Here is a 144,179-nt window from a genome sequence, read left to right on the forward strand (position 1 = left end):
TCCCTATCTCAACCTCTTTGTTCCTCAGTGCTTCATTACACACACTGTATATCATAGCACCTATAAATTCCATGCTCTTTGTGCCTTCCACTGGTCTCCTGGGGTATGTAATTTATGTGTCTTTGTATCTCCATCCCACTTGGCATATAGTCTGGCAGGTGACAGACCCTCAATAAATTTTTATTGAATTCTTAAACATTTATTTATTTTTAAACACATATTTAACCACCATGTAACATTTTCAATGTTTATGAAACCAAGAGGTTGAACTACATTGTCTCTAAATCTTAATCCCTTTGAGATCTAAAATCCTGATTTTTTTCTTCTTGCATCACACAAAAAATATTTACATGATCCTAGAAATAATGCATTAGTCGTGTGTAGCCAAAACTTTAATATGTATGCTACTTACCTGGGGATCTTCTTAAAATGCAAATTAAAATTTGGTAGGTCTGAGGTGAGGTTAAGATTTTTCATAAGCTCCCAGGTCATGTTGGCAGATCTGGTGAGTAGCACAATTTTAGGACATGGACACTGATTGTAGCCCTCGGTGGTGAGTCCACATCATACGTTAGAAGGCAGATTAGGTTCTTCTCAGTACCAGACTGTCTGGGTTCAGATCCTGGCCCAGACACTTCCATGAGAGGAGTTATCTTAACCCATTTAGACTTCAACTTCCTCATCTGTAACAGAGAGATAATGAGAGAGTTTTTGTGAAATTAATGAGATAATTCATGCCATCCATATCATGGTGTTTCCCACATAGTAAACACAACATATGTGAACTCTACAGTTTCACTCCTTGTCAGTTTGCTTGTTTCAGCAGTGATCAGTTTACAGGCTCAGGAGCCTTGATTTTATCTTGAAAATGGTAGAGGGAAAATATTCTCCTTTCCTTCCATTGAGAAAGTAAATACATCAACACACCAAGACAGGACTAGAAGAGAGAAGAAAATTTAACTTGTCATTTTCCAGTATCATTCCCTGCCCTTTTACTCCATTACTGCCCCACTGCAACATTTTACCATTTCAGAAAAGATAAAATGCAGGGATTAAGATCCATGATATAAAGAAATTCTGGCCAGAATATATGAACTGACACTGTACAGCATAAATATCAGCACACATGCTTACACACACACACATATTTTTTCTGTTAATAATAAGATGCAAAGCTCATTTCCTAATGCTAAAATATAATTTAATAAAAAGCATAGGGCTCAGTCTTAGAGAAGGAGGAAAAGAAGAATCAGAGGGACAAAAATAAAGAGCTACAGAAAAGCAGAAAATCTGACATTACTAGTAGGCTTGTGTCATCTTAAAAGGGAAATGAGAAAAGGAAGAAAGAGGTTCAGAACAATCAATTACTGAGTCCTTCCTATGTGCCAAGGGCTTCAGGTATATCTGAGTTTTAAACATCCAGTAACATTCTCCGTGGAAGGTGTTATGAGCCTCATTTTAGCGATGAGGGACTTGGGTTAAGAGGGTTAATCCTGCCAGACCTACATTTGGCAGAGCTGGAATGGGAATCTACTGCTAGTGGACGCTCTACAACTCTAGCCAGTCTTCTCTCCTGAAACAAACTTTGAAATAATCTTCAGATCTGAGCTTCTTAAATTTAAATCCAGTTTAAGGTCTTACAGTAAATCACAGGGCTGCCCTGATGGCTCAGTGGTAAAGAATCCACCTGGCTAAGCAGGATACACAGGTTCGATCCCTGGTCCAGGAGAATCCCATGGAGAAGGAAGTGGCAACCCACTCCATATTCTTGCCTGGGAGATCCCACGGACAGAGAGGCCTGGTAGGCTACAGTCCGTGGAGTCGCATGCAAAAGAGTTAGACACGATCTAGCAACTAAACAACAACAACAACAATAAATTACAAGCCAGGACAACGTGAAGTAGGAATTAATACGTAAAATAGCTGAAATTGTGGCAAAGATACAAAGAATCCTCTAGGAAGGCAAAGATCCTTTAGTAGTTTTACTGAAAGAGTAAATCCTGGGTCCCAAACAAGTTATTCAGGCTTGTTACCAGTCCTATCAGCTCAATTTACATTTTCCCTGGATTACAGACAGGTGCAAGAGGGTAAGCACCGTCCTTTCTTTTGCTTCAAGGTGTAACTGGAGAAGACTGTCTGCCCTGCTGAGTGGTGCAAAGTACGAGACTCACCAGTAACTTGGGTTCTGCTCCTGGCTTCTCCTTGTATTGAAACTGAGCTGTCTGGTTGCCAGCATTGTTTGATCAGTGTAAATTCCACTAGGCCTCTGAGTGCTTGTTAAGTGAAGGAGGCCAACCCAGTCGGGAAGGTGAATGCAGGGTCTTGATACTGAAGGACGGTTGGTTTAAAACTCTCAAGAATTTAGACATGTAACTCCATGGCTGATTCATGTCAATGTATGACAAAACCCACTACAATATTGTAAAGTAATTAACCTCCAACTAATAAAAATAAATGAAAAAAAAAATCTCAAGAATTTAGTGTTAACCTAAAGTTCTGCCTATTTACTGATTTTTAAGTTCAACAGAATAGAGAACCTGGCCAAGTAGTTTAATTTCTATCTTACTATGGGACAAGGTCCTTTAAATATCCTGATTTATATCCATTTGCTGATTATATTACCCACTTTTAATGCTGAAACTAACATGTTCCTTTTGGTTTTAACTACACTGAAAAAAAACGTAGCCTTAGTTAAGGTTTTCAGAGTTTATTTCTCATACTTAGAAAAGTCCAATGATCTCTTATGCAATTATAAGCTCCTGGGTTAGAAGAAAGGTACTAATAATGATACTGTTAAGGGGATCTAATAACTTGACAACACCTCATCACTTGGAGTTCTCCTAAATAGAAAACTATTTAAATCTTTTCACTTTAACTTTGTTTTCCACAGAATATATGGATAAAAGGAAAATAAGTTAGTCATATTTTATAATAATTAGTATGTCAAGAAATGCAACATGCTGTAAAGAAGTACTTGATATGGAAAATGACAGCTAATTCAAGGGTTTCTTTTAATAATATATACTAGGGGTAAAGTATTCTGATAAATAGAGGTTTGCCTATTATTATATAGAGAATAAATATATTCAAAGAATTACAATTTTCTGGAAACTGGAGTGACTTGGAAATATAGTTTAATCTTTCTTTGATAAGTCAGAGGGTATTTAAAAATCTTACACATTTTCAGGGTCACAATAATAAACACAAATTAGCGCAACTTAACCTGCTATTGCCAAAACACAAATGTCTTTATTAAGAGAAATGCCAGGTTGATAGAATGGCAAATAAACCATAATTTACTGCAACACATAATATTTTGGAAGATGTATCCACTCTTTTGAGTTTTCGTTTGAAATATATTATTAAGAAATAATTATTTTAGTGCTCACAAACCTGCACACTCCAGAGTGATACAAAAGCAATTTGCATATGATTTCTTGCCCCATGCATGTTGTCATTAGAAAAGGGGGATTTGGCATGACAAATATATTCCTTCATAAAATCCCATGTCACATCAAGAGCCAAATAAGTGAAGAGCCAAGTTTCAAGTACACAGATGCAAATATAAGAGATTTAATACTTTCCCATAAATCAATTCTCAGCCTTAGTAAAGGAAACTTCCCATTCAACTTACAATTTGTAAGAAATCAACCAATTTTTCTGTATAAACTGGAAACAAAAAAAAGGTATATTTTAAAAATTATTTGAAGTTATGATTCTTGAGTGAAATGTGTTCTTGCAATATTACAAAAGAAATCTCAACTTTCTCATTTGGAGGATTTGGAGGACTTGTCTGGTAACTAATATTGATATATTGACTATAAAATGCAGCTATTTTGTAAATGGACTGCATTAATGCAATCAGTAGCATTCATTGAATGCATTAAAAATTCACCAAACTTTAAAGTGAAATATTGACTGGAACCTGCACATCCATTATGTTCATTAAAAAAAAACAGGCATAGTTCATTAAAAAAACAGGCATTTCAGTCATGGAGAGATTTCTAAAATGTTAAATTCTTTTATAATGAAAAATACATTTTTTTGTGGCAAAATATTTTATTGCTGCCATCCCCATGGTGGACCACTGGGGGTTATGAGGGTTGGAGTTGGGTTTTCACAGCAAAAATATGGAACACTTCACGAATTTGCGTGTCATCCTTGTGCAGGGGCCATGCTAATCTTCTCTGTATCGTTCGAATTTTAGTATATGTGCTGCCGAAGCGAGCACAATAATGAAAAATACTTGGGTCGGAAGTTGTTTTGAGGGTAAAGAATAATAAAAACATTCTGCACATCGGATGTATCAGGGAAAAACTCTTGAAAAACCACAATGTCTTAATTATGGAACAATGATGACAAAAATCAGAATTGCTGCATAATCATGGAAGGACTTCAAGAAAGCAGTTACCTGGAAAGTGGTTCTATAACTGTTCTCTCAGCAAAATCTTCACAATTACAAATGTGTAGTAATCTCCATCATCATATATGCTACTTATTTCTATCATTGCTTCCTAAAGCCAACCTTCACAATATATATTTTAAAAAGTATGTTTATAATCTCAAAAATCATTTTCTAAGAATATATAATGTTTACATAACAACTTAAAAAGATGTATTAGTAAATCAAAAGTTAAAAATAAAACATATTAATATTACCATTTTTCTTTTCTTCCCTAGTCTTAGTTTTATTTTTGAACAAGCAATTAATTTACATAGTACAAGATTTAGAAGTTAATAATATTTTACAAACTTCTAAGTATTGTTGAGACGTGACTATGCCCCAAGCAAGTCCTAAAAATAGTAACCTTTCACTAATACCATGTCTTACTTTTCTTCCACATCCTGTTATAAAATTTTAGCCCACTAGTTTTAATTCTGCATCTGTATCTTTAGCATTTTTGAGGCATTGCTTTAGCCAGTATGCAGAATTTCATTATGACATGCTTTATAAACTATGCAGCATTTAAATTTCTACTTACAAACTTTATGCTATGTCATTATTCTAATGTGGTACCCTTTCCAGGAACTAAAATGATTATCAAAATAAATTGCTCCTCCATCCATCTCATTTGTGGCTAGAAGCCACCAGAATGGACAATACAGGTCTATTGTGTCTGCTGATTTGTTTGGTATTTGGCTTATGACGGCTTGAAAATTTAATTACTTCCCATGAGTAGCTGACTAGACCCCAGATTGTCCGCTCCTGGGGTATGGGAATAGCCAACGCCAGTAAATGTCTGCCTGGGAGAGCAAGCATTCTGGACTGGGGCACAAACAATCCAATAGGGAAAAAAACCAAACATCAGGTACAGAGGTTATTATAATACACTGTTATAAGGGTTAAAATAGTAATAGAAATGGGAAACCAATGCTGCGTCAGATCCATAGTTCTCTATTTCTCTCCTATATCTCTCAGACCTGCTTCTATTACATTGCACTCAGGGAATAAAACAGTTCAGTTCAGTAGCTCAGTCATGTCCAACTCTTTGCGACCCCATGGACTGCAGCACGCCAGCCCTCTCTGCCCATCACCAACTCCCAGAGTTTACTCAAACTCATGTCCATTGAGTCGGTGATGCCATCCAACCATCTCATCCTCTGTCGCCCCCTCCTCCTCCGGCCTTCCATCTTTCCCAGCATCAGGGTCTTTTCAAATGAGTCAGTTCTTCGCATCAGATGGCCAAAGGATTGGGGTTCAGCTTCAACATCAGTCTTTCCAAAGAATATTCAGGACTGATTTCCTTTTGGATGGACTGGTTGGATCTCCTTGCAGTCCAAGGGACTCTCAAGTCTTCTCCAACACTGCAGTTCAAAAGCATCAATTCTTCGGCGCTCAGCTTTCTTTATAGTCCAACTCTCACATCCATACATGGCTACTGAAAAAACCATAACCTTGACTAGATGGACTTTTGTTGGCAAAGTAATGTGTCTGCTTTTTAATATGCTGTCTAGGTTGGTCATAACTTTTCTTCCAAGGAATAAGTGTCTTCTAATTTCATGGCTGCAGTCACCATTTGCAGTGATTTTGGAGCCCAAAAAAATAAAGTCTGACACTGTTTCCACTGTTTCCCCATCTATTTGCCATGAAGTGATGGGACTGGATGCCATGATCTTAGTTTTATGAGTGTGAGCTTTAAGCCAAATTTTTCACTCTTCTCTTTCACTTTCATCAAGAGGCTCTTTAGTTCTTCTTCACTTTTAGTTCTTCACTTCACAAGAAATAAAACAAGGTGGTAGCCAGGTAAATTTTTAATAATTATTATTAATAACATAGCACAATTAATAATATGTGATAACATAATTATTAATAATTTACATGTGATATGTAAGGTAGAAATGTACTGAGGAGCTCATAACTGAGGAAAACTCACTTAGTATGCCAATGAAATTTAGAAGAAGACCTGAAAGGAATGTAGGACAAAAGGAACTCTGGGAAAAGAGAATAATATTCTAGGCAAATACATTACCATATGTAAAATAGATAGCTAGTGGGAAGCTGCTTTATAGCCCAGGGAGCTAAATTCAGTGCTCCGTGATGACTTAGGGTGGGATGGCAGAGGCAGCGTGAGGGAGGGAGATTGAAGAGGGAGAGGACACGCGTATACTTGTAGTTGATTCACCCTGTTGTAAGCAGAAAGCAACATTGTAAAGCGATTATACTTTCCAATTAAAAAAAAAAAGAACAAGATGGAATAAAAAGAACAGCCTGTGCAAAGGCCCTCAGACAAAAAGAAATGAAGAAAGGACCCGGAGAAGCTATCTGGGAGCCCGAGGCCCAGCATGTCCTCCGCCCGATATATAAGGCTTCATTTAGAACCTGAAGGAAGTGAAATGCAGTGAAAATGTACCACGTGCCTATCAGGAAATTTGGCCACAGAGTTTGGGGCTGAGGTTTGACTAAGTCTCCAAATCTGGTCTTAATGATTTGGGGGAGGGGCGGGTAATATTTTTGCAATCCCATAATCTTTGGGAGATGTGGTCTAAAAGCTTCTGCATTCTCTCCCTAAAAATAGGATTTTATGAGCTGTCATCTGAGGGAGAGTTAGATCAGTCCCACTTGACTCATGTTTTAGAAGTCAGAGGTACTAGAGCAACTTGTTTAATCATGAGTGGTTCCTCGATTAATTGTGTTGATGTTAAAATTGTAAAAACCTGAAGGAGAGCTACCTTCTAAATAGGAACAGGAAGCCCAAGAATAGAAAGACAAATAATGCAGCTATAGCAAAGTCCTAAGTTGTCCCAAACTTCCAATTAATTAAATGTGACAGAAAAAGTCACGGCAATGCTGCTACAGTTATTTATTTTTAATTTGTGTCTCCTGCACTCCCCAGATCAATTGGAGAATCTCTAACAGCTGCACTGGTGTGATCACAGCAGAAAGCAGTTTCTATTTCTGAGTTCCTGCTTCCTATTATTCAGACACGCTTCGGAATTTTTCTCCACAATTTCAGTCTTGGTTGCTGCCCTGTTACTTAGCTAACATTGCATGATTTTAATTGAGTATGGCTGTATCTAAGAGGGAAAGGACACCAATTTTGTAAGGCAAACTTCATACCACCATGGCTCAAGATTGGGAGGGAGGCTCACGAGGGCGGGAATACATATATCCTTACAGCTGATTCATGCTGAGGTACTGCAGAAACCAACACGACACAGTAAAGCAATTATCTACCAATTAAAAACTTTAAAAATTTAAAAAAGATTGGTAGTTGTTTGGCTGGCTGATCTAAAATTTCTACAGATGTTGGAAACTAAATCATTATGGAATCCAAGTCCCCATTAAAATGCTCTATTTATCATGCTGGATCAATAAGATGAAGTAAGTTAACACTGGTTTCCCAAGGCAATGAATCAATGAAATATTTTGAGGTTATATATTTAATTTCTTGTTCACTTGTATTGTGAATTTATCCAGTGATTGCATAAGCACTCAATTAGCCTACTATTCTGGGTCCAGAATTCCTGGGACACTCTCCAACACATTTTTCTCCCCCATCAAGACAGTTTATTACTAGGAGGTTACATAACCTAGCAGTTTCAGTGATTACTGAAACACATTTCTTCTTCATGGAATTTAAAATACAAAAATATTTAAATTTTTTAAAAACATTTTTTTCTATAAATAGGTCAGCACCAATCACAACTCCAGTACTGTTAACAACAACAGTGACAAACAAACCTATATGGCATGGGATTCGAGAGCCTGCTGCTGAAAAGCCTTTTTCTCATTCTTCTTTGCCAATGGGATCCCATTTTGGGGAGCCAGGTGGGTCTTGATAATGAACCTATCAGTACACCTACTTAGACTCCCTTGAATCTAGGCGGAGACTGTGTGGCAGGCTTCTGGACAATAAAATATAGGCTGAAATTCTTGGTGTGGTTTCTGGGAAAGCTACTGTTTTCTTAAATGTTAAAGGGGAAAAAAAGGGAAAGAAAGGGGTGTGGGAGGGAAGGAGGGAGAAGGAACAAGAATGATACAAAAGGAAGGAAGGAAGGAAGGAAAGAGAGAGAGAGAGAGATAAAGAGTGAGAGAGAATGGACTTTCTCTTCCTGCCTGAAGCCCAGAAGTGGAGGCTGGCTATGAAGCAGCCATTCTGTAACCTTGAGAAAAGACCTCCTGTTACTGAAGATTGAAACAAGGCAGATCTGTGTCCTTGATGATTTCTTTTGAGCAGAGCTGTGCATCAATTCTCAACTGCCTCCTCCCAAATTTCCTATTATCTGAGAAGAAAAGTAACCTTTTTAATTGTCAGGGAAGAATGGCCAGGACTTGTGACATGGCTGAAAGAAATCCTAACTGATGAACACCACTTTACACGTCTGGTGTGGTTGGGTCATATCAGTCTGAGAAGCATCATTTATTTGTATCCTGTACAACCACATGGCCCTATAGCTGTCAGATGCTAAGCATGTTCTGAGGATTCAAAGATTAGTGAAATATGGATTCTGCCTTTCAGAAGCTTATAACCTACTGAGAAAAATTTGTAAACAGATAGTTACAACATAATGTTATATATGAAATCAAGGTCTCAGAAAGGGTATTCCCTAGGACAGCACTCAAGTTAAAAAATGGTCTGTCATTATATGAGTTTAAGAAGCATATACTACGTCTTTATGATACACTCTGGCATATTAAAGTTTCCGAGGAGTCCTGCAAATAGCCTGTAAGGTGATTTAACTTTATTTGACCTACAGTTTCTTAAAACTATTCAATAATAAAAGCCCCCTTTTCCCCTAAGCAGTACTTCCTAATGTTCTGCAGACTAGTGTTAGAAAACACACCCGAGGAAATGTTGTGCCAAGGGATATAATAAAGTTATAACCTTAGTCTTATGGTAAGTTTACTTGTGGAAATAATTCAACCCTATTTAAATTATTCACATATTACTCCCTTTTAAAAAAAAATTATCATTTGTGGTTTGAATTGTGTTCTCGCGTAAGACAGGCTGAAGTCCTAAGCCCTCGTACCTAGGTGCATGCAAGTTTAGTTGCTCAGTCGTGTCCTACTCTTTGCAACTCTATGGACTGTAGGGTGCCAGGGTCCTCTGTCCATGGGATTCTCCAGGCAAGAATACTGGAATGGGTTGCCACTCCATTCTCCAAGGGATCTTCCTGATCCAGGGATCTAACCCTGGTCTCCTGCATTGCAGATGGATTCCTTACCATCTGAGACACCAGTGAAGTCTGGTACCTGGATATGTGAGCTAAATTGGAAATGGGGTCTCTGCAGATGAGACTATCTCTTAACTTAAGATATAAGTTAAGATGAGTTCATACTGGATTACAGTAGGCTCAAAACCCATCCTTATAAGAAGAACATAGGATACTAGATGCAGATAAAGCCACATAAAGACAGAGGCAGCGACAGGAGGGATAGAGCTGCAAACCAAGGGACCACTAGAAGTGAGGAGAGAGCCTGAGAAAAGATCCTCCCTGGGCCCCCAAAAAAACCCAAACCTGCTGACACATTGATTTTGACTTATGGGCTCGAGCTCTGTGAAAAAATAAATTTATATTGTTTCAAGCCACCCAGTTTGCGGTCCTTTGTTTCCTCAGCCCTAGGAAACTAATACACAATCATACTTCCTATTTGGCTTCTATTGATTCTATTTGTATGAAAAATTTGTCTTGGCGTTTTCTCCACAGTCTAGCAGCTGGGTTGGGAAAGGGAAGGGCTTGAAGTCCAGAAGAGTTTGAGCCCTGTCTCAGCCCATTGTGAACTCTGAATTTAGGCAAGTTACTCAGCTGTTAGGATTCTCGGTTTTCTCAACAATAAAATAAGGACGGAAACTTTTATTCATTCAAGTCATCCCTTCCTTTGGCAAGTATTGATGGAACAGAGACTGCTAAGCACTGTGCAAGGCACACAGATAGATATTAAATAGCAAATTACTGAATCCTGCAAAGATAAGGCAGGTGCCAAGGGAGGGCATAGTCTGACCACATAAACTAATCTTGGAGGTGGTTATGAGGATTCGGTGAGAAGTATGTGATTGTGCTTTATAATCTATACTTTAAATATAAACAAAGGTATTATTACAAATAGAATCAAATGGATTAAGGAGAATGGAATGGGTATCTCTGGTCAAGCTGGTTCCTCTAGTCAAGCTGGTAAATATTAGGAAAAGGAAAAAAAAATGTGTTGGTGGGCTTTCAGAGGACTGGTGGGAGAAACTGCTGGAGATCATAAGGGGGAGTCGAAGAGTATGAGAAATGTGTGAATTCACTCATCAGTCATTCAACAAAACAGACCTAGTCATGCTCCTCATGGAATTCAGCTAAAGCCCACCTATCGCGTATTGTAATTAAGTGAAATGTTGATAATTGTTCCCTTTTCTTCCAAAAAATGAGATAAAATGGGTGTTTGAGGTTCCTCATTAGGTGGTATACATATGGGAAATAACATTAGTATATCAATGACAGGAAGGTAAAGTAGTTATTGGTGTTATGTTGGGAAAAGGTAGAACAGAAGAAGATAAACTGTCTTACATCAACCATTTCTGAAGACATGCCGGTGAATATTTGAAAGTTCAAGTCACTGGTACCTGCATGATGAAGGTGCAAAGTGTCTCCTCAGTAAACCTGTCAGGGATCATAGTCTGATTTCTGTCGGAACCAGCCAGCTACTGGAAAGAGCCCTCCCTTGGCATCCAGAACACTTGACTCTCGCACTGTCATAAAGAGAGCAGCCAAGAGTTTTCCATCCAAACACAAGTACTGTCTTATTAAAACTTTATGAAGTGACATAGAGTCATATTTCAGAAACCAGTCATGGAGCTACTCTATATTAAAATTCCCAACACAAAGGTTCATCCTCTCTATAAAGATGATATTGGCATGCAGAAAGAGTCACAGAGCTGGGGGTCTGGATATATACACTGACCAGCTCAATCTGGCCCAACTCTTGGGCTTTCCAGTTCAAAGATCAATAATTCACCCATCACTTTTCCCTCTACAAAGTTAAAAAAAAATGATACAAGAACAAATGCTGAAATACCAATAATATGTTTCAGTAAATACACAAAACTTATATTCCTACCTATTTCAAGATGGGTTTGGAGCTGCTTTTTAAAAATATTTTTGATGATAAAAGAGTTAATTCTGCTATTACAAGGCTTTGATTAAGTCAGATTAAGTTCTATAATACATTATAGGTTTCATTAAGAGTATTAAGTATTTAATATCAGATAGAAAGGTTTTTAATATTACAACAAACAGTTTTTCATGTTAACTCATGGTATAAATTTCCTTTAAAAAGTGCATATTGGATTTCTTTCATCCATTCAAGATTCAAAGAAAAGTGACCATAGCTCCAAGCCTTGCCAGCAGTAAGTCCAAACAAACTACCTAATCAGCAAGAGGAAAGTTGTTTCAAGGACTCTAAGGGAATTCTAGCTAACAAGGCTCGTATGTCTAATGAGTATCAAAAAATTATGAGGAAAATACAGTAGTATGAATAACATTTCAGTTATATTTATCTGAAACTATCTCAGTATTTATTAATTGCCCAGGGGCTTCCCTGGGGGCTCAGATGGTAAAGAATCTGCCTGCAATGCAGAAGACCTGGGTTCAATCCATGGGCAGGGAAGATCCCCTGGAGAAGGGAGTGGCTACCCATGCCAGTATTCTTGCCTGGAGAATTCCAGGGACTCAGAAACCTGGCAGGCTATAGTGCACAGGTCCACAAGAGTCACACACGGCTGAGCGACTAACACTTTTTTTCAGTTCATATATATGCATGCATGCTTAGCTGGACTGTAGCCCACTAAACTCCTCTGTCCATGGGATTTTTCAGGCAAGAATACTGGAGTGGGTTGCCATTTCCTTCTGCAGGGGATCTTCCCAACCCAGGGATTGAACTCAAGTCTCCTGTGTCTCTTGCATTGCAGGTGGATTCTTAACCTGCTGAACCATCAGGGAAGCCCCCTATAGGTATACGTATATTAGTCATTTTTATGGCCCTGTGCTACTGTACAAAGTGAAGACTGCCTACATGTGTTTAAACAACCCTCCCCTTCCTTCTGTGTGTGTGCTCAGTTGTGTTTGACTCTTCGACCTCGTGGACTGGAGCCCGCCGGGCTCCTCTGTCCATGGAATTCTCCAGGCAAGAATACTGGCATGGGTAGCCATTCCCTTCCCCAGGGGGGTCTTCTCAACCCAGAGATCGAACCCAAGTCTCCTCCATTGCAGGCGTATTCTTTTACAGTCTGAGCCACCAGGGAAGCCCATTTGTGTATATATATACTCATATATATATATATACGTATGTGTGTCTGTATTCAGCTAGAAGCAAAATATGACCTCGCATTATTGTTTCAAACTCCTAACTTCAGTTATATAATGTTGGCATTGAAAATGTATATCTACCTCATTTTTCTTATGTTACAGTTATCTTAGTCATTTCAGGCAGCTGTAACAAACTACCATAAGCTAGTGGCTTAAACAACAAACATTTCTCTTGGTCCTGGAAACTGGGAAGTCCAAGACCAAGGTGCTGGCAGTTCAGTTCTGGTGAAAGCCCACATCTGGTTAAAAGAGGCTGCCTTGTCACTCTGTCCTTGCAGGGCAGAGAGAGAAGACTCTGGTGTGCCTTCCCCTCTTGTAAGGGCACCAACATTATTGGATCAGGACCTCAGCCTGATGACCTCAGCGAGCGTCCTCACGGCCCCTGTCTCCAGATACAGTCATGAGGTGGGTCAGGGCCATGACATGTGAATTTAAGGGGATGCAAATTTTCAGTTCATAACAGCAGGTATGTATCCAAGAGCAGGAAAGGTGAAATTGGTTATTCAAGGTCACAGAAAGTGCAGATGGTTGGAGGTGGGCAAGCCAAAACCTGAAGAGCCCATGGTTAGGCTCCTCTAAGTTTCACTCCACGGTGTACTTACTAACAGCCCAAAGGGTTTCTGTTTGTTTTTGATGGGATCTTAGTTCCCTGACCAGGGATTAAATCCATGCCCTCTGCAGTGGAATCACAGACTCTTAACCACTCCACCACCAGGGAAGTCCTCATGCTTGTTTTTTAACTGAAAATTAGCACATCAACTAACAGTAAATCTCAGCAATTCTTTACTCATATGTGTATGTCCGATAATTATAAAGATATGCTCTTTATTCACTTGATTACATGATAAGGATCTAGAGGATTTTCATCTGTTTTTTTTTCCTCATCTGCACTAAAATTCTGCACTCTTCAAGGGTAAATACAACAGAAAATGTATATGAACAAACTAAAGTTTGATTTACCTGCTACCATTGACTTTTTTTTTCTATCCACTACCCATATCTGTTTTTGAAAAAGTAAGTAATTTTTGAACTCAGTATCATCAATATAATAAATAAAGGCCCAGAGCCGACCTGTTTTGAGGCCCCTCAGCCTGAAACGTGTCTTGTCTTTTTACTTTTTCTCCTGAGGCTCAGGCTTTGAAGAGAACAAAGTAGTTCTGGAGTTTCTCTTCCTTCCCCAGAGTCATTATCTGAAGAGCAAAGAAAATAAAGCAGAATGTTGCTTCACCAAGGCACTCCTCAATCTTTCATGCCTGTTTAATCTTGTGGTAGTGGTGGCATTGTTCCAGGCTATGGGGAAAATAGGCTCTTACATGAAGTGCTTAAGCAAAGAGTAATTTATTAATACTAACACAGATGATTTCATGGGAGCTAAAAGAAATAAACAAAAAGAAGAAGCCCTTTAGGCAAGCTTGCAACAATAAAGCACCATTCCCTTAAGGGCCACCCCAAGAAATAGCATTCTCTCTCAGGTCCTTGTCTCTAAAATGTCACACTTTCTACTGCTTCGTCTCAGTACCCCAATTTATTCCTAGATAAACTGGCCAATGGACGTTCCAGGTGGCTGGGTGAGAAAGAACCCATCTGCCAATGCAGGAGATGTGGGTTCCATCCCTAAGTAGAGAATATACCCTGGAGAAGGAAATGGCAACCCACTCTAGTATCCTTGCCCGGAGAATCCCATGGGCAGTTGAGCCTGAGGGCTAGAGTCTATGGTGTTGCAAGGAGTCAGACTTGATTTAGCAACTAAACAACAACAAATAAGCCAGTCTCTGGTCAGTCACAACAGAATATCAGAATCAGAAGTATGTAAAATTGATTATTTATTGCCTCACCTTAAAATGACATAATTGCTCCCTGACAGATTATCTTGAAATTGGTTTAGCTTTTCAGTTTACAAGACAAATTCAGTATAGAAATGCCTATCTGGTGATTTGTATCTGGTCAGTCACCAAGAGGAGAAAATAAGTCCAGCTGTTTTTTCTCAGATAACAGACAACCATCATTTCTATACAAAATTTTCCTATTTCAGCATATTTTAAGTGGAAATCTTTCTAAAATGCATAAGAAGCCTTCATGATTCTACCAGTAGAGTAAATACGACATATTTTAATTTGTTGCTATAATCTCAGGGTTATCCAAGTGGGTCCTGGTCTTCCTTCCAGATTAAGACACTGCTTTGTCAAAGAGTAGGGCTTCCCTGGTGGCTCAGATGGTAAAGAGTCTGTCTGCAATGTAGGAGGCCGGGTTCGATCCCTGGGTCGGGAAGATCCCCCGGAGAAGGTAATGGCAACCCACTCCAGTACTCTTGCCTGGAAAATTCTGTGGACAGAGGAGCCTGGTGGGCTACAGCCCATGGGGTCGCAAAGAGTCGGACATGACTAAGTGACTGATACACTTGTCAAAGAGCAACATGGCCTCTCCTAAGTGAACTGGGCAAGGTAGGAAGGACTTCTGTGAGTCCAGGCCAGTGGTTATCATATCCTTGGCACCAAAGCCTTCAACTGACATGACTATTCTCAGAAGTTCTGGGAAAGAGTCCTATTTAACTCCTCCAGAGCAAAGACTTGGCATGAGACCACAGCTACAACCAGAGTTACAGATGGGGCTGTCTCGTGATTCTGTGGGAAATTTGCTTCCTTACTTGGCTTGTACTGCACAGTATGTCATTTTCTGCCCACAATTTGGTGAAAAGAGAACTTCTCTAAGCTCCTCTTTGAGCATTTGCATGCAATGCAAAAACTAGTCTTCTGAGTGCCAAGTATAAGTGAATAAAGGACAAAGGAATAAGATCATCCATTCTAAAAACACCTTGTGTAATACAACCCAAAGAATGCACTCTACCCTCAAGTCTATGGCTAGTTCAGATAAACATAATCATCACCATCCTTGAATTAAATGGATAACTAAAGGTTATAAACATGCTATCAAATACCAAAAAATAATTCAAATTCAGTCATAGTGATGATTTTTCTACGATTTGGGCAAAGGGAAAATGTCTGAAGAATACAGATAGTCTAAATGATTTAAATATCTATAAGAAAGATACCAATTCAAACCCCTTCACCTACTTGGATATAGTTTGCTAGAAATAAGTTTTGTTGACAGATGTTGATAAACATTTTAAAGAAAACATTATTTTAAAAAAGAGATTTATAAATGTTATGGATCAAATATAATTCATACACTTCCTTTCCCAAGTTTCTGCATTATATACTAGCTTATATTTTCTTTGATTTAATAGTAGCTGTATTTTGCAATACTTTGATCCTCTTCAAAATCTTGGCATAGTTCCCTTTTTCCTAATGGAGCCCATATTTTAGCATTATTAAGTTTATCCACTCTTTGGCCTCAATTTGTCTTTCCAATTCAGTTTCTAATCCTCACTGTTCAAAGTCTATCCACCCATATTATTAGACATTTTATAATTCTTTGAGAAAGCCTTGTACCATTTTTGGACTATTCCTAAAGCTACCCGCTCCATGAATCTTCTGCGATTCTTTCTAACAAAAGGTTTTAGTCCTTTATCTGATTCTGTAGTCTTTTGTGTTTCCCATGTGTCATCCATCATGTATTGTGCTGTATTATTAGCTGTATACATCTTACTTTTCTTACTAGATTGTAAAGTTACTTAAGGGCAGAATATGAGTTCTCTGCCCAAATGATTATCACTCACAATACCTAACAGAGTGCCATTCATATACAAAATCCAAGATGATAGAATGATATTACAAATATATGAGTCATGTCTCTCACTTACAAAACACCAGAAACCCACCCAATTTAAAAAGGCTTAGTTCCTAAAAGAGGAATTTATTGATTCACATAAATGGCCAACCCAGGGATTCAGTTGACTTCAACTATAAAGGGATTTATTGTCTCAAAGAATATCGTTATAGTTCCCTCTATGAATCTCTTCACTCTTTTATATTTCTTTGTCTTCATTATTTAAGGATATATTTTCCCCATGGAGGTAAAGAAAGGCACCAGCAGCCTTGTGTCACAAACTCCAGAAAAGAAAACCATTGACTCTTCTTGGGTTTCATAAAGTCACAGCAGATAGAGAAATAAAAGCCTAATTTCCTAATGGAACTCAAGGACAAAAGAAATGTATTGGACAATAAAAAATACCTACAAAATCACACTACATATTATAGATTAACGTTTTAAGAATTTTACAGACTAACATAAGGGTTAGCTTTATAATTTTTAAATTTTAGTGAAAATATCAAATCAAGAAATATTACATGATTGTATTCTATGCTCAAGGCATATAAATGCTACAAAAGCCAAAATTAAGACCACTAAAGAATCATAGTCTAGTTGGTGACTGACAAAATTTGATGCATGACAAATGAAAATAAGCTGTGATATTAACCAAGTGTTAAATACTGCAGCACGTGTTATAATCTTAGCACTAACTCAGAAAAGAAAGGATTGCGGAGTAGAATAATCATTGAAGGTTTACAGAGATGGTGCAAGTTGTTTTGTTTAATGAAAGGTAGATTGTGTTTGAATTGTTGGAAGATGGTGGGAAGAATGAGGGTGGAAGGAAAGAGAATGAAATCGCTCAGAGGTGGGCATTTTATTTGTAGAGACCTGATCATAGACAGCAGCCCATTTATAATGGAGAGTTCATTTTGAGGATAAAGTAAGATGGTTACAGAGAAGTTAACTGATAGAAAATTCTGAATTTGATCAGTTGTAATTTCTCTCCATGTAGGTTTGAACAAGAAGAAAGAGGGAAATCCAGTGGCAGGTCATGATATAATTGAAGTTCAGAAGTTGGGTTAATATTTCTCCTGTGAAATAGAGGCCATCAATTCCATTTATGCACATTGTAAGCTATACGTGCTTGTAACGCTAGTGGGCACCAATCACGTTGCAGTGTGAACGGTGCTTCCAAAAGCTGGGAAATACATGATCCTTATAAAGATATATGGTCCATCTAGATGACTTCAAGAAACAAAGCACATCAACTTGAAAGGGGTAGAAGGTACGTAGGTACTAGGAAGAAATTAGAAGGTTGAAGAGAAAAGTGGAGAGCAGACTATGGAGTGCTTAAAGCTAAGGGATACAGACTTTATTCTGTGATTAATTCAGGGAAGCAGGTTCAGAAGCCACTGAATGATTTTGACTAGAATAGCGAAGTTGCAACCAGTGTTTGAGGAAAATTAAACTTAGGCTACAGGTCAAGGATCGATTCAAGGGGGCAGAAACTAGCAAAAGAGAGAACTATGAAAAGATCATTAGAACAGTTCAGAAAAAAACTGGACCATAGGATAGAAAGTAATGGAGGTATTTGGGAGGTATTTTGAAAGGAAAAAACAAAACAAAACAAAACTGGTAACAAGAAAGAAAGGCAAGAAAGTGGGATTTTTGTGAATCTTTTACAAAGGAAACATATGCCCTGGGACATATTGTTATTATTTAGGTGGAGAATAAAGGACAGAAATTATATTTCTTTTAAATTGCTCCCAATGACTTCACTGCTGGAAGTTACACAGTTCTTTAGAGTTTACAGAGTAATGTCAAATATATTACTCCCTTTGAGTATAGATGCTTTCTGAAATCATGAAATTAAGCAGTCTTAAGCTTATATAGAAAGGTAACATCTAAAATACAGAAATGTTTATTCATAACCTATGATAGAATGCAATGTAATATTATAATGACAAACTTCCAGGTGTTTATTTGGACCAGAAATACCAGAATCTCTAATATCAAACTTTTTTTAATATCTAACATTTCATATATTTTGGATCTTATTTCTTTCTGGATCTCATTTTTCTTCAGAGACCATGTTTCCTGTCTTTCCTCTTCCCATCCCTGACCTTCTCTTCAGAATTTTAGAAAAACATTCTTTAACCTACTTCCATCCTGGGTCATCTCTTCACTTTCCATCAATCTAAGCTGCTGGCAGCATTAAGTGTGTTTTACGTCTCTTGTCTCCTTTGCATTCGCACTTCTCAATCCATCCCACCTCTTCAAGTTTTTCTCCCTGGAGCTAACACAAATCTATTATTTCTGCTGGTCATTTTTTCAGTATTTTCCACATTTGACTTCTTGGCAGCAGATGATAGTTTCCCTCTTCATTATTCTTGAAACTCCTGCCTTGGGTTCCTGATCTCATTCTGTTATCTCACCTCTGTGTCTTTGACTTCTCCTGTCCCTGTATGTCTATAGTCCTTCAGGATTCCATCCTTCATCCTCAACACACTTTCTCTGGGGAATTTCATTCTCTCCTTCTAAAACTTATATACAGACAGCTGTCAATTCAATATCTCCAATCTAAACCCAAAGTGGTATATTTACAATCGAATGCCCCACAGATTGGGACTTCCCTGATGGCTCAGCAGGTAAAGAATCCACCTGCCATGTAGAAGATGTGGGTTTGCTCCCTGGGTCGGGAAGATCCCCTGGAGGAGGAAATGGCAACCCACTCCAGTATTCTTCCCTGGAGAATTCCAAGGACAGAGAAGCCTGGCAGGCTACAGTCCACAAGTTCACAAGAGTCAAACACGACTGATCACACACACACATGCCCCACAAATGCTCCAAAAACATGTCCAATACTGAACTTCCCTTGGGTACCTCGAGTCTGTTCTTTCCTTACTCGCTTCAGAAATCATGGACCCATTGTCCACACAAAGATCTAAGGTAGAACACAGATAATTGTCTTTGATTCTTTTCTTCTTCATACTCCATGTGATGATTAATTTTATGTGTCAACACAATTGGACCACAGGATTCACAGATATTCAATTAAATACTATTTCTGGGTGTGTCAGTGAGGATGTTTCTGGATGAGATTAACATTTGGTAGTCTGAATAAAGCAGATCAAGCCAAAGTAACTTCCTATGGGGCTACAGGTTAGACATCATTCCTGCAATTATACTGATTTTTCACAGGAATTCTTCTAAACAATGTTTTCACACAAATCCTTTTTTCAAGGTTCCTTTCTGAGGATTCCAAGTTAGACAACCAGTTTTAGTGGCTGGTTAATATTTTTATATAGCATTTATACCATAATTTGAAATGCTGGGCTGGAAGAAGCACAAGCTGGAATCAAGATTTCTGGGAGAAATACCAATAACCTCAGATATGCAGATGACACCACCCTATGGCAGAAAGTGAAGAAGAACTAAAAAGCCTCTTGATGAAAGTGAAAGAGGAGAGTGAAAAGGCTGGCTTAAAGCTCAACATTCAGAAAACTAAGATCATGGCATCTGGTCCCATCACTTCATGGCAAATAGATGGGGAAACAGTGGAAATAGTGTCAGACTTTATTTTTTGGGGCTCCAAAATCACTGCAGATGGTGATTGCAGCCATGAAATTAAAAGACGCTTACTCCTTGGAAAGAAAGTTATGACCAACCTAGACAGCATATTAAAAAGCAGAGACATTACTTTGCCAACAAAGGTCCGTCTAGTCAAGGCTGTGGTTTTTCCAGTGGTCATGTATGAATATGAGAGTTGGACTACAAAGAAAGCTGAGCACCAAAGAATTGATGCTTTTGAACTGTGGTGTTGGAGAAGACTCTTGAGAGTCCCTTGGACTGCAAGGAGATCCAACCAGTCCATCCTAAAGGGGGATCAGTCCTGGGTGTTCATTGGAAGGACTGATGCTGAAGCTGAAACTCCAATACTTTGGCCACCTCATGTGAAGAGTTGACTCATTGGAAAAGACCCTGATGCTGGGAGGGATTGAGGGCAGGAGGAGAAGGGGACGACAGAGGATGAGATGGTTGGATGGCATCACCGACTCGATGGGCATGAGTTTGAGTAAACTCCAGGAGTTGGTGATGGACAAGGAGGCCTGGTGTGCTGCAATTCATGGGGTCGCAGAGTTGGACACGACTGAGCGACTGAACTGATACCATAATTTAACCATTTCCCAATAGTGCAGTGTTTATGTTGTTTCTATTTGTCTCTACCATAATTAGCTTTGCAATGATTATCTTTGCATTCAAAAATGTTCTCATGAGTTCTAAACTGCTTTCTACAGATAGATTCCGAGAAAGGAAATTACTAAATCAAAAGACATGAAGACACATTTTACAGTGCTTGATCTGCATTGCTGTTAAAAATACTTTTACCACATTAAGCCGATCTTACTGTAAATATTTTTTAAAACTTGCTTATCTTATTTGTTATGAGATTACAATTATTTTCTTTGATGAGATTAAAAATTTTCTTACATATTTACTGGCTGTTTATCTTCTGCTTATAAATTTTGAAATTTTAAATTATCCTAAAATTTTTCAAACAACACACATACAATTATACAACTTAAAACTATTAAATCTGTGTTACTAATGCAATCTAGTTAATCTAATAATTTAATCTATTAAATAATTAATCTAATGCAAATATTCTGTGCTTGACTTTAAGTTTTTTAATATTGTTTAAAATGCAATTTGATTTTCAAGTAATGCAATCTATTTGTTTTCCTTTGTGATTTCTTCTAATGTTTCCCTACTTAGAAAGTTGTCCTACATTTAAAATCAGATAAATTTCTCTTACTTTTTTCTCCAATTTTTTCTCTTTCCAATGTCTCTCTTTAACATTTATCTTGTGACTCCCTCTGTTATTTACTTTGACATATGGCAGAGATTGAAAATAGATTCCACCTCATATGCCAAGTTGATTCACTCACTCGATAAAAATGTATGCAGTGTTTACTATGTCCCAGGCAGAGTGCTAGACATGATTGCAGAGGCAAATGTTGAGATGGATACTCAAGTCCCATTGGAAGTCCCTCAGTGAGAAAGTGCATTTCACTGACTGTCAGTGTCGGGAGGAGGGGAAATGAGTGGACTGGCAGCCTAATGCTGGGGGTTTGTCCTCTTTTTGCATGTTGTGATATCAACTTACTCCTTATAGAAAAGCAGACCTGATGGTCAGGGGATGTGCTTCATAACATTAAAGACTACAAATGAGTAGAAAGCATCATTATCCTGAAGAGAATAAACAGGTTCTCAGGAGTAAGTAAAAATATATGCCTTCCCTCCCATCACCCCTAACTTCATTTAATCACTTAAAAGTAGCAAGATATAATAAATTATCTTTTCTATAAGTATTTTAACATGGTTTCAATCATACTGTTTATGTGATTTTAGCTTTTACCTTTTCCATTTAACATTATGAGATATCTGCATATGTCATAAGCTTCTTAGTAAACACTGTATCTAATCGTGATACATAAGTGGTTTTAAGTGGACCAATTACTCTTTTCAAAGTAGAGTTAGTTTCTTTTCTTAAATAGATATTTCTAACACTTTCTCTACTTGAGATATTATCAGATAGTCATGCCCGTTTTTTAGGGTATACACATTGAATCCAAGTGAATTGACACAAGCACACATTATCTTAGGTCCTCAAGCAAATTTCTTTTTCTATTAGCCAGACAATGTTTTAAATTTTCTTCTTTCATAACTCTTAAGACCATTCTTTCAATAATTTATTGAGTCTCTAAATGGAATATAATCAATAATAGGGCACTTCCTTATGAAATAATGTTCCATATATTCCAATATACTTAAATGCAGTACTTTACATCCTTAACTTACCCCTCTCTACTAGCTCCTTTCCAAAACTGTTTAAGTGTATGCTAATCTAAAACAAAATCCCAAACTCTAAAACCAAACTTTTTCTCAACCTAGTTTCTCAGACCTCAAACTCCACCCAATCTTCTTTCTCAGCCTAACATAAACAAAAGCAGGGTTCACTCTTACCAAACCTCTTCCCTTAATTATCTATTACCAATCTATTCATTGGAAGGACTGATGCTGAAGCTGAAGCTCCAATAATTTGGCCATGTGATGTGTAGAGCCAATTCACTGGAAAAGAACCTGATGCTGGGAAGAATTGAAGGCAGGAGGAGAAGGGGAGGACAGAGAATGAGACAGTTGGATGGCATCCCTAATTCACTGGACATGAGTTTGAGCAAATTCCGGGAGATTGTGAAGGACAGGGAAGCCTGCATTCCGCAGTCCATGAGGGTATCAAAGAGTCGGACCATGCCCTAACAACGGAATAACAGCAACCAGCTTATTTCCTAAATCCTGCAATCTTCCACCCTACCCCTAATCAGTTAACTTTATGGTCTTACTTAGGCTTTATCTTAACTTGTCCTCTCTGTAACACTTCCATCTCTCTTCAAAGCACTCTCTTCCCCAACACCTTTGTTTCCATTGTTTTTTCTCTCACAAACCTTGTTCTTAATCACCAATTCCTCCATTTATCGCAGGAGCATTTGATTGTACAGTAGAAACCCTCAACTCCAGATAAGGAATTCACAGGATCAGGGAAGGCTCTTCCCCTCTCTGTAAATGGGTTCCGTCCCCACCACACATCAGGGCTGAAAGCTTTTGGCACAAGAAAAATAATTTCCAAGTCATCTGTGTATACCTAACAACCTCTACCCTCAGTAGAGGCAAATTGTTTGTTCTAAAAACTGTTTATGCAATTGCATTTGTTATTTTTATTATGTAATTTAATCAAATGTTATGTAAACTAACAAGATATGAGAGTAAAAAAAGAGTTTTTTCTATGAAAATTAATATGAGTGGTTTGGAAAAGCTTCATAATGGTTGGCAGCTTAAAGAAAAATTATGGTCAAGTGGAAAACAAGGCCAAGAAAAATATCTTTTTAAATCTAGATATGTTTTACATCTAGTGACCTTATCATGTAGGTGTCTTTAAGTTCTTACACCACTCAATAAAGATAAAACTGGAATCTGAATGATGCTCTATGGCTTAAATGACAAAGCTGAGCTCCAACCAACAGATCCACACACAAAGCAAAGACCTTGGTCCCACATTCAGAGATGATTAAAGGAAAGTATATTTATGTTTTAAGATGTTTATGTATCACTTATTTTTCCCAGTTAGAACTGACTGATTAACCTGTTCCAACCGCATTGTCTAAGAAGCATTCATCAGAAGGATCTTGACTACATTACGAGACCTCTTCTTTCCTTGCTCTGCTGTCTCCCTGAGAAAATTAAATTTCTAACCAGAGCTTCAGTTTAGACTTTAAACAAATAAGCGCCACACTGGTAAGTTCTTCACAGAGGGTCCAAGGTTCATTCATCATCAAATCTCCACTTTCTGCTGCCCTCACTGCATTGTACCTTATATGCAGTAACTACTTCAAAATATGTTGTGATTTAAAGCATAATGAAAATATTAGTCCACAAATTACAACCCAAGAATTAGAAATCTGGTTGATAGTGGTGTATTACAAGAAAATTCCTCTGCTTTGAGGTCATAATTTGCCCCTTCCCAGCAATCAAAAGCAGCTCAATTGATAATTATAACTGTAAAATTATCAGTTTTAGTTGGGTGGTGGTTCAGTTGCTAAATCATGCCCGCATCTTTTGCAACTTCGTGGACTGTAGTCCACCAGGCTCCTCTGTCCACGGGATTTTCTGGGCAAGAATAACGGAGTTGGTTGCCATTTCCTACTCCAGGGGATCTTCCTGACTCAGGGATCGAACCCACATCTCCTGCATTGCAGGCAGTCTCCTGCCTGAATGCTGATTCTTTACTGACTAAGCCATCATGGAAGAGCTTAAAGCTAATTTTTAAAAATCAACTGTAGTTTTCCAGAAATGTACACAAATTTGGGTGAATAATGACAAGGACCACTGTAGCTTTCAATTTTATCTAAATTAAGTCTGAAGTTTTGCTAGTCTCTTGAATCCTGGGGGTTTCATCTCTCAGAAGCAATTTCTTCTGAGATAGGCAGGACAGATATGATAACTTCTTCCATTTGACAAATGAGAGAATGAATGGCTACAGACTCACCCTTGACCTTATAGATAATTTGTGACTTACAGATATATTGTACCAAGCACTAGGTATTCTGAGTCACTTTTAAAAGTTCCAACACTCCTTTCCAATTGGGCAGGAAAATCAGAAACCGAAGAGTGAAAAGTCAGACTCTTCAATCCACAAAGACCACTCCTCTTTTCATTAGGCTGGTGAGAACTATGCCTTCAGAGTTCAGCATTTTAACACATTTCCCCACAAAATCTTTGGGAGGAATAATGAGTTAATATTTTGGGGGGGCTCCAAAATCATTGTGGATGGTGACTGTGGCCATGAAATTAAAAGACACTTACTCCTTGGAAGAAAAGCTATGACCAACCTAGACAGCATATTAAAAAGCAGAGATATTACTTTGCCAACAAAGGTCCATCTAGTCAAAGCTATGGTTTTTAAAGTAGTCATGTATGGATGTGAGAGTTGTACCATAAAGAAAGCTGAGTGCAGAAGAATTGACGCTTTTGAACTGTGGTGTTGGAGAAGACTCTTGAGAGTCCCTTGGACTGCAAGGAGATCAAACCAGTCCATCTTAAAGGACATCAATCCTGAATATTCATTGGAAGAACTGATGCTGAAACCGAAACTCCAATACTTTGGCCAGCTGATGTGAAGAACTGACAGATTGGAAAAGACCCTGAGGCTGGGAAAGACTGAAGGCAAGAGAAGAGGATGACAGAGGATGAGATGGTTGGATGGCATCACCAACTCCATGGACATGAGTTTGAGTAAGCTCCAGGAGTTGGTAATGGACGGGGAAGCCTGGCGTGCTGCAGTACATGGGGTCGCGAAGAGTCGGACATGACTGAGTAACTGAACTGAACTGAACTGGATGAGTTAATATTCATTCTTTAACATCTTTCTATTAATAAATATATCCAATTTGCTTTCCTTTAAGTAATTACCCGAGGAAAAGGAAAGGAAAGTAACAGGCATGTTGAGAAAGAATTTGTTACCTTTTTTTGCATTTTAAAAAATTGAGTTTCCTTGTCTGTGGGAAAAAACCTTTCCTTTTGAAACCATAATACTCTTGCTGAAGAAGGAGTCATCTTTGGCTTCCAGGCATCATTCTCCATCTAAGATTGACACTGTGTTTACCAAAATGAAAACTGATATTAATTGAAACTGGCTTTATTGTTTTGTTTTGGTCTTTTTGCTATTCACATTTTAGCTATACTTGTTTGTGACTATCATTCTGTCCTTAGTCCATGAATGTTTCTCTTATGCCTTCAACAGGGAAGTCTCATCATCATAATAAAATTTCCAGGCAAATACTGATTTTTTATGGCATTCCTTTAATCCAACTCTTCCTTATCTTGTAAGTCTAAATTTACTTACCATTTGCACTACAATAACAAATAAATCACACAAACAGAAACTTAACCAGCATATTTTCTCAAGTTATGCGATGTTGAATGAAAGCTTCTGCTAGTGCAAATCCAAACTGGTAGAACTACTCAGACCCACGAAGCTGCGTGCACAGTTTCAGAAATGGCATTCCTGGGAATGTATCCTTAAAAAATATAATTTGGTAGATATGAAAACAAACAAAAACCAAATAAAAATATTCACTATTAATTATTTAAAAACCATACAAATGGCCAAATATAGGAGACCGGCTAAGTAGGTATTGTGTGCGTGTGTGCTAAGTCGCTTCAGTTGTGTCTGACTCTTTGAGACCTTGTGGACTGTAGCTCACAAGGCTCCTCTGTCCATGGAATTCTCCAGGCAAAAATACTGGAGTAGGTGCCATGCCTTCCTCCAGGGGATCTTCCTCACCCAGAGATTGAATCTGTGTTTCTTATGTCTCCTGCACTGGCAGGCAAGTGTTTACCACTAGAGTCACCTCAGTGAAAAGGAAGACATTTGAAAATATGATTTAAGACAATATAAAAAAATAAGATATTATAAAGGTAGTGGTAATTAAAAAGCATTATACAAAATAATATGCTATTTTATAGTTTTAATTAAATATAACTGTAGATGAGAAAGAAATAGATGGTAATACACAAAAATGGAAATAGTTGTGCTAAATGAAAGAGTTGTTAATGAAACTTTTTTTCAGCAGTTATTATTAGTGCTACTTCATTTTTGTTTGACTTTTAATTTTATTGATTTTTTAATTAATAAAGATGTTAATTTTCATGTAAAAATTGAGGTTTAACTGACATATAATATATTAGGTTAAAGAGTACAACATTACGATTTTATATTTATGTGGACTGTGAAATGCTCACTGCAATAAGTTTAGTTATCACCCATCACCATACAAAATTAGTTTCTTTTCTTGTGATGAGAATGTTTAAGATTAGATCCTTAAGTGAAAGTAAAGTTGCTCAGTCGTGTCCGACTCTTTGCGACCCCATGGACTGTAGCCTACCAGGCTCCTCCGTCCATGGGATTTTTCTAGGCAAGAGTACTGGAATGGGTTGCCATTTCCTTCTCCAGGGGATCTTCCTGACCCAGGGATCGAACCTGGGTCTCCCGCATTGTAGGCAGACGCTTTACCGTCTGAGCCACTAGGGAAGCCCAATTAGGTTATATCCTTAGCAACTTTCAAATAAATATTACAATATTGAATACAGTCATTATGCTCGACACTACATCTTCATGACTTACTTTATAACTGGTCATTTGTACCTCTTTACCCTCTTCACTCATTTCTCCCACCCACCACCGACTTCCTCTCTAGCAACTACCAATCTATTCTCTATGAGGTTGGTTTTCTTTTATTTTGTTTGTTCATTTGTTATATTTTTTAGAGTCCACATGTAAGTGAAATGATCGATACTTTGGTTTATGTAGCATAATATCCTTAAGGTCCATCAATGTTGTCACAAATGGCAAGGTTTCTTTCTTTTTTTTTAGCTGAGTAGTATTCCATTATATATGACCCATTATATATACTATCTCCTTGACCCAGGGATCAAACCTAGTTCTCCTGCATTGCAACAGATTCTTTACCGTCTGAACCACAAGGGAAGCCTCATTATATATGATACCACATCTTTATCCATTCATCTATCAGCAGAAACTTAGATTATTATAAATAATACTGTAATGACAGGGAGGTTGCAGATATCTTTTTGAGTTAATGTTTTTATTTCCTTAGGACAAATACCCATGAATAGAATTGCTAGATTACATCGTAGTTCTATTTTTAATTTTTTGAGAAACCTCCATACTGTTTTGCATACTGGCTACACCAATTTACATTCCCACCAAAAGTGCACAAGGGTCCCTTTCCTCCACATCCTCACCAGTGTTTGTTATTTTTTGTCTTTTTGATAAAGCCATTCTAACAAGTATGAGGTAGTATCTTATTGTGGTTTTGATGTGCATCTCCCTGATGATTAGTGATGTTGAGCATCTTTTCATGTGCCTGTTGGCCATCCGTATGTCTTTGGAAAAGTGTCTATTCTGGTCTTTTGTCCACTTTTAATTGGATTTTATTTTGCTATTGGTCTGTATGAGTTCCTTATATATTTTCAGTGTTAACCTTTAATCATATATATGACTGGCAAACATCTTCTCCCATTCCATAGGCGGCCTTTTCATTTTGTTGATGGTCTCTTTTACTGGGAGGAAACTTAGTTGGATGTAGTTCCACTTATTTGTTTTGCTTATGCTCTCCTTGCTTCTCATTGCTGTTGTTCAGTCATTCACTCATGTCCAACTCTCTGCGACCCCTTGGACTACAGCACGCCAGACTCTCCTATTCTTCACTGTCTCAGGAGTTTGCTCAAACTCATGTCCATTGACTCAATGGTGCCATCTAACCATCTCATCCTCTGTCACCCTCTTCTCCTCCTGCCCTCAGTATCTCCCAGCATCGGGGTCTTTTCCAATGAGCTGGTTCTTTGCATCAAGTGGCCAAAGTATTGCAGCTTCAGTATCAGTCCTTTCAGTGAATATTCAGGGTTGATCTCCTTTAGGATTGACGGGGTTAGAGCTCCTTGCTGTCCAAGGGACTCTCAAGAGTCTTCTCCAACACCACAGTTTGAAAGTATTAATTCTTTGGCGCTCAGCCTTCTTTACAGTCCAACTATCACATCCGTACATGACTACTGGAAAAACCATAGCTGTGACTAGACGGACCTTTGTCAGCAAAGTGATGTCTCTGCTTTTTAATACGGTGTCTAGGTTTGTCACAGCTTTTCTTCCAAGAGCAAGCGTCTTTTCATTTCATGGCTGCAGTTACCATCTGCAGTGATTTTGGAGCCCACAAAAATAAAGTCTGTCACTGTTTCCATTTTTTCCCATCTGTTTGCCATGAAGTGATGGGACCGGATGCCATGATCTTAGTTTTTTGAATGTTGAGTTTTAAGCCAGCTTTTTCACTCTCCTTTTTCACCTTCATCAAGAGGCTTTTTAGTTCTTCTTCGCTTTCTGCCATAAGGGTGGTGTAATCTGCATGTCTGAGGTTATTTATATTTCTCCTGGCAATCTTGATTCCAGCTTGCGCTTCATCCAGTCTGGCATTTTGCATTATCTAATCTGCATCATGTTAAATAAGCAGGGTGACAATATACAGCTGTGACATACTCCTTTCTCAGTTTTGAACAAGTTCATTGTTCCATGTCCATCTGTAACTGTTGCTTCTTGACCTGCATACAGGTTTCTCAGGAGGTAAGGTGGTCTGGTATTCCCATGTCTTTAAGAATTTTCCACAGTGTGTTGTGATCCATGCAGCCAAGGCTTTGGCTGAGTCAATTAAGCAGAAGTAGATGTTTTCCTTGAATTTCCTTGCTTTTTCTATGATCCAGTGGATGTTGGCAATTTGACCCCTGGTTCCTCCGCCTTTTCTAAATCCCGGTCTTATGGTTTCAGGTCTTACATTCAAATATTTAACCCATTTTGACCTAATTTTTGTATGTGGTGTAAGACAGTGATCTAGCTTCATACTTTTGCATGTGGTTGTCCAGTTTTCCCAGCACCATTTATTTAAGAGCATGTTCTTTTCCCATTGTATATTCTTTGCTCCTTTGTCACAAATTAACTGATCATATATGCACGGGTTTATGTCTGAGGTGTCTATTCTGTTCATTGATCTATGTATCTGTTTCTATGCCAATACCATACTGTTTTGATTCCTATGGCTTTGTAATAAAGTTTGAAAGCAGGGAGTATGATGTTTCCAGCTTTGTTCTTTCTCAAAATTGCTTTGGATATCTTGGAGCTTTTATAGTCTACACAGATTTTAGAATTGTTCTATATCTGTGAAAATGCCATGGAGTTTTGATAGGGATTGCAATGAATCTGTAGATTTCTTTGAGTAATATGGATATTTTAACATGTTAATCTTTTCCAAATCCATGAGTACAGGATATCTTTCAATTTAAGTGTCGCATTCAATTTCTTTCATCCAAGTCTTATAGATTTCACTTACAGGCCTTTTATCTTTTTGGTTAAATTTATTTGTAGGTATTCAATGCAATTGCAAATGATATTGTTTTCTTAACTTCCCTCTCTGATCACTCATTCTAGTATATACATATAACCAATATTTGTATTCTGATTTTGTATCCCATAACTTAGCTGGATTTGTTTATTATTTCTAAAAGCTATCTTTTTTTTTTTTTTTGGTGTAATCTTCAGAGTTTTCTACATAGAAAACAGTATCATCTGCAAATAGTGTCAGTTTTACATCTTCCTTTCCAATATAAATGCCTTTTATTTCCTTTTTCTACCTGATGACTATGACTAGGACTTCCAATATTGTGCTGAGTAAAAGTGGCAAGAGTAGGCACCCTTTTCTTATTTCTGGTTTTAGAGCTGAAAGCTTTTCACTTGTCAGTATGATGTTAACTATGGACATGTCGTATGTGAACTTTATTCAGTTCAGTTCAGTTCAGTCCAGTCATTCAGTTGTGTCCAACTCTTTGTGACCCCATGAACCGCAGCATGCCAGGCCTCCCTGTCCATCACCAACTCCCGGAGTCCACCCAAACCCAAGTCCATTAAGTCGGTGATGCCATCCAGCCATCTTATCCTCTGTCATCCCCTTCTCCTCCTGCCCTCAATCTTTCCCAGCATCAGGGTCTTTTCCAATGAGTCAGCTCTTCACATCAGGTGGCCAAAGTATTGGAGTTTCAGGTTCAACATCAGTCCTTCCAATGAACACCCAGGACTGATCCCCTTTAGGATGGACTGGTTGGATCTCCTTGCAGTCCAAGGGACTCTCAAGAGTCTTCTCCAACACCATAGTTCAAAAGCATCAATTCTTTGGCGCTCAGCTTTCTTTATAGTCCAACTCTCACATTCATACATGACCACTGGAAAAACCATAGCCTTGACTAGATGGACCTTTGTTGGCAAAGTAATGTCTCTGCTTTTTAATATGCTGTCTAGGTTGGTCATAACTTTCCTTCCAAGGAGTAAGTGTCTTTTAATTTCATGGCTGCAATCACCATCTGCAGTGATTTTGGAGCCTGGAAAAATAAAGTCAGCCACAGTTTCCACTGTTTCCCCATCTATTTGCCATGAAGTGATGGGACCAAATGCCATGATCTTAGTTTTCTGAATGTTGAGCTTTAAGCCAACCTTTTCACTCTCCTCTTTCACTTTCATCAAGAGGCTCTTTAGCTCTTCTTCACTTTCTGCCATATGGGTGGTGTCATCTGCACATCTGAGGTTATTGGTATTTCTCCCAGCAATCTTGATTCCAGGTTCCTCCAGCCCAGTGTTTCTCATGATGTACTCTGCATAAAACTTAAATAAGCAGGGTGACAATATACAACCTTGACGTACTCCTTTTCCTATTTGGAACCAGTCTGTTGTTCCATGTCCAGTTCTAACTGTTGCTTCTTGACCTGCATACAGATTTCTCAAGAGGCAGATCAGGTGGTCTGGTAGTCCCATCTCTTTCAGAATTTCCCACAGTTTATTGAGATCCACACAGTCAAAGGCTTTGGCATAATCAATAAAGCAGAAATACATGTTTTACTGGAACTCTCTTGCTTTTTTGATGATCCAGTGGATGTTAGCAATTTGATCTCTCATTCCTCTGCCTTTTCTAAAACCAGCTTGAACATCTGGAAGTTCACAGTTCATGTATTGCTGAAGCCTGGCTTGGAGAATTTTAAGCATCACTTTACTAGCGTGTGAGATGAGTGCAATTGTGCAGTAGTTTGAGCATTCTTTGGCATTGCCTTTCTTTGGGAATTTGTGTCTATAGCCACTTTATTGAGATTGAGGTGAGGATTTCTCAATTTGTAAAGAGGTTTAAATAAAAAATTTACTCTAGGATCCTGACCATTATTAATTTAAAGTCAGCAACTTTTAAAACTTGGGCTTCCCTAGCGGCTCAGTGGTATAGAATTTGCCTGCCAATGCAGGAGATGCAGGTTCAATCCCTGGATGGGGAAGATCTCCTGGAGGAGGACATAGCAACCAACTCCAGTATTCTTGTCTGGGAAATCCCATGTACAGAGGAACCTGGCAGGCTACAGTCCATGGGGTTGCAAAACAGTCTTGTTTTGTCTAGCAACTAAACAACAACAATTTTTATAAATTAGCTATATGCTTCAACTATAATTTTCTTACCTTTCCCTATTTTGAAAAGTAACAAACTTTATAAAAATGATAAATTTACTGGAGAGAATACTAAGGTTCCCAAATGTTGCTTCCATCTGTCTGTCCCAAGTCACATCCAACTCTTTGTGACCCTATGGACTGTAGTCTGCCAGGCTCCCATGTCAGTGGGGATTCTCCAGGCAAGAAAACTGGAGTGGGCTGCCATGCCCTCCTCCAGGGGGTCTTCCCAACCCAGGGATCGAACCCAGGTCTCCCACATTGCAGGTGGATTCTTTACCAGCTGAGCTACCAGGGAAGCCCGAATGTTGCCTTAGACCTTCTCAAATATAAGATCTTGAATCTCTTGAATTTTTTCCACTTTTAGGAATAAGACATTAACTTGGTGAAATTCCCCTAGATTTACAATTTTGAAATTATTCAAAATGTTAAATATAACGGCATATAGAAATATAATTATATAATACCATTTTTAAATGCTAAAGAAACAGAAACAAAATAGAACTTACAACACATCTAGCAAGACCAATATGAATAGCTCTACCTAAAGGCAGAGTTATGTAAATTCAATTTATAGGCCTTGAATAGCTTCCCCAATATTGGCCTTTGAAAAGCTCTACGCTGATATTTTCTAGAAACTAGCAGCACACTTCACCTTGGAAAAGTAATACTATAAAGACACTGCCATTAGTGATTTTATGTACTTCTACATAACCTTCTTGAATTTGAAATAATGGATAAGTTCAGGTAATAATTTTTGTTCTCTTTCAAATTTTATGACTAAAATATTGAGTTGTGTTTTATGACTTACATTTATTATATTCTGTAGAGTCAGCCAGCAGCTTTAGGCAAAGAATACCTTTGCAGTCAGAAATAAGACTCTGGGAAGAAATCAGAGGTTTAAAATGAGTAATCATATATTCTGGAAGCAGAGGAATTTTCCAAAGATTTTGAAAACCAACCAAATATTGCATACTGTGTAATATATGAGCAATAATTTTTCAACTGTCTATACAGTTTCTTTTTCTTTTGTGGCTAGGATAATTATCTATTCATGTATGGGTCAGGATTGTTGCTATAAAACTTAATTTCTTCCAGAGCAGTTTAGGTAGTTTTTTGGAGGAAGAGTTTGTTTAACAAATTGCACACTGACAATGGTAAGATATTTTTAGTTATGAGGAATTCTGACAAGGTCGCAGCAATTATCCAGTCTCAGTTTTCAATCTCAAGAGTCACACTGAAAGAATGAAATTTAAACACTGTAGATTTAAACATGGTAGATTCAAAAACAAGTAAGCCTACTTAATATTTGCATGACAGGACAAAACACTGAAACTTTAGATCTTTTTCTCTTTAAATTAGGTTCTCACTCTAATGGACCAGATATAATCTGCTAATATAACTTGTTTAAAAAGAATGAGAACATGGCTTCTATAGGAGAAAGAGATGGAAAGGACAGGGTTCTGACCTGGATTATGATCCTGTTGTGCTCCTAGCTTTCTAGAAGGTTCTAGAGCTGTCATAGTACTTTGATAAGCTTTGCTTTATTTACCAATATGTGAAGCAAATATTTAACCTGGCTGTCATAGGTAAGATAGTATATTTATAACTAAAAGCATTTAAAGAAATAATATAAGTTATCATTTATTAGGGAAAAGCACAAGTCAGGCACAATGAGTTTTACCATAGTATTAACATCACAGGCTGCTGCTGCTTAGCCGCTTCAGTGGTGTCTGACTCTGTGCGACCCTATGGACTGCAGCCCACCAGGCTCCTCTGTCTATGGGATTCTCCAGGTAAGAGTCCTGGAGTGGGTTGCCATGCCCTCCTGCAGGGGATCTTTCTGACCCAGGGATCAAAGCCGGTTCTCCTGCATTGCAGGCAGATTATTTACCATCTGAGCCACCAGGGAAGCCCTCAGACTAGCTAGATTGTAAATTCGGTTTATTTTATGGCTTTTAACATCAGAGCCCACCTAAAAAATTTCTGCACGGAGGCTGTCCTTAAGCAGTAGTTGTGGCTAAACAGATGTACTCTCATTTTGAGGACTCACTGGCTATTATTGACCGTGGTGACTAAAATCTGGTTAAAGTATCTCAAAAATTATGCAGTATGTGATAAATTACACTACTAAGGCATTTGAGAAATAATTTACTTTTTTAGAATTTAGGTCAAGAGCAAAAGCAAAATTATCAGTTATGCATAAACTCAATTTTCTTTCCCTTCAAGAACTTAGAACAAATGTGCTATGGATTTTCTCTGAAGAGGTTTGTAGTTATTATGTTTGTTTTACTTGTTTTGTTACATAGGGAATCTTACTGGTCTTTAAAATGCAACTTAGCAGTGTAACTGATGTATTTTTTGCCACTAATAAAACCAATACATATGACAACATGAATGCATACTCATTTCAGCCTCTAAGATTTGTTTTTAAATTATTCTGTTCGCAGCCAGAAGAAAAACATGAGATCATTTCTTTCCCTTCTGCCAAAGACAAGCTGTGGAGCGGTAAGTCTACCACCGTAGCGTGCTCATAAGTCTCCAGACCAGTGATCTGTGGGGACCAGTGACCAGTGGGGACCAGTGACCAGACCAGTGACCTGTGGGGACGCGCTAGGACACGGGATGGGGCAAGACTCAGTAGGCAAGGCATCTCTGGTTCACAAGAAAACTGTGGTCATTTAGCGGCGTGTGTCTGCCGTATCTGCCCACTGGACAGGGAAAGAAGGAAAGGTGCTCTGGGCAGAGTACACGGTTGTTCCCATTCACTCTCGCCCACTTCATACACCGTATTCCTCCCCCACGTGCTTTCCAAGCATAGGATCACAGATACGCTTCCACGCGCGCGCGCACACACACTCACACACACACCCCGTCTCTCTCCCAGGCGCCAGCCGGGACTCGCCTCTCGCGCACCCCAACCTCCCTGCGGCTGGATCCACGGCCTCTTCCCATCACCCCCACTCCACGTGGGCGTAACCCGGCTCCAGGCGGCCAGGCTGCCCAAGGAGCCCTTCGGCTCAACCAGGAGCTCGAGGGAGGGCGCGGCTCAGGGGTCGGACGGACAAAGCGGGCGTCCAATCGAGCCCGGGACTGCCTCCCCGAAGGGAGGGAGCGGCGGCTCCGACCGGCCCAATGAGCGGGGAGCCCGAGTGGGACTTCCTCCCGGAATCCCGTTGGCCAAAATAGCGGGGCCGTGGGTGACACGTAAGTTGGGTGGGAGGCGGCGGCCGCCGAGGTTCGGCAGCCCCGTCAGTGACACCGGCCCACGGTCCCCCCAAACTCGGCCGGGGCAGCCGGTCGCCCACCCAGCTACTCACCCCCGCGGGCCGCGCGCCGAGAGGCTGCCTGGAGTCCGGCTCCCTTTGTTGGGCGCGCACCCCCTCCTTTTGGTGGCCACAAAGTCGCGCAGTGGGAGCCACCGCGAGGGGGCGGGGAGCGGCCGGGGCGGGACTCCGAGCGCCGCCGGGGGCAGCCGGGCCACAAAGTGGGGAGGAAGGAGAGAGGCAGGCGGCGTCTGGGGACCGGCGCGAGGACAGCCCGCCGGAAAGTATGCTGAGGGCCCCCTCCCGGGCCCGGGCACTCGCGGAGAGTCAGCCTAGCAAAAGTTTGGCGGCGGCGGCGGCTGCCTCGGCGGCGTCGATGGCTGCGCGCCCCGCGGCGCGCGGGGGCTGAGCGGGCGCCACTTCCCCTCCGGCCCGGCTTTTGTGTCTCGCGTCTCCTCCTCATGCTGCGTCCGGCCACCTCTTTCGGCGGCCGCTGTTGAGGCGCTTGCTCGGGCCGAGAGGAGGAAGGCACGGCGGCGGCGCGGACGGCCGCGGCCCGGGGCCCCGGCGGGACTATGGGAAACGGGATGTGCTCCCGAAAGCAGAAGCGGATCTTCCAGACGCTGCTGCTGCTAACCGTGGTGTTCGGCTTTCTCTATGGCGCGATGCTCTACTACGAGCTGCAGACGCAGCTGCGGAAAGCCGAGGCGGTGGCGCTCAAGTACCAGCAGCACCAGGAGTCCCTTTCCGCCCAGTTACAAGGTACGGTTAACGGGATGCGCGCGGCCAGTGGCCAAGTTTGCCCCGCGCCTCCAGCCCTGGCTGGAAAAGTGGCTTTGGCGAGCCGTTGGCCCTGCGGGCGCCGCCACCTCTGACCTTCAGGGACAGCAGAAGCGAGTCCCTGCGGACCCCGGAGTGTCAGAGGAGATGACACCTCCCCATCCTCCGGCCTCCTCCGGCGGTTACATTTGAAATTGGCAGCACAACCCGGGTCCCACTGGGCGATGGGATGGGCGGGTGCACTCTGAGTCTATGACCCGAGCACTTGTCATTTGTCAGAAGGCCCAGCTGCCACCTAGGCAGACAAACCAGGATCCCTGCCTCCGCTCTGCCAGCGCATCCGGAGGAGCTTGGTTTTCTGGTTTCTAGGTATTTGCTTTTCAGATGACTTTGTCAGTAGCCTAAAAAATGGGCAGATTGGCCGAGGCTTCTCAAACTCCGCTGTTTTTCCCCCAAGGAAATTAAGCCTGAGTCAGTGGTCCGAACTAATGCCCTATTTGAAAGATACTTGCTTAGTATCTTATTTCTGCTAACTCGGTAGTGTGACTTTAGAGATGTTCAATGTGTTGGGGGAAGTCCACACTACTGTTCGCCATCCTGCAGGTATGTTTTTGGAAAAAAATTTTAAAAAGGTTGAATTGTTTTCCTAATTAACTTTTAGTTTGTCCCAGAGTGGGGTGGGTGGGTGCAGGTGTGTGTGTCTCAATGTTACAGTTAGCCTTGAGAAGCGCAAGAGGAGAAACCTGGTTTTTCACTTTGCCAAATACACAGCACGCCCAATGTGAGCAAGACCTGCATAATGACTTAAGCTCCTATTCTTCTATTTTAGAATCCCATTTAATGTAAATTTCAGGCACATAAATGATGCGTGACTGCAAATTCAGAACCAGGTGGCCTTGTTAAGAGCAGCGTCATCCTGTAAATATTTTTCGAAGGCTTTTTCTTGTACTCCCGGTTAGTTTTCAACACTCATGCAGCCCTCTCCCTAACCAGAACAAGTAATAATGGTAAAGGCTGTGAGTAGTGAAATGTTGACAGTCTTTGCTGATAATGCAAATAGAGCTTGTTTCACATTACGAGGAAGATACAGGCTGTATGGCTGGTTTCTGTCAGTGTGTATTTATACAAATGTAAAACAGATGCCTTTTCAAGACTTAGCTATTTTGAATGTTCTCTCTAGTGAAAAAAAAATAATAATAAAAAAAGATCCACAGCTTCTTCTTGGTCTTATTTGTTTTTCCCAGTTTAGAAGTAAAGGAAGTATTTTTAGCTTACTAAAGCTATGTCACCACAGGCAATGAAAATATGTGAGCTGGGTTTGTTTCAAAAGGAAAATCTGTTTTGATTCAGCCTTAGGTTAAAAAGTTTTTTTTCTGTAAAATGTGTTGAAATTTACCCATGAATTACTGTTGGTTTGCAAAGCATGGGTATTTATTTATTTCCTTAGAAGACACTAGTGTTTCCTGGTGAAGTTCAGTGCAGTTAGATCCAGGGCAATATTTGCCATTTAGGAGTACAATGGCAGGACTGCGTTTTCACATTCATGATAGGAAGGGTGTATATGGTGGGTGGTACAAGGTTGGTGCCTTGTTCTTCTAGTTCAGGAGACTCAAGCGAGCAGGTGCTATCATGTTCACCAAAACACCCTCAGCAGTGCATGATACCTGACCCTCAGGGAGGGTCAGTGTATTCATTTATTCACTCAACAAACAAAAATTAACTGTGGTAAGAAAACTAGTTCCAAGCACTTTTGTTTGCTTTCTCAGATTTCATTTCCCTGTCCGCTTTTTTGAAACAGCCCACGTAACAACAGTGAAATATTTAACCCAAGCGCCACATATGCCTCAATTCCCAGCACTGGAACTCATTGACTGAGGAGGTCCTGATTTCTGAGTCGTGGCCTTTATTTGCAGTATTCTATTTAGAAGAACAGGCTCAGTGTCTTTTCTCCTTTTATTTGCCTTCTTTTGGTGGTGGTAGTGGGGGAGAGGGGTAGTACTTGGTATCCAAGACCATTATAGTGCATAGCATTTGCTTTGCTGCAGGAGAAGAAAAAAAAAATGTTGTAGCCAGTTTGAATGAGTGACCTTACAGTCCATTTCTTAATTTACTCTTTTGCTATTTCCTTTTGAATTGTGGTGCTGCAGCCATTGCAATATGATTGTGTGTGAAGAATTATTTCCCACTCAGATTAGTTTCTTTAAAGTTTTTTTTTTTTTTCCACACTTGACTTCTGTGGCATTTTATTTTGAATTTCACATCTGCAGGCCATTTAATGAAGATTTCCTGATGTCAGGCAGCTTTTCTTCCCTTTTCCAATGACAAATGACATTTTACTCGGCAGTGCTATGTACGACCAGCAGAGATTTGTTTTTAGGACATTAGACTTGTTTAGCTATGTAAGATCTTCAGACTTGTTTAGCTATGTGAGATCTCTTGACCTGGCTTGGATTAAAATCAGTTAATTATGAGTGGCCAAAAAAAAAAAAAAAAATGCTGGTTGAAAAACTTTTAGATTGGTCATGTAATCTGAAGGTGTCATTTGCTAAATGAACATATTTGGGTCATCTTCAGTTTAATAATGGGTTGTACACTAGACATTATTCTAAAAGTAGATTAAACCTAACTCCAAGTGCATTTTGGAGTCAAAACAGTCTCATAAATAGGAAATGGTGGGGATGATATGGTGAAAGTTCAAGACTTGCAATGCCCCCTCCACTAAAAACAAATGTCTGTGTCTGCCAGCCTAGCCTCACTGTCTTCCACCCATAATATTCCTTAATTATATTGAGGAGTAGGGCAGAGGTTACCTCTGGTGGCAGAGGCAGTAGTAACAACCTTTGATTAGCTCAGTGTTAGGCTAGCTTAAAAATTAAGGAAAAAACACTTTCGGGCCACCCACCATTTTCTGTGTCTGTAAAGAGTGTCTTAACTTTGACTGCCCATTAAAATCACCCGGGCAGCTCCCAGGCCTATTAAGTCACAATCTGTGGGGATGGAACCCTTCTGGCAATCTCCCCAGGTGATTGCAGTGTGCAGCCAAGGTTGAAAACCACACCTCTGTAGTCTGAAGACTGAGCTGATCCACACATTGACTTCACTGGCTTGGCTGAAAAGACATTTGACTTTTTTTTTTCTTTTAACCCAAGCATGTGATTCAAATTCTAGCCCTGCAACTTTTTGTGTGATCTTGGGCCTCATTTTTCTTATTTATATCATGGAGATTAGAATGGCCTATTTCATAAAATACTATGAGGATAAAATAATTAATACCTATGAAGCTTCTGGGCTTTCCTGGTGGCTCAGCGGTAAAGAATCCACCTGCCAATGCAGTTTAGATCCCTGGGTCGGGAAGATCCCTTGGAGGAACAAATGGCAACCCACTCCAGTATCCTTGCCTGGGAAATTCCATGGACCGAGGAGCCTGGTGGGCTACAGTCCATAGAGTTACAAAAGAGTCAGACACGACTTAGCGACTAAACAACAGTATGAAGCTCCTAGCACATACCTAGCACATAGTAGGTACCGCTCATTCACGATTAGCTTTTGTTATCATTACGGTTTCTGTTTGAGAGATTTGACCTCTTTTTCTTTCCACGGTTGCCATGGGTAAAATTTTGAAATTCACAGAATTTGTTTTTATAATTAGCTCCTTTTTTGTTGTACCTAAATGCACATCAAAGAAAATAGTAAATCCAAGTACTTTACTCTGGAGAAGGGACCCTCCCTGACAATTTAAAGTTAGACTTCAAGTAGTAACTTCTGGTTACTAATTAACTGTATATTATGGGGCGGGGAGGAGCTAAGATGGCGGAGGAATAGGGCGGGGAGACCACTTTCTCCAATACAAATTCATCGAAAGAACATTTGAACGCTCAGCAAACTTCACAAAACAACTTCTGACCGCTAGCAGAAGACATCAGGTGCCCAGAAAAGCAGCCCAGCGTCTTCGAAAGGAGCGAGACTGAACAAGAGAACCTAAACAAGAGACCACCTCCACCCGTCTGTGTCAGGGCGGAAATTAGACACTGAAGAGACCGGCAAACAGAAGCCAAATAACTGTATATTATGTCAGATTAGGAGAGGGCGTGCTAGCCAGAGATAGGAGTAACCTTGTGCAGTAAGATCTGGGAGAGGGATGTAACTAAAAAAAAAAATTTTTAAGTAACAGTCCCTAGTTCTTAAAACACTGTTACATTATTGCAGTGCTCTTGGTCTTCCCAGTGATGACCAGAAACCATCAAGAAAAGGTTCATATGTTGTCTTCTATGCTCCTATTCCAGATCAGTGTATGACAGTTATTTAAAATAAACAGGCTTGGTGCTTAAGGCTGACATGGTTATTTAAGTTAGTTCTCCTTTGCATGGTGTTCCCCTGAGACGTGGGATGACCCATTTACCTGAGCATGAAAGCATACTGTTTCTGGGTACTTTTTTCCGACCTCCCCTGAATCTGCTTTAAAGAATAAAAAGTGTCCTTCAGCTGAGGGCCAGATTTTTTTGTTATGGTGGTGGTTCTTTAATCTCCAATGCCAGGTGCTTGGCATGATAGGTACTCAGTAAATAGTAGGTCTATGCCTATGTGATAATGGCTCTCTGCTGATGAATATGGTTATGTAAGGTGGGCAGTGGAGTGTAGTGGATGTGGGCTGAGGAGTCAGAGTGCTTGGATTTGATGTCTTGCTATATTTTTCTTTTTTAAAGCAGCTGGTGATCTTGGATTCCCCTTCCCAGGTGGCGGTGCAGTGGTAAAGAATCTGCCTGCTGATGCAGGAGATGCAGGAGACGTGGGTTCCATCCCTCAGTCAGGAAGATCCCCTGGAGTAGGAAATGGCAACCCACTCCAGTATTCTTGCCTGGGAAATCCCATGGACAGAGGAGCCTGGTGGGCTACAGTCTATGGGGTCGCAAGAGAGTCAGACACAACTTGGCGACTAAACAACAAACAGATATTGTCTATGAAATGGACTTTTTCACTGAAGTACATACATCTTGCAGTTAAAAGGTGAAATTTATCAGCCTGTTTTTGTTTAATTCTGTTCTATTTAAAAAATGGAACAGAAATGACAACTTTTTAAGTTCAGTTTTATTTGTATATAAAATCCTGCTTTAAAATTCATTCCCTGAATAAAAGATAAAACTTTGGAAAATATGACTCAGTTAAGACCTCTGTTAAATATATGTGACATGCACAAATATGTTTGGTTATGCATATTATACCTGCCTTAGTCATCCCGGTAATGGAACTCGCCAATATTGGTTGACCAGGGAAGAGAATCGCCCATTATCTGTGAGCCTTTTGTTTTGCCATAACTTTTTATTTTATATTGGGGTAAAGCTAATGCCTAGCGTGCTGCAGTCCGTGGGGTGGCAGAGTCAGACAGGACTGAGCGACTGAACAACACCAGCAAAGCATCCGATTAACAGTGTTACAGCTTCGGGTGAACAACAAAGGGCCTCAGCCACACACACACATGTATCGTTCTCCCCTTAATTCCCCTCCTGTCCAGGCGTCCAGGTAACATTGAGCAGAGTTCCATGTGCTCTACCATAGGTCCTTGCTGATTATCCATTTTAAATACAGCACTGCGTACATGACCTTTGGAAACTCCCTAACTATCTCTTCCCCCCATTCCTTCCCCCCGCAACCCCATGCACCACCGGCAGCAGTTAAGTTTGCTCTCTGTGAGTCTCTTTCTGTTTTATAAGTAAGTTCATTTGTATCGTTTCTTTTTAGATTCCATGTATAAGGGGTGAGTGAGTCTTTTAAGTCTCAAGTACCTTGTACAGTTGACTACATCCACGTAGATTGGAAACCTTACCTTGAGCTTTTAAAATTCCCTCTTGCCTCACCAAGAGCGAGGACATATGACTAGGTTTTAGAGACTTTAAGGAATGAGTGAATTGGAGTTTGAGAATGAAGACTGAAGCTGAGAGTACCAAAGTGCAGAGGATTTGAGAGGAACCAGAAGATGGAAGAGAGAAAGAGAGGGAGGGGGACTCACATCAGTTTATGACATTTCAGAACATTGGAGAAGATTCCTGCCCAAACCTCCGTGTCCTAAAAAGAAAAAAATAGGGACTCGTGAAGGGGGTGTGGGTTTGGCATCAGATATTGTTTGAATACAACTCCGGTGTTTACCAGTGGAGTGACCTTGAGCACACAGGTAACCTCTGTGAACTTTGGTTTCTTCATAGTGCCCTGAGGATAGCAATGTCTGCTTTGCACACTTGCATGGACTAGAAATAATACATTGAATGTGACTGGCACGAATCCCAGAGTGTGTCACTGTGACATTTACTAGGAAACCAGGACTTGCTGTGGTAGTGTTAGCATTGGCTGCTTTTCATTTCATTTGCCCACCGTATTGCATCTAGAAGGTAGCAGTTATTAGCTGTGGTCTAAATGTGGCTCTTTTTGGAGCCATATGCTCGACTTGGCTGAAACTTTTATTTGATTTAAGAGGCTCTCACTCTGTCTTTTCTACCGTATTGACCCTTTTTTGGTAAGAAAGGACCTGAGCATGCTGTACATGGTAGCAACTAAGTGTTGCTGTTTTTCATTTTGACAACTAAGTGTTCTTATTTTATCACTGAGGACAAAATGTTTTTGCTACTCTTGCCCGTCAGTGGTTTGTGGGTTTTGTAGCTTTGTTTGGAAGTGAAAGTTACGCATAATATAACTGTACTTTAAAATAAAAATGGCCAACTGTATTTGGTTTTCAAGCCACTAAAGTGAATTTATTTTGACAGAAATTTGGAAATTTCCTCGAAAGAATTAAATTATGTGAAGTACATACCATTTCTTGTCTCCTACATTCAGGGGCTGCGCTAAGCACGATACTTGCATTTTCTCACTTGAACACTGAACCCAGCACTGTGGTGTGAAGGAGCAATCTGAGGCTCAGAGGGGTTAATTAACTTTCCAGTGCCAAGGTCGAATCTAATGAATCTGAATTTGGAACCCTAATGTGACTTTGTAGCCTGGGTTCTTTCCACAGTACTACATTGCCCTCAAAATTATTTTAGTGTCTCATGATAATATTAATGGTTTGGAGAAAGTGGGTTAGGTGGGTCATGTGAGGATTTAAGATAAAATTTAGAATCAGAAGTAACAAGTCTAATTATGTGATGCAGCATTTCCAGAGTATAGGGCATTTGGTGCAGTTACAGAACATGATTTTAGTTGATTCTTGAGTTGATTTTAGGTGGTCTGCACATGCTGCTTGAAATAACATAGAATCACATGAGAAACGGCTGTTTTTTTTTTTAATTCCCTTTCAGTGTTTTCTTGACAAGTCAAGGAGGAACTCTCAGTTTGATTCTAGAATCTCTCTTGTGAATATAACTGCTCATTTGTTTTTCTTAAAGAGAGCAGACTTCAGGCAACCAACAGCCTGATAGCTAGACTTTAATAATTGTTTTGTTGTTTTATTGCATTTAAATTTTACAATTACCGCCCATTGATGCCATGTAAGTCAGATTTTTCATTTACAAGGTAGTAATGTAAAGTTTCCCTTTTAGAAGTTTATTATAGGGGGAAAAGTGAACATTTGGCATCTCATAGTAGGTGTACAGGTTTTGCATGCATGAAAAAAGAACTCAGGAGTACCTGCATCTCCAAAGTTTAGGAACAGATCAAATCACTCCGTGATACCGACACTGAATTTTACAGTTAAGAAAACAGTTTGGAAGAGGATGAGTCACTAAGTATGTGTCTCAAGCTGAGCCCAGAGTCCACATCCACTGACTTCCAGAACCACATAGCATTCCTCACTGCACCCAGCAGCCCCTGGAGACCAGCAGCACCCTCACTGCAGTTTGAGCTGAAATGGGTGTTGCTATTTTTAAACAATGCTCTGTAGTTCTGAATGGCACACTTGTGTTCTTTGTTTTTATTGGCTTATGGGTGCTTTTCCAGAGGACATGCCAGCCATTGCCCTACGCTAATAAGCCTCACTAAATAGGCTCAGAGCCTGGAGGGATGCAGGCATGAAATAAACTGCTCGTTATAACAGTGTGACATTTTAAAAAATACTGCTTTAGCTATTTCTCATATATAAAATGTCATAATATGATAGGTAATGAATAGAGAGATGTGCTGTCACTCTGAAGGATGAGGCATTTTAGAACATTTGAATGACACCATTTCCTTTCCTTTGAGAATAAGTGAATTTAAGAAAAATATATTATCATTTTAGGAGAGTCAAACATTTCATTTCCTATTTCACATCACATTTAAAGCCTCTTTTTAAATGGAATTTTTCAAAAAACAAAAAGAATCTACAATTCAAGCTATGTAAGAGAACTTTGACATTGCTTATATGCTCTAGACAATAGCTATGATACTATAAAATATTCTAAATATAGATTAAAAATGGGAAGTTGATAAATTGGTTATTTAGTTTGATTAGTGTAGAACAGTTTATTAAGCTTTACATTAGTGAGATTTAGTATTATAAATCTATACTTCCTACTGCTTTGACCTCTCAACCTAATAACAAATATTTAGAGGGAATTTAAAAAGGATTTTATACCCTTTATAAAGATTTGTTTCTGAAAAACAAATTGTACTGATGTCAAACATCACTTTTATTAGAAAATGAAAAAAAAAAATCCTCCTTATAGGTGTCAGCTCAAAATCCAGAAGTCATCTAAGTTTTATCTGGGTGTGGGTACGACTCCTTGGAAGTAGTTCCTCAAGTATAACTTCTCAAGTTCAATTCCTCTTCATTGATGGATCTGTGAAACTAAACCTCAACTCAAGCAACATACAACAGTGGATCAGGCCTAAGATACCAACATATTCTTATTCAAAAAACACAAAGTACAAGGTATGTAGGAGTTGCTGGTCCATGAAAATTCTGAAGTCCAAGTTAGGCAAATGTTCCTCAGCTAGGTTCAGGCCTGGGAATAATCCTTCATGGTTCTTGATTCTACCCTATGGACTATTTTCATGAAGGGCGGTATATGTTTACAGCTGAGTTTCCTCAGCCTATTTCTTGCCTGTAGAAAGTTGGGGATTTATGGTGTTTCTCCATTCCTTCCAGCCAAAACTGGCAATGTTTCTCCTGATAAAATCCTCTCAAAACTTTTGTTGGTCTCCTGTGAAGCTTATTGAGGTTTACTCTTGTTAGTCAAAAAGCACACCCATCTTAGAGATGACCCTTCTCTTCCTTGGGTTTCTGCAGAAATAAGGGAGAGACAATGCCTTTTAACTTAGCAAAACGCTGTTGGGAGAACTTGTGTTAGGTGAACTTGATTAAGGAAATTCACATTTAAGAGGACCTGTGAGTCACACCCTTAAAAGTTGTAGGAGAACTTATAGCCTGATTGAATAATACTCTGACATGCCACATTTCCCAGGGCTTACCAGAAGGATTTCAGAAGCTACAACCTTGACCTCACTTCACACTTTTTTTTCAGACAGCTCCCTAGAAATGATCTTTGGTTGGAAACTATTTCTTGATTTTAGCGTTACTGAGAATCTTTAAAACCTTCAAGTCTTGTCTTTTTTGTTTAGTGATCCCTCCCCCAATTTATCTTCTCACAGGTTTCCCTAAACAGCAAGAAGAAACCAGGTAGCCTCTTCAGTACTTTGCTGGGAAATCTCCTCAGCTAAATCACACAGTTCATTTGGCACTTTTTAAACATCTCATCTAACTGTACAACTCTGCAGGTCACGTAACTACATGTTCAGTGTCAGTATTGTTAAACCTTCTGCCACAACGTAATTTCTAGTTTCCGATAAGATTTTCTTCACTTTCATTCATGCCCTTGTTAGAAATGTCTTCAAAGTCCAAAGTTCTGTGAACAATGTGTTCAAGATAATTTTTACACCTTACTCATGCTCTCCGTAGGCCCACTACACAGTTCCATAGCCACTACCACCGTTTAGATTTTTCTCATGGCAGCACTCTGCTTCCAAAGTCTGGATTAGTTATCCTGCTGAATAGCAAATTACCCCCGGACTGAATTGATTTTGAACAACAAATACTCTCACAGTTTTTGCTGGAAAGGAATTGACTTAGCTGAGTGATTCAAGCTCCCTCAGGATGTTGGAGTCAAACCTCTGATCAGGGTTGCGTGTACTGTGCTGTGCTTAGACACTCAGTCACGTCCGCCTCTTTACCATCGCTTGGACCGTAGCTCACCAGGCTTCTCTGTCCATGGAATTTTCCAGACAAGCATACTGCAGTGGTTTGCCATGCCCTCATCCAGGGGATCTTCCCCACCCCGGGATCAAACCCACGTCTTGCACATTGCAGATGGATTCTTTACCGTCTGAGCCACCAGAGAATCAGGGTTGTAGTTATCTCAAAATTTGACCAGGACTGGAGAATCTGCCTCAGAATTCACTAATGTCATTACTGGCAGGCCTCAGAACATCCAATTTTAGTCTCACTCTTCCAGGGCTTTCCATAGGAATTTCCATAGTTCCAACCTGGAACTTTGAGCAGAATAGCTGGCTTCCCTCAGGGCGAGAGATTGAAGAGCAACAGCCAGGGAGAGAGTTTGTATGAACCCAAGATGAACATGAAAGTATTTTAATAACCTAATCTTGAAGGTATAACTCACGACTTACTGCCCTATTCTATTTATTACTGTTGAATCACCAAGTTTAGCCTGTGCTCAAGGGTAAGAATAACAGAATGCAAGAATCGTCTGGGGCCGTCTTAGTAGCTGCCTCCCACAATGTAAGAATGTCATTGTCATTGTTAGAAATATCCTTACCTAAGTCATTTTTGAGTACTTGCTATGTACCAGGTACTGTTCTAAATTATATTCTTGGATTATCCAGTGTAATTGTAATTTTGTAAAAAAATGTTTTACTGTATATTAAAATGTGATTTACCATTTAATTTGACATAGTAAAAAATGACATTTGAAATCATGGCATCTCAGAGGGAAATTATCTGGTCTTTAAACTATCTGACCAGGAAGAATTCAAATTAAAAGAGATTTCCAGGTAACTCTCTGAAGTGTAAACCTAACTAGGAGGCTGTTAGGGGAAATCCCAAAGTTGAAGCCATCCTGTCCTTCAGTTCAGTTCAGTTCAGTCACTCAGTCGTGTTCAACTCTGTGACCCCATGAATTGCAGCACGCCAGGCCTCCCTGTCCATCACCAACTCCCAGAGATTACTCAAACTCATGTCCCTCGAGTCAGTGATGCCATCCAGCCATCTCATCCTTTGTCATTCCCTCCTCCTCCTGCCCCCAATCCCTCCCAGCATCAGGGTCTTTTCCAGTGAGTCAACTCTTCGCATGAGGTGGCCAAAGTATTGGAGTTTCAGCTTCAGCATCAGTCCTTCCAATGAACACCGGACTGATCTCCTTTAGGATGGACTGGTTGGATCTTCTTGTAGTACAAGGGGGAGTTTCAAAATCCACTGACAATTTGTGAAAATTTCACATTCCTGCGAATGATTGTATTTCATTGGTTAGTAGCTAGGAATGCAGTAGAATGTGTTTGTCCACATAGTATTTTCACTTGCTTCTGAATGTTCCTTCTGACTTTATATAGCCTGCAGCCCTTGTGAAGACCTTATTATTTGATAGTCGGAAGATACATATTTTTAATGGAGTTCAGCTGGTTTTAGAAAGATAGGTATCTTTGATTTAAAGAAAGAGCTTTAGTTGCATGAATAGTAATTTCAGCTTGTTCATTCATTCCTATTTTGGAAGTCAAGTTTTAAATATTGTAATACATGAGATATTCTTTTGTGCTATTGATAAAATTAAAAAATAGAGCATATAGGCATATTATGAAAACATCATTAAATGTTCTGAACAATTGCAATTTCAAATTCATACTCTGGCCTCACTCTTCCAAACATACTTTAGTAATTAGAGGTACTTGAGTTGCATATTTCTGTTTTCCATTTTACTTCCATTGTACTTTCCTAAACAGATTTCTTTAAGAGGTGGGATCATCAGGAAGTGGATAGAGAATACTTTGTCCACATGTTTGAAGCCAAACTTCACTTAAAAATCAAGGGGAGTTTCCATTCTTGTAAGTGAGAAGTTGCTGTTGAATATCTAGTGATCAGTGATCATCTTTCTGCCCCCACTGCTGTCTATCTGGGTGCCAGATTGCTGCCATGATCCTCACTGTTAGGCTAGGTTGCTGTGGGCCTCATGTCTTAGCGATACCCTCATAGATTGAAGTCCCTTGAGGCATATGGTCTCCATTCTCTGTCTGAACACGTAGAAAATTCCCTATGTGTTCTATAGGGTACAGTGTAGTTCTTAGGGAGACTTATGGTCTGCATGTTGTGTTTTTCTTATTTACCTTTTGCTAGTCAGGTTGGGTAGGGTCCATATGAACTAAGCCAGAGGATGCTCTTTTCTGTTGATACCACCCAAGGAAGCAGTAGCTACTAACTCAGTTAGCTAGAATGATGGTATTTATGAATACATGTGAGACCCTGTTTTAGCTTCTAAGAAGTCTTCATATGAGGGTCCCACAGTAGCAATACTTTGAGCAGAGGCTGAGCTTTTAAAGACTGCTTTGTTTTTATGGTAGGCCTCCAGCTGATCTCAAAACTGCCTCCTACCAGGCGACAACTCAGTTCTAAGACCATGCTGTGTGTCTTGTCTGTGACCCTCTCTTCCTCAAGGATGGCATTTTCAATTTGGGATCAGTGAGAGGTCCATGAACTTTCTGAAAATTTATGTCAATTTTGTATATGTGCCTTTTTCCAAGACAGAAGTCATAACTTTTATCAGATCCTCAGAGCATCAGTGACCTGAAAAAGGTTAAGAACCACTGCTTTAGGGCAAATTCCTCCTTCTGAGGTTTTTTTAAGTCCATCTTGGAATTTGACCTCCTCTGGTTCTACCTCATGAAAAGTGGCCTCTGGAAAGTGGCCCTGTTTGTAATGGGGTTGTCAGTGCTCAATGCTGTTCCTCTAAAGCCCAAATCTCCACCATCCCCCTTAAGTGTAAGAATCCTGATTAGAGATTTAAATGACATTTCATAAATTGCATTCCTAGAATCTGCTAGTAATTGCTTGTTGCTGTTAGGTCTTTATGTTGTGTCCAACTCTTTTCATGACCCCAGGAACTGTAGCCTATCAGGCTCCTCTGTCCATGGGATTTCCCAAGCAAAAATATTGGAGTGGGTTGCCATTTCCTTCTCCAGGGGATCTTCCTGACTCAGGGATCGAACCTGCATCTTCTGAATTGGCAGGAAGATTCTTTACCACTGAGCCACCTGCAAAACCTGTTAGTAATTGCTTAGTAAATAACAAAAGAATGTCTTGTTATCACGTGAGAAATTTAGGCTTTTCAGATGGCTTTATATTCATGATATTTAAAGCAATATGCAACAATTATTTTCATTTCAAATTTGGGGAAACAGAAACCACACAGCAAGACAGTGACACACTTGGGAGTAATGCTAAAATTACTCGAATCCTAATTCAGGGCTTTTCCTAATCCTCAATTTCCGAAGCTACATCACCCCAGAACTCTTGATAGAAGGAGGTTTGACAGTATCTATTCACAGAAGAGAGTTTCTGACTTTCCTCCTAAGAATTAAGAATATCCCCAGATGGTGACTCAGCTCGGCTTGAGAACTTGTCTCCTTGGGGCCCACCTGCCATCCGCCATCACTTCCCATCTCTGGGTCCACGGAAGGTACTGCTGGCTGCTCATGCCCCCGCGTCCTGCTCCACTCTGCAGCTTTCCACTCACCGTCAGGGGCATGTTTCCCTTGCTTCTTTTTGCATCACAAGTGCCCTGGAGGATGGAGGCAGGCTCCACAGGATTGGATCCCAGGGTAATAAGAGTGATAGTCCCCGCGGTGAACTGGGCTGCACCACACTTCTCGTCTCTCTCTGGCACATTGTCCTTGGTCCAAAATTAGGGGCTTGAGCAGTCCCTTACCTTTGGATGGTTCTTTCTCAGACTCCTCCGCAACCTGGGGTATAGACGGGTAAGCCCACATCCAGATCCTGCTATTGGAACTTTCATCACAGGCTCTGTACCTTCACCTTGACTTCACAGGGGGGCTTTGAAGTTCTCCGCTCAACTGGTTCTCCAGCTGTGTTTTTTAGCTTCCAGATGTAGAAGCCAAATCACTCCTAAATAAGTCACAGATTGGAAAAGCAGGAAAAAATGTTTGTAGAAACTAGGTTGCAAAGAGAAACATATGGATATGTTTTGGTTTGGCCCACACAGTGCCCGGAAAAATTTCAAGGTAGTTGTCTGCGTGGAAAAAGAGAGATCCTTTATGTAAACATCTAAATTTCAGGCTGTTTGAAAATTCCTAGGATCTCTTGACCCTGGGCTGCATTCTTGTGTGGCTTGCGCTTTGAGTGGGGCACGCGGGCTTTGGTTGGCAAAAATTTCGACTGAAATTCTTCCTCTCGCATAACTTATTTAGTTTATCAATGGAAAAGGCAAGCCTCAGAGAGATCAAATGACTTGACAACTGTGCCATCCTGTGTGGTAGCCACTGGTGCTGTGTGGAAAAAGCACTGAAAGTGCAGCTAGTGTGTGACTGAGTGGAATTTCATATTTTAATTTATTTAAACTTAAAATTTAAAGCTGAAGCACTGTGAAATATTTTTCAGTTAAGCACAGCTTTGTCATTTTGGTGGTACCATATTTCAGTTAACTCTTGGGTCATGTTAGATATTATTGGGTTATTAGATATTAATAATTATTAGATATTATTGCAATGCACATATACTTTGTACTTTTTAAAATGTGGCTGCAGAAATCTAAAAATTGCAAATGTGGTTCATGGTGTATTTCTGTTGGATGGTGTTGACCTGACAGAGGTCACACAGCTTGTTGGTGGAAAATCTGGAATATGTCTGCTGATATCCCCAGTTATAACCATATATTTTCTTTATTATCAATACTTTATAAAGTGTTGCCCAAATTTTCTTCTAAGTCTCAAAACCTTTTCATTGTACCAGACAATCTCACAAGCTCCTCTAGGAGTTTATTTTTCCTCATTCTTGCATGGCACATGATACAGAGGTGACTTTATGCAAATAAAAATTTAGCTTTGTGTGTTATAGTGGTCATATAATAAAGGTAATTTTAAAGATTATACAGTTAATGTTCATAATATATAAAGGCTAAAATTATTTTCTAATTTTAAGTGATACTGACCATTAGTTGTCTCTGAATTATTTAAGAAAATAATTTTAACACTTCAAAATAACACTGTATTTGATTTTGTCACAAATGTATATTAGTCTAAAATTAGTTGCATGTTGTATCTCATTGTATAACCAGCAACTTGATCAAAAAACATCAGATCCCAGAAGTTTCCTTGAGCCCCTTGCAGTCATGAACTGTTCCTCACTCCCTAAGGATAATTGCTATGAATTGATTTTGCCTGTTTTTATACTGTACATCAATGAAATCAAACAAATGAATCAAACAGTTCTTTTTCTTAACATTGTGAGATTCCTCTAAGCTAATACATGTAGTTATAGATTGTCCACTTCTTTTAGTATGCCATCTTATAAGTATCATCTTTTATCCATTCTATGATTGATAAGCATTTGAGTAATAGGTCTGCTGCTCTGTATGCTTTAGTTCCTTTTGACTTTTTTTTTTAAGAGCTAGCAACTGCTTGATGTCCTCAGTGACTATAGCTTAAGGTCTATTTTGAGTGCATTTGCCAAGTTGTTATTTTATTATTTCCCCTCTACTAGTGCTAATTTAATATCCTTATGCATCCTGTCTGTATGCACTGGACTATTACCACTACAAATTAAAAAATATGACCAAAAATAAAAGCAACTAAAACAACATTCAAAATGCAAGTGTTGGTGTCATTGTTCCACCAGGGACAAAGTTAAGCTGCCTAGGGATCTGTCCAGATGTGAGCTGGCTTATTTTTTCTCTGTTCACCATCATTTGTGCTCTTCTGATAATTTGTACTATGTAAAAGGGTCATTTTAAAGTAATTAATTTATTTAAAAACTTAAAATTACATCAGGCCCGATTCCTCCTTTTTGCTAATGTCCTGAAACACGTTCAAAATCGCCTGATTTGGGAACATTGCCTCTCACTGAAGTGTCCAGAGGATAGCTAAGCATTTGAGAGGAGTGTTACAGAGTTAACTCAGATATCTGGTGGGTGGTTGAACTAGCCTTAAGAATATTTCTAAACTAGAATAATGTCATTTTTAAATGCTGAGATGCTAGCTTAAGTGAACAAAAATGAAAATAAGAATTACTTGTAGTGACATGCTCAGCAATTTATTAGCACACAGTTTTCACACTAGAGTTTGCTTTATTATATATAAATGGCTAAAAAGGCAGTGATATTCTTGGAATTGATTCATGAACTTTCATTAATGTTACTTTTATAATTTGTCTTTAATAGAACATGTGCTGTGCTCTAGTTTGTCTTTGTGCAAATTATGATAGAAAAAAATTAATAAGATATTTATGCTAACCAAAATCTACCCTAGTTTTTTAAAAGAATAGATTTCTAAATCACTGTGGAGTATATCCTCCTAGCCACAGAATTAACAGATATTTCCTATCTTGTGATTCAGGCAGGCCCTAGAAGTATTAGTATTCAAAAGTAATAAGCTTGTATGTACTAAACTCTTCTTTAATTCCAGATTTTTAGTGATTTATACTGTCTCCCGTCCCCAACACTACTTAGTTCACACCTGTGAAGTTTCAAACGGAAGCTATTCAGTAACTGCTCAAAAAACCATATGGTTAGTTCTGGAATCTTATCAGGTGCTTAGGGAGATACTTTCAGTTCACTTAGAGAATTGCTTAGTAGAGACATCTGAGGTTAAAAAATTATAACTTGGGTTTCTTAAAATATAGCCCATTCAATATATTATAGTTTATTTCTAAAAATTAGACTACATAGAACAAATGTCTTTCCATGACATATTCTTTCATTTTTTTTTTAATTAAAAGGATTTCTGATTCTGTTTTCTGAAACAGAAGATAGTCAAGGAAAATTACTGTTATTAATTTAGGATAGGTAATCCAAAGAGGTGTGATTTGATGCAACTAATGTTACATGAGTAGCCATATAAATATACTGAACATTAGTATTTTTTGTTTTGTAACAGTTTAAAAGCCTGTTACTTAAAAGAACAGACATATTCATGCTTACTGCTTGTCTGTGATTTCAACATTGTGGCCTGGACTTGACCTGGCCTGATTTATCTGGACCTAAGGGGTAGACAAACTTGGAATTGGCTCACTGTCTTTTTGTCACCTCATTGGTCAAGCAAGACGCATGGTCAGTCCCAACACGGATGGATTGTGGGGCGGGAGGACACTCTGCCCACAACAGTAAGTACTACTATGTGGTTGGCAGGGTGTGGGTATATAATTACAGTAATGAAGGTTAAAAAATTTGGAGTGATGACCCCATCTATCAAAGTCAATTTCAAAATTGGTACAGTGTGAGATAAAAGAAGAAAGCTTCTTTCATTTGAAGAAACATTTTATGGTGATTTGACATAGACTTTTTCAAAAATTAACATTGATTAACATAAAAAGTCAGACATAGCAGCCAAACAACAACAAAAAACATAGTTTTAATCATATTTGGTTTTCTAGGCAAAAGGTATGAGTTCATAATGAAAAGACATGTAGCAGAAATTATAAACAAAAGGCAATAGGTAAATATGTTCCTTTTTTCTTCAGTTAACAAACTTTTCTGAAGCACCTGCTGTCCACAGGCTTTCTCAGAGGATATACTTTTATAGGTGCTGCCATTAAGAGATAGGATGTAAATGAAGTATCCTTTAAATCTGAAGGTTTACCTGTTAGGTTTTTATGACTGCTTTTTCAGTGGCATAGAATTAGTAGAACTTCTCTGCTGAATATTTCAACTTTTAATATGGTGATTTTAGCAGCAGAAGCAGATGTGATAAGATATAGGATTCAATCTTACATACTAGTTAAAAAGGATTTTTAAAAAAGCCAGAACAATTTAGAACATGGACCCATGGATAAGTTTGGACATTTAAAATTTTTTGTAGACTTCTTGTAGATATTCAAATGCTTGGCTTTAAAAAAAATTCATTGCATATTCGCGGGGATTCTTTTCTTTAAAAAAATTAAATGAAAAATTATGCCACTAGTATTTATTTGAAGGTTCTAGCACCTACTGTGGCAACTATATCTTTTTATACCCAAGGCCTTATATTTTTATACCCAAGGCTTTGGGGGAAAACTATGGAAAATGGAGAGAAATAGATGGCCTTTTTGTCAGTCTTTCTGTTTTTCTTTCTATATTTTAATAGATGTATGTAATTTTAAGCATTTCTTCAAAATACCCTCCTTTTTCAAGTTGCCTATTTCTTTTTAATTTTTAAATGATCTTCTATTGAGTTAGTTATTTTTGGCTGGGCCGGGTCTTCCTTGCTATGCAGGCTTCTCTCCAGGGAGTCGGGACTCCTCCAGTCCCAGCATGTGGACTTCTCACTGCCCCGGCTCCTCTTGTTGCGGCAGTCGCGGCACATGGGCGCAGTAGTTGTGGCTTTGGGGCTCTGGAGCGCGGGCCATGCAGTTGTAGCGCATGGGCTTAGTTGCTCCACAGCATGTGGGATCTGCAGACCAGGGATTGAACTAATGTCCTCTGCTCTGCCAGGCGGACTCTTAACCACTGGACCACCAGGGAAGCCCTCCATATTTACTAATTCCTTCCATTTAATGTGAGATTGTGTATGATTGTATGTATGTGTGTGTGTATATCTAATCACTTAAGAATGATACTGGTCTTTAGTTACATAATCCTAGTAGCAATTTATTTATATTTTTACTCTTTAAAGCTTGATTCCTCATGTTTCAGCTTGAGAATATCAGAATGTTTTGCTAAAAAAGGGAAGTTGAAGGCTGGTCCCTCAGTACACAGTAATGGCCTTACTTTGGAAATAGTTAATTTCCTGTGAGTCGTCCTGACATGCTTTTTGTGCTTACACTAGAAGAAGCAGTAAGAAGAGGCAGGGTTTTTTTTCCAACAAGTTTATTTCTGTACTTTTGGTGAACAATGCCTGCTCAGAAAGTTTTCAGAGTAGGAACATGTAGATTCTTGTTAAGCACCAGTTAGTGAAACTAATACTCTATGAAACCAGTGAATAATTGGCCAGTTACCTTGTATTTATTCTTTAACTTACTTAAAGAAATACTTCTTGTTATTAACTTTGTTCCTTTGGAAATATGTTGATGTGGAAAGAAAATCTGGCTTTAGTTTTCCTTCATCTCTTTTTGTATTTATTTTTTTTTTAGCTCTGCTAATTGATTGCTTAAGTACTTAAAAAAAAATCTGATTGGCATCAATTGGAACAGACACCAAAAAAAACATTTCTGAGTAATCATTTTGTAAAGAGAAGAGTCTTACCAGGCCCCATCACATTTTAACTGCAAGAAATTACAGTTTTTAACTATCATACCCAGAATTATGTCTTGAACTTTGAATTGTGTCTCATTCGATTATATCTAATTTTCCCTCTTTCTAGGTCTGTTCTGGCATTATCCAGGTCACTCAAAAAACCTACTGGTATGGTGTAGACTACATGGATTATTTTTTTTCCGTTGTGTTGACCCTACTTTCAAAATACATATCCTGTCTCTTACTAATCGGTACTAGTTTCTATTTCTAACAATCCTAGTCTGATTCATTGTCCTCTCTTGATTGGGCTGATTGCAGTAGGCTTCTACCTGGTTTTCTTGCTTCCACCCTTACCTCCCACAGTAGAGGAACTTTTCTATTACCACTTAGTTGCGCCAACAAGTTTCTGACCACATGGGCCTTTTAGCTGTTGCAGTGACCCTCCAAGCTCACAGCCTTCTCAGAGTCTTTAAACCTGCTATTCCCTCTATCTGGTTGCTTCTTCCCTGAGAATCTCTTCATCATTGACTGGCTTTTTTAATTCAGGCCTCAGCTTTGATGCCAACTCCTACAAAGGCAGCTGTGTTAACTGTGTATTGCTCCATAACAAATTATCCCCAAACTTACCACTTTCAAGTAAGAAACACATGTAACCATTAACTGTTCCACACTTTTCCTGAGGGTCACGAATTGCTGGACCCAGAGAGTTGGCTGGGCTGCAGTTGACTCAAGAGGAAGCATATTGTTAAAGATCACCTTGCTGAACTGACTAAAAATACAGGAATTTTATTTCATAATATATGGTTGTCATCACATATAGACAGTTGCCCGTACTTCAGCCTTTAATCAGTGTACCTTGGGAATTAGTTCTCTGAGTAAAAATTATGTTCATAGTATTCTTCAGTGTTACCAGTTTATTAGGGTAGTCCTTCTGGCTCCGTCTCCTTAAAGTTGCTTCATCTAATTTTGCTGTGGCTTGAATGCCCAATTACCGCACTAGATAGAATTGTGTATGTGAAAGTGAAAGTTGCTCAGTCATGTCTGACTCTGAGACCCCATGGACTATACAGTTCATGGAATTCTCCAGGCCAGAATACTGAAGTGGGTAGCCGTTCCCTTCTCCAGGGGATCTTCCCGACCCAGTTATTGAACCAGGGTCTCCTGCTTTCCAGATAGATTATGTACCAGCTGAGCTGCCAAGGAAGCCCAAGAGTACTGGAGTGGGTAGCCTGTCTTTTCTCCACTGGATCTTCCCAGTCCAGGAATCGAACTGGGATCTCCTGCATTGCAGGTGGATTCTTTACCAGCTGAGCTACCAGGGAAGCCCCAGAATTATGTATAATAAGAATAAATGAGACTCCAAAAAGAGTTTTCGAGTAATTACATTTTTTTTTGAGTAATTACGTTTTAAGGGAGGATTTATTTTTAATTTAGCTCTCTCTGGCTCATGATTTTCATCTTCCTCATACTCACCTGTGTTTTAACAACTTCTCCTATTTACTAGATGTTGTTTTACTTAGGTCTGCTGTTGAACTTTGTGTTTGTGATCAATGTATCATAGTTGGCTTTGAAGTCAGACTGACTCATGAGTCTGCCAAATTTTAGTTTTATACCCTTAAACAAGTTGTTGAATCTTTCTGAGCCGTATTTAAAAATACATCTGACAGTACTGATGTAAAGAGTAAATATGGTGAAGACCTAGAATGTTACCTGGCATGAATTTCCTTCTGCCCTTTCTTCCTTCCCCAGTTATCCTCACCAGGTGGACTGGGCTTCACACTGTATCACCTGTGCCTGGAGACAGATGCTTCAGTGAGCAGCATCCATATGTGTGACACTTGGACAAGGATATCCTAGTTTATCCCCAGTGGTGTCAGGCTGGACTTGGAAGACCAATCCTGCAGATTCCTTTCCTTCCTAAGATTGTCAGCACAGTTGGGGAGCAATCCAAGATTGAGTTTCATGGCAGACTGATACCAGTAACTTGGCCCGCTGGAAAATGCACAGTCCAAGATTGACTGTAATATTAAACTTACTTTCTAGGTATCCTTTAGAGATTTGATCCTCTGAAGCAGGTATTAACTGCTACATGGTATTTCACTCCTTGCCTGGGATTTATAACAGTGGAATTCAGGGGCAGCTTAGCCCTTGAGAAGAAGAAGGCCGTGGGGGTTTCTTGGGGGAGATGTATCAATCCCTGTGCATACTCAGAGTTAACAAAACATTCAGAGCGAGGAATTTTTTAATTTACGTTTTACAACATCCATGTAATTACTTACATATTTTCCACTCCCTCACATATTTTCTTGGGTTACCCACCCTTGTGACTCATTCAGTAGCAAAATCAATGAAATCAGCATTCCCTTCTAGTCATCAAGCAAAACGGGTCATCTCCATGCCTGCTGGATTGTCTGATGTCCCCCTGGAGAATCTCATTTCAGTTTAGGTCTCTTCCTGCTGCTGTATTTCCTTGTTTTCCTCATGGGTGATTCCCACTGACCCCTTGGGAACTTCTCACCATGCCAGCTTCTTCACTCCTGTTGTTCTCTTCCGACTGTTGCATTTTTTGTGTTTATTCATCATTCATGCCTTGAGAGTCATGCCAAGATTCTGCCCTTGTTTTAAATTCAACTAAAATTCATTGAGTATCGATTTTGTGCCCTACATGGAAATAGGCTGTATTACTTACTTTATGGAATAAAAGGATAAGGTTCAGAAAGGTTTTGTGTTCAGAATGACAAAAATAGGATATGAGAGAAGGAATCTGAATGAAGATCTGCCCACTTTAAATTCAGTTTTCTTTCCACTTTAGCACAACTCCCATCTCCTCTAGGTGTGCCAGGGTGTTGGGAACCTCTGATGACATGAACTAGAAGGCTTCATTAGGTCATGCTTAAGTCTGTGCCACTGGGCATCATCCTTCTGCTGATGCAGGAGGCTGCTGGAAGCGGTGTGTGGCAGATGTGCCCCGGGTACCAATCTCTGGGTCCACCTGGAGTCCGTACTGCCAGCTCCTGGCCTATAGCATGGAGAAAATGCTGTTATTTCACTGTTGACTTTTTTATTTTAAAGGACTGGTCTTAAAAGTAGATTTAATAATTTAGGGAAAGAAACCTCCACTCATTAAGAGGAGCGAACTTATTAAAAGCAAAGAAGTCAGGGGAACTCCCTAACTTCTGTTTTTTTCAGAATATTTTACTCTTTCATCAGAAAGATGTTACATTGAGTAAATAGGCTTTCCCTTTTAAGTTATAAAGCTGTATGACTCTGTCTAGGCAGGCCATAGAAATTGTTTTTCTTTTAAAATTACTTCTTTAATAACCCTAATGAAAATGAAGGTGGTTTCCATGAGTTGAAAATTAGGCCATTGTTTGATTAATTATATCACTGGATGATGAGAGTATTAAAAATAATTCATTTGGGAGGATTTCCTGGCAGTCCAATGATCAGGATGCCTTGCTTCCACTGTAGGAGGCACAAGTTCAATCCCTGGTCAGGTAACTAAGATCCTGCATCTTACAAGCCTTGCAGAGTGCCCCCCAAAAAATTCTTTTTGGCTTTTATAACAGTCTTTAGAGATTCTGTGAATCTGTATTTAATGAGATAGATGATTAGGTCAGAGATACAGTGTGAACAGCAAACTTAAGAAGATGAGGAAACTATTCACTTTTCCCAAATTTGAAGTGATTGTAGCCTGGGGTTCAAATTTGAACTCCATAATTAAACACTTGGATAAGCTTTGAATGGTTACCTAGCCACTCGGCCTGTTTCATTGCCTATTCAAGTAGAGATTATACTTGCTCTCTGAAGTTAATGAGTCTAATGAAAACATCAGTTCTATGTCTAATACATAGTAGACATTTTGAAAAAGATAGTCAACTCTACCTCCGTTTTAATTAGTTGAGCATTTACAACTTCTAGAAAAACAAATTCCCAGATGGTGCAGTGGTAAAGAATCTACCAGCAGTGCAAGGTGCAAAAGACATGAGTTCAATCCCTGGGCCTAGAAGATCCCCTGGAGGAGGGCATGGCAACCCGCTCCAGTATTCTTGTCTGGAATATTCCTTTGAAGGCTAACAAAGGAGCCTGGCAACCTATAGTCCATGGGGTCTCAAAGAGTTGGAGATGACTGAGCACATACACAAAATACACACAAAGAAAAACAAATTAAAATATTTGCCTTATTAATGGTGAGTTAGTAGCTATGGTTTTTCCAATAGTCATGTATGGATATGAGAATTGGACCATAAAGCTGAGAGCCGAAGAATTGATGCTTTTGAACTGTGGTGTTGGAGAAGACTCTTGAGAGTCCCTTGGACTGCAAGGAGATCCAACCAGTCCATCCTAAAGGAGATCAGTCCTGGGTGTTCATTGGAAGGACTGATGTTGAAGCTGAAACTCCAATACTTTGGCCACCTGATGCGAAGAGCTGACTCGTTTGATTCAGCTAAAGATTGAGGGCAGGAGGAGAAGGGGACGACGGGATGAGCTCGTTGGATGGCATCACCGACTCAGTGGACATGAGTTTGGGTAAACACTGGGAGTTGGTGATGGACAGGGAGGCCTGGCATGCTGCGGTTCATGGGGTCACAAAGAGTCAGACACGACTGAGTGACTGAACTGAACTGAAGTAACTTCATCTTTCTATACAAAGGCTTCATATTTGAAAACTAGCTACATTACATCAAAGTTTTTATATAACACCAACTTAGAAAATAAAAATAGGATATAAAGCTCTAATGACACCCTTTTAAAATCTCCGTTAGGGAGAGTAAGTTTAGCATATTAAAAGACATGATTTTTTTTTTAACAGGCATTTTTATTTCTCTCACAAAGCATATTTTGGAATGATCTTTGAAAGGCTCCTGCTTCAATCGTTAATTCATTTTACTCAGTGATTGTAAACATTAAAGCAGTAAAACTCAGTTAAGTGAAATAGTCAGGAAATGGCATATTCTGATACACTTAGTTGTCAGTGTTAAATAGGAAAAGTATCACTTTCTCCACCCATATGTTTTCTGGTCTGTATATTTAAACCATTCTGTTGAATTTGAGATGATAATGAAAACTGTATGCCAAGTGTTTTTCTGGTAAAAGAAATCAGTTAAATTACTTTTGGTTTCCTGTTATATTATTGAAAGACATTCCAAACTGTACTAATTGCTTTACTTAAGTGCTAAGAATGGTCATCATTAGAAACAATAGTCTCCTCTAGTACTAGAAATGTAGATTAGATATGCAGAAGATTCGGCTAACTGGATACTGTCCGTTGGGCATGGCAATGAACTTGTCAATAGATTTTGATATCTCCCTTTATTTTAGAAGATAAGTAAAAAAAAAGAAAAACTCCATTTATGGTAAAATAAGCATCAACATAATTATTATGATATAAATTTAAGAGTAGTTTATGTTCGTGTAGAAATTTGAAAAGTGCAGAAAAATTCCAAGAGACAAAAAGTCGCTCATAATAACAACCAGGGCTAGCTCTAAAATTTTAGCATCTAGTCTTTTTATAGAATTAAAGGCAAGTGCATGTATAGGGTTTTTTTTTTTTTTTTGACTAATTTAAGTTGTTTTAGACCTGTTTAAGTTGATGTTTTACTTTATTTGTATTTCCATTTTAAGTTTTAGAGAAATCATTTTAAAATGGATGAGAAGAATAGAAATGAAGCTTCCCTTATGGCTTAAAAAAATCTGCCATTCACTTAATCAACATTGCAGTATCTTATTGGGGAAACAGAAAAAAAAACAGATTATTTTTAAAAGTTTTTTTAATCTTGCAAGAAACTGATATATAAATATACAAAGTAGTGAATCATGTACCTGCTTTCAGAATTTAGGGGAAAAGTTTCTCTGAAAAATAGAACCATTCAGATGTCAAATTGAAAGAGATTTTTATTTTCACTTTATTTTCTGACTTGGAGTATTGAAAGAAAAATTTTAATCACAGTAATTTTTGTTGATTTGCTTTCAGGATTTTCCACTGCAATAAGGAATGTAAGCCTAACTGATAAATGCATTCATGAATTATCAGTATTTGCTTTATCTTACATAGGTTAATTTCTTTTTTCTCTCTCTCTTTTTTAACTGAAGGATAATTGCTTTACAGAATTTTGTTGTTTTCTGTCAAACCTCAACATGAATCAGCCACAAGTATACATATATCCCCTTCCTTTTGAACCTCTCTCCCACTTCCCTCCCCACCCCACTCCTCTAGGTTGATAAATTCTTTTAACTCAGAATGATAAATTAAGCTTATAACAACTTTTATTCCTTAGCTATGAAGTTAAGAAATTATAAAATTACTTCTGTATATTCCTAGTGAAACACCAGACCAGAAAATATTAATATATTCTGGTTAGATTTCATCTGTGTTCTTTTCAAATTCGTGAAATTCCGAAAGACAAGGTAATGCTTCCTTTGTACACCTCAGATAGATATCATGTATGTTTTGTAAATTGATAGTGTAGAATTTTCCTTTCTGCTTTATAGGAATGTTTTAAAATGAGTCCTGGCCTTTTTCTTCCCCCTCAATGCCTGTGTTGTTTTCTCTCATGCATTTAGTACAAGGATGGTTTACTAAGTTGACATTACATTGGCAGCTATGTTTAGATCAGAGGGTTTTATTTGTTTGTTTTTCAGGCTTTTTTTTTTTTTTTGGTTCTTTTTATGTCGTGTGTGTGTGCATGTGTGTGTCAACCTCAGAAGAAAAACTATAATAACTAGTGCTGTTTTTTATTTGCTTACATATACTGCTATTTATTTAAGTAACCATCTAATGTATATTTCTAAGTTTATTGTTTTGAATCAGACTGCAGTTCCTAATTCATAAATTTGTAGTGTTGAAGGGATGGGATACTTATAAGTACTGTAGTTTTTATTTTATCATGGAGTAAGTAACAAAGTAGCACAAAATTATCTTCGTTAAAAGTAGAACTCAAAAGTGAGTTCCTTAAAATGTTAAAAATTTACTTAATGAGTTCCCAGGATTCTAAAGCAAAGATGAAAGAACCAAGCATGAATATTAACTAAAATTTGTCTCAGTTCTCCTGTGATAATTCATATTCAGCAATAATTAATAAAACCATTTCTTTTATCTACATATTTAGATTCATACAGCTTTATGGCAGGGTGGCAGGTATGTTGTATCAACAACTTAAAGGTAAATTTAAAGACAATAATTTCCTTTCTCACAGTCTCTTGATTGACAACCACAAAGTTACCATAATAAATGAATTTTTTTTCTTATGAAGTATCTCTACAGAAATTTAGAGTAGTGGAACATAGACCACACTAATTGACTAAAAAGTTTAAAGCTTCTTAAGTAAATACCTTTTTCAGTACTATACGTGTAAGATGAGCTAATGGCTCAAGAAAGGTCACTGGATCCTCTAATGAATAAATAGGAGTAGTTTCTAATTAGCACCTTGTTCCACCACAAATTACTTGTGAATTGGGAGTAAAAACCTCTTTGTATATAAATTATAAAGGGATATAAAAGCATAGTCTATGATGATTGCTACCAAAGTGGGTTTTAAAGGATGGGGAGGGAGGTGGGAGGGGGGATCGGGATGGGGAACACATGTAAATCGATGGCTGATTCATGTCAATGTATGGCAGAAACCTCTACAATATTGTAAAGTAATTAGCTTCCAACTAATAAAAATAAATGAAAAAAAAATATAAATAAACAGAGAAGTAAAAATAAATAAATAAATAAAGGACACTTTTTCCCTTTGAATAGATGAATACTCATCTGCAAATGTATTTAACCTCTTAGTGACAGTTTTATCTACAAGGTAATAAAGAATAGAACTGGGATCTTTAGTGGAATAACTGTTTACTCTTTCAGAGAAATTCTGATTTACACTTTGTCAATAGGGAAATAGCATCACATCAGAGGTGAGGTGTCTAGTATGCTAACGAATCTTGTTTTAAGCTATGGTTATAATTAGTTTTATTCTACATTTGAAAATCAAGCTGTAGTATAATAATAAATGTCAACTACTCATGTCCAAATTACTATAAATATTGAATTGTTAGAACCTGGAACTATTGAGGTTATTCTTTGCCCGAACTTCCTGTTTTCACCCACCTCCCAATTACTTGCAGCTGTCAAAATAATTTTAATCATTTTCAGATACTTTGCAGAAGAAAAGGGACTTAAGCCCTTCAGCCAAAAAAGATGTTGCCCCTCCTCTCGTCTTTTATAGCCCCGTTGGGCCCCCCTATTCTAGTCAGGCCGGCATTCTTTCTAAGCATCACTTTTCTGCTGTAAGATCTTAAACATTTATTCAGGTCATCCCACGGTACTGATTCTGTGTCCTTGCCTGTTAAGTCACATCAGAGAAGCAGAGAATTTTAGAGCTGGAGGAAGCCTGAGAAATCAGTTTCTAAGCCAGGTTTATTTTACCAGTGATGAAATGTATGACATTAGATAAATACTTTTCAGATTAAAAATTAAACCCGAATCTCTGGACTTGCAGCCTTTGACCTGCTCCACTATGGAATGTTGCGTGCAGATATGCTCAAGGAGACAGACGCAGACGTCTGCCTACTCTGAAAAAACTTGACATTTGCATTTTCCCACCTCTGTGTCCAGGATTTTCACCAACTATGCTTGGGTATTAGTCCCTGGTATGGGGAAAAGTCATGAAGACGGCAAACTGAAACATTTATCAGGCAGAGAAAAAAAGAGGCAAGCATGCCCCTTAGACCTGTTTACAGTGGAAGTTGTAACTTGTAAAGTGTATGCACTTTACTGCTTTTATTATTCTTTCAGTATCAAAATTCATCCAGTATCAGAGAAGGATAATGTGCTTATGGTTTTTTAGAGTCATACCTATAGAAAAGGAGAGCCCCACTATAGGACACTTTAAGTGTGACACAGGGTCTTCGTTTATACATATAGTTTCCAACTCAATGAAAATCGTAAGTGACAGATAAATCCAAAATAGTGTTATTTTTGTCAAAAACCATTCCCTGAAAAATCAGAGCCATTCCCAGCATTCTGCTAAATTGAATCTTTCCTCTCATATTCACATTTATTTTACCAAAAATATTCAAGTTCAGTTTGAAATGATTAATGTACTGTTGATGCCCCCTTTGCTTTAAATATGTGTATTGAGAATTTTAGCATTGGAAGGACCTTGGTGACTCAAATGTCCAACTACTTCATTTTATTGCTCAGGAAACAGAATTCAAAATGTGAAGATTCTTAAATGTGACAACAGAACTGATTAGTGTATGGTAGCATGGGGCTCAGGAATCTTGGCTCAGGCCAGTGTTATTTTCCCTAAATTACTTGAAATATTTCTCATTAAAGTGTCTCTTGGCTCCACCTGTTTCTCTTTCTCTGTCCATTTGTCCCTTTTTTTCCTTCTTTCTCTTTTTAAATTCTTCCAGGTTAATTCATATCAGGCCTACTTAAGTAATTTTCAGTGGATTTAATATGCCTACTAACTATGAAATGGGTTGAAAAGAGAAACTGGAAGTCTCACTTTAATTAGAATGTTGGTATCATCAAAGTTTTTTTCTTTTAGCATCCACTTTTTCTACTGACAGATCTGGACTGTCAGTTGATTTTACTGTGCTTTCAAAAATCCCCTTGTACTTTGTTAATTTAAACAATATAGATATTAGATATATTGTCTCTACCTCTCACAGAAAAATTTTAGAGGTTGCTGATGAATTTCTATGTTTATATTGGTATAAGTCAACTGTATCAAGTTTAGCTGGACTCTCAGAAATCTATCTTGGTATGTAACCAGTTACATGTGTTGTAAGTAAATTTTATGAAATAATTGATATGAAGGGTGCATTGTAAGCATCACCTGCTAATTCTCTTTGTTCAGTCATTTCATAAACCATCAGCAGGTACCCAGACTCAAGGCTAGGTTAACAGTGCACAGATTTGATTCTCTCATGAGTAATTCTACAAAGTAGTAGGAATGACAAATCCATACATAAAGTATTACAATAAGCCCATGGATAGAGATTTGCTTAGGCCCCTGTGGGAGGATAGGCATGGGGCATCCAGATGGCCTGCAGAAGCCTCTGGGGACCACGGTGAAGGTGGACAGTGATCTCACATGTCAGGTGTCATGAAGGTGACTACCTTTACGTGATGGAGTCTGGTATAATAGAAGTATTTCAAGGCCTGCTCACCAGAATTTCACAAACCCCTCTGTGTCCTCCTCATGTTACATCACTATCAAAAGTCTCCTGCTATCACGCTGAAATCCAGATGTCCTGATATGTCCTATACCCTTTCTTAAAGGCCGAAAAGAGGATGTTTTTATTTGACCTGTGGGGGTCTCAACCAGTGAACTTATCCTTCTACTGAAGGGCTTTTATGTGCTGTGCAGTGAGCAGAGATTAAACTCTTACCCTCACGGCACATCAGACAGTGCCCAGGATCTTAGCACTGTGTTTGTGTGTGTATGTTAGTCGCTCAGTCGTGTCCAACCCTTTGCAGCCCCGCCAGGCTCCTCTGTCCATGGGGTCCTCCAGACAAGAATATTGGAGTGGGTTGCCCTCAGTACAGTAGATATTCTTATTTAGAGTTGCATATGATCTTCCTAGCAAACCATCAGGAAAATATTCATTGCTCTATAGCAAATATAAGAAAAGAAAAGAAATTATATCTAATTATATTCGTATCTCAGAGGACAGCTTAAAATGTCAAAAAATGGAAAAAGAATGCAGGTTATCACTAAGAATTCCAGTCAAACTGGTGAAGCAGGTTTTAGACATCTAGTGTTGATCTTGTCCCCACAGTGTCTTATCTTCTTAAGTTCCCTCAGTGGTAATTGGGATGAGCAGCTTGTTGTGGAACAAAAACTGTCAGGAAAAGTAAGAGGTGACTGTGGAGGGTTGGTTGGGGGTTTCCCTTCTAGGGGTCCTTTTGCTGTGTCTTCTTAGACTTGTGATAGTGATGTAAGTGTTCCCACCATTGACCTTCTGGCTATCAGCCACTTGAGTGTTTCCTTGGTTATTAAAACTTCTTGGTACTATTCTGGTGTCCACATCAGGCATTAAACATGTCCACCATGAGATGCATGATACCCTGTCCGCCTCCTACAACCCCTGCTGTCTTCCTTGGTCTTGGACCCTCCTTTTGCACAGGAGCATAAGGCAGACATCTTTGCATCATTCTTGGATCCACTCTTATAATGCACTTTGAGTCAGTCACTCAGGCATTTTGCATTTATTTCTTAAATATATTTTGCTTCTGTGCATTCATTCCCTGTCAGTGATTACTGCATATGCTTGAATATTATAAAGTGAAATTCCCTTTACCCTGCAAGATTACTCCTCAGAAAAGAGGGGATCTTGTTGTACTGGTGTGAGTACAAAGCCTCTGCTAATTTTGGGTGCTTTCCCAATTGCTTTATTTTAAACAGCAGAGCACTGTGTGAGGAAGATGCATTGGCCCAAAATGACCTTGTTTAATGCGGCCAGATATTTTCGGAGGGCGCCTGACAAAATCTTTTTTTTTTTTAAGGATGTGGCAGCATTAAAGATAGTGTGGGTATTTATTCCCAGGAATGTGATCTCACAATTATAAATGTAAAATGTCTTTATACGTAAGCCTTTTTACTACCCCCAACCAGCGAAAACAAAACAGAAAACCCTCACCCCTAACATGTTCAGGGAACTAGGGCTACTGGAAGCATAAATCTGCACCTACAAGACAAACGGAGATGTCAGCTATCCTAATTTTTACCAGATATCTGTGACTTAGGACTTTTCTGGTGACAGCATCAGATGGAAAATTTCACAAATGCTGTACTTCTAGTGAAGATGAGTATGCTCTAGAAAACTGTCAGAGGACTGAAATGCTGACCTGGGGTAATGCAGACACAGATGCCAGACATGCCTGTGAAGAATTTGAATCACACTGCTGGGGTGACACAGATAGAGGGGGAAAAGTGGTCTGTCTGTCTGTTTTCTATTTCACTATTAATTTCACTTATAACATGTAACTCAAAATAGGACTTCCCTGGTGGCTCAGTGGTAAAGAACCCGCCTGCCAATGCAGGAGACATAAGAACCACGGATTTGATCCCTGAGTCAGGAAGATCCCCTGGAGAAGGAAATAACAACCCACTCCAGTACTCTTGCCTGGAGAATCCCATGGATACAGGAGTCTGATGGGCTATAGTACATGGGGTTGCAAAAGAGTTGGACACAACTGAGCGACTAAACAACAACAATTGAAATAATAAGTCCATGATCTTAGATAAGTATACATTCAGAAAAGTACATGAATTATAAATATATAGCTCAGTGAATTTTCCCAAAGCAGATAGTGTGGAATCAGACCAGGAATCAGAATGTTACCAGCACCCAAAAATGTGCTCTCTTGCCCTCTTCCAGGAACCACCTGCTCATCTCCTGCTGCCACAAGCAAGGGAGAACTGGTCCTGCCTTCTCTCACCATAGACTGCACATGCATGCTCAGTTGCTTTAGTCATGTCCGACTCTTTGCGAGCCTGTGGACGGTAGCCCACAAGGCTCCTCTGTCCATGGAATTCTCCAGGCAAGAATATTGGAGTGGGCTGCCATTTCCTTTCCCAGGGGATCTTCCTGACCCAGTGATGGAACCTACGTCTCCTGCAACTCCTGTATTGGCAGGCACGTTGTTTATCTTCCAAGCCACCTGGGATTATCAAGACTCTTCCCAGGAAATTCTGACTCAGTAGACTTTAGTTGGGCCCCAGGAATCTGTGTGATGAACAAGCACTACAGGTTCTTCTTACTTTCAGGGAAGTCTGAGGAATACTACAAACAGATTGTTTCTGTGTTTGCCCCAGTGCTTTCACATGTTCTCTGTCTTCTGTCTCTCTCTGCTGCTCTCCTTTAGAAAAGAAACATCCTTCCTCCTTGGAAGGAAACATCCACACAAATGTTGCCTCTGGGAATCTAGATTGACCCCTGCAGGCCAAGTACATCACTCTGTAGTCAATAAAGTCTTACTCCTGGTCTTCCTCATAACCCTAGTCCATGGTGACCTTCCCCATCTCAGCTGATTACAGGCACTGGTGTTACCTTCAGTTTAAATGCAGACTTGTCTGAGGCTTCTGCATCATCCTGTTCTACCATTACACTTGGGCCTGGATGACTGCAGAAGCCTGCTACTAACTAGCTTTCCCACTTGCATCTTGCATGCATGTGGTCAGAGTGATCATTATTTTAAAAACTAAGTAAACATCACACGTTACTGCCCAAAATTCTCCACTGGCTCCCCATTTCTCTCAGAGTAAAAGCCAAGTCTTGACAAGGTTCTGTAAGACCCATTGCCATGTGCCCCCTCCCCCACCTTCACCCTTTAACCTTCTAGGCTCACTCTGTCTCAGCTATTCTAGCCTCCCTAATTTTCTTAGCTACGCTTTCTTTGTAGGACTTTTGCACTTCCAGTTCCTTATATCTGAAACACTTGCCCTGAGGAGTCTAGAGTACCAAATCCACTTTTTTTCAAGTCTTGGTTTCTTCTCTATAAAGCCTATCTTGACCACCCTATTTGAAAGTGAAACTTGGAGAAAAAAAAAAAAAAATGAACCTTGATCTATTCTTCCCACATCTCCAGCCTCTTTTACCCTTTCTATTTCTTCCCGTGGCATTCACTAACTTCTTATGTACCATTGACTATGTCATCATTTTTATCTCTCTGCAGAATATGAGCAGAGAGAATGGTAGGAAAAAAATGGTAGAAAATACAATATTTTCTACCACTGTGCTCAGGCTATATTCCCAAAGTAGTAAATGCTCAAGTGAATATTTGTTTGATTTGTTGAATGAAATAGTCAGGATGCAATAGATAAGAAGTTTTACATAGTATCTCTTAATAAGCCAGATTTTCATGAAGACTTTTCCAAGAAATGTTGCAGACTTTCACATTTTGAAGTGAAGACACTGGGAGTTTGGATGATTTGGGGGGTGCTTATGTACTGCTGCATTAATCTGAAGAAGCCAGTTGCAGCCCAGCTCACCCTTTCCGAGTTGTGGGTGTGCTACTAGATACAGGTTTATACAAGGGGGTTGATACTTGAGTACTGGATTTTCTCTCTGTTGGCATTACTTGAAGTGTCCATAGCGGCAGGTTTCCATGAAGAAGCTAGATAACTTAAGAAAATCAAATAATGTCTTTCATGTTTGGTCCAAGCACATAGATTTTGAAAGTTTATGCATAAATTCTTAGGTTCATTATAAAACCAGTGTGCTTTTGCATATTTTAGCCCATCCGAAGAGCATTCTTATATGCCTTTACATCAATTTTGGGATACCAGAAACCTAATCATCTCTGTCATGCATTATTTCCTGAAGTGTTGTGATGCAGTCCATCTGAAATCCGATTTCTAGATACGAATATTTCTTTAGAGGGTCTATTTTTATTCATCTGATTTTAGAATAACTTGTTACTGTGAGTTCATAAGTTTTTAATATATATGCATGTGAAGTGTTATTTGCTCAGTCATATCCGACTGTTTTGCAATCCCATGTAGCCCACCAGGTTCCTCTGTCCATGGAATTCTCCAGGCAAGAACACTGGAGTGGGTTGCCATTTCCTTCTCCAGGGGATATTCCAGGTTTGATCCCTGGGTCTCCTGCATTGCCGGTGGATTCTTTACTTTCTGAGCCACTAGAGAAGCCAATATATACTCATATGTACTTATTTAGGCCTTCAAGAATGTAACTTTTAAATTTTTCATGGGACAGGAGGATAATTTTTCTTTTAGCTTACAAAGAGATTAGGTGTAAAATCTGCTGGCTCAGCAGGTTATTCTGTCATGCTGGCTCACCTAGCCTTTAGAAAGAAAGTGAAGCCTCTCAGTTGTGTCTGACTCTTTGTGATCCCATAGACTGTAGCCTGCCAGGCTTCTCCATCCATGGAATTTTCCAGGCAAGAATACTGGAGTGGGTTACCATTTCCTTCTCCAGGGGATCTTTCCAACACAGGGACTGAACCCGGGTATCCGGCATTGCGGTCAGGCTCCTTACCGTCTGAGCCACAAGGGACGTCTAGCCTTTGGTTGTCTCTAATTGTCTTCTTACTGTTTTACCTGTCTTAACCTCCTCTCCTAATCCAAATTTATTGATTAGAGGCTTTTTATAAGAGTAAATCTTATACTTTAGTGTCTCCCAAGGAGTACTTCTGGGCTATGATAGCTCTGAGCATCTAAGAGAATTATTATTTCAGGAGGAGTGAGTAGGTTTCCTCTAATAATAAGAATGATTATTAGTAGCTCACCACTTGAAAGAATGCCATGGAGAAGACTTGTGTGAAGACATGTATCTTAAATCAGCTAATACAATACATGTTTGAAAAAAGGCAAATCTCAATTAGATAGTGTCATGAGGGAAAGCCTGGGTGTAGTTTTATCCAAAATAGGAAAGACAGTAAAACACCAATTCAAATCATGGTTAAAATTTCCATTTAAACAACCTCACAAACTGTATGCATTAGCAAACTTAAAAATAGACACTTTTGTGGACTATTATAGGAAGTTTATTGTGCAGTTAAAAAAAAAGTACAGCAATTGCCATGCAGTAGAAAAATACCTAATCAGACTGTCCTTTTTTCCTCTTGGCTTTCTGAAAGCATCTGTATTTCAGGGCTGTGATTTAACTAATGCTAATCTTATGAGCCTATACATCAACAGATAAATGTATATTTAATCTATTCTGTTATCTGTCTGTTCTCTGGGATGTGTGAGTACCAGTGAGCCTAAAAATACGGAAATTCAGTTAAAAATACTGGGACTTAAAGGATAGCAGGCAAATGAGGAAGAGAATGACCTATCTTCTAAATGCATTCAATCATTTCACAAGTATTATTGAATCCTGCTAGATATTGGGAGATGGGGGCTTGGAACTGAAATGGTAGTAAGGGTTGGGGATATAGAAGAGAAGGAAAGGGAATCAGCCAATCCCAGCCTTTATGACATATATAGTTCATTCATTTAGTCATTCATTTGTTCATTCATTACCTATTCAGTGCCTGTAATTCACTGTAACAGGGATAAATCAAACCAGGCATTTTTGTCCTGTCTGAACTTGTATTCTGGTGAGATGGCAAGGCAATAAATAAAGCAAAAAATAACGTAGAAAGAGTTAAAGAGTAAGGAGAAAAATGAAGTGGGGGAGGAGCCTGGAAGCCTTGAGGGTGAGAAGCAAGTTGCACACTTAGATAGGTTGTCCAGGAACGTTGTTGATGAGAAGCTATCTTTTCAGTGAAGATCAGAGGGAGGTGAGGGAGATAGTCACGCAGAGAAGGAGCAGTGGGGGCACCAGAAAGAGGCGGTGTGAGATGCGGAGGTGAAAGCTCGCTGGTGTGTTCAGGGAATAATGAGGAGGCCGCTGTGGCTGGAGCAGAGGATGGACGATGGGGTGAAGCCTCGTGAGGCTTTGGGCTTCATTCAAGGCATGACCGGAAGCCACTGGAACGTGCTGCCCCCAGGCCTGCAACACAAAGATGTCATTTGGCAAAGGGAGCTAGCCGTAGGACAGGGTTCTTTAATAATTCAGTTCACACATGCACTTTTGAGCAGACTAGAAATGTGGACTTGTATTGGAAGAAGTAAGACCAGAAGTAAGACCAGGGGTGGGAAGCCAAAGCTGGACTTAACTGTTGAGGGGTTAGAGGTCCCAGTGGAGTCATGAGGAGGGGGCAGAGCTTGAGGATCCTTGAGGAAAGATCGGGGCGGAGACGCTGAGGAAGAGCCGTACGGGTGCTGGAGGGGATGTCCCACGTGATCCTCAAAACGGTGATAACTGTCCCCCTTCTTTTGTCTTTTTACTTGCTTTATGTGGGTGGTTTTCTAGGGAGATATTTGGTATTCTTTCTCAGACTTCGTATGAAATGAAATTATGAAAGAGGGAAGGAAAGAAGGAAAAAAGATGATGTTTACTTTGTGTTAGTTACTAACTTGTTCAGCAGAGGAGGTGAGTGGGCAAGTTGGGGGATTCTACCCCACTTCTGACTAATTAGAACCACAATCAAAACTGTTTTTAAAGATATATAACAACGATTTTAGGCCTAAAAATCCAAAATAAAATAAAACCTCAAAAGTATTGTGTTCTGAGAACTATGATGATTTCAGTTGATTTTCCTTTTATGTCATTTGTCTTGCTATTCTAAAGATCTTCAGCCACAATTATCAAAGCACAGACTTGTTCATTTTAACTTTTATCACCTGTAAAATGATAAAGACGCTCACAAATCAGTGTTTTCACAAGTTGAACGGTGTGCCTGTCCTCCCAAGACTCAGTTGTTTGTGTTTGTCTTTTTTTTTTAAATAAAGATAAAATTTTGTGTTATCATCAGGACTGAACAAGATTTCACAGAAATTCCAAAGAAACATTGCCCTTTCTTGTCTTAAGGTATTAAAACGCTTAGCAGTGTTTTCTGTTTAATTTTGAAGTGTTGCTTTCTAATTCTGAATGGAAGCAGTTTACCCTGAAATGTTATAGATGTTATGTTTTACCCTTAAGTGGATGCACAAGGGCTTCCCAGGTGGCTCAGAGGTAACGAATCCACCTCCAATGTAGGAGACACAGGAGATGTGGGTTCGATCCTGGGGTCAGGAAAATCCCCTGGAGAAGGAAATGGCAACCCACTCCAGTATTCTTGCCTGGGAAATCCCATAGACAGAGGACAGCTAATTTCTCTGCCTTTCAAATGGAAGTCAGTTAAAATGGAAAATTGCTGTAGGAAGCTGGCATGTTTTAAAACTCTTGAGTGTGTTGAGAGAGGTAGAAAAACTCTTTCCATTCTTGACTGCATGGAAAATATTAAACTCCTTGTCAGTAAGCAGGGGAGATGATGAGTATTGTGGGTTTTCATCTTTTTCTTAGGAGTTCTTATGATTCACATCCTGTCCCATTTGCAGTGTTGGTCTGCATTAACGATCCTGAATGCCAAGATTGAACCATTATTTTTAAACTTATTTTTCCTGGAACCTGTTTGGTGCTTTGAGCATATTCATTGTATACATGTTTTTTGCTGCAGAAGTTATAACAGTATGATTTCATCTTGACTGATGCCTTTGACTTCAGAGTATAAATAGAAAAATAGAGATAAGTGACAAGGATTGATTAGCAATCCTCCTTCTAAGCAAAACAGTATCTACCTAGATAAATCAGCAGCTCCAAAAGCCTTAAGAATGTGTGTTAAAGAATTAAAGGTAGTGTGGCATATGTATGTGTTTAATTGATAGGGACATTTTCTAGAAGAACTGTAAGAACACAAAGATTCCATCTGGTCTGTTTTGCTGTCCTTCAAGTTTTATTAAAAATAGGCTTATAGGTTTTACTAAACTATTACAAAGTTTATTCACAACCCTCTCCCCCTTTTTAAGGGAATTTTTTTTAAGTAACAAGAAACTGAGACCGCTATTTTATTGCTGTTTCAAGTCTCTCTCTCAATACATATGTGTATGTGTGTGTATGTATAATTGCTTTGTTATTATTAGACTTTAATTGTAGGGTTGAAAGAGCTCAGGGATTCACCTGACTCATTTTCTGGCGCTTTTAAGCCATCACAGACAGATGAAAAAATATTTTAGTGTTTTCTAGCACTTGCTCTGTGCCCTGCAGTGTTTGAAGCGGTTGATGTAAATTAACTCGTTTAGCCCTGACATTCACCCAAAGGGATGGGCACAGTTACTGTTCCCGTGTGCCATATAAGGAAACGGAAATGCGGAGCAGTTCAGCATCTTGCCCTGTAAGGACTGGATCATGAACTTGAACCCAGACACCAGAGTGTGTGCTTTTGATCATTACGTTACCACCTGCCTCTTTTCTCTCTACTAGATTTTCCGATTTTAAGGGTTAATTTTTACTCTCACTTTCCTTTACCTGACATGGTTTTCTCAGCCTGTAATGCTCCTTTTCAGTTTGTTTTCCTTTTTCTGAGCACTTCTCCAACCTTCTGTCAGTCACTGCTGTTCCATTCTCTCATCTTCCTCCTCAGTGATATTCTGTAACCCTCAAACCGTTTCTGAATTCTTAGGTTATATATCAGGACTAGAAGCTGGCACTTTAATAATGGCTTGACCAGTTCTGAGTAAGTTAATATTAATAGTACAATTACATCATGGTTTCTACACATACCCTCTATTCCTGTTTACCACATCTTTTTTTCTGCTGCAATTTGCAAAAACACATTTTTCTTGCCTTAGGTTGTGCTATGAACGATGCCATTTTGTGCGTTCATGATCATACCTCAGATTTCCCAAGACCTTTGATTGTGGACTGTAATCCACAGATATATTCACCTCTTTGTGGACATTGTATAGCATCTCTTCAGGTTATTTATCAAAGTTTCTAACTTTCATGTATCCTAGAATCTTCTAGCTGTTGAGACAAGCTGCTATTAATATGTCAAATGTGTAAATTCGCATTCTGCACATAATTGTCCGACAGCTGTGTGATTAAGTTTGGTCGATGGATACTTTGTACCAGCTGTTTGCATGTTATCCTTCTGACTGAATTGGAGGGAGGAGAGTAAAGCGCAGAACCATCTCTTCCCCATCTCCCAGCTCTCCTCACCCCATCCACCAACTCCCTCTCCACTAGGTGTGACCTAGTGGACCCTCTACCCCAGTGAAGATGCGTTTCTGCAGATGCAGGTGTGTTTTCTGCTTCTTAAACCAAAGAAAAGCATTACATGATGACTCAGTACCACATCCTGTTGAGTGATTGCTGCTGTATTTTATTGCCAAGAAGAATTTCACAGGATTACAATTTGTAAATGCAGCGTTTCGCCCCATCCTTACCTTCCCATGGTAGTAGTTAATATTTAGAGTCTGAGGTGTCTGGGGATGGTGATTAACAGTTCCCTCACATATGTTTTCTTGACTCTGCTGCTGCTGCTGGGTTTTTTGTTTCTATCTTGGGTGTTGCTAGCCTGGATTGTCTCCCCCTAGAGGTCCTGACCTCCATTCAGGAGCCCCTAGACTCAGGACCCCTGCTGCCACTTCACTTCCTGTAGAGCAAGATCTTGGCTACATTGTCTGTTCACCCTTCTTTGAAAGTGATGCACATGCTTGCTGAAATTGTCCATGATATGTCCAGTTAGTGCACCCATTTAGCATAATAAAGGTGTATTTAAGCCCTGTTACCTGGCATGTTTGTGTTCCTGTGAGCCACCACCCAGACCATGGGGACTTTGGCCAGTGGATTGGAGATAAGGGAGTGCTTTTCCTACCAGTTGGGAGCTTAGATGTTCTCATGGCATCCTGTTCTCACCTGTGTATATCATGACAACATTGTAATTTATGTTTCCCTGTAGGCTTCCCCCACCTGACTGAAAATTTCAGACTGTGAGCACAGAGTTCTGGGCTTGGCTTGGTGAGGTTCCGCAGCACTAATCTTTGTTTTCCCTGCCTTGTTCCAAATGTCATTCAAGACGGTAGCATTAGTACCAATCCAAGGAAACTCTTGGTTTTAATAGACTTTTAGAAATTGGCCAAGACACATATGTACTATACACGTATATGTTTGAAAAACAATGTAATTTCTCAGCAGTGGACTTGGAACCAGCTTTTTGGAAAACAACTACCTTTGGTCCAGTTTCATCACCTCTGCACCTTTGCCCCTGTGATGTCCTCCAGGAGTGCCTTTCTCCTGTGCTCCCACCTACCAAATTGTTCTTCGCTCTCAAAGCCAGCCAAGAGTCTTCCCTCATTCCTCTTCCTTCCAGAGCTCACCCCTCTCTTTCACTGGGCTTAAATATAGTTTTATTATGCCAAATGCAGTTAGCTCTGATTATTTAAAATTACTGAATCTATTCTCCTGTGTTAGACTAGAGCTTCTTGAGGCCAAGGCCCATATCTATTCACTTTGCGTTTCTACTCATATTACGGTGCTGAGTAAAGTGGAGTTGGATGAGATCCCTTTATAATCACAGCACTGGAGGAGGGGGAAGGATCATCTGGTGAAGAGAATAGGGACCCAAGTGGAGAAAGGGAACAGGGCAGCTCGTTGTTTGGATGACTGTTGGGAGGCTGAGACGAGACGGAAGATGAGTTTGGGGCAGGCCAAAGGAGACAATGCTAGGCCAGTCTGGGTGGTGGCAGGCATCTTAGCAGTCGTGGACTGAGGTGTAAGCAGAGGAGCAGGGGCTGTGGGAGTCGTAGATGGAGCCCTGGCAATGGCAGCTTTACATGGGAGGCAAGATGAGAGGTGCAGTGTTGAGAGAAGGGGATGGACCTTGGAGATGATGCCCATATTGGAAGAAGGACAGCCATAGCTGGTGCCTGGCAGGGGGTGGGGGCAGGCAGTGGGGAAAGGTGGGGAGGAGGGTCAGGGAGGGATTGCTGTGACCGTGGCAACTTTGGGTAGCCAGCAGTTTGGGGCAGTTGTACATACTTTGCCAACAAAGGTCCATCTAGTCAAAGCTGTGGTTTTTCCCGTAGTCATGTATGGATGTGAGAGTTGGACTATAAAGAAAACTGAGCACCGAAGAATTGATGCTTTTGGACTGTGGTGTTGGAGAAGACTCTTGAGAGTCCCTTGGACTCTTTACGACCAGTCAGTCCTAAAGAAATCAGTCCTGAATATTCATTGAAAGGACTGATGCTGAAGCTGAAGCTCCAATACTTTGGCCACATGATGCGAAGAACTGACTCATTGGAAAAGACCCTGATACTGGGAAAGACTGAAGGCGGGAGAAGGGGACGACAGAGGATGAGATGGTTGGATGGCATCACCGACTCAATGGACATGAGTTTGAGTAAACTCCGGGATTTGGCCATGGACAGGGAAGCCTGGTGTGCTGTGGTTCCTGGGGTCACAAAGAGTCGGACATGACTGAGTGACTGAACTGAACTGACACCCTGAAGGGTCAGTCAGTGATTGACGATTGAATTGTGTCTTAGGTAGCTGTGAGGAGCTGGAGGTGGTAAAAAGAACCCAGTGGCAAGCTTGGCTGAGCTTGCCAGGGAGTGAGGTCATCTGTGACCATAATGCTGAGCAAACAGGATTGAAGGGCACATCAGAAACTAGCTTTATCCTCTCCTCCTCTCCCCTGTTCCCACTACTATTCTGTGGGCTTGAGTCTTCTGTCCCTGCATGAAATCTAAGACAGACTTCACTACTTCTCAGCTTCTCTCAGATTAAAAATATTTTTTTTTCTCAATGACTTTTATCCATAAATACAGTCTTGGTTTAGTAATATATGGTCTAGTCCAGTGTAATAATACTTTTTTTTTTTTTTCATTAAAGGTAAAGCTTCTCTCGCTCTTGCAGCTCCTTTTTCCTGGCGATGTGAACCCTGTAGTGAGGGAGGGAGTACCCAGGGGCTTCTCCCTGTTTTCCCTCTAAGGCATCGGCACTCCCCGCTCCCGTCACCAGGCACCTCCCACTTCTTCAGAATAGACGGGGGAGGTGGGCTTGGTCAAGTGCAGGAAGGTCCCGACATCAGCTTGCCTTGGGTTTCCCGCCATGGCAGATGTCAATCCTGTGGCTTCCTGGGTGCCTCAGTGGTAAAGAGTCCACTTGCCCAACCAGAGATGCACTTCCAAGCCCAGGTCGGGACGATCCCCTGGAATAGCAGATGGCAACCCACTCCAGTTTTCTTGCCTGGAAAATTCCGCTGGCAGACTCCAGTCCACGGAGTCGCAAAGAGTCAGACACAGCTGATCATGCAGGCATGGCGCAGGTCACAGGCTCTCCAGTGGGGACAGTCTGTCTCCTCCGTCTCTGTGGCTCTCTCGCCTGTATTTTCTCTGACATGGGGAATACAGCTCCTTTTCAGCAAACCTTAATGCCGCTGAGGTTCCCACACCCACCCTCTGCTCAGCTCACTCAGCCGCTGGGCTGTGCTAAGTCCTGTCCAATGCAGTGACGCAGTGGTCTGTGGCCCACCAGGCTCCTCCGTCCCTGGAATTTTCCAGACAAGAATCCTGGAGCGGGTGCCATTTCCTCCTCCAGGGGATTTTCCCAACCCAGGGATGGAACCCGTGTCAGGCAGCTCTAATTCACTGTCAGCTCATGCTGACTTGGCAGCACTTACGGGATCTCTGGGTGTAAATATTCTCCTAGTGCCTGAGAGTGAGGTGGGAGCTGGACCCGCCTGGGGGTGAATGCCGTGCAGATGGTGGCTGAAGTGTGGAGAGTGGACATGCTAGTCCAGCAGGAGACAGGGAACCCCACAGAGACCCACATTCCAGAAGCAGGAGAACAAGGAACTGGCCAAGAGGGTGGAAGCCTCTTCCACAGTGTTGTTTCTACAGAGGGGCAGACCATACAGGAGTCAGCTGAGTATTACGTCTATTATTGTTTCCATCTTTTACCCAGGTTAGAGGCATGCATTTTAATTTTGATTGTGAAAGGACTCTAAACTATCTTCTTCCTGTTTTGAAAATTGATGTTGATTTTACTTTAGAATTTCTAATTTATTGAAGATAGGTTTTAACTTTTTTTTTTCCCAGTTGTGTATGAACACAGATCAAGATTGGAGAAATCCTTGCAAAAGGAAAGACTTGAACATAAGAAAGCAAAGGAAGGTAAATAAATAATGTAATTTGTGTTTGACATTTCTTATGCTCTTCTTTGAAGTATCATGTACTTTACTGTTTTTTGGCTTAGAAATTTTTCAAATCACCCGAAGTCAGTCAAGCAATCTGCTGTACATTGTGCAACAAAATAATTCCTGCTCAAGATTGGATTTAGAATTTTTCATTTAGTTTGTGCCTCTTTGAGGTCATTCGTATATTAGTTCTATGTATTACTTCAGAAATAGCACACAGTTTTTCATTTGAATATTGTATATGTTATTAACGTCTGTCAACAGACATCTGGGAAAGTAATACCATGCAGTCCAGAATATGACAAGCTTTATGTATACATATATATATGTATATATGCATTTATAGCATAATCAATTTCAATCTCATTGCATGACATCTTTTAAGTTATAGACCTATTTTTCCTCTTGTGCTAAAGATTTTATTGGCATAGCCGATTGGCTTGTTCTGAAAAATTAACATTTAGCACAGGTGTTAAATAAAAGTCAATGCTGTTGGTTTTTATCAGAATTTTTCTATAAAGCATGGACTTGGTATAGCTTGTGGTTTGGAGTTACTTGCATTCTTATTTTCACTTATTGATCTTTTTGGTTAAACATTAGATTGAAGCAGTGTTTTGTTATTACTTTGGTACGGGGTAGAAGGAGGGAGAACAGAGGAGGACAGTGTGAGCTGGAAAGTTTTACTGAGAAGTGTTAAGATTATTAAAATGCTTTGATGGGATTGGGATTTTCCTGGTCTTCAGACGCAGAGTGATTTTGTAGAGCCATCTAGTGGATAATAAAGCCTTAAGCGCGTTAAAGATGGTTTCCTTGGCTTGAGGTCCTGCATGACTTTACTGTGCCATCTAGTGGCTGGCAGTAAATCATCTCTGTCCTCAGGTGCACTGCATGGTTCTGTTTTTTTCCTCCTTCACTTCAAGGAGAATTCATCACCAAGTCCACACTCTAAATGCACTTTTAGTCAGTTGGCTATAGTGTGTATTTTGTTGATACAAGATTCAGAGCTTTAAGGTATGGAGGAAAACTTTTAAAGCATTAAAAGACAAAATAAAGTATGTCATCAAATAGATTTTTTAAGTCTGAGTAAAATGTGCCTTTGTGTTTTTAGATGTCTAAAAGTGCCACAATGAATTAACTTATACTAATAGAGTTAATTAATGTAATTATATTCTCCATTTTATATTTTCTAGATTTTCTAGTTTATAAATTAGAAGCACAAGAGACACTGAATAAGGGAAGGGTAAGTTGTTTTTTTTTCTCCCTTAATTTATTTCACAAAACTTGATCGAGGGGGAAATAAAGTCTCCAAACATTTTACTCTGTTGATCATTAGGACTGAAATACATCTCCCTCCATCCTTTCCTTCCTTCCTTCCCAAAAAAATTCTGAGAGGAAGACCTTAAAAATTGTTCCTTTAAAACCTACCTTCCTTTGCTTATCACATTATTGGCGATAGTGATAAATTGAAAATATCCTTAATATTCCACAATAAAGAGATTCATTTGTTTATTCATACGTAGTCTCTCTTTTCTATAGAATGTGATATTTAGTTTGATTTTCCTTTGTACCATGTTACTGTCACTTGCAGAGACATTACTGTGTGATGTCTAACACAATACCTGGCCTAGAGTTCACATGTTCAAATGTTCAAAAACATCTGTAAAATGAATGGATAAATAAATGATATTGACATTTTAAAAAAGTTTTTAAGTCCAAATTAACTAGGGAAAAACACTTTTTTCTCTTACTGTAAGAAAAATGTGTAAGTATTGGTTGAAGAAAGCATTGGTGTTGTGGGGTATTAAAACTGAGATGAGTCGGTTCCTTGAATAGCTAGGAGGTTACTGGCTTTTCACTCTTACTTGCATTTTTAAGACCTAGTCAAGATTGTGTGTGTTCTGTTGTGCATTTTGTGATGTAATATATTACAAATTAAAATAAAGTGGTAAAGTGATAAAAATGAAGTGTTAAAGCAAAAATGCGGTCCATTTTAGAAGTTGCAAGAACATGAAAGAAAGAAATAGATGAAGCTATGCCTCTCCTGCCGATGGTGGAAATTAAGAGGCAGGCGCGTAAGAGAGAAACACGGCAGCCTGGGGAGAGGAAACTGGCAGTGCGCTTTGTACGCTGACCCCGCTGGGGCGGCCCCGGACTGGACCGGTGTGAGCTCCGAAAGTGAAGATGCTCCACCGGCACGTGAGAGCACCCTGCTGGGGCACAGAGTTCAGCTGGACGCTACGGCTCAGGGTCCTGTGCTGGCTCTGCCCCTAAAGGAGACATTTGCGCTAGGCCTGTTCCTTAGCCTTTCTCCTTCTCTCTGTGAGCTGGCGCTGTAGTAGAGAATCCGCCTGCAATACGGGAGATGCAAGAGACCTGGATTCAATCCCTGGGTCGGGAGGATCTCCTGGAGGAAGAAATGGCAACCCACTCCAGTGCTGTTGCCCGAAAAATTCCACGGACCGAGGAGGCTGGAGGGCTGTAGTCACTGGGATCAGAGTCAGACATGACTGAGGATACACACACACACACACACACACACAATGTGTGTAGAAGTTCTTACCGGTGGAAACTCAAGGAAGAAAAGTGCCTTTTCTCTCCCTTTCTGGAACCCATTCTAAGCTTGTGAGGCTGGTCTCTGCTGGTTTCTCTCCTGTTCTCCTTGGAGTGCAAGGTACCAGCCATATGCGATGCTGTGTCTCAGGACAAGCTCTCTGTGCGTCTGGCCTCAGTTCTTCTTCTGAATGTGAGAGTGGAAGTAAATCACCTTCAAGGGCCCTTTCAAACTGCTGTTTTATAATTCCATGCCCTGCTTTTTCATCATTAAAGTCTAGCAAACTTGGAGGAATGTAAAACTTCATTTCTGCTATGAAGTAAAGACAGGACCTCAGAAGCATCCCGGATCCAGCTTAGAATTCATTTTTACTTAGGTGAACAAGTGAAAACCTTTCATTAAGAGCTTTAAGTTCTGTTTAACAAAAGAGCCAAATGTGTTATCTTTTTGTTAATTATTTGCTTTTCAATTTACAGCAAGATTCTAATAGCAGGTACAGCGCATTGAATGTCCAACATCAGATGCTGAAGGTGAGTAATTTAGAGGTGTTCTTCATGAATGAATGAAGGGGTTAACTAAGTAACTTATGTGATTAAGGAAAGTTTACAGAAAATTGATTTGTACCGTGATATGGTATAATAAGGTCATTTTTGGCTAAAGGTGATATATAATTGTAATGCTCCATTATGTTTATCACCTGATTACAAAGGACATATTTAATTCATTATTCATTTTCTTGTAAATCAGGGTCTCTGGTTACTTAATTTTTGAGTTTGTTCTTTATCCTTTAAGGATTTTCGTTTGTTTTTTATCTAATTTCTCAGAGTGGTTTTTCTTGAATTTTTTTTTTTTTTAATCTCAGACACAGTGGAGTCAGTAGAAGTATTAGAATGCTGTCTTCCTGTTACTAATGTGTCATAAGTGGCCCACCTACCACAGGAACACAATTTATATTTAAAGATATTCTTCCCTTGGTTCTTGGAAAAAACTCACTGTTGTGTGTCAGGAAGACTGAAGAAAAGAGAGAGGTGCACTGTTTGTGTCAGGCCAGAAGAGATGAGCAGCGGCTATAATGCCAACCACACAGCAGGAAATCCGTGCCGTTGTCTCCAACACCCAGTGCCCAGCTCTTTGTTTGGTGTTGTCTTTCCTCCTGTATCAGTAGGGTATTTGCCTTTTATTGAAACCGGAATCTTTACTATTATCAGGAAAGCAATACGTGAGTTAAAGCAGACCACCCATTCACGTTAAGCATTTGGAGACTATAGAATTTATCTAGGTTGTGATTACAGTATTGTAATCTAGAATAGTGTAAGTAATAATCATTTCTAGAAATAATCGATTTTTTTTTTTTACTTCCCCCAAAAGGAAAAAAGTCTTTTTTTGCCCTCTTCTTTAAACTAGGTTACCAGAAAGGCTGATAATCAAAGAAGGGAAATAAAAAACGTTGCTGGGGAAACATCAGATTGAAAGGCAGTCTAGAGGCTCCATGGAGGGGTAATTTTTCCATTAGCTTTACCTTGTTTCCACAGTAACTTAAGTCCCTGGGAATTTCCCCAGATCCCTTCCTTTTCGATCACTCTTACAAACTTCCAACTTCTTGTTGTTCACATTAATGTTAAAAATTAAGGAGAAAATTATTTTTGGCCACGATCCCAAACTATTCATTTGAAATGGAAAGGAAATGGAAGAAATGCACAAATTTAAAGCAGTCAGGAAAACAAAGCCTACTTCGTCTGTGCTTACTTTCTCACAAGAGAAAGGCTGTGCAATCGAGAGAGAGACTGATTAGAGAATGTGTTAGTGTAAATTCTCTGTGCCCAATGCACACAGTGAGGCCAAACAAACCAAACCATCAGAGTTTGGACCAGAGCAAGGTTTATTGCAGAGCCATGCAAGAGATTGGTAGTTCATGCCCAAAAAAGCCTCCAAGCTCCCCCAAGGGTTTGGCAAAGCATTTTTAAAAGCCAAGTGAGGGAGGTGAGTTGCAGGGTCTGTGATCAGCTTGTGCACAATTCTGATTGGTTGACGGTGAGGTAGCAGGGTAGTGTCACGGGAGTTAGCATTATCAGCAACATCAGAACTGTATGTTCATGGCCATCAAGCAGTTAACATCTTCCATTGGGAAGGCAGGGGCCGGGTTGGGGGGGGGGGGATGGTTTCACATCTACAAAACACCTCAGGAAATGGGCATCAAATACTGTATCTAGGTACTTCAGAGAGGAGCTAAATCAAAGGATACAGGGTAGACCTGTCCCAGGAAAGCCCCATAGGGTCCTGCTCAGGTACAAATGTATATCCCTGCTCAAGTTTTCATCTTTGCAGAGTCAACACGAGGAGCTAAAGAAGCAACACAGCGACTTGGAAGAGGAACACCGCCGACAAGGAGAAGACTTCAGTAGGACATTTAATGACCACAAGCAGAGATACCTGCAGCTGCAGCAGGAGAAAGAACAAGAGCTTTCTAAGCTAAAAGGTATTTGGAAACCTAATGAGCCAATGTGCATGGAAATGAATGCTCACTTTAATGTTTGAATGGAACAATAGACTTTTGTTTGCTTGGTGATTGATTTATATTACATGTGGTATTTTATCAGCTACTTCTTTATGATATTTCACACTGATCTTCGGGTGTGTTTAGGGAAACAGTAAAGAATACTTAGTGTTTCTCAATGGGACATACTGGCCTTGTTGGGCAAGACAGTTCTTTTTGTGCATTGTCAGACATTTAGTATCTCTGACCCCACCCACAGAATGCCCCTAGTGCTCCCCAGTCACAGGGATAGGTTTCCAGATCTCCACTGGGGCACAAAGACTCTGCTGATCACTAATAGTCACTTCAAAAAGCTCAGGCTCTGAAGTCTGACTGCCCTGGTGAATCAATGACTAGTTTTATGACCATTGGCAAGTTGTAGAAATCACCACAGACTTAATTGTCCTCATCTGTAAAAGTGGGATATTCATAAAAAGTGGTAACCTTATAGAGTTGGTATGAGGATTAAATTATGCAAAGCACCTAATACAGTTACTGGTACATGGTAAACCTTCAATATATGCTAACCACCATAAATATCAGCATCAAGTATTTTCATAGTAATATGAAATGAAATACATCACTTCTGAGTACATATGAGTTCTGAAAAAGGGCAACAGCATATCCTACAATCACCTATTCAGGTCCTGAACAAGTTTGAAGTATGAGATTTGGTTTAAAAAGGTACATGGTGCTCACATAAAAATGAAATCACAGTAAGGTCTTCTATAATCTAGTTAATTGTACTGTGCCAAACAATTTCCTGGTTTTATGTAAAACGTCGTCATAGAAATCTGCCGTGTGATATAGGTCCTTTGGACTTTCTGCGCTTTTCTTTTGCTATGCTTTGTCTCTCAGTATTCCAAAATAATAGGTTAATAATGGTATTCCAAAATAATAGGAATTCATTGTAAGTATTTTCTAGGTGCCTGACCTTGGCATACTTCACATAACTTAGTTCATTTAATTTTAGTGAGAGGCTTAAAAGGCATGTTTTCTTATGTCTACTCTATATTTACACCTTTCTTTGAAACTCAGTCCATGTGTAGTAAAATTTTATCAAGAAATCAGAACCGTGGAAAATAGGAGGACACTTGTATGTGAGTTCTGCATACTTGGACAATTCAAGCCTGATGGCTGGTGTGAGCATCCTGGGATCCAGAACAAAAGGAGAAGTACAGTCAGTTCTGGGGCTCTTGTCATCAGAAGAGAGAATCTCCCAGTATCTTGGAGGGTGAGAGAGAGACAGAGACAGAAACATGGAGAGTGAGAGTGAGCAGTATTTTTGGTACCAGTTAATATTTGGAAGACATCTCTTATAGAAATTTTAAGCAACTTAATATGACAGTGCCTTTGATGACACTTGATAAGTGATTTTTTCACATCAGCAGTTTTGTTTGATCATGGTCCCTGACAGTAAATTGTGATAGACGAGGGTCTGTCATGGCAAACCATGACGTGTGTAGTCAGAGTGATCCTTGGTAGATGAATATGACACGAGGAGGGAGTTTAGAATTTAGAATATGGATAACGATGAGTGGACACCATGTAAGCTTAGATGATTCCTCTCATCATCATGGTTATAATAAGAGCTGACACTCAGCAAGCGTTTACCATGTGTCAGTACTGGGTGAAACTCTTCCTGCAGGTATCTTATTTAAGCCTCATAACAACCTGGCAGGTAGGCATTACATTTAACCCAGTTCAACAAATGAAGAAATTGAGGCCTGCAAAAGTTAAGTAACTTAGGGTCACACCACAGAGGCACAGGAGACACTGTCCTTAAGGTTATGAACTGAATTCCTTTAGAAGGCAGCCCTGTATTTCAGCTGCATGTGTGCGTGTGTAGACTGAAGGCCTGTCCAGCCTGGGACACACTTGGGGCTCTTGGGTTGCCGCTGGTGTCCCGTTTTGACGTTTGAGAAAATCTGCTGATACAGATAGGTGGACAGCCTAACCACTAACAACATTCTCACCCGCTTCTTGATCTCTTCCCAAACGTAGTCATAAAGCCAGGGCCCAGGGATCAAGCAGGGACTCTTAACAGAGTGAAAGCGGGCAGAGAATATGCGGCGGCGTGGTGACCGGCAGCTTCCTGCAGTGCTGAGGGCCACCCTGGAGCCAGGACAGTTCTGCCTGCAGGGAGTGGCTGCCGCTCTGGGGACAGTTTGCCCAGCACCATGCAGGTCCACATCTGCTGCTGTCCCAGCGTCATTCTAAAGCAGCACCCCTTTCACTGTCGACCATATCTCCCATTGGAAAATGAATCATATGATCACCCAGCTGCCATTTAACTTCTCCTGAGAATTGGCCTGATGTTGCCAGAATCTTATGAGACCCAGCTTCTTGATTTTTACTTGGTGACAACTCTTCGAATGTGGAAGACACTGACTGTCGGCTAACACTTGCAGGGGCCAAAAAAAAAAGTCTGTGTGTTGGCCCAGGGGCTACCAGTTCATAACAAATAATGCCCAGATACAGAAAATGTGGGGAAATTACCAAGAGGCTGTTCCCTGAATTGTAGGGCTTGTGGCTGGGGAGGTTTTAAGACTTCACTATGATCACTGCAGTCTCACATTGTAACTGTGGAAAGAATTGTCCAGTAGCTATTGGAGGAAGAATTTAGACCAGTCAAGAACCCAATTGTGGGAGACAGAAAATACATTTAGAATTTTTGAGCAGATGGGGTGTCTGTCTCTTATTTGTTTCTTGAGTTGAGAACTGTGGAAATTACTCATGGCTATGAGAGATGCCGTTTGTGCTTTTTGATAGCTTTGTTTTTAATTTCTGGTGAGACTAAAATCTCAGATGACCCCTACCCATTACATTTCATTCCTAAGGGTTTGCTTATTAACAGAAATATTTCATTTTTAGCTCGGGAGTAATTAAAAACCCTTAACTTCTATGCCAGATAGCTTGTTTAACCCTATTTAAACCACTGAGTCATATTGTGTTGGATTGTCCAACTGAATCTGTGCCACATCCCAAAATGGTGCTAAGTTTTGTTGATTTGGAGTATTGTACTGTCAAAGTTCAAAACGATCTTTGAAAAAGTTACATGAGGCTTTAGGTAGGAAAATAAGAGAATCAAGAGCCTGAAAGGCCCAGGGCTTTATGCATGATTTTCCTTTTTCTCAAATAGAAACCGTGTACAATCTGAGAGAAGAGAACAGGCAGCTGAGGAGAGCGCATCAGGACATGCACACACAGCTGCAAGATGTCAAGGTAAAAAAAAAAAGCAACAACAACCTAAAAACCCAGCATTTGATTGTTTTGTGTTTGCCTGCTTTACTTTGTAGCGACTTTAAAAGTCGTTCACTATTTGACCCGCTTTACAATCCACACTGTTATTTTGGGCTTTTTGCAGAAAGTGAACCTGCCCATTACTTCTTGTGCATTGTAAGCTAAAGAATGATCTGGAAATCTCAGCATTTGCATTAGCACTGGAATGATTCTTTTGCTACGTGGTTGAATCTTAAGCTTTTTATTTGTAAAGGTTTATTAATAACTAAAGGTATCTTTCTTCCTGTTTTGATTTCCTTGTAAGTGCTGACGATTTTTGGGTAGCACATTTTAGACTGTGGATTACCACCTTAACCATGGTCTTCCCTCTGCAAAGATTTTTGAACTTATCAAATGCTACAACAACAAGCCAGCAAGTGAGCAACGTTTGGGTGGCCATACCACTATCTGCCCAAGAGGAGTTTGTCCCAGAATGTCAAAACTCAACCTGTAAACTTCTTTTTTGTGTAGCAACAGCATAAGAATTTACTCTCCGAGCATGAGCAACTTGTAGTGACTCTGGAAGACCACAAGAGTGCACTAGCTGCCGCACAGGTTAGGAGGGTAGCAGCCGCTCTGGGTTCCTAAGTCTGCCTAACATTTCTGATTCCTCTGTGCATGCAGTCTCTTAAAGGCCAGTCTTCACTGAGCTCCTTAGGACAGAGCTTTCCTGATCCTGAAGATCATGCATGCTTTCAAAGCTCGATCAAGAGAATATTAAGTAAAGCTTTGATCTTTTCTTTTTTTCCCCCTGCACTGGGAGTGTGGTTCATAGAACTTTTTCTACCCTCCACCAACTCCTACATGCAGCAGTCCAATACTTGTCTAAGTCAGAGAATTCATCCCACATTTATGGTTTTTTTGCCACGATATAGATCTATGTAGACTTGCTATACTATCTAAAGGATTTTATATGCTAATTACCTAAATAAATTATTATGAACTATATTTTACTCCTCCTTCCGTTGCTCCCAGCTTTACGCCTGCGTACACTCCTTTTGGGCCTAGGCTTATGTGTTGTTAGGTCAAATTACAGGAAATAAGAAATCTCAGGTAAATAGAGAAGGAAAACAGAGTTGTAAGTTTCATTTGTTCAAAGCCTACAACAGTCCAGGCACAAGGCAGGCCCTCCATAGATAATGTATTAAATGAACAAATGCAGGTGTTAGAGAGCTTGGTGAAGTAATGTCACACTGACTGTTTTACAGCTTTATCACTGAAGCAGATAGGAGTGGCTAGTTTAGTCACTGTATATTCTGAATCACGTCTTCACTTCTCTTCTCTTGGAAGAATAAAATGAAAAGAGCAAAGGAAAACCAACTATTTGTTCTTACCAGGAGACTGTGCATTATTTTTTGTCTTTATAAAATTTTTAAAAGAATTATATGCCAGGCCCTGATCTGTTTCAGAGACTGTAACATCTGGGTCTGTGGGACCCCTTTTCAAGGCAGTCATTGATTATCCCCCTACAAAACTGTAGCTGTATGGTAATTTTTTACATGTTTATCAATTAAATTGGCTTTAGAGGGTATTATTACATTCAAAATCTTCTTTATAAAATTTCTGCCAAGCTTTGTTACATGAGGCTACTTTTCAAACTAAAAAAATATGACAGACCAATTTGAATACTCTAGGTACTATAATAACCATAAATATTAAATTAAGCCATGACTTGAAAATTCAGAAAAATGTGAGTAAAGTAGTTCACTTGATGACCAAAACCAAATTCTGTTGTAAGCTCACTGGGGAATATTACTTGCAAGATTTTGTAATAGAAAACAAATTTTTAAATTTAATATACATGTATTTTTTTATTTCTTTGAATATCTTTTTGGTTCTTTTGGATGAGGTCGTCAAGTTTCTCCTGTTCTTTTACTCCCCAGTTGAAACTTTCCCCAGATCTGCTTAGAAAACAACTGCTATTTCAGGCATATATGTTTTTCATGTAAATCATCTTATGAGATTCTGTCTTGCCAATCTGATTTTTAAATGTAATTAAGGGGGGAGACAGCAGGAACTGAGTGGAATTTGAGAGCTTAGAATTTGTCAGGGATTATCATAATAACTTTATATACAGAATTTTATTTAATATTCACAACCTACTGAGTTATATAATAACTGTATATTTTTTGTAACTAAATAAAATAAGGTCAAAAGGAGTAGAGAAGCTGGCCCAATATCAGTGCCCAGAACCACCTTGAAGCTGGGATTTGTGGAGATTCCCCCTATTACAGTTACGTGGGCCTTGCCCCACACCTACTGAATACTGATTTCTAGGGTGGGCATCCAGGAGCCTGCATTTTTAACATGGTCATTCCATAATTTAACATGATTATTCATGCATGCTCATATTTGAGGACCATAGTATTTCTTCCTTCGAAGGTTATATATGTAGGAGGAGGAGAAAGAAGAAAGGGTAGAATATTTGTCTTATTAAAAGCATCACTGTGTAGATGTCATTTTTTTTCCCTTTAACCTCCAAAGCTGGTTTGCAAATGTTTCGATAGGTTTCTGGGTAAGGGCCACTGTTAGCCATATGGCACACGTTTGTACAAATGATAAAGAAGCACGCCCCTGAGACAGATTCAGCAGGCAGACTTCTCTGTGTGAATTAGAAAAAGACAGGAAGCGGGTGGGAGAATATTGTGCAGGTGCACAACTGGGGCCAAGGGAGCAAGACGCACCAGCCTCCTCTCTCTGCTCTGCTGGGCACAGTGAGGGGGGCGCCCTGCCTGGGAAGCTAGTTCGGAAGAGATTTCTGGGTTCTTTGTATGTGCTTATGTAAATGTGTGTTTACACATATAGCACTTCTGTTTTAGGATAACAGTGCTGGTGCATATGATAAGCTAAGTGTAAGCAGTCTAGTGGTTTTCTTAACATATTTATTTTTTCCATCTTTATAGCTTCTGGTATTTAAAGTATCACACACACACACACCCTACCACATATACACACAGATAACACACAAATGACTATATTCTCGTCCTATACCTGCAATAGTGCCTTTGTCATTTTAGAAGAAAAGAATATTCAGAATCGAAGAATAAGAATAAAAACTCAGCCTCCTTTCATGCCTATGCTACTGTTTTCCAAAACTGCAGAGCACAATACAGGGAGCTTTTTGGAGAGGAAGGGACCTTATGTGACCACAGATTGACTGGGAAAGAGGGTGGCCTGAGTGATTTTACATATATGATCAGTTACTTATTTGAAGCATATGGTTCTTTCTGCTGAAAGGTGTTACTCAGACCATACTAGTAAAAGATATCTGCACTTAATTTATTTAAATGTGGAATTTTAAAATAGATTTTAATGTCATAAAACTGATTGCATAGCTGTCTTTTAATAATGATATTTATACTAGAGAGTTATTTATAAAAATTCTGACTTAGTTTAATGTAGCATGGGAAACTAACATCTGTCTTAGATATTTTTTTCTCTGTTCCCTTTAACTCTAATTCTAATTTGCATGTGATTAAAAATGGTTGAGCATGTCCAAGTAAGTATAGCTAATGCATGGAAACAGTCTGCATATTTTTCCTCTCTCGCATTTAGGTATATTTTTGTCTAGTCCTCCACTGAACCATCTATGAATGATATCCCTTTCCCTCCTCAAATTGTGCAATTTGCATCCAATTGTGCAATTTGCAATGCAGACTCAAGTTGCCGAATATAAACAACTGAAAGATACACTCAATAGGATTCCAAGCTTTCGAAAACCAGAACAAACAGAACAGCAAAATATGACCCAGGCGGCACGTCCTCCACAGGGTGACCTCACAGCAAGGGGCAAGTCACCTGGAGAGCCTCGGGAGGTAAGAGTTGGGAACTGGTCTGTGGTCGAGTCATTTTCCCTGTCAAGCTGTTCTCGGGTGACCTGCTCTAAATAGGGTCAGCTCTTCCTGCAGAACACTGATTCTCAAATTTTAGCACTTATCAAGAGTTCCCCATTAGGGCTGTTAAAACAGGAAGAGCTGTTTTCAGCCCACCGGTTGGGCTTCCCAGGTGGCTCAGCGGTAAAGAATCCACCTGCCAAAGCAGGAGACTCGGGTCCAATCCCTGGGTTGAGAAGATCTCCTGGAAGAGGAAATGGCAACCCACTACAGTATTCTGGCCTGGAGAATCCCATGGACAGAGGAGCCTGTGGGCTACAGTCCATGGGGTCACAGAGTCAGACCTGACTGAGCAACAACAAGCCTACAGGTTACAGTTCAGCTAACTTGGGATGAAGCCTGAGGATCTGCATTTCAGTTTCAGCTGGTCTGGTGAGGTACACTTTGAGAACTGCTGTCTTGTTTTCCGACAAACTCTAAACTAGTTTTATCTTTCTTCATATGGGTCTATTTGGTTGAAAAGAGCTATCATGTCTGAGTATTTTAAGGTTTCTTTTGGGGGGGTTAGTGTAGAGTAAGAAGGTTAAATGATTGTGAGGATACTATATGATAATCAGCCCACTCAAGTACTAAAGCTGATAATATATTTGAACTTGATACTGTACTAGGCCATACAGCATACGTCAAAGTTTGCATTTTAAGACCTTCATGAAACTGCAAGAGAGTAAGTGCTAGTCACAGAATCCACTCTTTTGTATTCCCGTTCTTTATAAAATTAAGTCTTGTTGTTTAAGAATATCTCCCAAGTGGAGCATCCCAAATGATGTCACCCATATGATTAATTCTTACCGAGTTGTTTTTGTAATCAGATCTTTCCCCTGACAAAGACACTTTAAACAATGAATGTTTGAGAAGACTTTCTCCAACTCATCTTCTTACCATCTTATGGGAATAATTAAGTTGGTATAAGTGAACTTCACTTGAATCTTCAATCTGAGCAAAGCATTCCTTCACAGACAGGTTCTGTGTCCTGGATACTTGTTCTTTGTCTGGGTCTTATGTTGCTCTGAACTTCAGAAAACACAGTCAGCGCCCTGGTGTGGGAACTGGTTCTACTCTCTGTCCAAGTTCAACTGGATTAATCTTTTAATGACTCTGACATTTTAGTTTTTCTATCTGTGAAACAGAGGTAATAATTATTTGCCCTAACCTTTCTCACAGGGATGTTGTGGAGGTAAATGACAGGTGTTTCAAAGTACTTAGAGTCCTTCAGAGAAATATTTCCTATAAAGCCAGCCAGCGTGCTTCCTAAGTTGCCTCAGTCATGTCTGACCCTTTGCAACCCCATGGACTGTACCCTGCCAGGCTCCTCTGCCCATGGGATTCTCCAGGCAAGAATACTGGAGTGGGTTGCCATTTCCTTCCCCGGGAGATCTTCCCAACCCAGGGATCGAACCTGTATCTCTTGATTCTCCTGCATTGGCAGGCAGGTTCTTTACCACTATAAAGCCAGTTCAGTTCAGTCGCTCAGTCGTGTCCAACCCTTTGCGACCCCATGGACTGCAGCATGCCAGTCTTCCCTGTCCATCACCAACTACCAGAGCTTACTCAAACTCTTGTCCATTGAGCTGGTGATGCCATCCAACCATCTCATCCTCTGTTGTCCCCTTCTTCTCCCACCTTCAGTCTTTTCCAGCATCAGGGTCTTTTCCAGTGAGTTAGTTCTTCACATCAGGTGGCCAAAATATTGGAGTTTCAACTTCAGCATCATCCTTCCAATGAATATTAAGGACTGATTTCCTTTAGGATGGACTGGTTGGATCTCCTTGCTGTCCAAGGGACTCTTAAGAGTCTTCTCCAACACTGTAGTTCAAAAGCATCAATTCTTTGGCGCTCAGCTTTCTTTATAGTCCAACTCTCACATCCATACATGACTACTGGAAAAATCATAGCTTTGACTAGATGGACCTTTATTGGCAAAGTAATATCTCTGCTTTTTAATATGCTGTCTAGGTTGGTCATAACTTTTCTTCCAAGGAGCAAGCGTCTTTTAATTTCATGGCTTCAGTCACCATCTGCAATGATTTTGAACCCCCCAAAAATCAACTCTGTCACTGTTCCCATTGTTTCCCCGTCTGTTTGCCATGAAGTGATGGGACCGGATCCCATGGTCTTGGTTTTCTGAATGTTGAGTTTTAAGCCAACTTTTTCACTCTCCTCTTTCACTTTCATCAAGAGGCTCTGTAGTTCTTCGCTTTCTGCCATAAGTGTAGTGTCATCTGCACATCTGAGGTTATTGATATTTCTCCCAGCAGTCTTGATTCCAGCTTGTGCTTCATCCAATCCAGCATTTCTCATGATGTACTCTGCATATAAATTAAATAAGCAGGGTGACAGTATACAGCCTTGGCGTAGTCCTTTCCCGATTTGGAACCAGTCTGTTGTTTCTTGTCCAGTTCTAACTGTTGCTTCTTGACCTGCATACAGATTTCTCAGGAGGCAGGTCAGGTGGTCTGGTATACCCATCTCTTTAAGAATTTTCCACAGTTTGTTGTGATCCACACAGTCAAAGGCTTTGGCATAGTCAATAAAACAGAAGTAGATGTTTTTCTGGAACTCACTTGCTTTTTCGATGATCCAACGGATGTTGGCAGTTTGATCTCTGGTTCTTCTGCCTTTTCTAAAACCAGCTTGAACATCTGGAAGTTCACAGTTCATGTACTGTTGAAGCCTGGCTTGGAGAGTTTTGAGCATTACTTTGCTAGCCTGACTATAAAGCCAGGGCAGTATCAGTTCACACTTGCCAGCTATGCGAGGACTTGGTAAAATGTGTACCTCCAAAAGCTGTCCTCAAGTGTCTGAGAAAATACATTTTCCCTTGGTTTATTTATTTATACAGTCCAGTTTCTCAGTTATGTTTCTGCTAATCTAAGATGAAAGCTTCACATTTCAAGTATGGGACAGTCTGACCAAACAAAGTATTTTTTCTGATAAAGAAGGCTGGCAGGAGAAAGAGCAGTGACACATTTTCCTATTGATATTGTATTTACTTTCTTTTGCCCCTTTTTTCTAAGTAATGAAGACCATATAGAAATCTCTGACACTTCCAGAGAAAACTGATTTAAGTACACCAATTTAAGAAGAGGAGTTCTCTGTAAAAAAGACATCTATTTTTTTTTCTTCAGAGTTTTCTGTATTAATAATATAAAATATTCACAGAAGTTCTCTGGTGTACAAAGAAGTATTACTTTTAATACATTAAAAATGTTTTATTGTACCCGACTTAATGGATACTATTTTAGCTAACATGGATGTCCATTAGTAATGGCATTCTTTTTTATAGTAGGTAACAAAAAACAAACCTAACTCATCCTCAATTTGATCTTATCCTTTTCTTTTCAAATAGTTATTGAAGACAAAATTTACATAGAAGAAAATTACATAAGTATTCAGTCACTTGAAGTATGAGGGTTTTCCCTTTTTATTCTGAGAGAACAGGAGTTAGACTGCTTTTGAGGGCAGAGTCTGTTCAGATGTGATCATGTACAGGCTTTACTTTTAGGTTACTTACGGTATGCTTCCCGTGATGAAATTTTGCTTATGTTATCTCTATTTTGTAGGTGAGATTACACAGTGAGAAGAGTTAAGTGACTCCATTGCAGCCATACTTTTCAGGCAGGACTCTATATTTCTAGACTCCAGGATTTTGCTTATATTGTAACCCTGTAGACGTGGTAATAAAGAAATTCTGTCACTACTTTCAAACTAGAAGAGTGTCATTTCCAGTGATGTGCTTGACCTAGGTGTCTCGAAATAGTGAAGTGTGGCAGAAGCATGAAGCAGCCCCTGGAAGAACAGAGGAAACAAAGCCTTACCCTTCCACCCAGAAGGAGGCAGAATTTCAGGCTCCCGTGGAGCTGACGCAGCAGGAAGCGGGACCCAGGGAGCCGGAGGAGCGACAGGCGGAGGAGGAGCACAGGCGGGCCCTGGAGGAGGAGGCCATGGAGCAGGTCGGGCGGCCTGAGCACCTCGAGGAGGAGCACGACCCCTCACCCGAGGAGCAGGATCGGGAGTGGACGGAGCAGCGCGAACGAAAGGAAGCCAGACTTGCGGCAGGGGAGGTTCACGCTGAGGTATGAGGTTACCCAACCGGTCAGCTGGGGCAGGGGCTGTGGCTTTGTCTCTACATAGCGTTGATATATGAACCTCGCAGGACCACTTCTGTAAGGATTTTTCTAGTAAACACTGGAAAATCCGTGATTGGTTGAATCTGCACGTGGGAAACTGAGACAGAAGGGCCCCCACAAGGGAGGCTGTGGAGGATCCCCACATACAGAGGGCTGACTAAAAGTTACGTGAAGATTCTCACTGTGCTGAGGGGCCATGCCCCTAACCCCTGCACTGTTCAAGGGTCAACTGTATCAAGGAAAAAGCCCATGTGTAACAATCTCTAAAATAAAATGGGGGTGATTTCACTAAATCTTCCATGTACTTGTTTAAATGTTCTGTTGTGACGTTAGTAGCATAGGTCCCTTACCCCAGAAAGATGACTGGGGAAAAGAGAAGGTGCTGTAGGTGTTTATTTGTCAAGAGTGCACAGTAGGGCGGGGTAGGAGGGAGGCTCAGCAGGGGGGATGTGTGTATACTTATAACTGATTCATGTTGTTGTGCAGCAGAAATCCAAACATCGTAAAGCAGTTTTCCACCAATTAAAAATTTTAAAGAAGGGAACAGAAAAGAGTGCACAGTAAGGGAGACTTGGGCACATCCCTTTAACAGACAAGGAAACTAGATGGTCACCTCATCCTGCGCTTTCTCAGCCTGTGCTCAAGGCCTGTGGGCATCGTGATGCCAAGAGTGACTCATTTTCTGTGATCAAGGGTACTTGTCTCCCTGTTCGCTTACTGTTAAATCCTATCTTGGCTTTCATACATTCAAATTCAGGGTGGTTAGTAAGTCATCAAAAGCTGACCTTATTACTTAAGGATGTGCCACTGGGTGAGTGTGCTTAACCAGTGTCTGCTCAAGCTGAGCATTCCCCTCTTCATATGAGCATGGCCCTCTCACACCACACCCCCTCACTCCACACCCCTCTCACTCCTCTGAGCACACCGCTCTCAGATGAGTAAGACTCATGAAAACACCCATTATTATTATAAATGATACTTTAAGAGAACTGAGAGCAGCACTGAAGCAACCAGGTATTTTTCTTACACAGCCTCTCAAGTAATACCCGACAACAGGCTCCCTGGCTCCTACATGGATGCTGGTCATCTTTTATTTACAGCTCTGAAGCTCCATTTGCTCTCAAACTTTTTTCAAGACTTCAAGCTGCTAGAGGCTTGGCTGAGCAGGTGTGAGCCTTGGCTGAGCCTGTAGGTTTACTCTTAGACTGTTGCACACTTATGGTGAAGAAGCCTCTTCCAGTCTTGTGTCCATAAGCTTTCCTCCAAGATAATTCCCCACTAGGTTTAATTTCCTCAACCTTGCACCCTCTTTCCTTTGGTGAGAATTGTACGTGCTTGTGTTAGTTGGGGGATGGAGGAGAGAGTGGTAGATTGCTTAATGGAAGCAGAGTTTAAGAATTCCTGGATCAGATTTTCCTTTAATCTGAAAATCCTCTCTTCTCATCCATTTTTTATTTCTTTGAAGAAAACTGATTCTGCCTCTCCACCCTAACCTGAAATTTTACCTTTTTTGGCTCTGCTTAGCCTGAGATTGGTGTATGCATTGCTAGAGTTAATTAGCTTCCCAAAGTCTTCAGCTCTTCATGGAAAAGCCTTAGCCTCAACTTCAGCTCACACATTGCCCCAATTAGTCTGAGGTTATTAAGTGCCCACTTATACCAGAGTCTTTTGAGCATACATTTAATTAAAGCTGAAACATTTCTTCTGTTGTGTCCTTTTCCATTTGAGAGGAAGCACATTAAAAATGTGCATTAATGCCAACAACGGGGGATGGTCAAAAGAAGCCACGCTTCTTCTTGCTAAAAGAAGCCAAGGGTGATTCAGAGAGAGTAGGGAGATAGCAGTAGAGTCCGGCAGCGGGTGGTGTTGGACCTAACGTACAAGACAGTTGACCTGACAGAGAGGTATTAATAAACCGGCCCTGCCTTCTGCCCGAGAAACGGGTGAAGGGCAGACCCACGGGACCCAACTGCTCTTGCTCACTGTTCCCCAGGTGCATCCTTCAGCCAAGCCGGTTACCAGACTCCAGTCGCCATACGAGGAGCAGCTGGAACAGCAGAGGCTGGCGGCGCAGCGGGCGGAGGAGGCCCAGCGGCTGAGGGAGGAGCAGGCGGCCGTGCACCAGCAGCGGCTGCAGGGACACCTGCTGCGGCAGCACCAGCAGCAGCTCCTCGCCAGGGAGACGGCCCGACAGCGGCAGGCTGGGCCCCAGGAGGGCCGGCTGCAGCGCCCCGAGCAGCCACGGTAGCCTTCTGACCGACCTGGGCGGCTCGGCTTCCAGTGTCCACAGGCAGATTAAAGACAGCTCCACACATCCCTTCCCTGTGAACTTGAGGGGCTCCTGTTGCTCATGGGAGCTAAGGCAGAACTGAAAATCAAATTCCAAATATTTAACTTCCAAAATAATCAATATTTTTTTTTCTGCCTAAAAGTAACAGTTTAATCTCAAAGTAACCTATCAGGTTTTGTGTTAACTTCATTTTAGTTTTTGAAAAGCATTTTATCTTTTATACAGTATCTTTTGAAAGTGTACCTGGAATCTTTATTAAACCTAATTGGATAAGTTTAAGAAATATATTTATGGCTTTTAAAAGAATGTTGAAAAATTCATTGATAGCTCTCTTTAAAGATAAATGACTTAGGTCAAACTGTGCTACTTAAGTTGTGTCCCAGAGTTGATGACTGTTTGTTTCCTTGCAGGCAGCAAGCTCCTTACGATGCTGTGGATAATGATATCGTTCAGGGAGCAGAGGACCAGGGCATCCAGGAAGAGGAAGGAGGTGGTGAGCTTCTTAGATGATGAATGTTTTAATAAAACTGCTTGGTAATATATAATGTCAACTCAGAGACATATGCATACCTGTGTACAGGTTCCTCCTGACCTCTGAAAGAAGAGTGCTCCTTTGAAACCATTTGTAAGCTGAAATGGTATAGATTGAAGAAACAATTACCATAGGAAACACAAAATAAATTGAGATAAAGCACAAAATAACATGGCCAATAGATACACAAAATGAATTGAGACAAAGCACAGATGCTCACCGGCACAGTCAGAGCCCTGGAGTGTGATGTTGAGATGCTGAATGTAGGTCCCGGGAAAGGAGGGGGGTGGTGCCATTCTTGCTTCTCTGCTCAGGTGGGTGCCGCCTCCATACCTGCTTTCCCTCTCTACAAATGAAACACTAAATGGCTATTTTCGCTTTCACCTGTTTTCATAAAATTGAAAATCCTCTTCCAATTTCTTTCAGTTAGCCAAAACAGGTACTAATGTAGATCTTTCATAAAAGCGAAGTGGCCTAAAACAAGCTTTCAGAAAGTGGAGGGTCCCTATACGTACAGAGATCTGTGCACCGTGTGTCTTTTGTTCTCATTGATAGGTTTTCCTTTATCCTCCCCAAAAGTTCACGTTGATGGCCGAAATCACCCAAGCTCATCTGTTTGCTTTCTAACATTCTAAAGTAGAGAGGAAATAGTGGTTTACTCTTCTTATACGGAAGGCGTGCTTGCATGCTCAGTCGTGTCTGACTCTTTGCAACTCCATGAAGTGTAGCCTGCCAGGCTCCTCTGTCCATGGGATTCTCCAGGCAAGACTACTGGAGTGGGTTGTCATTTCCTGCTCCAGGGGATCTTCCCAACACAGGGATCAAACTCGCATCTTCTGTGTCTCCTGTATTGGCGAGCAGATTGTTTACCTGCGTCACCTGGGAAGCCCCTAAACTTCTTGTATGTTAATACTTATATGTTGTCATAGGAATATTAGGCTTTGGGAAACCTCTACATTTTCTTCTTACCTTGGAGACATATAGATTATTGCCTTGAAAGTTTTTCAAATTAAGTCATTAGTAGCTTTCATTTGTGGTACACATCTCCATGTCACTGAACAAATACTACTTACTGTGATAACAGAACTAGAGAATAACCATCTCTCTGGCAACGCTAGCACTTAGCTGTGTATCCTTTCCTAAAGAATCTCATGGAAGGTGATTACTGAACTCCCGCTATAGCCTATTCTGGTATTTTATAGCTCTGATAGTCAAGAAATTATTTTCCTTATGTGCCCCCATGCAACACTTGAAGCTTTTCTGTTCCATTATCAGGAAGACTAGAGAACCATTTGTTCTCCCTTTTATTTAATGGATCCCTTGGTGCACTTGAAACAGGATGTTAAGTTACCTGTATCTTTATTTTCTGCAGGCTAAATACTCTCCATATATTTAACCTTTCCTCTGATATCTGTGTGTGTGTTCTTGTCTAAATTCTGTATATTGAAATATTTTTTATGAAAAGTAACAAGTAACTGTGTGAGTATAAATATGTGATGTTTGTGGTATCATCATCACTACCACCTCAGAGAACACAGGACGGCTGAATTTGTTTTTGAGCTTCACAAGTGGGGTTACCATTTCTTTCATTTCCTGAAGTAGCATCCATTTCTTTTTTTGGTACCTTGCTGTTTTCTCTGACATTACCGAAATTTTGTCAGTAATTTTAGTGATTTTCAATTGATTGGGGTTTATTTTATGGAGAAAGTTTCTATCGTTGTTTTTTGGCATAATAGGGAAAAATGCAGCTTCTGTTGTAAACATTTGTTTTAGAGAGTTAGAATATATCAGTTATCCACATTGTCTCTGTAGATACAAGGACTGGGAAAAAGATATAACTTCCAGAAAAGCTGAGACATGTACCTTATGTTGAGCTAACCTAGAGGGAGGGGAAAGTGAGTGATGTGGTCTGTAGGAAAGCCCACCAGTGGTTTGGCTTTGCTTTGAAAGGGAAGAATCCTGTCTGGTTCATCGGAGCTGATATGGGTTCCTTTGATTTGCTAGCCTATGAGAGAGACAACCAGCACCAAGACGAGGCGGAAAAAGACCCAGAGAATGGACACGAGCTGCAAGAACAAGCGCCCCACGAGGCTGACCCAGAGTCCGAGGGAGATGTAAGTGGCCTCTCGTCCGGTCGTGCCTCTTGGGAACTCACAAGACAGGAAGGAAACATAAAGGTTTACCTGACACTGTGGCTCCAGCTCCAGGTGGCTTCCATAATTATATGGTAGCTGGTGACTGTCAACCATGGGGTGTTTGTGTGATGAGAATGGGTTAAAGGTTGCTCAGGGAAAACATCCAGGGAGTCGCCCTCTGGGGACTTTAGTAAAATTAAAATAGAAGAGCGAAAAAGAGGCACAGCAGTATGTAGTAATTCTGAAAAATGAAAAAGAAAACACAACAAAGCAAATGTGGCGGTTAGAGAACCAGAGAAAGGAGGTCAACCGCCACGGAGCACGTTGAGCAGTCTGCTCGGGTGAGAACGTGTGTCCTGAGACCGTGTCATCAGCAGTCCAGTGGCTGTCTTGGTAAACACACAGCTAAGAGTGTGAGGTTTGAGAGATGAAAAACATTTCCCAGATACCATAATGCCATAGAAAAATCAGAGTATTAACAGGTAGAGATATAATAACCAAAACTGTTCTTTTTGTTTACCCAAGAAAGGACCAAGACTCCCAGTTCAGTTAGAGGGTCTGGGACCTGGCCTTGCCTTTAGTGTGTCCTTGCCCTTATGCATAGATGATTTTGACAACTTACTGTAGCTCTCCTGTCATCTTTTGCTAGCAAATCAACCACCACATTTATAGAATGCAGTCTGCTGTCCTCTGGGCCCTGTTTATGTTGGTCCAGTGGACTGAGAGGAGGAGGATTAATATTCTTCCTTGATAAACGCTGCCAAAGTCTTCCTCAGCTGCTTGAAGCAACCTCGATGGAAACAGCTTTCCCCTGTAACTTGCATGGAGAGGTGGCAGGATATATCTACCCACCAGCTCCTCAATCAGCAGTTCTCAAAGGATGCTCCAGCGAACCCTAGCCTGAAATATTGTCAGGAAAGAACAAGAGCTGTAGATAATAGGAGAATATGAGAAAGCCAGAGGGTGTGTAGGAGTAGGAGAGTGTCCATGAGAGAGCAGGAAAGCGAGTATGCAAGAGCCTGAGAGCAATGGACGGCACAGGGCAAGGGTGGGTATTCCAGTTCCTGACGTTTGGGAAATGCTGTCTGTCTCGGTGGTTACCTGACTGCATAATCCTTCACTCTCCTTTTGTCAGTTGATTTGCTCTGGATAACACATAGGGAAATGTTGGCCTTTCTACCATGCCTTCCCTTAATTAGAAATTATTAGCCTGCTTGTCTCTCTGTCTCACCTATTTTATTTCTTTTTAAATTAGAAATATTTTTGTCCAGCTTCACTGAGGTTTAATGAATCTTCCTTTTTTTTTTAATATCTAACTTCTGTGCCTATTAAACCTTTTTTATTACTTGGTTAGAGTTAGAGCTAATCTGTATATTTTTATAAACTTTTGCAGAGGACATTCAGTACTTCTTTCCCTGAAGAAAACGCGTTACATTTCCCCTTTGTTTCTACACAGTTTATTGATAACACACAAAAGGAAATCCATATGACAAGATTGTGGAGTAACTGGAGTTTAGTGTGAAGGTTATGATTTGTCACTCTCTATATCCCCAAGAAAAGTGTCATTTTGTTCTTGAATGAAGTGTATAGCCAGGGAGGTGGAGATAATACATCAGCTGAGACTGCAGTGAATTCTTGAACGTGTTCAAGGCTCTGAAGTGAATTGAAGTAGAATTTTGTGGTCTGGAGACTAAATCTCACTCAGATTTCCCTGTCTCTGGGAAGCATTTGCTGCTTCAGTGAAGTGTCCTGTTGATGCCCCCAGTGTGATCAGGGAAGCTCCTCCAAGCATCACCATTTCTGCCCAGCTCACACTCTAAAAATCTGAATCTTTATGAGGGTGTGTATTATTTTGAAAGGTGCTTTGCAATCATGAGTGGGACATCCAGATAACTCTAACGTTGATAATGTGAAGGGCATTCGTTGAACACAGTAACCGAGAACTACTTGAGAGGTAGGATGGGTTGGGGGAGGTATTTTCAAAATATTTATATCACTAGAAGTTGGGTTAAGCCCAGTCCCTCTTATTTTGTCTCTTAACAGTGCAGCATCTCTCGGTTTCACGTTGGTGTTCCTTATAAAGAAATGTGATCCACACTAGCATGTGATGGCCTGCTCTTGAATTAGCCTCCTCTTGTCTCCTCACAGGCCCTCTTCTTGGGTCCCTGCTGGTGTGGTCTTCCTCTCTCTTCAGTTGCTTTTCACTCACTTACATCAGCTGGTTTGCAAAGAATAACTATAAAAATCAATGTACTGGTGAAAGCAGTTACCATTTGCCTATCTAAATCTCTCATTTTAATTATTTCTCCTGCGTGGTCCTTTGGCTTTCATCAACTGTTTTTCTTGTCATCTAGTTATGCTCATATGACTTATGGCATTGGAGCTTTGAGAACTGTTTTGGAATCACTTGCAGGAAAGAAGTGCTCTTTGAACTTCTTTCTGATGCATCCGTCTCTGACAAAGCAGAGGTTTTATCTTTTGACAGCAGGATGGGTACCTGTGAGTCTTGGCAAGGATAGACCTGAGCAGTCTGGTAAAGGACAATTTAATTTTCTATCAGCCTGTGGCCTTTCAAATGAAATTAAACTTGATCCTGGATTTTGAAGTGGTGCTTGCTTTTCATTAAAATTTTACAGAGGGCAGCTGTAGAGGATATAAACCCAGCAGATGACCCTAATAATCAAGGCGAGGATGAATTTGAAGAAGCCGGGCAAGTGAGGGAAGAAAACTTGCCAGATGAAAATGAAGAGCAAAAACAAAGTCACCAAAAGCAACAGAATGCAGAAATGGAGGAACATTTGGTGGTAAGTGGGTGCCATGATGGACGGTGGTTTTAACCTGGGGATTTTATTATTATTATTAATTTATTTTAATTGGAGGCTAATTATTTTACAATATTGTGGTGGTTTTTGCCAAACATCAACACGAACCAGCCATGGGTATACATGTGTCCCCCCCACCCTGAACCCCCCTGCCCATGTCCCTCCCCACCCCATCCCTCTGGGTTGTCCCAGAGCACTGGCTTTGAGTGCCCTGCTTCATGCATCAAACTTGCACTGATCATCTGTTTTACATATGGTAATATACATGTGTCAATGCTATTTCCTCAAATCATCCCACCCTTGCCTTTTCCCACAGAGTCCAAAAGTCTGTTCTTTACACATCTGTGTCTCTTTTGCTGTCTTTACATATAGGGTCGTTGTTACCATCTTTCTAAATTCCATACATATGCATTAATACACTTTATTGGTATTTTTCTTTCTGACTTCACTCTGTATAATAGGCTCCAGTTTCATCCACCTCATTAGAACGGACTCAAATGTGTTCTTTTTAATAGCTGAGTAATATTCCATTGTGTATATGTAGCACAACTTCCTTTTCCATTCGTGTGCCAGTGGACATCTAGGTTGCTGCTTCCATGTGCTAGCTATTGCAAACAGTGCTGCAGTGAACATTTGGGGTACATGTGTCTCTTTCAGTTTTGGTTTCCTCGGTGTGTATGCCCAGCAGTGGGATTGCTGGGTTGTATTAACCTGGGGATTTCACTAAAGTGAAAGTGTTAGTCTCTCAGTCATGTCTGAACCTTTGCGACCCCATGGACCATAGCCCACCAGGCTCCTCTGTCCATGGGATTCTCCAGGCAAGAATTCTGGAGTGGGTAGCCAATCCCTTCTCCAGGGGACCTTCTCAACCCAGGGATCAAACCTGAGTCTCCTGCATTGTAGGCCATCTGAGCCACCAGGGAAGCCCTGCAAATGCCGGGTTTTATGCAAAAGGTTTTAGTCATGACCTGTATGGACAGGAAGTTTACCTCATATGCAATGCTTGCACTCAGAAGGAGTGGGTCATGGACATCCTGGGCTTGTTGGGAGTGACTAGTCATCATTTCCTGCCCACTGAGGCATTGAAATGCACTGTTCATGGTGGCCTGCCTGTTCTTTGGCCCAAAGGACTGGAAAATGCATCTCCAGTGTTCAGTAACCTGAACCTCTCCTTTTGTTTCAACAGATGGCAGGAAATCCAGACCAGCAGGAGGACAATGTGGATGAGCAGTACCAGGAGGAAGGGGAAGAGGAGGTAGGAAGGGGGAGGGCAGGAGGCCAGACTGCGTGGGGTCTCACTCACCTGAAAAAACCTCTCCGAATGGGCTTTCATAGAAAGGTTCAGAGAGCCGTAGGCTGGGTAAGGAAGGATGGTTTCGAGGAGAAATGGACCATAGCCATGGAGACATTTGTTTGGAAGATAACAAAAACAGGGTGATAGAATTCTCTTCTCTGGTTTTCCCTAGAAATTTTGAATTAAGAAGACCCTTGACCTTCCAGGAATGGCATACTTAGGTTTATGTGATCTTTGTAAAAATATTTTCTCCTGTCACTTTCGCTCACAAGAAAGAAGAACAAAGCTCTGCCCCTTGAGACAAACCCCAGAGACTTTCTCTGTAGACATGGCCACTGCCCCTGCCTCATAGCGACACCCCATGGTATCCGGCAGAACACACTTAACACCCTCCAGACATGTAAAACATTTTCACTTTTAGCCTCTTCCCTTCTAAGAATTTAGTATCTTAACTTTTAACAAGGAAGAAAAGGAAAAATAGGTAAGGAGCTCAGTTGAGTAAAATGCATTTGGGTAGAATTTCTTAGCATTTCGTTTTAGTCTGCTTTTTATTGCAAACCTCTAACACATTACTGTTAACTAGCTTCATGGAACATCTCCCGCGTGTAGTTGTGTGTAGTGTGTAGTTGCGTGTAGTGTGTAGTGCCACAGTTGTGTAGCTGACTGATTAATGCTGTTGGTACTGTATGGACCACTGGAGCTCAGAACACCGGAATATGATACGGATGAGGCCCAGGCCCCGGGCTCGGTGTCTCTCTAGACCAGAACCTGGTCCAGCAAATTAAAGCCCTGGTTCAGAAGTGCTTCTCAACCAGGCCTTAGCAAATGTGTGAGTCTGGCCCTACGGGGAGCAGCAGGAGCGGATGGACAAGGGGCTGCCTGAACCTATGTGAGAGCCTGCTGAGAGGCCGGTGCTGCTGCCTCCCGGGCAGGGCTCCCTCCGCTGGGGCTGCTGCCTCGCCTGGCTGCATTTGTCACCTTTTCAGAGCTGATGCTGAAGTTTGTGTTTATACCAGGAAAACAGAGAAGAACGTTGTTCTTTGCAGCCATTGGCAACGGATACTTGTAGTTTTACATGCAGTCTACCTGCCTTGATCCTCTTAGTCTCTCCCCTTTTTCTCATCCTGCTGTTCATCCTGATCAAACCCCTGAGCCGTGTCATCAGAAGAGAGTGTTAGAGAACCCAGCAGCCTTTCATGAAGACATCTGGCGGGAGAAAGATATTCCTCTGGACCTCTCTTGTAACAGGATGTCTAGACTAATATTACTTGTTTCATTATGTCTGCTGCCAGGGATCTTTGAGGGATTAAAAGAGAAGAGGCTCACCTTGGCTTCTTTTTAAAAATTCAGAAGGGTAAACATAAAATTTTAATCAGTATTTACTGATTAATTTTTTTTTTTTTAACTTCTGCATTCTATCAGTTAATGTGGGATCCAAGAGGGATCAAAGATAAAAAAGAAAGGCAGAGAGGTGGGAGGGAAGGAGGATGGTGACAGGCAGAGGCCCCCCAGGGCCCAGCCCAGAACTCCCAGCTCTGCACCTCTGTCCCCATTCTCTGACCCTGACAGACTCAGGTCATCACACCTTCTCCTTTAGGGTGGCTACCACGTGAGGTCTCAGCAGAAGCCCAGCTAGCCTCTCTTCTTCCCTGGGTACCTTTCCCCTCTGCCCGCTAAGCGTCCCTTGTTCAGGCTGCATTTTATTTTTTTGGCAGTTCTTAGGTGCTTAGTTATTGGATTTTCCCACTTCTTTCCATTGTTCTCAGTTCTTCCCTTGAGGAGGGAGAATTTCTGTATACCAGTCAAGGCCTAGTAGTAGAGACGAAGTTCTCAGCAGAGTGCAGCAAAATGAGAAAAACAAAGAGGGATGCTGTATGTGAGAATACATAGCCTGTTGTCTATGAGTGCCGTGTATGTGATCACTCAAAACTGTAAAATGCAGAGTAATGTGCATCGCTCTTCTCTTCCTTAAGCCTCAGAGTCTTCCAGCTGACCCCTGAGATGTAAGGCCCACTGCCGCCGTTGGCTCCCCTCCCTTCCAGCCCACCATCAGCCTGCCTTCTGCACATTTACCTCTAGGGAGGAATCGCATCTTGCCAGGGTTGTACGTGTTTGGAGGCACAGCCCATCAGACTTGTGACTTGAACCTTGAGAGTAGAGAACCCGAAACAAGTGTGATGTTAGGAAATCTGCGCTTTCCTGCCTTTTCTTATCTTAGTGCAACAGTGTTTTCCTTCTAGGATCTAAAAACATCTGTTAACAAGCATTGATTGTTTTTGCTTTGGGATCCTTAGAAAGACATTCCTATGATAAGACAGTCCTATGAAAAGCCATCCGCGTGTTGCATACTTTACAGATTTTTTTAATCTCCTTATGAGCAAATGAGACAAACTGTGAATTGCCAAAAAGTGCTCTGTGTACTTTAAAATGATTTAAATGTTTAAAAATATGGAGAGCTTAAATGACTACTGTGAAAAACCCAAGTGCTCTGTTTCCCCAATCTGACTAAAACCAGATTGATCTGAACACTCACGTAAGAACAGGTACAGGGTTTCCTGGCTGCCTTTAGTGGCATGTCGGCCTGGGAATCACCACATCAAGAAGCTGTCCAGATGGCAGAAACTCTGCTATTAAACATTAGCCGGCAAGCAGGGGTGTCCATCACAGATTGAAGGTCTTTCCATGATCATGTCCCATCCATCTCTTTGGATTTTAGGCTTCTTGGTTATTTAAGGGCATTCTTCCAGTTCCTGGCTCACCCCCTAAGATCTTTGATGCATCAGAGAAAGGCATGAATACATATGGAGACGGGGTAGCTAGCCAAGTCCATTCAGATTCAGGAGATCTGTTTTGTTTTGTTTTGTTTTGGCTATTTATTAAACTTTGCCACATCACATAGGGGCTTCTTCTAAAATGCCTAAATCATTTGATTTTAGTAATGAGTAATTTGAGTTACTTTGTCAACAAAGGTCCGTCTAGTCAAGGCTATGGTTTTTCCAGTGGTCATATATGGATGTGAGAGTTGGACTATAAAGAAAGCTGAGCACCGAAGAATTGATGCTTTTGAACTGTGGTGTTGGAAAAGACCCTTGAGAGTCTTTTGGACTGCAAGGAGATCCAACCAGTCCATCCTAAAGGAGATTAGTCCTGGGTGTTCATTGGAAGGACTGATGTTGGAGTTGAAACTCCAATACTTTGGCCACCTGATGTGAAGCGCCGACTCATTGGAAAAGACCCTGATGCTGGGAAAGATTGAGGGCAGGAAGAGAAGGGGACGACAGAGGATGAGATGGTTGGATGGCATCGCCGTCTCAATGGACATGGGTTTGGGTGGACTCTGGGAGTTGGTGATGGACAGGGAGGCCTGGCGTGCTGCGGTTCATGGGGTCGCAAAGAGTCGGACACAACTGATCAACTGAACTGAACTAAACTGGATGAGTAATAAGGAATGGTGCAGGGAGATATTTAACAAAATGTTTCCATCTGGTTTAGCAGGATAATAAAGAGGATCAAGTGTAGAAGACATAACTGGCGTGTCCACATTGTAAAAAAGTAACATTTGGCAGTTATTAGTCTAAGCATATTTTAAAATGACGAACTCCGTATCATTTTGTCCCATTTCAGTAATGCCTTTAAGATGAGTTTGAATTACTCTTGCCCCCGAATGTAAAGAATATATTACTAGAATATTAGAAAAGGTATATTCATAAATTTGAAAAATTACAAAATTTTCATTTGTATGATACCTAAATTAAAAAGTAATTTAAATCAATGGTTTCTACCTCAGTTTATATTGTCAGTTGATCCACAACCTAAATTTTCTACAGTAGGTTCCAAGAGAGGAAAGAACTCATGAAACAGTATTTCTCTCTCTAGCCAGAGACATTTGTCACTCAAGTGGTTCTCAGGCTTTGCTGTGGGTGAGAATCCCCTTGGAAAGTATGTAAAACATACAGATCCGTGGATCAGACCTTACCTTTGGAGTTTCGGTTCCTATCTGTGTGGGACCTAGGAATTGGAGTTTTTCCACAAGCTCGCATCTAATGCTGATGTTTCAGGAATCCACTGTTTACAGAAGTCTGAACCTCTTAAGACTTCTATGCAAAATGATGTACATCTATGTGCCTGCTTACTAAAGACTTTCTCATCAAAGTCTTTTTTTTTTTCCTCATCAAAGTCTTAAAGCGGTCCTTGACCCCCACCATACCACACACACACAAAGAAAATTAAAAATCACTGATTTTTATCTAACCCTTTCTTTGACAGATAAGAAATTTGAGCTTCAGAGAGGTTACATAAGTTTTCAAAGGTCACACAGCTTGTTATTGTTAGAACCTTGCTTAGATCCTACCCAGGTCTGCTTTTAAAAGTTATCATAATTAAGTATACCAAGCATAGTAACTGGGCTTCCCAGGTAGCTCGATGGTAAAGAATCTGCCCGCCAGTGCAGGAGACGCAAGAGACATGCGTTTGATTCCTGGGTTGGGAAGATCTGTAGAAGGAAATGGCAACCCACTCCAGTATTGTTGCCTGGAAAATTCCATGGACAGTGGAGCCTGATGGGCTCCAGTCGGTGGGGTCACAAAGAGTAGGACATAACTGAGCATGCACACACATGCACATTACATTAAAGCATAGTAACTAAATAGTTGATACAGGCAAGTTTTTCTTTTTAGAAATTAGTAAATATGGAAGGAATGATGGAATTGGAAAGTCACCATTTTTGTAACCCCTAATTAAAACAGTTGATTTAGGAGCAGTCATCAATGGATGGCATCACCAGATTAATGGAGGTCAGGGGATTTTACCATGGAGGGTTCAGGCTGTAGCTGTCTGTGCTTACTGACCAACCTTAGCTTCACTAAAAGAAGAGCAGACAGTATGTGCCTCCTGATGTGATAGACATATATGCCTCCAGATATGAAGTCTGCGGCATCATCTCTGAAAAATCTTTACTTTACAAATTGAATCTGAATTCATTCAAGCCTTTAAGCTAACTTCCTTTTGTAAGAAATGTGGAGGCTAAAGAAATAAGTGACACCTCAAAGAAGCAAATAAATTCAGAATCTGGGTCATTTTACTGGACAATAATTTAATATAGCATTAAAGAAAAAAGAAGGAAGTGGAATGGTGTTGGATGTGACTTTTGTTTAGATTAGAGCAAACCAGCTGTAAATAGACATATTTAAGACAATTGGGAAAATGTAAGGAAGGACTAGACATTAGATGATGTCATGGAATTATTTATTAGATGTGATAATGGCATTATGATTATATAAGAAAAGTGCAGTGTGTTTAGAGATGGGTAAGGCTGAAATTACATGATATCTAGAATATTTAAGAACAATTCATCAGAAAATAAAGTGATAGGTGATGCAGGCATGGCAACATTGAGATAACCTTTGAGCCTTGGTGATGGCTATCAAGGAGTTTATTGAATTATTGTCTTTGTGTGTGCTTGAAATTTTTCATAGTAAAAACAAATGACCTTATTGTTTATACAGCTTGGAGAATTGCAGAGCCAAGGATTTAATCTAGCTCTGTCTGACTCCATGGTCTGTGTTAGGGGGTTGGCAGGCTACAGGCCTGGGTATATTTTATAAGTGAAGCCTTACTGGAACAAAAGCCTTGCCTTTTTGTGTACATGTTGTCTAAGGCCACTGCTGCGCTAGAGTTGGGTAATTGCTACAGAGACTTGATGGCCAAGAAAGCCTGGATATTTACTGTCTGGCCCTTTATAGCAAACATTTGCTAACCCTGATTTATTCTTTTCACTGTACCACAGTCTCAAGGCAGTTCCCTCCCAAACCCGACTACAGAATTTACTGTTCACTAATATATTTTCATTATAAAGGCTATAGAAGACATGTCTTTTCACTGAAATCAACTGGGACACTTTAGCAATTTTCAATTAGTGAGACCTTAGTACAGTCTGAAATAAGTGCTTCACTGTTTTCACTATAATGTCCTGGAGAGTGTTGTTATTCTGTGGCTAAGGGCCGAAGAGATGTCATTGGCCAGTGCTACAGCCTGCAGGTGAGGCAGTAGTGTCTTCTTTATAGCTCGCTCTACCAAGACACGTAAATACAAAATATACTCCATATCTGTCCCCACAATGTATTTCTTTGGGGCCAGTGTGGTGTAGGGGCTGTGAGTCCAGCCAACAATGGGCTGGTTAGACAAGACTCGTGAAGGCCAGCATCTTAGGCTGGCATCTTTGAAGGTTCATCTTTGTAGACTCCTCACAGGCCAGGGTCCCTCCAGAGTGAGTCTGGGGGGTTGCAGTTCACTCTGCTGAACCTGGGCTGTAGACATCTTGATGCAGCCCTTAATTTGTTGTTCCTTAATTATAACACCAGTATACTTTCCTTTTCTTGCCCATTTCTGGGATATTTAACACATATATACTGCCCCTCCTCCCAAATTAGGTAATTTTGTGTTACTCAAGAAGACTTATGCCATTGTCATAGTTAAGTTATAAAATATATTACCCTCTATTTTCATGGATGTGGTCATTAATTAGAGATTTAATGATCAAAAATATTTGGATTCTTTCTCTGATTTGCATTTTGAGATAATCAGAATCAATGACACATAATAGTAATAGCATACATGAAAGAGAACTACTTAAAACAGAAATGTGTTAGAATACAAAGAGATGCAGGGATTTGAGGTAGCTTAATAACTATTCTGTGAAGAAACTGAAATGATTATGTTCTGTGTTCTAGATATTTTAGCCAAAAAAGTTTATTCTTAATTATAGAAATGTATATATACAGGTTTTCCTCTGTTCACTGTTACACTTTAGGTAGGTGGTGGTGCTTGATTTCTGTGACTTGTAAATATCTGTAAGAGCAGATATTTTTTGCATTGATTCATTCATTGATTCATTTATTCAACAATATTTATTAAGCAGTTGCAGCATGCCAAGCATGCATCTAGGTATTGAAGGCAGTTAGTTGAGTAAGACATGGTTCCTGTCTTTGCAAGAACTTAACATTCTGTCAGAACTTTCAGACTTTCACAGTTCTCTCTTTTGGGAAAGAGGAGTTTTTTAACTTTATGAGGTGAATGTCTTCAGGTGTTATACTTGGAGTGTTAACCTTATTCAAACAAATCAGAAACTCAACACACTAAAGTCCCAGATCCTGAATAACACTAATTTTTTTAGTAAGTTGTTACACATTTATTCACGGCTAATAGACAAGTCAGATCTTTGTCTTTTCAGATTTATTTTTAGTTTAATTTTGTCTTTACTGATTTGAATGAACTTTTTGGAAATCAGAATATGTTGCTTCAAGTCTTGAAATGATCCAAGTGTCCACTTGATGTCTCTGGTTTGTTTTAGGTTCAGGAAGATTTGACTGAGGAGAAAAAAAGGGAACTGGAGCATAATGCTGAAGAGACCTATGGTGAAAATGATGAAAATGTATGTGTAGGATATGCATATTTCTATTGCACATGTGTGCCTTTGTGCACATGAGTAGGAGACACCTATGTATAGTTGGAAAGATCGCAGTCGGTACATCTAAGGTGCCATGGAGTGTAACATTAGGAATTAGGAAATTGTGTGACAGTGTGAAGATTAGGAAAGACAGTAGCACTCTTGCCTATTGGAATATTTTCTTCACTTGTTTTCTTTCTGTTTTGTTCTTTTTTTCAAAGAGGAAATTATTTATACCACTAACTCTGTGTCCTGTTTCTTAGTTTTCCTCTTTTTTCTTTTAACTTTAAGGCCGATGAGAAAAATAATGAAGGAGAAGAGCAAGAAGTTCGAGATGACAACCACCCCAAAGGCCGAGAGGAGCACTATGAGGAGGAGGAGGAGGAGGAGGAGGATGGGGCTGCTGCCGCTGAGAAGTCACGGCGAAGAGCTGAAATGTAGCCATGCCCGATTTCACAGGCAGAGCTCAGCTGTCGGATTCTTTTCAAGCTGCTCAAAAATAAATCTGCCTACTGAACTCTAGGATATTTAATTACAAAAATTAAAAATTTAGACTTTTTTTAACTTTTGTATTAGAAATGCTCATACATTTATATGAATATATTTTGATAACCTAGGTTAGAGCTTCTTTTTATATTCAAGCAAGACCTGAATGAGAAGAAAAATGATATAGCAGATGTTAGGCTCTGAATCTCATTTTTCGCAGATTATGTGATACTGGAAAAGACCTTGATTTTGTATATGTTTCAACTTGTCACGTCTCTGTCTTCCAGTTTCCAAGTGTTCTGCTGTCTGCCTTTGATGAAATGCAGAATTTCAAGATAGGGAATACTGAAAAATGCTGTACACATTTTAAGGAGAATGGCCAATTTACTAATTGGTGCCTTTCCAAGGTTCTTATGTATAGTTCTCATAGAATTTTCACCTGTCTATGTATCTCTGGGATAAGATTCATAGACAGTGACATATAGTTAGAAAGACATTTTTGTTATAAAGACACTGTTTTTCAGGATTGTTGGATCAGTTAGAGAAATGTTTTATTTTACTTAAGATCGCAGGTCTTCCTCTTGAATTAAATGTAAAAGTGAGATAGTATTAAAACTTAACGTGGCAGTATTCTGGACTTAGCTATTTCAGGATTCAAACAAGGTATGACACGTCAGCATATTAACCTTTTGAAAGGACTGACACTTTGTTTAATAATGAATTTGGTGTGTATGGGTGGCATTTTCCACATGAGCACCCCTTCTTTTTTTCAGTGGTCACCCAGTGATAGCCTTGTTTTAGTATCTAATTCTTGACAGTAATACATATTTCCCTGTAAACTCTGTGCCTCAACACTTAATCACTGATGGCAAGCATGAATATGAAGAAGTACCAAACTGTACAACTGATCAGGATATTGTTCAAAAACTCTATGGTGAAGTACATAAGGTGTTATGATTGACTCTCATGACTTTTCTGTTTGCTGGGATTAGGTCTGCGTTATACCCGTGGATACAAGTTTAATGATGATGAATTATACAAATCCCTTAAAATTAAAAATCAGAAATTTCCCTTGGGATAGAGACATATTTCAGTCTCAAGTATAAAAATTTTCAACTAAATAGAATTAGGTTATATCATTCATTCATATGTGTGTGGTTTTATAATAGTACTTTCAAATTAAAACTGATTTCAATTTGTACTATTATTGTATGAATGTAATTTTATTTTTAATAACCACACTCATGTATGGTTTTTGATTATCCCAGATGAGTGGTTATGTTTGTATGCACAGGAATGCTTTATTCAAATATATTTTGGATTTTCAGTAATCATGAATCAAAGCTTACCTTTATGTATAAAAACCCTTTATGTAATGTAAAATGTATAATATTGTACATAATATTCAGAATACAATTATTTTGGTAAATTAGTTTGTATTTTTAATGTCCCAGTTGCAGTATTTAATTATTTGAAACACATTGAAACTTGGTAATAGTCAATAAAATGAAAAGGAGCAAGCGGTAAACCTTCTAAAAGTATGTGATTTTTTTATTAGTTTCTGATCTTACAACATTTTTCAGTTCTTTTTCATAAAAGGGAAAATTTTAAGAGTTACAGTGTATAGTAATGAATTATAAAGTGCTTTTCCCAGTCTTCCTATTTTGCTATCTCTTTCTCTGCTTGGATTAGCACATGAGTTTTTCTCCCCTTTTTTCTAAAGAAAGAGCTAAGAATGTTTATTTTATTTGAGCTAGTCCCGGAGGGGAGAAAAAAAGAATGTAAGTCGGTGTCATGTGCACACACACAAAAGAAACAAAAAACTATTATATCTTCCCTGGAAAAGCAAACAAAACTTTTAAATCACAAACCATTCCACTCTTATAGCACCAAGTTACAGAGCTGTTATAGCCAATGTTTGGAAGAGAACTGATCAGCCAGAGCTGATCTACATTAATGAGATGAGCAGAAATAAAATGTCACTTATATTTACCTTGCCAATTAATCTGTGACTTGGTACAACCCATTTGTCAAAGGATTTTGTACCAGTGACATAATAAGAAGCGGGGGGAAAGGCACGTTTTTAAAGGACAAGTACAATGGAGCACAAAAAAAGCTATATTAATATTAATACAAATGGAATAACTGGATATTTAAGAGTGATTGAGTTAGATCTAGGAATAAGAGTGACAGGGAGGTCACAGTGAGTCACTGTGATAAAGGAAAACGATGGACAGACTGTCTACTTAGTGTGAGGAATGGGAGAACAGGGTCCCCCGTATCCCCACAGTGCTCTTTTAAGGCTCCTGGAATTCCCTTCTTACAACTGAAGGATTTTGGTTTCCTGAATCATGTGAGATTGTTTAAACTGCTTTGAGTTCTTTATTTTGCTTTTAGTTCTCATTACATCACTTTGGTACATTGTCCTGTGGCAGGTGGCATAGCATTTAAAAAAAAAAAAAAAAAGTCAATTTCTGCTCTTGAACTTTCTTTTGGCTTCCCTTGTACTGTCTGTTCCTAGTTTGCTTCTAACCATCCTGGCTACTCTTTCCCAACCTGTTTTTTTCCCCCTCTCAGATTTCTCTTATTCTGTCTGCCCCTAGCATATCAGTATTCTTAAGCTTTTGTCCTGGACTCTTCTCTATCCAGTCCATTTCTCTCTCATGTCTTGAACATGTCTCTAAATTTATCTCCTCCTTTATGGCTTTCTGTGACCCACCCTACCTTATGATTTTCAAGGCTGACTTTGTCTTCTTGCCTTCCTAAAACCTACTTCTCTTCCTAGGCTCTGAATCTCAATTCATTAAGTTTCCCAAAGCAGAAGCAATGTTTGTCCTTGATTCTGTCTTCTCTCCCTATGGATGTTACCAATATATCATTTGCCGATTTCTTTTCATCCCTACTGTCCTGGTTCAGGCCCTTGTTATCTTTTACGTGGACCACTGTAATAGTCCCCTAACTTTTCTCCTTGTTTACCCTCTCCTGTCCCTAAAGTCTGTGTCATTGTGATCTTTCCAAAGATAACACACTATGCCATTATAAAATTATTTAATAAATTGCTATTGCACATAGAAAAAGTTCCAAACTCCTTAACATGACTGACATAGTTCATAACCCATCTTAACCACTTCAGCCTTGTAATTTATACTCTAATTTCGAATCATAATAAGAATGACTCATCTTTGTCAAGCACTAATGTCTTAGTAACCAACTTTGACTCCTGCCTTTGGGTGGGAAGTTGATTTGACAAGAGCTGATAATACTACCCCCACATTTTGGAACAAAGTGCTTGATCCAAAATGGGCACATGATTCATGACACACCAATTCAGTTCCTTCCCTGGGATTTTTTTGTTGGAGGGCAATTCTCTACAGTGTTTTTATACATCTTGTGAGTTTTTACCCTAAACAATCTTTTCAAGGGTATTTGCCTATCAAATAGCCAGCTGCTAGAGACAGTATCTCCCGCTGGGTCAGAGGGCATGTTTGTTCCTGGCTGGAATAAAAAAGAGAATGTCTCCCCACAGGGTGAAATATGGGCAGATTTACTAGCAGTCCTTCTATAAGATGGAGAATTTCTTAAGATCAGGGATCCTTAGGAGCAACACAAGCACTGTGGCTGCATCCTCTGACCTGGGATGTTCCACATCAACCTCACGACACTCAGGGACCAAGGAGGAACTGGGTTTGTGAACTGGGATGTGAACGGGAAGCTCATGTTGCCTCCTGTGCCATGAGAAATATTTGTTTTTAAGTGAGCAGACTAGAGTCTTCTACCAGCATCCGTGGAACTGTGGCAGGCTAACTCGTTAGCTCGTAAGATGAATCTCAGACTCTGCACAATTACTGACATTTTGCAGGCTGGAGCAAATGGAAAAAAGCATCTCTCTTTCCTTCCAATAACAAAGCTACCATTTGTAAATTCACATCAGCTGATGTCTGTTTTCTCACTTGTGTGGAGAAAATAGCCTACAGAGGTAGAGAACAAACCTAACCTGCAAAGACAAGCAAAAGGCAGAGGGAGGGAAGAAAAGAGCTGTGACAATTTTTTAGTCCCTGTATCCTGCCATCCTTGATACTGGGCAGGCCCACCCACAGATTGATTAATGAGCCAATAAATTATACTTTTTCAGTTGAGCTAGTTGGAAATGGATTTCTGTCACTTGCCACCTGAAGATTCCTGACTAATACTTAACTAACGCTCAGTTCCTTTAAATCATTGTGCTCTCTTGTAGCATGATAAATTTGCTCCCCCCAAACACTGTTCATTCAGTTTGCTTTCCTCTCCCTTACCTGGCTCATTGCTTAAGTCTCATCTTAATACCAATTCTGAGAAGTGTCTACCTCTCATCCCACCCCTGTCTAGGTTGAATGTATTTTCTCTGTCCCCCTATAGCATCCTGTGTTTCATATCACCATACCTCCCACAGAACATGGAAATAGACTATCAATAAGTCTGTGCATTCCTTGACATAAATGTTCTGTGAAGGTGGAGACCTTATTTCCCTTGTTCACTGTTGCAACCCAAGCACTAAGAACTTCAATATATATTTACTAAATGAAATCTCAAAATCCTTACCTGTAAAATGAGAATATTGATTATTTCAAGATCATACAAGTAAATGGCAGAGCTAGGAAGGCTTTCCAGGTGAATCTGACTGCAATGTTAATTCCACATACAGCCAGGGTTGTATGGATCTTTATCCAGTGTCTCATTCTGAGTTTCATATATTATGAAGGTTTGTTTTAAATTTTGCAAAAACAAATGCAACAGGAGTAAAAAGCAAGAAGTCTCAGCCATAGAGTCTTGAGGAAGCACCAAAAAACTGCAATTACTTGACCTGAGAAAGATAACGGTCAAAGGAAGATGTAACACTGTATGTCTGTCTTCTATGAAGCATCAATTGTAACATGAAGAATAAAGAATGTCTTGAGAAACGAGTGAATGAAGTTGTGAAACCTAGAGTCATTTTGAAATCAGAATATATTAAATAATTTCAATCTATAACAGCCATGCCTAAGCCATAAAACAGATGCAATATCCTCTTCGAATTTCCTTGGGTCTTGTCACTAACTATTGTAGGAGGCCCAACTGGTATGGTAGAGTAGGCTTTCTATCTACCCACTGGTTGCCCTTTTGTCTTCACACCATTTCTTTTGTTCTTCATCTGCAGAAAGGCTTAACCCTGTAACTGCTAGAGTAGGTTCCAAACCAATCATTGGACTTCATCTTCTGTCTCTATACTGATTCTCTACTTCTGCTTTCTATATTGAGGCAAGATAGGAGAAATGTTCTCTTGGCTGCTCTAGTGATGACAGAAATCATTCATTTGGAGCTTCCAGAAGTCACGCTCCTTTATGAGATGGAGAAAACCCAGCTGAAGCAGAAGAAATGAAGTCAAAACAGAAAGGGGGAGAGGATTAGGGCAGAAGTGGAGGAGAAGAGGGAAGGTGAAAAAGGGAGAGAGAGAGTCACAAACAAAGAGAACGGTGCTCAGATTCCCAGGTTCTGACTTTAATTTTATTTTCCAAGTTTTCTCTCCCTTTTGTCCCATTGAAATAGTTTAAGATTCTTTTCTATCAGTTATATACTGGAGAATGTTGACTGACTTCCACATTATATATATATATTTTTTTTATGTAACTAGAGGAAATACTCCCATTCACTTTTAGTCACATTGCCCTAAATGTAGCAAGTTTTTTTTTTTTTTTAATTTAAAAAAACCCTCTCTACTGTATTGCTTGTGCCATCTCTTGAATTAGAGTGAATAGGCTCTTACCAAAGGGATGGGAGAATTGTGACATTTGGAACCACACAAATTCAAGTTTGAAAGCTGCTTCTTTCCCTTGCTTAGCTGTGGGATTTGGAGCAAACTGCCAGCTTCAATTCCCATATGGGATGATGGTAATGACTACTGTATCTGTTAAGACATGCACTTGACTTCCGGCAACTGAAATAAGTAACTTTAGCCATGTAGAAGTTTATGTCTTGAAAATAGGGAGCTCAGAGCTTGAATAGTGGTTCCTTAGTATTTTTAATAAATAATGGCCATGCTTTTTGCCAGTCTCTTGATCATCATGTTTTTCTCTTGGGTCTGTCTTTAAGCCCAGAGAATTCATCACAAAAACTTTGGGATTATTGTAATGAAGTTAAGAATACTTATATATTCTCTTCTTTAGTCTCTATCAAGGACTGGCAAACTTTATCTGTAAAGGGCCAAATAGTAAATCTTTTGACCCTGTGGGCCATAGAACCTCTTTTGAAATTACTTAACTCTGCCACTGTGCTGTGAAAACAGCCAGGGGCAATATGTAAAGGAATGAACATGGCTGTGTTCCAATAAAACTTTATTTACATAAACAGACAGCAAGGCAGATTCAGCCCACAGACGATAGCTATCTCATTTAAATGATCCAAATGTTTGCTGTAAAAATAATTGTTTCAACAGAAAATAGAGCATTTTAAGATCTTCAGGTATCAAGGCTTTCCAGTTCTTTCCTACAATCCTTTCTTCTATTTGGAGTTGGCAAGCACTCAACATTATCCTAGCTGCTGCATTAGTACACTGTTTAAGTAACTAGAAATGAAATACTTTTGTCCTTTGCCGTCTCGGCTGACCTTGTTCTCACTATTCCCTGTATGTTACTAATGGAGCTTGAAATTAAACGTCATTTCTGTTTATCTGTTAACACATACACAGCTTTCCCCATAAAGTACATGTCTTTTAAAGACATTGGAAAACAGGGGTTTGAATATGAAGAGATGACTTCTTTGGTCTGGTGTTTTCTTTCTCCTTTTAAAGACTGAAGGTAGGGAAACCAGTTTCCATGGCTGCCCATTAAAGTATTAAAAATCACGCAATTTGTGATCTCAGCTCAGAGTTTTTTAAGTGCTATAGGTGTCTGATTGCTGTTAAGCTGATGAATCCTAATGGAAATAGACATTTTCTTCCATAAAAGTAATGCAAGCACCTTTTATGTTTCCTTAAACCTATACAGTGTGTTGAAAAGCAGAGACATTGCCAACAAAGGTCAGTATAGTCAAGGGCATGGTCTTCCTAGGGGTCGTGTACAGTTGTGAGAGCTGGACCGTAAAGAATGCAGAACATCAAAGAATCGATGCCTTCAAACTGTGGTGCTGGAGGAGACTCCTGAAAGTCCCTTGGAAAGCAAGGAGATCACACCAGTCATTCTTAAGAGAAATCAACCCTGATACTTGGAACAACTGATGCTGAAGCTGCAGTTCCAGCACTTTGGTCATCTGATGTGAACAGGTGACTGAGTCCCTGATGCTGGGAAAGACTGAGGGCACAAGGAGAGGAGGGCATCAGAGGGTGTGATGGCTGGATGGTGTCACCAATGCAATGGAAGTGAACTTGGGCAAACTTCAGGAGATGGTGAGGGACAGGGAGGCCTGGCATGCTGTGGTCTATGGGGTTGCATAGAATAGGACACGACTGGGCAACTGAACAAAAATGGCCCTATCCAATTATCTTCTGCGGTGGTTTTAAGATTTGGCCACCAAAGATTATCTTTGATAATCTTCCTTCAAGAGGTGGAGTCTAATTTCCCTTCCTTTGAGTGTGAGCTGGACTTAGTTACTGGCTTCTAACAAAATTAAAAGGGGTGATGGTATGACTCAGAAATTAGGTCAAAAAGACAATGTAGCTTCTTCCTCTTGTGCTGTCTCTTGGAGGCCAGCTACCATGTCATGATGATATTCAAACAGCCTTATATTGAGACCTACATCTTTGTGGCAAGAAATTGAGGCTTCTGGGCAACAACCAGTGAGGAACTGAGGCCTCCCACCAACAGACACATGAGTGAGTTTAGAGTGGACCATTTGGCCCCATTGAGCCTTCAGACTACAACTTGACTGTAACCTTCATTAGAAACCCTGACCCAGAACTGCCTATATAAGTCATTCCTAGATGCCTAGCCCACACGAACTATGAGATAATAAATGTTTATTGTTTAGGTTTTAGAGTAACTGGTTACACAACTGAAGATAACTAATACATCTTCCAAGAGTGCTTACGGCTCTAAGTGGAGAGGCCAGTGGTGGAGGTGATGGGTAGCAGCACGGTGTAGCAGCATCCAGCCAGTTGCCAGGGCCAGATATGCAGGTGAGGGAAAATGAAGTTCAGCTTAATTAGCTGAAAAATTTAAGCCAATTTATTTGTCCAAAATTATTAGATTATTTGTGCCAGATATCAGTAGCCTCTTTACAGTGGTTCTCAGCCTCGGCTACACATCTGAGGAATTTCAAAAGTAGTGATAACCTGGGTCCCACTCCCAGAGACTCTGAATTACTTGTACCAGGTTATAGTCTGGGCATCAGTATTTAAAATTTTCCCCAGATATTTCTAACGTATAGCTAAGACTGAGAACTACTGCTTTATAAGTTAGAAGCTGGAAAGAGTTATGTTTTCCCCCAATATCTCTCTGTACATGCCTGCTAAGTCACTTTAGTCATGTCCGACCCTTTGTGACACTATGGACTATAGCTCGTCAGGTTCCTCTGTCCATGGGATTCTCCAGGCAAGAATACTGAAGTGGGTTGCCATTCCCTTCTCCAGGAAATCCTCCTCACCCAGGGATCAAACCCATGTCTCTTATGTATTCTGCACTGGCAGGCAGCTTCTTTACCACTAACGCTATCTGGGAAGCCCAAAATATATCTTCCCAACCCAGGGATGGAACCCAGGTATCCTACATTGCAGGTGGATTCTTTATTGTCTGAGCCACCAGGGAAATCCAAGACTACTGGAGTGGATAGCCATTCCCTTCTCCAGGAGATCTTCCCAATCCAGGGATTGAACTGGGGTTTCCAGCAATGTAAGTGGATTCTCTACCATCTGAGCTACCCTCTATTAGATGGTAAATTACAATGAAAGCAAGTCTCAGACTGAATTTGCAAAACAAACATTTTCAGGTAAGCAGAAACAGACTACAAACTTGTAGGAAGTCTCAGATATCTATCCTTTTAGGCACTCTAGACAGGCATGAGGCTTAAAGGATTTGCTCATAATCCTGTAATACTCTACAGACAGAATTCGGCTAAATGTCTGGTCAGATCCTGCCTGACAATCTTCCCTTAAGCAGCCCATGGCCTTCTGCAATGGATGCTGGGCTCCCCCAGTGTCCAGACTATTTTTCAGGCAGGGAAGGTGCCTGTGCAAGACTGCCTCCAGCTCACACACATTTTGAGCATCATTCATTTCTACAATGAAAAAGAAAAGTCTTTAATATCCATGGTCCTATCTAACTAAGCACATTGAGCTGAAGCGAGTAAAAGATCTTGTAACAGCAGCCTCTGGACTTGGGCCCAGGTGAGAGCACCAGCTTTTCAGCCTGGAAGCACATTTGAGCCACCAAAGAAACTTAAAAAAAATAGAATTTCCAATAACTACCCGTCTAATTTAATCAGAAACTCAGAGGGCAGAGCCTAGGCATTGGTACTTTTCAAAAATCTCTCACCAAACCAAGATTGGCAGGGAGGTGCAACTCCTAAGGGGTGTAATACATACAAGGGAGTGTTTTGGGTGGTGAAAATCTCCTGTGTTCTGATTGTGAGAGCTTTATATGAATCTGTACATGTATAACACATAAAACTGTCCAATAGCAGCAAAGGAAAATGTCAACCTTATTGTATGATAATTGTAAAAACAAAATATTATACCCATTAAATTCTTTATAAAAGTCTCAGAGTCTAACGTATAAGCAGGATCGGAAGTCACTGATTAGATTCTTTCAAGGGCGGATCTACCATTTCTGAGATGTACATTCATAGTTAGGGTACTACCAGCATATATCCATATACATAAGCTCACCATATAGTCTATGCAGAAGTATTTTAAAGTGAATTATAAATATTGTAATAGTAAGACTTAGCTATCTTTTGCAGATTCACACTGAGGAATTTTAGAATATTATGGTGGGGCATTGCACAAGTGAATAGCTCGATTAATCTCTTGCTCGTGGAGAAAAACACTTACAATGCAATTGCTTTGCCTCAAAACAATGTTTCTCAAACCCATAAACTGGGGTTTTTATAGAATAACAAAAAATCCCAAAAGGAGAGGAGTTTGGCAGTTTAATTAGTTTCATTTCTGAGTAGGATCGCAGGAAGAAATAAACACAGTTTATATCACAGAACAGTGTGCATGAATATGTGTGCTTATATTAGATAAATGAAACAAAAGTTTCAAGAAACAGCTCATGTCTCTCCTAATGCTAAGTTGCTTCAGTCGTGTCTGATTCTTTCTGACCCTATGGACCACAGCCTGCCAGGCTTCTCTGTCCAAGGGATTCTTCAGGCAAGAATACTGGAGTGGGTTGCCATATCCTCCTCCAGGGGATCTTCCCAACCCAAGGATCAAACCCATGTCTCTGGCATCTCCTGCATTGGTAGACAGGTTCTTTACCACTAGCACCACTTGTGAAGCCCATGTCTCTTCTACTTAACTTTATCAATATTTCATGACAGTGTTGGTCATGACTCAGTATCTTGCTATCATGGTGAGAGAATCATAGTTAAAACACTTGGGGAGAATATAACCAGGTACTTAAAGCTTGTAAATGCCATGCAGCAAGAAGACAGATGGGAATTTGACCGTAGCATGCACCACTCTCAAGCTTTCTGGAGTTGGGACAAGGTTCTTGATTTCTGTGTGCTTCCACTTCCCACTCATAAAATGGGAATGATCACAGAAAACGTCATGCTGTGGTTGGGATCACTGAGTCCTCATCTGAGGAACCCAAGGCCTAAGTTTCTCTCCCTCTACCTGTAAGACTCACTAAGACAGAGACAGGACATGGAAGCCCTAAACTATTTCTGAGTTTAGAGGCCAGAAGACTATACCTGAATTTATCACCTTTTTTCTTGAATGATGTAATGTGGTAGCTAAGTCTTATCAAAGCTTTCAATATATGAACCATCCAAGGATCTAAAAAACCAGTATGAATCCTTTCATCTTCAGTAATTTGAGATACTCGGTCTGGAAGAAGAAGAATAAATAAAGCAATTGTTCTGGCCAAAGAGAATTGAATGGTGATCCAGGTTGATCTGTCCCATCCACATCCTTACTTTAAAATGAACAATAAATCACTTTTATGAATTTGCCTTATGGAAAACCGACAGTATATGAGGAAAGATGAGATGATTATCCTAGGTAAAAGAAAAGGTGTGCAAGCAGTCTCAATGGAAGGGCATGGCCACACAAACAGTTTGAGTTGAATTCCTCAACATTCAGTCACTTCCAAGGCATCCCAGAGCATCTGGGGACATGGCCGGCTAAGCAGAGTTTATTCACATGTTCACTAGGGCACTTCCTAAAGCTTCAGAGACATGGAAAAATATGCTATATGTATAGAAATATAAATCACGCAAAATGTAAGTGAATACTAAGAAATAAATCACAAGGCAATACATCTACTTGTTCAGCTTCTCACTTCTGTTATTTTGGGCACAGGCTGCCAGGGTGGAGGGAGTAGATGGTGGTTGTCTCAGCCAACCAGCCCTGCTCTTAAGCCACACCTTGGGCAACAGAACCTAATGTACTAACATGTGCTGTTCAACCTAATGTATGTTCAAGTCAAGACCAGAAATTTCTCCAAGACAAGGCGGAAAACATCCACCATCGTGATAAAAATTTCGCGACTAAATTAGGGTATGGGTTCTTTACACACAATACATTGAAATCTCCAGGTTAGTGTTTAGATTGCAAAAGTTATCAAACATATTGCTAATCTTGAGAGAAAAGCAGGTGTTGGTTCACAATTCTGGGAATCACCCCCGACCTGCATGGTAAAATCTGAAACTAGCCCCTGTACACAGAAGGGCAGGGAGCGACGCAAGAAAGATGTAGACCACTCCAGATTGACAGGTGGCAGCTTTGATGAGCCAGGAAAGTTACATAGGAGGCTTGTCTTCCATGACTACACGACAAGTATATCTCCGTACCCGCCTGCCAGAAACTTAATGGTTTATACAGAGGCCTTAACAGGGTTCAGTCATGTTTTCAGTCCAGATGGTCTCAACACCACATTGCTTTCTCAAAGCCGCCTCCTGGAAACCAGCTTCTCCTGTGGGAACGATGTGTAGAAGGTACACTCCCAGGACCCTGAAAGGGTGAGGAGCCACCCATTTCCGGTCCACCTTCCGGGTCAAACATGACCACATCCTTCCCACCACTTCTTCCAGCAGCTGGAGAAATAGGTTATTTGAAGTGCCACAAAATTACTAAGGTGGCTAAAGAGCACTGTTCAGTCCAGTTCAGTCACTCAGTCGTGCCGAACCGCAGCACGCCAGGCCTCCCTGTCCATCAGCAACTCCCGGAGTTTACCCAAACTCATGTCCATCGAGTCGGTGATGCTATACAACCATCTCATCCTCTGTCGCCCCCTCTCCTTCTGCCCTCAATCTTTCCCAGCATCAGGGTCTTTTCCAATGAATCAGCTCTTCACATCAGGTGGCCAAAGTATTGGAGTTTCAGCTTCAATATCAGTCCTTCCAGTGAACACCCAGGACACATCTCCTTCAGGATGGACTGGTTGGATCTCCTTGCAGTCCAAGAGACTCTAAAGAGCCTTCTCCAACACCACAGTTCAAAAGCATCAATTCTTCGGTGATCATCTTTCTTTATAGTCCAACTCTTACATCCATACATGACTGCTGGAAAAACCACAAACCATGCTTAATGAGAATGTAACTGAATTGGGAGGAAAATTAGCATTTATAGCCTACATTTTAGAAAGGGAAGAAACTTCAGTGTGGACCCTGAAGATGATGAATTGTATCTGCCAGGGAACAGGCAGGAAAGGACTGCAAAATGATATCATCTTGGCTCCTTATTTGGAAAGCTTCTCCTTTTGAAGGGCTTCCCTGATGGCCCAGTGGTTGGGGGCGGTCTGCCTGCCAGTGCGGGGGACACCTGTTCAATCCCTGGTTAGGGAGGATCCCACATGCCTCCAGGTAACTAGGCTCTTGTGCCACAGCTATTGAGCCCACACCTGGCAACTACTGAAGCCTTTGTGCCCAGACCTGGTTCTTTGCAACAAGCGAAGCCACTTCAATGAGAAGCCCCATGCACCAGAAGAAAGAGGAATCCCTGATCTCCATAACTAGTGAAAAGCCTGTGGGTAGCAGCAAAGACCCAGCCCAGCCAAAACTAAATAGAAAGAAAATGCACTTGAATTTAACATGAATGTACACGCCTGATTTCTGTATTCGGTCAGTCGGTTACACCACAGGACAGTCCATGACAGAGGCATCTGTGTCCAAATCTCACAGGCTTTCTGGAGCTTGAATGAACTATATCAGGTACTCTTCATTTGTTCTTTTTCCTTCTTATTTTCTTCTTCTTTTTTTTTTTTTTTTGCTAACTAAATTACTAATATTTGAAATGTCCTTAACTGAACAGGAGGACTTGAAGGCTTCATGTCCTCAATGAGGCATGAGTGGCTTAGTACAGGGTTCTGTCTGGATGAGTGGACTATCCACCTCCTAAATTTCAGGTAACCATATGTGTGTCACTGAATATTGGTGATCTGGAGCTGAGATGCTGCTGGGTGAAGAGCCAGAGAATGCTGGTGCCTCAAGGCTGGAGAAGGAGAAAGAGAGGGCTGACCGGTTTGCCTAAAGCCTACTCTCCTTGTTTGCCTTTAGCTGTGAGTAGAATTTTTTTAGAAAACTGACATTAAAGTTCAAAGATTCTGACCCTTTGCAAAGTCTAGGAGTCGTACTTTTATCCCAATAGATTGCTGAACCTGATTTCTTAAGTGGGTTAATAATTTTGTCCTGCATCCCTGCTTTGGAGTGGGTTTTAACAACCCTTGGGAGCCTTTTCTATTCTGCTTCATCATAGTGTCTTGGCTTCCATTATCTCAGACCTGTAGGAAGACACACTGGCAATGCCAAAGCTAGTGGAACAGAGACCGTGATTCCAATTCTTTCCTTCTGCTTTTTACTCTTTCTGCTCCACATCTTTAAATATTCCTGGTTTTGAGGACAGACATCTGAACTAATAAATACCTGTGCATATGCACGTACCACAGTGGGGGCATATATGGGTTTTAATCCTTTTGACATTTCCCATTCTCAGCTCTTGAATTGTTCTCAGCTCCTGAATTAACCCATGCTTCCTCTTCATAGGCAAGCTTGGCTGTGGGCTCCTTCCTCTCTGCCGCATTCCAGCCCCGGTGGAGTCCAGGGGTTCCCTTCGGATGAATGGCGTCGGCGAAGAAATGAAAGCAAGTGGAGTCTTGGTTGAATGCAGGATCAAGACTACTTTATTCTTTTACATCAGTGCTTATATACCCTAAAACCAATAATCCTTTAAAGAGGTTTAAAGAGGGGGGAATGATAAGATTGTACCAGGTGCATAATCATGGGTTACATCATAAATAACTTTCCAGAACAGTCAATACCTACACATAACTTTTAACCAATTCAATGGCAGCAGCTAGTCAACTGTGAAAAGCCATCTACAAACCTTATCTTGGGAAGCTCAGCCCCGGGCAGATTTAGCTCTGGTATGTAATCCTAAGGGTCAGAGGTCTCATGAATTCCCTCCTGATCACACCCTCAGGAATCTTCTCAATCTCATAATGGACTCTATCTACTTTTGCTTATGGGATAGATAGGCCTGTTTATTGGGACCCATGTGCCCCCAGGGACTGTGTTGCTGCCATGCAAAGGTTTCAAGGAGGGATTTTAGGTAAGAGTCAGACTAGTTTTTAGGGAACATAGAAGAACGCCAAGCATCAGAAGATGAAAGGAAGAAAGCCTGGGAGTGGATGGTGGGGCGGTCCCGAGAAACCCCCGGAGGTCCGGACGCCTTGTGCCAGCTCCTTGAACCCAGACCTTGTCACGGGTGGGGCTCCCGACACCTCTCCACCCTTCCTCCTATTCTCCTTACCTGGTAGCCTGGTAGAACCAAGATTCTGTGAGCCAGCTTTCAGTGTGGAGGATCATCTGGCCACTGACTACTGGTCTGCTTTCTTGGCCTTTTTATTATTATTTTTTTTAAATGTGATGTCATAAGAGTAACAAATAAGACAAAATTTTAATTAATCCAGGAAGTGATTTCTGAAAGGATTCTTAAAGTCATAATTTCTTGTTTTTATGTAGTTAAGGGAAACAAACATCCTATGGTCAGAGATCAGTACTAATTTTTCTACAAATTTTTATATAATGTCTATGTTCTAGAGAGTTTCCTTATTTAATATAGAATTCTCAATGGCCATTTAAGACGGCCATAGACATTAGTAAATATATATGATAAAGCGTCACAGTGTAGCATTAATTTTGTGTATATCTGAGAGTCTGCTCTGAGCATACAGTCTTTTTTGCGTGCATGCTTAAGTTGCTTCAGTCATGTCCGACTCTTTGCAACCATATGGACTGTAAACTGCCAGGCTCCTCTGTTCGTGGAATTCTTCTGAAGAGGTTTTTTAGCAGCCCCATTCATATATAGAATTGATGAATTAAGAGGGACTGCATTTACTTTTGTATATTCTCCAGTCCACAGTTTTTTTGAACATGTATCACTATTTTGCCTTTTAAAAAATCATATTGTTGTGAATTACCAATCTGTAAATGGTTATTGTTTGGTTCTACTTATTTTGAGGTTTATTAGCATGGTTGCACATCCTAGTTTTTTGAGATGCTTTTTTGGTTCAATGTTATACACCTAACTGTCATCCATATTGATTTAGATAATTGTTCTTCATTTAGTTTTGTTTTTGTATTGCTCACTTTGAAAATTTATTCATTCATGCCTTTGTCCAGATATTTGGAAATAAAGGTGTGGAGAGGGAAGAAATTAATATTTTGAGAAAAAATTTTCAGAAAGCAAAACTTTTGCACATAGGGATGTCAGTTTAGTTCAGTCTCTCAGTCGTGTCCAACTCTTTGCTACCCCTTGGCCTGCAACACACCAGTCTTCCCTGTCCTTCACCAACTCCCAGAGCTTGCTCAGACTCATGTCCACTGAGTCGGTGATGCCATCCAACCTTCTCATCCTCTGTCATTTCCTTCTCCTGCCTTCAATCTTTCCCAGTATAAGGGTCTTTTCCAATGAGTCAGTTCTTTGCACCAGGTAGACAAAGTATTGGAGCTTCAACTTCAGCATCAGTCCTTCCAATTAATATTCAGGACTGATTTCCTTTAGGATTGTCACCAGCTCACAATTTGATGACAAATAGGGATGTCAGTTCGGTTCAGTTCAGTTCAGTCGCTCAGTCATGTCCGACTCTTTGCGACCCCATGAATCGCAGCACGCCAGGCCTTTCTGTCCATCACCAACTCCCAGAGTTTACTCAAACTCATGCCCATCGAGTTGGTGATGCCATCCAGCCATCTCATCCTCTGTTGTCCCCTTCTCCTCCTGCCCCCAATCCCTCCCAGCATCAGGGTCTTTTCCAATGAGTCAGCTCTTCGCATGAGGGGGCCAAAGGATTGGAGTTTCAGCTTCAGCATCAGGATGTCACCACCTCACAATTTAAGGGCAAATCATTCAGTTACTATACTACCACTTTAATACTTCCTTTACTTTACATGCTTCCTTGACAGCTCTGTTGGTAAAGAATCCATCTGCAATGCAGGAGTCCTGGGTTTGATCCTTGGGTTGGGAAGATCCCCAGGAGAAGGGAAAGGCTTCCCACTCCAGTATTCTGGTCTGGAGAATTCCATGGATAGTCCATGGGGTTGCAAAGAGTCAGACATGACTGAGCAACTTTCACTTTCACTTTACTTTACAAATGAAAAATTAATGAACTGTAGTTTATATTTACAATAAAGAACTAGTCATGCTTTCATCTCACACTCTTCGCTCGTGAATTTCTCTGTGTTATTTCCCCAGGAATACAGTACCTGTATGTCTTTAAATCTATAGGTGATGCCAGCAGCAAGTAAGGTTTTCTAGTGATTCAAGCATATAAATCTCAAATGAAAAATTTGAAAAAAATTCCAACTGTAAATATTACTTTTCTACCAATTGAAAAATCATGTATTTCTTCTGTTGCTTGGAAATGTAGTCAGCCTCTTAAGTGGTATTTCTTAGAAAGCCAAGAAATTGCTAAAATAAGAAAAAAATCTATAGTTCTAGGTTGCAATTAGCATTATCATTATTTTTAAGAATATTTAACTTATATTTTCAGAATTTAATGCAGTTGCAGAGTGGTATCAGAAGCAAAACCTAAATATCAATACTTTTTCTTTTCCTTATTTCAAGCTGAAAATATTTCTGAGGCTTGTGTGAGTAAATAAAACAAATAGTTTTGTATAATTACCAAAGGCTTCATATAGTTAGAACTGACTTGAGCAATTTTTTGGTCAATTCAGTAAAATAATCAGCAAATTTATTATTTAACAATTTAACATTTAATGAATAAATGGATTAAATGTAGCTTTTGAAATTATTTCAAAAGCTCTTGTATTACCTTTATAAAAAACAGGAAGGAAAGGTCATCATTTTGAAAACTCGGGTAGGTCTGACTGGCTTTCAACTGTAGGTTCTATTGAATGAATTGTACAGTATGAGAAGCCCAAAACTTTTTCTGTTAGGCAGGAATGAAGCAATCTATTGTTAGTATTAATAGTGAAAATATAGTATTTGATCAAATCACTGCATAGCAACAAGTAATTAACTGGTAGAAATTAAACTTATTCACAAACTTAAATAAGATATTTAAATACTGCTTTGAAAAGTGATCATTTTACATAAAGACCATGTATGTTTACAACATCACTTTCACTTTGAAAAGTGATCATTTTAGATAAATAAAGACCATGTATGTTTACAACAGAAATAAAAATAGTGACATTTATGAAAGTTTTTCTTGCTCATGTCTCAACAATTGAGGCAACAACAAATTTCTATCCAATCATGAGCAAATACTAAAATGTAATGTAGGGTCTACATGGAGAAGGCAATGGCACCCCACTCCAGTACTCTCGCCTGGAAAATCCCATGGACGGAGGAGCCTCTAGGTTGCAGTCCACGGGGTCGCGAAGAGTCAGACACAACTGAGCGACTTCACGTTCACTTTTCACTTTCATGCCTTGGAGAAGGAAATGGCAACCCACTCCAGTGCTCTTGCCTGGAGAATCCCAGGGACGGGGGAGCCGGGTGGGCTGCCGTCTGTGGGGTCGCACAGAGTCGGACACGACTGAAACGACTTGGCAGCAGCAGCAGTAGCAGCAGTGTCTGCATTAGTAACTTCGGGCTGTCATGACCAATTATCACAAACTGAGTGGCTTAAAACAACAGAAATTTATTCTCTCACAGTTTTGGAGGCTAAAAGTTGGAAATCAAGGTGTCTGCAAGGTTGGTTCCCTCTTTAGGGTCTGAGGGAGAATCTGTTCTGTTCTTCCCTCCTGGCTTCTCCCTCTGGCAATCCTCGGCCTTCCTTAGCCTATAGATGCATCGGTACACAATCTACCTCTGTCATGACATGCTGTTTTCCCTGTATTCTCTCTGCCTCCTTCTTATTGGGACAAATCTAATCTATTAATATGGTATGACTTCATCTTATCTATTTACATCTGCAAAGACTATTTGCAAATGACCAAATAAGATCATATTCTGAGAGTCTAGGTAAGCATGAATTTGGTGGGGGAAGGATACGATTCAATTATTCAGCTACAAGGTTTTAGCTATTGTAAAGGGAAAATCAGAAGTTTAGAAAAAGTGATTCAGAATATATTTTTGGTTCTCATGTATTAAATACTTGAAGTGCAATTAAATAATTTTACTTGGGAAAGATGTTGTTTAGTTTTTATTGAATTTTATCAAACTAAAGAATTAGGAAGTAACTTGATAATACTATTTGTAGGAAATATTGGCATAGTCTTTATTAGAAAGAGTCAACAAATGTTTACTATGCTCAAAGCATGTCTTTGTGGAATATTGTTTTTTTCATTTATCTGAAACATGATTACTATTGATTAACATATTTATTGTACCTCTTCTTGATTGCTTGCAGTATATAAAGAAGGACATGCTGCTGCTGCTGCTAAGTTGCTTTAGTCATGACTGATTCTGTGTGACCCCATAGACGGCAGCCCACCAGGCTCCTCTGTCCCTGGGATTCTCCAGGCAAGAACACTGGAGTGGGTTGCCATTTCCTTCTCCAATGCCTGCATGCATGCTAAGTCGCTTCAGTTGTGGCTGACTCTGTGTGACTCCATGGGCAGCAGCCCACCAGGCTCCTCTGTCCACGGGATTCTCTAGGCAAGAACACTGGAGTGGGTCACCATGTCCTTCTCCCAAAGAACCCAGACTAGGAATCGAACTCCTGTCCCCTGCATTGGCAGGCAGATTCTTTACCACTTAGCCACCAGGGAAATCCTAGTATATATAAATATTTAAGGATAATATGGGAACTTTTTTTTTTTTTTTGTCTTTTGGGGCCCAGATAGTCTCCAAAAAAATGATTTCCAAAGAACCCTGAATAACTTGGTAGTAATAAGCAAATTATTTGTGACAGTAGTTTATTTTCTTATTGGTAATAATTGTTTGTCTATTTCAATGTAATGTATGGTTTTTGCTTGAATAGTATAATAATTCATTCTGGACTTGAGTTTGCTGTTAAAAGTAAATCAGAAAAGTCAGTAAATGAAAAAACTTAAAATATTTGATGAATTGGTGTTTTTTTTTTAGTATCATGTGAATTTATTGCATTCTGTGAGGTTTTCTGACTATGGTCATGATAAAAGTCTAGACTTTCTTTTTTCACCCCACTTGAAAAAAAAAAAAAACACTGGTTCAAGTGAAATAGGCAGGTTACTTTGAGCATACTCTGGTCATGTGTTCTTGTCTCTAGAAAAGAATCTTCTGTTGTGTCAATTTCTCAGACCAACTATACATCCTGGGACATCTACTGCCACAGACAAAAAAGTACTAGACTAGAGCAGTTGCATTATCCTGATTTAATGTTTTCTTCCCCCAACTTGGCCAAGGCTAAGTAGATGAACTGAAATGAAATCTGAGTGACCACAAATCTTCTACGAGTGTAACTCCACCACTGGCTATTGAGCAGTGCATATTTTGTTGTTGTTGCATTGACAAGCAATATTTAAGGGGAGAATAAGTTGTAAGCAGTGGGAGGAAGTGAGTGGAGGTGGTTAAGGCATGTGAAACCTGATGCTATAGCTGTCATCCACTCAGTGTGTTTATTAAGATTTAGGGAAACCTGTGTGATAAGCCTTGTTCTGCCACTCACTGGATCATGAAGGACCAGATATTCCATAGTTACGATTTAACAATGTCTTCAAACCGAAAAAGATAGGATGCATGCTGCATCCTGCTTAAATGTGTCATTTCCTTCTACTACACCTACCTCCTGCAAGTGCTTTTTAGAGCTGCTATGAAGAAAAGGACAGGACTAAATTGTCCAATACTGTCCCAGGCAAACATGGTCACCCAACTATGTCATCTTAGATCCTATTTAGGGTGATAAGAAATATCTGTTTAGGAAGGAGATAATATATAGCATTTCCAAAAATTATGTTGGAACACATTAAGGGTCTAAGTGGACCACTGTCTGAAATATTTTATGAAACAAAACATGTTTGTGAAGTGGTTTTAAATGTGTACTTAGAAATAATGAATTTTCCATTCCGATCCTTATTCAGATTTAAAAAGAAACTACATGAAAGCCAAAGAAGGAAAGTATAACTTCTATATCAATTTAAATGTCTATGGATAATGTTAAATTCTTTAATGAGGACATTAATTGGGTAATACAAATCTTTGGGATTAAAGGTTTCTAAGGATGGCTGATATCCCATTAACTTTTTAATAATGTTATAATACCTCAGGAGGAAATTAAGTCTGTCCCTAAAGATCATTAAAACAGTCTGCCTATTTTGTCTACATTTTCATCATGGTGACTTTTGATTCTAAGAGTCTTTTACGGTTGATTCAGAAAAATGGTTTATTGTTAAGTCCCATTCATTTATGGGCATGAGATCATTTAAGTGCAGATTTCCCTGTTGCTGGAAGAATCCCTCTTATAACTCAAGCAAATGTTCCCAATTTTATAAAATGATGATGAAAGTTTAATGACTCTCTTCCCCATAGAGGAAAAATGGTTTCTAACACATTAGAGATACAAGGACTTTGCTTTCTCTGGAAAGACAAAAACCAAAATTGACCCCATTCTCAAACTTTAATCCTCAAGTGGTTAGTTGGATATTATTCTTTGCATGTTTCAGTCTGTTTTCAAGGGTCCCCAAGTTCACTGAATAAAAACTAACAGGAGGAAAGAAAGAGAAGGGAATCATGATTTAAAGCATGAAGAAGTAGGACACAGTAGTTCAAAAGAAAATTACTGTTTTTCAAACAATAGAATCATATGAATATACATACTTGTGTTGTTTGCCATACATAGAGCATGGGTTTGAAACAGGGTAGACAAGGGAAGGTGGTGAGGTGGTGAGAGGCGGAGCTTGGGGAAAGGTACAGATTGCTTGAGCAGAGTAAATGTTCCAGGAGAAGCTCAGCTGCCTTAAAATAACAGCCGGAATGCAATAGACACCCAACAAATAGCTCAATTATTCAGTGAGTATTTGTTGAATGAATTGATGACTCACAGTAGTAATCAGATCTTCTCTTAGCATTTTGCAAGTGCTAACACACTGATTAAGAAATGTTATTTGGAGAAAAGGGAACCCTCTTACACTGTTGGTGGGAATGCAAACTAGTACAGCCACTATGGAGAACAGTGTGGAGATTTCTTAAAAAACTGGAAATAGAACTGCCATATGACCCAGCAATCCCACTTCTGGGCATACACACTGAGGAAACCAGATCTGAAAGAGACACGTGCACCCCAATGTTCATCGCAGCACTGTTTATAATAGCCAGGACATGGAAGCAACCTAGATGCCCATCAGCAGATGAATGGATAAGGAAGCTGTGGTACATATACACCATGGAATATTACTCAGCCATTAAAAAGAATTCATTTGAACCAGTCCTAATGAGATGGATGAAGCTGGAGCCCATTATACAGAGTGAAGTAAGCCAGAAAGATAAAGAACATTACAGCATACTAACACATATATATGGAATTTAGAAAGGTGATAACGATAACCCTATATGCAAAACAGAAAAAGAGACACAGAAATACAGAACAGACTTTTGAACTTTGTGGGAGAATGTGAGGGTGGGATATTTCAAAAGAACAGCATGTATACTATCTATGGTGAAACAGATCACCAGCCCAGGTGGGATGCATGAGACAAGTGCTCCGGCCTGGTGCACTGGGAAGACCCAGAGGAATCGGGTGGAGAGGGAGGTGGGAGGGGGGATCGGGATTGGGAATACATGTAAATCCATGGCTGATTCATATCAATGTATGACAAAACCCACTAGAAAAAAAAATTTAAAAAAAAAAGAAATGTTATTTGGATATAGACATATAAATAATCATTTAGAACAATTTTTCTGTCTTTTTTAAATCATAAAACAGAAAAGAAGAAAAAATGTGCACATTCTTCCTTTTCTTTTGAGTAAATCATCAAGATTCAGATTCTAATATTAGAAATGATCATATTTGCTCTACCTTCCTCACCTGTCTGTTTGAGGATCAAATGAGAGTGGTGAAAAGGATATATTATACAAACATATTGGATTATTACTCTGACAGAGCATCAGTGATTTCCTTTAGAAGGTTTTCTATCATTCCCAAGTGACCAAATCTCTACGTATGGAGAAGAAGGTGCAATGCAGATACATGACAGCCACATGTGTACATGTTGTTAGTAAAGTAGCGTGGATCAGTGGGTCTGAGCGTCTCAGCGTGCATTAGATTCACCTGGACAACTTTCGGGCTTCCCTGATAGCTCAGTCAGACAACTTTTACAACATGCCTGTGTCTGTATCTTGCTCCAAGAAACTCTGATTTAATTAGTCTGAATAGGTCCCAGGCATTGGAATGTTTTTAAAGTTCCCTAGATAATTTTCTATGTAGGTAGAGTTGAGAATTACTATTGTAGACCAGAGTTAGGGGGCGGGGAGAGACATAAGGGGGAGGGATGCAGAGCCTACAGTTTTTCCCTATATTAATTCAGCAAATATTTCCTGAATATCTACCATGTGCCAGACCCTGTTTTAGGCGCTTGGCACATATTGATGATTAACATAGACAAAATCTCTTCCTTCCTTTTGTGTCTATTCTAGTTTGGAAAAGCAGACAATACATCTCATTTATTTGAAGACACATATATTTTCCCTAATTTAATGTCTCTAAAAGTATCAAGCAGTTTACAACATATGATAGTTTTGCAATGTATAGTTATTAGACTTTATTTCCCTCAGTGGTAAATGGAATAATAATATATCTTATAATTCTTCAGCTGTCAAAGTCAGTAGAATATAGTACTATAATATAATTTCAGGTAAAGTCAAGAAAAAAAATCTTCTTCATAATCAACAAAACATTATCACGTAATTCAAAAGTTTAAAATCTCAGCTAACAAAGTAATTATAGTTGAGTTACTCATCTAGATAAATTTATTTCTTCATTGATGTTTTACTTCCCTGGGCCAGCAATGTAATCCCTCAAGAGATTGTATATATTTTCCTGAGCAAATATTACACGCTTTTTCAATATGTATTATCAGTTTGAGGACACAATTCTCCGTGAATCTCTCATGTTTCTTGACATCTTGATAAGTGAAGCACAAACTGTCCTTTGTTTCAATTATCTTTTCAAAGATTTTTGCATAGTAAACGCCTTTGAAAGATAGGGGTAATGTTTCCCTCCAGAACAAAGGGCAGGCATGCTTACTTCCCAGTCTAATAGAGTTAACATCTTCCTCTAAAATGAAGGACAGGCATTTTATTGCCCATTATAAAAGATCCAGATTCCCCAAAGTCAGAGCTCCTCTCCTGTATCACATCCAGCTGCATGTTCAGATATCATCTCACCCTCCTTGCATGGCCCTTTGGGGCTAGGGAACCAGCACAAAAGATGTTGATACTCTGACCACTACTACTAATGCTGTGAGTGATAAACTGTCTTATGTCTCTGACCCAGAAGTCTTGAGCCTTCTACAGTCTTTCATGAACTTGGGATTGGCCAACTTGTTGGCATGTGAGTAAGGTAAAATCTCAGACATTTCACATTTCTCATAAATCAGTATCCTTTTCAAATAGTCTTTTGGAGTTTTCTATTTAGCAATAAACAGAGCTATGGAGATGATTAATGGAATATAGTATCTTAAGGAGCAAGGTAGGTTGCAACCAACACAGCTATTTTGAAATGTATGCAAAGAAATCAAAGATACTTGGTCAGCAGATGGAAGGGAGTTTCACCAACAAAACAATCATGATCCTTTGCCTAGTTTTCAGAAGTGAGTCGATTTTCAAACTTAGAGACCACTTAATGATGAAACAGAGGTCACGTTCCTTGGAGAAAGGTTAACTGAAAGACACATCATGAGGATTCCCTAGTCGTTTCACAGAAGGACCCTCAAAGTAGTAATGTAGAATTCCCCTGTTGTAGTGAGAGTGGTTGAGGTCAGATAATAAATGGAATCTTGGCCTGGGTCCTACTCATAGTGGTCTACAGAACCACCAGTGGCCATTTTCTCTTTCCTAAATGAATAGTTGTCAGAGACAAACTCAGCGGTTGGAAGATCCTCCATATTGATTCCTCAGTCTGTGGAGTAAGAATTATCATAAAAGAAAAGGGCAGGTCAAAGCCTTTAAAACTGCTCCCCGATCCCCTGCCAAAACAGTCACAACAATTTTAAGCTCCAAAGGAAATGGTAGAGTAATTGCAGCCCTTAAGCTAAAGGATACAGAATTAGTGATCCCCATCATATTCTAGTGAAACCAGATAAATTCTGAAGGATGAGAGTAAACTGTGCCAGGTATTGTCCTTGCCAGAGCAGAATATCTGACCCAAGGTATACAGAATGCAGTCACTGATCTGGTGAATTCATTCTTTTCCAATTGTATCAGGAAGAGAGTCAGAAATAGTTTTCACTCATGATAAACTAGAATATTCATTTAGGCTCTTGTTCCAGGGTTATGTTAACTTTTCTCTTCTGTCATAATAGAATAAAAAACCTGGACTATTGAAGAGAAGTGCGGAACATCATGTTGGTCCATCACAGCAACTGATATGTTAATTGGACTAGAGAAACAAGAATTGGCAAATAAAGGCCAGAAAGGGAGAAAATAAACCCTCCCTTTGATGAAGATTCAGGATCTTGTCCTCACCAGTGTAGATTATAGGACTCTAGGGGTCTGAGGCAAGAATGTCCTCTCAGAAATAAAGAACAGATTGTCGCATGTACCTCCCATCACCTAGAAGAGAGGGTGATGCTTGGTAGGCAGTTTCAGCTTCCGCAGTATATTTCAGCAGTATATTCCAGGGTTGGGAAATGAATCTAACTAATTTACCAAGTGACAGAAAGGCTTCGAGGGCTGAGTGAAACATGGCATGGGAAAGGGGTCTGCAGCAGACCCAGGCGGGGGGCTGTTGCTGGAGGTGCTCAACCCAGAGCTTCTTTGGTACAAAGGGACAGTCTGCAGGAAAAGATAGTGGGCTTCGAGGAATCTTTGCTAAGGAAACCCTACTTTAAAAACAAAAATGAATAGGAATAAAAAAGAAAATGAATAGGAGGAGGAAGAAAGGGAGAAGGAAGAACAATAAAAGGGAGAGGATCCCATACTTAGGATCTCTCTCTAATATATATATATATATATATATGCATATATTGTATATATGTATGTATGTGGGGCATTTCAGAATATCCTGTCAGAAATAAAGAACAAATTGTCACATGTTGCATCTCCCATCACTTAGGAGAAATTGCAATGCTTGGTAGACAGCTTTAGCTGCCTATATATACGTGTGTGTGTGTGTGTGCAAACATGTGACTCCTCATCATGGCTTTGCCAGAGCTATCCTTTTACAAAGTAAAATCTGCACTATCACTCTAATATTGAACACACAACAAAATTTTCAGAAATGTGAGCTGCTTCTTGGCCCTCATAAATTGTTGTTATTGTTTTTCAGTCACTAAGCCATGTCCAACTCTTTGCAACCCCACGGACTGCAGTATGCCAGACTTCTCTGTTCTTCACTATCTCCTGAAGTTTGCTAAAATTCATGTCCATTGAGTTAGTGATGTTTGTAACCATCTCATCATCTGCTGCCCCCTTCTTAGTATGTCAATTTAAATATAGTTGAGAGAGGGAAGGAAAGAGTTACAGTAGTTTTACTATGTAAGTTTTCATAGGATGTCTCACAAAAGTAAATTAACCTATTGTGTTTTTCACAATAGTAGTTTTATTATAAAAAATTAAAAATAGTTCCTATGCCAAGGATGGGAGAATGGTTAAGCAAATTGCTGCACCTTCAGACTTTGGTATACTATGTAATAATTAATAATAGTGTTTAGAAACAATGCTTGTGTTATAATAAATATATATATTTGCTATATACATATTTATATATGTATCTATATATACACATATCATTCTATATATATAGTAGGTATATAATAAATTATTAATATCATCAACATATACATGATAGCAACAAAAATAAAGATATCAATCATTTATTCATTCTACAGAGAGTTATTGAGAATACAAATATCTAGGGACTAATTGTCAATATAAATATCCATGATGGTGGAAGTTTTCTTCTTTATTTCTATCTTCTCAAAGCTAAGAATAGTGCCTGGCTCATTTTGAACAGCTCAGTAATATTTATTAAATGATTGCATTCAATCTTTCTGACAGTATAAGAGATAGTTTTAATTGTCCATAATTTTCTTTAACATACTGATCCTATAGAGTGGACTGCAGGTGTGTATTTTAATTTTTATTTCTAATCCAAAGTCATTTGGTCAACAATTCAATATTCAGATTGGAAAAACATTCCAGAGGTGATTGGTAGTATTTGAAAGACGCTGATCAGGAATCTATCCTGCAGGGCAATCTATACCAGGCTTCATATATCACTGTTATTTTTTTATTAGAGAGTTCATTAATTAGCATAAGGAATGCTAGTGGTTATTTCTCACGGGTGAAATGAGTGGTGTTCCAACTATGTTGATCAGTTAGAAATACTTTATATTCACCTGTAAATTTGCCTGAATAGTGTATTAAACCTGGGAAGCCTACATCTCTGCAATGGTGTTTTAGATATCATCTGTTCCCATGAGAAGGACTGTTGATCCTCATCTTGGAATAATGTTAACATCTTTGGCTTGGAGTGTAACTTCCAAGAAAACTTATGGGAGGTTACCTAAAGAGATGGAGAACTGGTGTTACCTGGTTGTCATGAAATGTTCATATTTGACAAAAATCGGTCCAAGCTTTGCTTTCATTGCTACAAATCCCCCAACAGCCAGAATGTTGGAGAGGAATTCTAATTATGGTAGATCACCAATATTCACCAAAAAGAGCCTGACAGTTGTAAGGACATACATTCAGTGAGGTCAGATCACAGCAGACAAATGTCAGTATTATCCCCATTTTATAGATGATGGGGCTTCTCTGGTAGCTCAGCTGGTAGAGAAGCCACCTGCAGTGCAGGAGACCCCAGTTTGATCACTGGGTCAGGAATTTAAATATGGAATTTAAACATTGAAACAAGTATCCCTGGAGAAGGGATAGGCTACTCACTCCAGGATTCTTGGACTTCACTGGTGACTCAGTTGGTAAAGAATCTGCCTGCAGTGCAGGAGACCTGGGTTCTATCCCTGGGTTGGGAAGATCCCCTGGAGGAGGGAAAGGCTACCCACTCCAGTATTCTGGCTTGGAGAACTGCATGGACTTAACTGTATAGTCCACAGGGTCACAAAGAGTGGGACGTGACTGAGTGACTTTCACTTTCACTTATAGATGAGAACCAAAGACAAAGAAATGCATGATTTGTCAAGGTAACAGAAATAAGTGAGAGGCAGAACTCATTGAGATGGAGGTCTAAATAGCATTCTACTCCCCTCCCAGAATATTGGAAATAAAAGCAAAAATAAACAAATGGGACCTAATTAAACTTAAAGGCGTTTGCACAACAAAGGAAACTATAAGCAAGGTAGAAAGACAGCCTTCAGAATGGGAGAAAATAATAGCAAATGAAGAAACAGACAAATGATTAATCTCAAAAATATACAAGCAACTCCTGCAGCTCAATTCCAGAAAAATAAACGACCCAATCAAAAAATGGGCCAAAGAACTAAACAGACATTTCTCCAAAGAAGACATGTAGATGGCTAACAAACATGTGAAATGATGCTCAAAATCACTCATTATCAGAGAAATGCAAATCAAAACCACAAGGAGGTACCATTACACACCAGTCAGGATGGCTGCTATCCAAAAGTCTACAAGCAATAAATGCTGGAGAGGGTGTGGAGAAAAGGGAACCCTCTTACACTGTTGGTGAGAATGCAAATTAGTACAGCTGCTATGCAGAACAGTGTAGAGATTCCTTAAAAAACTGGAAATAGAACTGCCATATGACCCAGCAATCCCACTGCTGGGCATACACACCAAGGAAACCAGATCTGAAAGAGACACGTGCACCCCAATGTTCATCGAAGCACTGTTTATAATTGCCAGGACATGGAAGCAACCTAGATGCCCATCAGCAGACAAATGGATAAGGAAGCTATGGTACATATACACAATGGAATATTACTCAGCCGTTAAAAAGAATTAATTTGAATCAGTTCTAATGAGATGGATGAAACTGGAGCCCATTATACAGAATGAAGTAAGCCAGAGAGATAAACACCAATACAGTATACTAATGCATATATATGGAATTTAAAAAGATGGTAACAATAACCCTATATGCAAGACAGAAAAAGAGACACAGATGTACAGAACAGACTTTTGGACTCTGTGGGAGAAGACGAGGGTGGGATGTTCTGAGAGAATAGCATTGAAACAAGTATACTATCAAGGGTGAAACAGATCGCCAGCCCATGTTGGATGAATGAGACAAGTGCTCAGGGCTGGTGCACTGGGAAGACCCAGAGGGATGGGATGGGGGAGGGAGGTGGGAGAGGGGATCGGGATGGAGAACACATGTAAATCCATGGCTGATTCATGTCAATGTATGGCAAAAACCACTACAATATTGTAAAGTAATTAGCCTCCAACTAATAAAAATAAATGAAAAATAAATAAATATATAGCATTCTAATGTCCCTGTCCTTGTACTTAAATCTATGGGGGGCAGGGGCGGGGAATAATACCAAACCGAAATTATGCATTAAAAAAAAGGAATTATACCAAAAATATTACTAATAATGGTCTTTCAGGCAATTGTTTTTCTTTATACTTTTCTATATTATACAAAATTTCTGCAGCTAGTATTTTTACATTTATAAAGAAAGAAAACTTCTAAACTTAATTTGATTTCTTAAAAAAAAAAAAAAAACCACCTCTGGCTGAAGCAAACTCTCCTATCAATGTTTCTCAAAATAGGACTTGTAGAGAAAAAAATAAATTCATAGGCCAAATAAAATTTTTCTTGTTTCTTAGCCCTAAGATATACTTATGCAGTTGAAAATTTTTTGAAATTCACAGAACATCCCAAGCAATGTATTATTTTTTCTACCGTGAAGAGTATTTTTTAATTTTCTAAAATTAATTTCTTAAAAACAGAATATTGACCTTATTGACTAAAATATGATGTTACTCATTATTTCAAACCATATCAGAAGACAATGTTGAAAAAGAGTAGAAATAAATCAAACTTCTACATTCTACTTTAAATTTCCCTGTGCATAGCTTATGTGAATATAATAATAAAATGCATTGCAAATCTTTCTAAGGACACCCTGGATGAAAGAGAGGGTTATATTTATGCTTTCTGTTGTTGTTAATAATGTGAGAGCTCTAGTATGTTTCACTTAAATGCTGTTTGAGTTTTCTAAGCTGATGAATGGGAGCATTATAAATATGTATGTGACTGACAAGGCAAGTGAATAACGCCAGTATAGTGACAATCATTTTCCAAAATTGTTTTCAGTAGAGCAATTGCTCACTGAGTTTTGAATTAAGTATCTTTCCAATGTGTGAGATATTTTAAAACGTAGGCTTTTGGTTATGCAAAGAAAAAAATGCAGCAGTGCATGCATGGGACATTTTGAAGGAGGTCATTATCTTCATTACGTCCACCATAGTTTGGCCTCAGGTCAAATAACAGGGACGGAACACAGGCCCACCCATCAACAGAAAATTGGATTAAAGACTTACTGAGCATACTCCTTGAAAGAAGAGTCATGACCAACCTAGACAGCATATTAAAAAGCAGAGACATTATTTTGCCAACAAAGGTTCATCTAGTCAAGGCTATGGTTTTTCCAGTGGTCATGTATGGATGTGAGAGTTGGACTATAAAGAAAGCTGAGCGCCGAAGAATTGATGCTTTTGAACTGTGGTGTGGGAGAAGACTCTTGAGTGTCCCTTGGACAGCAAGGAAATCAAACCAGTCCATCCTAAAGGGAATCAGTCCTGAATATTCATTTGAAGGACTGAAGTTGAAGCTGAAACTCCAAGCCTTTGGCCACCTGATGCGAAGAGCTGACTCGTTTGAAAAGACCGTGATACTGGTAAAGATCGAAGGTGAGAGGAGAAGGGGAAAACAGAGGAGAGATGGTTGGATGGCATCACTGACTCAATGGACATGAGTTTGAGTAAGCTCAGGAGTTGGTGATGGACAGGGAGGCCTGGAGTGCTGCAGTCCATGGGGTCGCAAAGAGTCAGACACGACTGAGCGACTGAATTGAAATGAACTGAACTGAGCATGGCCCCGCCCATTAGAACAAGACACAGTTTCCCCCTCAGTCAGTTTCTCCCATCAGGAAGCTTCCATAAGCCTTATCCATCAGAAAGCAGACAGAATGAAAACCACAATCACAGAAAATTAACCAATCTGATCACACGGACCACAGCCTTGTCTAACTCAATGAAACTATGAGTCATGCCATGTAAGGCACCAAAGATGGACGGGTCATGGTGCAGAGTTCCAACAAAATGAAGTCCTCTAGAGAAGGGAATGGCAAACCACTTAAGTATTTTTGCCTTGAGAACCCATGAACAGTATGAAAAGGCAAAAAGAGAGGACACTGAAAGATGACCTCCCCGGGATGGTAGGTGCCCAATACGCTACTGGAAATTGGTGGAAAAATAACCCCACAAAGAATAAAGACACAGAGCCAAAGCAAAAGCAACACCCACTTGTGGATGTGACTGGTGATGCAAGTAAAGTCTGATGCAGCAAAGAGCAAGGAACCTGGAATGTTAGGTCCATGAATCAAGGCAAATTGGAAGTGCTCAAACAGGAGATGGCAAGAGTGAACATCGATATTTTAGGAATCAGCAAACTAAAATGGACTGAAATGGTGAATTTAACTCAGATGACCCTTATATCCACTACTGTGGGCAAGAATCCCTTAGAAGAAATGGAGTAGCCATCATAGTCAACAAAAAGTCTGAAATGCAGTACTTGGATGCAATCTCAAAATGACAGAATCATCTCTGTTCATTTCCAAGGCGAACCATTCAATATCACAGTAATCCAAGTCTTTGCCCTGTCCAGTAATGCTAAAGAAGCTGACATTGAACTGTTCTAAGAAAACCTACAAGACTTTCTAGAACTAACACCCAAAAAAGATGTCCTTTTCATTATAGGGGACTGGAATGCAAAAGTAGGAAGT

General features: G+C 39.9%; 1 protein-coding gene and 1 non-coding gene across 6 annotated transcripts; one reads left to right on the top strand and one right to left on the bottom strand.

The window, feature by feature from the left end:
* Window positions 1–4,124: 4,124 nt before the first annotated feature.
* On the bottom strand, window positions 4,125–4,231 carry LOC122445605. Its single transcript, XR_006270573.1, has one exon. It is a non-coding gene; the product is annotated as a U6 spliceosomal RNA (small nuclear RNA).
* A 31,094-nt stretch (window positions 4,232–35,325) lies between these two features.
* On the top strand, window positions 35,326–113,997 carry GOLIM4 (golgi integral membrane protein 4). Of its 5 annotated transcripts, none has more exons than XM_043473807.1 (16): window positions 35,326–36,183; window positions 78,983–79,057; window positions 80,271–80,320; window positions 82,108–82,161; window positions 83,957–84,107; window positions 87,307–87,389; window positions 87,918–88,001; window positions 91,103–91,261; window positions 95,083–95,412; window positions 97,460–97,710; window positions 98,167–98,246; window positions 100,293–100,402; window positions 103,060–103,227; window positions 104,432–104,500; window positions 111,888–111,968; window positions 112,275–113,997. In XM_043473807.1, the coding sequence occupies exons 1-16, from the start codon at window positions 35,997–35,999 to the stop codon at window positions 112,422–112,424; spliced, it is 2,082 nt and encodes a 693-aa protein (XP_043329742.1). In that variant the 5' UTR covers window positions 35,326–35,996; the 3' UTR covers window positions 112,425–113,997. The 5 variants fall into 5 exon arrangements, with proteins under 5 accessions (XP_043329742.1, XP_043329743.1, XP_043329744.1 ...); XM_043473806.1 differs by having other exon boundaries at window positions 35,327–36,183; window positions 98,167–98,249; XM_043473808.1 differs by lacking the exon at window positions 111,888–111,968 and having other exon boundaries at window positions 98,167–98,249.
* Window positions 113,998–144,179: the final 30,182 nt, after the last annotated feature.

This window comes from Cervus canadensis, chromosome 7 (genome assembly GCF_019320065.1).
Source record: "Cervus canadensis isolate Bull #8, Minnesota chromosome 7, ASM1932006v1, whole genome shotgun sequence".
In the NCBI taxonomy this organism is placed as follows: domain Eukaryota; kingdom Metazoa; phylum Chordata; class Mammalia; order Artiodactyla; family Cervidae; genus Cervus; species Cervus canadensis.

Bases quoted from the DNA above. Each gene is read 5' to 3' on its own strand.
- GOLIM4 (XM_043473806.1), top strand. From the start codon at position 35,997: ATGGGAAACGGGATGTGCTCCCGAAAGCAGAAGCGGATCTTCCAGACG. The intron at 79,058-80,270 runs GTAAATAAATAA...TATATTTTCTAG, and splicing joins ACATAAGAAAGCAAAGGAAG to ATTTTCTAGTTTATAAATTA. The intron at 104,501-111,887 runs GTAGGAAGGGGG...GGTTTGTTTTAG, and splicing joins AGGAGGAAGGGGAAGAGGAG to GTTCAGGAAGATTTGACTGA.